Here is a 144179-nt window from a genome sequence, read left to right on the forward strand (position 1 = left end):
CAATAACAGTCACGGTAAAGTCGAAACTAAAGTGTTCGCATTTAATGTTAATGATACGTTAATGAAGACAAAGTAGCTCGTCCTCACTGTATTGTGGTCACACGAATGGCTCCTACCTGATAATAGGTTTTACATATTTACTTATGTGATTCGCGGCCTCAGGCGACACCCAACGGAATCCGGTAGAATAGCCTCAAGGAAAAGGCTCCTCCCGAGATTACTGCCGCACTGGACCTACGGCTTACCATCAACGCAGACACGCGGTTTCGAAATTCAACCGCTGCACTCATGGATTAGTCCAATGCTTCGGAACGTTATGTCACCACTTCACCAGACATTGTGGGATTAATACTGACGAGATAATTTTTAACACCATCAGGTTTCTTACGGGCTACCTCCTAATCGACTGCTACAAATTAAATGTGGTTTGGCAGTGTGGAGTAGGGAGCTGGGCGAAATAGGGTAAGGTGTAAATAGATTCTCGTGTCCCACCAGTAAAACAAAGTGTTTACTCGTGGCATCGTCTGTCATCATGTTCTTCTGACTGAAACGGTGAGTACACAGTGAAATCGTTGTTAGTACTCCACTGAATAATTATTACCTACAGGCATCTATCTTGTGACGAAGTGGCATGTCAATTTTATAAGCAGTTTTGTTCTTAACGTATTTTATCTTCTCACTGTACTATTAAAATGTAACATTTATAGAATTTTCGGGTTCCCATGGTACTTGAGTTCAGAATGTCGTAAGGCAGAATCATATTCCTTTAGAATTTGCTTTGGTCAATTATCCGAGAGACGTTGAAGGGTAGAGTTGTTGCAAGGAGGAGAAATGCGAGGTAAGAAGGCCTGGTTTCCAGCGGCCACCTTGCTTCTGTCAAGTATACTCACTTAAGAGGCCACAACGAGTTTCTTGTGAAGGCAGAGGGCGGAACACAGGGAAAGCAAAGCAGCGGTGGTGCCATCTGAGACACTTGGCACTTGATGAGGCACGACCCATCGGATTTACCAGCACGTTGGCAGTGTGTTGCTTGTGCCAACACAATGGATTTTACATCCTGCTCCACAAGAAAAAAAAAATCAGGTGAAAAGTGTGTTGGGCTGTGATATGGTGGGTAAACACGATGCGGGCTGCTAAACTGGAGCCGGCCGCGGTGGTCTCGCGGTTCTAGGCGCTCAGTCCGGAACCGCGCGACTGCTACGGTCGCAGGTTCGAATGCTGCCTCGGGCATGGATGTGTGTGATGTCCTTAGTTTAGTTAGGTTTAAGTAGTTCTAAGGTCTAGGGGACTGATGACCACAGATGTTAAGTCCCATAGTCCTCAGAGCCATTCTTTTTTTTTTTTTTTTGCTAAACTGGAAGGCCTGGAGCCACGTCGCGGTTTAAACTAAAGATACATTATACATTCTAAGATGGTATCTGTTCTTTCGGACCACGAATGTAGTGCGGGACAATACGTTGAGAATGTGGGTTTCGCGGGAGGCGTGCCAGAGATAAATCCTGCAGTCGCGCTATCGTCTGTGTCCTCGGTGGCTCAGATGGTTGCCGGCACGGTAGCTCAGCGTGTTCGGTCAGATAGTTACCTCCCTCTGTAATAAAAAAAAAAGAGCAACTCAGTTAATAGACCAACAACGAACTTAAACGGAAGTCTTACGACGTCCGCCCCGAGCAGATGCAACGAACAAATTCGAACAAAATGAGATTTAAAAAAGAACAAAACAAAAAGATGGATAGAGTGACTGCCACGTAATCAGGAGATCCCGTGTTCGAGTCCCGGTCGGGGCACACATTTTCATCTGTCCCCGTTGACGTATGTCAACGCCTGTTAGCAGCTCAGGGTGTTCATTTCATTGAAAGATACATTATTTCTTCTTTTTTATTTGCCAGTACATGTCAAGCAGTATACACTGGTAGCATGCACAGAATAAATAGGCAAAGTATGGCTTTTTAGATAATCTCAGCAATATGAATCGTAAAACATACTCAGGACAAGTGTTTAAACAGACTTTACTTAAAGCAAAATATCACTTAACTTGGAATCTAAAGATACTAAAAAATTACAATGTAATAAAACTGAGGTAATATAGATACTTGAAAATAGATGTGCCCATAAGATACATCATTTTACTTAGTATTCAACAACACATGGTAGTATGCAGCACGTTTACAATACCGGGCTTACTGAACTCACGTTTTCACGAAACGTGATTCTGATGTCCATTAGAATCCTCACTGATTAGATGGAAGAAAGTTCTCCCACTGCGTTAATAACAGTGCATGACGTGATCACGCTGTGGTCATCTCAATTGGCCTGGACACGGGGCTTGGAAAGAGGTTCAGTTCATCCATGCATACCAAACAGTAACTGATACATCATATGTCTGCTTATCACCAAGGTGGTGTGAACCAAGTCATCAAGACTTATGCTTAATGATAACACAACCGCTAAAAAAGCATAAAACATCGAATTTTCATTTAGGTCAGTGTTTACAGAGAGACACAATTCAACAGAGCCACCTTTACAGAATGGATTAAAATGTTTTTAAAACATAACTTCAAATACTAGGTAAAAATGACTCTCAGCTTCAGAAGAGAAAGCCGGTCGTGGTGGCCGAGCGGTTCTAGGAGCTTCAGTCCAGAACCACGAGGCTGCTACGGTCACATTTTCGAATCCTGCCTTGGGCATTGATGTGTGTGATGACCTTAGGTTGGTTAGCTTTAAGTAGTTCTAAGTCTAGGGGACTGATGACCTCAGATGTTAAGTCCCATAGTGCTTGCAAGGGAACCTCCCATCTCACCCCCCTCAGATTTAGTTATAAGTTGGCACAGTGGATAGGCCTTGAAAAACTGAACACAGATCAATCGAGAAAACAGGAAGAAGTTGTGTGGAACTATGAAAAAAAAAGTTAAATACGCAAACTGAATAGTCCATGCGCAAGATAGGCAACATCAAGGATAGCGTGAGCTCACGAGTGCCGTGGTCCGGTAGTTAGCGTGAGTAGCTGCGGTACAAGAGCTCCTTTGTTCAAGTCTTCCCTACAGTGAAAAATTTAATGTTTTATTTTCAGACATATATCAAAGTTCAGGCACTCACACATAATCAACTTCGCTCTCCAAAATTGCAGGACACGTTCAGATTTGCTTGGACATATGCATGATTTGACGGTCTACACACGGAAAAATTTGAAAATGTTAAAAATATATGTTTGGACAGAGCACAGGGAAAACTGTGCGACTGTGAAACTGTTGCATTCATTTGTTGCAGTTTATGCGACAAACTCTTATGTTTTCATCACTTTTTTTGGAGTGAGTATCACATCCACAAGAAAACCTAAATCGGGCAAGGTAGAAGAATCTTTTTATCCATTCGCCAATTGTACAAGTTAGGTTGGTCGACAACATGTTCCTGTCATGTGACGCACATGCCGTCACCAGTGTCTTATAGAATATATCAGACGCGTTTTCCTGTGTAGGAATCGGTTGACCTATGACCTTGCGATCAAATGTTTTCGGTTCCCGTTGGAGAGGCACATTATTTCGTCTACTAATCGCACGGTTTTGCGGTGCGGCCGCAAAACACAGACACTAAACATATTACAGTGAACAGAGAAGTCAATGAACAAATGGACAGATAATAACTTTGCGAAAATAATGAACGTAAACTTATCTCTCGAGGGAAGGCTTGAACCAAGGGCCTCTCAGTCCGCAGCTGCTCACGCTAACCACGGGACCACGGCGCTCCTGAGCTCACGTCATTCTTGTTGTTGCCTATCTTGCGCATGGACTTCTCAGTTAGTATATTTTGCTTATTTTTTTCATAGTTGCACACAACTTCTTCCTGTTTTCTCGATTGATCTGTGTTCAGTTTTTCAATGCCTATCCACTGTGCCAACCCATAACTATATCTGAGGGGGGCGCTATGGGGAGGTTCCCTTGTTAGAGCCATTTCAGAAGAGAAACGTTTTTACCGGGGGGACCTTTAAAGACAAATTAAAAAATAAAATCATTTTAAAAGCTTAAGCAAATATTCACAATGGTGAAGTTACCCTTAACCCTTCCTTCAAGAGGGATTTAAACCTTCCAATCCTTAAACAAATGTTCACAATTTGAGAACATTAAAGCTACACTTAGCCGTCTTGAAAGGGAAGGTCAAAATTTTCCAACTTTAAACAATGTTCGCAATAGCAAGCCACAGTCAAATAGTGGACACACAGTCTTCCAAATCACCTACAGTTCAGGGGCAGAGATTCCAGAACGACAATATACAACTATTAATTAGCCAACAAGAAGTTCTGTAATTCGCGACACGCTAGAGAGGACTAAGAACGCGGGTACAACGCAGCCAGATGAAATAACAACTATGACGATGTGATGTAGGAAAGAATACATAATGTGAGCACGAGAGCTTTAAGAATATCCTCTGCTGATCAGAGCTCAAGACCTACTTCCAAACCAGTCAAGTCCAAATAAAGCGGCTCACCAATGGAATAGCCAGCAGAGCAGCTTACACGAGCTCAATACTGCCTGTCCAGCAGCTCCCTGACCAGACCCTTGTCACAACTCCATGGCGGCTCCTACTTATGACCCTAGTCACGGAAGTGTACCACGTCGTAAATTCTCTTGGTAAGGATATGAGCGCTACGAATCCCGAATGCACGTGTTTCGTTGTCTGGAAACATCTAATGGAATGGTTAACGACACAGACACAGAGAGACTCTCATAAATAATGTGTATATATACATATATATAATTATCATGGACGGAAGACAATTTGTGTAGTGATAATTTTATTACCTTATCCGACTTGCAAAAGTTATTAGTATTCAAGAAATTTATTAGCTTTAAACAGTTTCATTAATGTGTAGCTTATGCAAGGAATATCCAATAAATGAAGCTTTGGTCCTGATAGTATGAAATATGCCTAATTAGTATAGTTACACTTACAGGTTTCATTCTCCAACATGAAGCTGAAGCCTTGAGCGACCTTTTCTCAATCGTTAGAGTCCCATGCATCAGGCTTAGCTTTGTCACATTCTGTCCTGTCTTTGACTGGTTTCCTTTCGTCAGACTGGTCACTTGGATTCTCCATCCCACCAGTCAAACTACTTTTATTTGTTAGGAACTAACATTGATCTTGCGCAGCACTTTCGTTCTGCCGACTGGTGGACACATGATTGAAAATAGAATCTCTTCTAAAATGGTTGCAGCATAATACACCGATGTGCAAAACGTTAACGGCGAAATTAATTTCCGCATTATGTGTCACTTCCAAGTAACATATCGCGATAATATCTTGGACCAGCCATAGAAACAATTCTTACGTTATAATATACAGGGTAACTGAAAGATATCGCGACTTTTACTCAAAGGGAAAAATTACACTACAGTAATCGCGATTCATGAAGGCCCTTGGACTTAAAACAAGGTAATAAATACTTGGTACTTAAAGGGGCATAGGGTGCGTGATAAACACGAATGGCAATGCATGCCCTAGGACCTCCCTTGCTTCCCATAAGGCTGGTAAGCAATTCTTGAGATAGGATTTTCAAGTCCTCCTTCAGGGCGGTTGGCTACTGCTCGATAGCAGTTTTGCCGTTCTGAAATACGTCTGCCAAACGCAACCCACACGCGCTCGATGGGATTTCAGCGGAGGGAAGGGGCCAACCAATCTAGTCGGCGAAAATCCTGTCCACCACCTGCACTGTTGTATGCGGTAGAGCATTGTCACCCATTCAAACGAAGTCAGGGCCAAATGCATCCCTGAGAACATGTACATGGGGAAGAAGTATAGTGTCACAGTAACGTTGACTGGTGAGTGTCCCGTTTCAAAGGTTTCATATTCAATACCCCCACGCAACATTATGCCTCCCACACTTTAACATCAGGAACAGCAAAACGATGGCGTTAAATTATGTTCCTGGGTGCATTACGTATTCCCACATCTCTGCAGCATCGTCTAAAATGTTCTTTTTGGCGATACAGGTGTTATGGTGTAAACAGCCGTAATACTGCTTGTGACTTCCAAATCTTTTATCACGGTACACTGAACGGTCAGTCTTGCTGCGGCACTGTACTTCTAGGCCACGTGCGTCTTTTCCCGAGGGTCTTTGCCCTTGATTTTATCTTTATGGATGACATTGCGCGACCGCATCAAACAGCTCCTAGAACGTAAGGATTTTCGGGGACAGGACTGCGTTGACCGTTCCCCAGACATAAATTCCATCGAGCACATGTGGGATGCGTTGGTGTGACATATTGCACCACGTCCACACGAACCAAAGACTATGCAGCGGTTCTCTATAGCGCTAGTGGAGGACTGAAACGACCTACATACTCTGTGGCCACCATCGGAGCACGATGCAGATTATGCTTTGCCGTCAGTGGCCATCACACACCCTACTGAGAACTACGTCTCGCTTTTTGTAATGTCTAGGGAAGCACCATAGACCGCAATTAACCACTGTCTTTGAAGAAAATGGAATTCGTATCATTCCCGTTCGTCTCACTGAGCATTTCTTTCAGTTCCCTTCTGTACTAAGCTATAGCTGTTCTTTGTATGTATGGCCAAAGTGCCATGGAACTATGTTGGTTGGCCGTGACACAGTCGTGATACATTAAAGGAAAGTTACTTTCGTCTTTAAGTTTTGCCCAGTTAAACAAACTTCACTTACAATCTGGAAACACCATATTCTGTTGTGTCATAAATTATGTTACTTTCAGAGTCATTCTTTATGGATACTTGTGCGAAACGAAAGTTGGACATACAGGAAGTTCTTTCGAGAAACAAAATTATTCGGGGAACGCTTGAATGGTTGTAATGGCTCTGAGCACGATAGGACTTAACACCTGAGGTCATCAGTCCCCTAGAACTCAGAACTACTTAAAACTAACTAACCTAAGGATATCACATACATCCAAGCCCGAGGCAGGATTCTAACCTGCGACGGTAGGAGTCGCGCGGTTCCGGACTGAAGCGAACACTATTATGCTTCGAGTTTAGTAGTTGTGAGATTCTTAATCAAAATAACGGTCTTTATTACTTTATCACCACTGCACGGTCATATACTTTGCATGATGAAGAACGCATTGAGGTTGTAATAGATACTCTTTATTAAGTAATTCTTTATCATTTTAGCTATTGTTTTCCTCAATTTTGTGCTTTATTTTGGCCTGAATGATTAAACTTCTGTTAATACACATTCCGGAGTCCGTCCGTCCGTCAGTCCGTATCGTGGTGCCCCTTGGCTAAGACATTTAAAGTTCTCAGTTCCACTTCGTTTTTAAATGGCAGTTATGAAAACAATTGGTAAACTGACACAATGATAATTATTGAAATTTTTACTTGTTTTTTAGTTTATATTGTATGTGTGTACAAAATTATATTGATCATGGATAGAGAGAGCAAATCTTTCATAATTCATACAAAATACACTGAAGAGCCAAAGAAACTGGTACACCTGCCTGTTATCGTGTATGATCCCCCAGAGCATGCAGAAGTGCCGCAACAGGGTGTGGCATGGACTCGGCTAATGTAGAAGTAGTACTGGAGGTATCAGACACCATGAAACCTGCCGGGCTGTCCACAAATCCGTAAGAGTACGATGGGGTGGAAACTTCTTCTGAACAGCTCATTGCAAGAAATCTCAGATATACTCAATAATGTTCATGTCTGGGGAGGTTGGTGGCCAGTGGAAGTGTCTAAGCTCAGACCAGTGTTCCTGGAGTCGCTCTGTAGGAATTCTGAACGTGTGGCGTGTCCCATTGTCCTGCTGGAATTTCCCATGTCCGTTGGAGTGCTAAATGGACTAGAATGGAGGGAAGTGATCAGACAGAATGCTTACGTACGTGACATCTGTCAGAGTGTTATGTGGACGTATCTCGGGTCCCATATCACTCCACCTGCACACGCCCTACACCATTAGAGAGCCTCCACCAGCTTCAAAAGTCCCCTACTGACATGGAAGCTCCATGGATTGATGAGGTTGTCTCCATACCACACACACCCATCCACTCGATACAATTTGAAACAAGACTCGTCCGAATAGGCAACAAGTTTCCAGTCATCAACAGTCCAATGTAGAAGTTGAGGGGCCCAGGTGAGAAGGCGCGAAGCTTCGTGTCGTGCATTCATCAATGGTACACGAGTGGGCCTTCGGTTCCGAAAGCCCATATCGATAATGTTACTTTGAGTGTTTCGCCAACTGACACTTGTTGATGGTCTAGCACTGAAATCTGTTGCAATTTCCAGAAGGGTTGCACTTCTGTCATGTTGAACGATTCTCTTCAGTCGCCGTTGGTCCCGTTCTTGCAGTGATACGTGGTACTTACTGGAATTAAGGGAAATGTGGAAGGGAGTACCAACCAATATAACTTTCTTTTCACACAACCTGTCTATTTAACAATATATGAACTGTGTGTTACAGGTTATCGAAGCATTTAACCATAAAATTTTCCTTAACCAAATGAAGAAATTTTGTACCACTGCTGACAAGAGTTACTCAAAACAAACGAGTTAACTTTTAATTTGAAAGCTGTATGGCGGAAGGTTCGCGATTAAGATGTGCACCTGTGCTTAAAGGTTAACAGATTAGCAATGAATATGACACTGATATGGCTTATTTCGAAGAAACCATCCTCTTAATTTGAGTCGGCAGCCAAGGAGCGACTGGGTCCCAACCCGACCCTTCTGACAATTTTATTTTGATAAAAGCCCCGGTGACAGTTGGCACTTAATACTTTCAAAGTCAAAGTGCTTGTGACCACTCTGAAGGAACGTCTTAAAACATTACTTGTGAACACTTATTACATGAGAATTCACTCGGCGGAACCACAAAATACAGCTGAAATACACTAATAATTACCCGTCTTGGAAACACAGAAATGAGCAGCTTAGTACAACAGTTTGTTGAGATTATAACTAATAACTGAAAAATGTTATTACAGTCAGAGAGTTGAACCTGTTAACAGCTAAATCTAATCACAAGGTCACTCATTCTTTAACGGCAGCCTGTGCTTAAGTACAATTGTTCCGGATTTATTTACGACCAGGAGCTGAATAATTAGAACAGTAATGATCGGGTTCAAACCAGAAGGGATAGGCAATAATAAAAGCGGGACAAATTTTCAAACGACAACTACTGTCAGTACAATACTGCTGCCAATATTTACAATCAAAGAGCCGACCGAGTGAAGCTCTGTGGGTCGGGTACAAACCAGAAAATAATAAGGAAGGCAGTTAGACAAATCACCAAGATGATAAGAGAATGATACTCCCCTTTATCAGCAAGTAGTTCCATGGATCCACGGTGCGTCGCAACTGTTACTGAGTGGTGCCGATGAAAGCCAGGAAGAACAAGGCAGCCAGACCACGAGCGGTCGTAAACACGAATGTTGCCAACCAACCGACGGTATGGCGGCCTGCTGCTTGTAGTCGACTCTGACCCCGATGAAGTACTCCGGTATCTTCGCTCTGTGCAGGCCCTCCTTGCGCAGCTCGTGGCTTCGGCGGCTCGGTCAACGTGTCCACCTCTTGTCGCGACGCTACCGCCAATCCGCAAACTTCGACCCTCTCTCTCGGGCTATCGAACCCCGTATATAGATCAGCAAGCAAAGGCTTTCTGAGGACTTAACCCACAGATACCAACTCTTCCTCATAGATATTGGCGACGGGGTCGCAAGAGGGGCAATCGATACTGCACCTGAGCCAGTGGCGCGAGACAGAACGGTCTACTAACTAATTCAATAGTGGCACGGGACATGCACGATCTTTTTCCGGAAGCAGCGATGACGGCGATTTGTTTCAACGGATACCTGATAAGGGAAAAGCCCAGCTTCATCGCTACTTCAGAGATGCGGCGTCCCGTCACTCGTCTGCCGACTGTAACACCATTTTCAGACTTACTTAAATCTTCTCGTCATTATAGCAGCAGTAACCGATCCAATGAATACATCAGACACTCCTATGTATGCGTTTCTAACGACAGCGCCGACTCTGCCTGTTTGCATACTTCTTAATTTGAACACGGAATCCCATACCAGTTTCTTTGACGCTTAAGTGTAGCTTTGACTTCGAAGCAATTCCTCCCCACCAGCCTGTTTTTCAGTGTTTTAATGAGCTCTATTACCCAAAGAATGGCACGTTTCCTTTCATAAGTTCTAACATCTCCCCGAGGTTTTTCAGTCTGTATATTGAGCAATCAGTAAAGGAAACAAAAGAAAAATTGGGAGTAGGTATAAAAATCCATGGAGAAGAAATAAAAACTTCGAGGTTCACCGATGTCATTGTAATTCTGTCGGAGACAGCAAATGACTTGGAAGAGCAGTTGAACGGAATGGACTGTGTCTTGAAAGCAGGATATAAGATGAACATCAACAAAAGCAAAACGAGTATAATGGAATGTTCTTGAATTAAGTCGGGTGCTGCTGAGGGAATTAGATTAGGAAATGAGACACTTAAAGTAGTAAAGGAGTTTTGCTACTTGGGGAGGATGGTCGAAGTAGAGAGGATATAAAATGTAGACTGGTAATGGCAAGGAAAACGTTGCTGAAGAAAAAAAAATTGGTAACAGGAGTATAGATTTAAGTGTCAGGAAGCCGTTTCTGAAAGTATTTGTATGGAGTATAGCCATGTATGGAAGTGAAACATGGACGACAAATAGTTTGGACAAGAAGAGAATAGAAGCTTTTGAAATGTGGTACTACAGAAGAATGCTGAAGATTAGATGGGTAGATCACATAACTAATAAGGAGGTATTGAACGGGATTGTGGAGAAGAGGAGTTTGTGGCACAACTTGATAAGAAGAAGGGACCAGTTGGTAGGACATGTTCTGAGGATCACAAATTTAGCATTGGAGGGCAGCGTGGAGGGTAAAAATCGTAGAGGGAGACTAAGAGATGAATAAACTAAGCATATTCAGAAGGATGTAGGTTGCAGTAGGTACTGGGAGATGAAGAAGCTTGCAGAGGATAGAGTAGCATGGAGAGCTGCATCAAGCCAGTCTCAGGACTGAAGACAACAACAACAACTTTTAATACACGACAACAGCTACAGTTTGAATTATTATCCGCGAAGAATTACTGGCGATCCGACTTCCGGCTGTTTCGTCTGTTTGTATGCCGTGATGTTAGCGTGCACACAGCATTCCGATGAGTGATTCGGCTGTGTTCCGCCAGTAAACAAACACGGTGCCCCGCGATACGGACGGACGGACGGGCGCACCGGCGCTGCACAAACTCGTAAAATCATCTGGCCGCTGTGAGCCGTGCCCTCTGGTGGCGGCGTAAACACGGCGTTTTATTTACCCGGCGTGAAATTGCTGGCGGCCGCGCGCACAGGCCGGGCTTAAGTGGTCGCGGCCGCTCTGGCCCGTGCTTGCACGCTACCATGGCGCGCATGATATTTTTCGGTTGGCTCGCCGACTCTAAAGAGTGGCAGTGCAGGCGAGTGTTTGAACGGGCCGCAGTAACTGGCGCTTGCCCGCGGCGGACAGATGAACCGCGAAAATAGCGCCCCGAGCGCGTCATCGATTAGGGCTGCGGGTGGCGCAGGGAGTTTTATCGGTCCGGCTTACGGGAGGCAGGAATGCAGCGGCGGCGCACGGATTAGGACTGAATTCCGAACAGGAATTCGTCTTTGATGGAAGCGGATAAATTTTACCAACAATATTGGCTGTTAGCTCTGTACTGCACATGCACCGAAGGGATAAAATTGCAGCACCAGGCTGGGGGTGTGCGAGATAAACGATAGTTGGTAGGCGTGTTTCTGCGCATGAAAGATGACGTCATTTCAGATTTCGCGCCAGTGGCATAAGAATGTCTCTAGTAGCACCATTATGAGGATGTAAATTAGATTTCCTTTAAGTAACTGGGAGTATGCGTACCTAACGATTTGAAGTGGGATGATCATATAAAATTAATTGTTGGTAAGGCGGATGCCAGTTTGAGATTCATTGGAAGAGTCCTTAGAAAATGTAGTCCATCAACAAAGGAGGCGGCTTATAATACATTCGTTCGACCTATACTTGAGTATTGCTTATTAGTGCGGGGTCCGTACCAGGTCGGGTTGACAGAGGAGATAGAGAAGATCCAAAGAAGGGCGGTGCGTTTCGTCACAGGGTTATTTGGTAAGCGTGATAGCGTTACGGAGATGTTTAGCAAACTCAAGTGGCAGACTCTGCAAGAGAGGCGTTCTGCATCGGGGTGTAGCTTGCTGTCCAGGTTTCGAGAGGGTGCGTTTCTGGATGAGGTATCGAATATATTGCTTCCCCCTACTTATACCTCCCGAGGAGATCACGAATGTAAAATTAGAGAGATTCGAGCGAGCACGGAGACTTTCCGGCAGTCGTTCTTCCCGCGAAACATTCGCGACTGGAACAGGAAAAGGAGGTAATGACAGTGGCACGTAAAGTGCCCTCCGCCACACACTGTTGGGTGGCTTTCTGAGTATAAATGTAGATGTAGATGTGAATGGAACACTATAAAGGTCCTGAACGATAGTCGCCGTTGGATGTGGGAGTTCATGTTAGTCAAGAATGTGCTTGTCAATACGTCACTTAGTTTGAACGGGGTCGTGTAATAGTGCTATTAGAGGCTAGATGTTCCCTTTGTGACACTGCAGAAAGAAATGAAAAGAAAGTATCGACTGGGCGTGATAGCTGGCACCAGTGGTCACGAGATTGTACGGTCGCAAGAAGAACGCGCTCCGGACAGCCACGTGGCCCTGCCAAGAGGGATGACCACAGGGTTCGGTCTACGGCTCTGACCCATCCTACTGCATCCGCAGCAGGAGCTGGCATCGCAGTGACACAAAAAACTGTTACGAAGCGGTTACTCCAAGAAAAGGCCCGAGACGGATGCCCTACGTTATGCAATCCACAGACCTCAAACTACCGCCAATAGCGATTTCAGTGACGTCAAGTGCGTGGTTATGAGGGCAGGTTGGAAGTCTGTTTTCTGATGAAAGCTGGTGCCAGTGATGGCAAAGCGTTAATTAGAACGAGGCCAACTAGGGATCCGCAACCAACCTGTGCCCATGCCAGTCGCAACTGAAAGACAACTTGAGTTACGGTGTGGGATGCAATTTCGTATGCCAGTACAAGCATTGTCGTGGTTACCTCACGCGCCCCGACTGCCCCAAACTGTATGTCGATCTCGTGATTCGACCTGTTGTGATACTACTCATAACAGCATCTCCGGGGGTTGTTTTCCGACAGGAAAATGCTGGTCCACATACCAGTGCTGTAACCCAATAAGCGCTACAGAGTGTCGACATGTTTCCTTGACTCTCTCTATCACTAGATCTGTCGCCGATCGATCACGTATGGAACATCATTCGACGACAATTCCAGCGTCATCCACAAACTGTATCACCGAATCTGTCTCCGTTCGTGCGCTAATGAGACACATCAAATGACAGCAGCAGCGTCATCAACAAACAGCATTACCCGTCTCTGTAGTGAGCGAGCAAGTGCAACATGCATGCATCTCTATCCCACAAACTGACACTCAGCACCTGTACAACACAATGCATTCTGGCGATTACACCTGTTATTAATGAGCTGGCGTTTTACATTATTAACAGCTTACCTCTCGCTTACAATAACCTATGATCGTTCAGTGTTAATCATGAAAGTGTGCTACGTACATAAATGTATTACAGAAATTTCATTACTTTACATTCATTATTTTTTGGTGATGCGATTTTTTTCCGTAATGTATTTAAGGTAACTGGAAACGATGTCGCTCAACTCTTTAAGACTTTTTAGGAGTCCCGTGTCCACGTAGGTCATAGATAAATAGACTGGCAACAAAAGTGAAGCACACTGAAAACATGATCGGGTGTCAATGTAACTTCACACATGTACACATCATCGGCGAGTGTGTAAATGAGTACAGTAGTATTTCTCTGTGGGAGGCACCATGACCAAAGAGTGCATTGATGTCGGTCGTGTTTCTAAATGTACATCATTACTTCACAAACGACCCGACGGTGTGTGGTGGAGTGTACTTCTGTTACCGCTAGTTGATACCCCCTTCCCTCTTCTTTTATCGAATGGTACCTGGAGGGAATGATTGTTAAGTATCTACAGGGTCCTCCATTGATCGTGACCGGGCCAAATATCTCACGAAATAAGAGTCATACGGAAAAACTACAAAGAAAGAAACTTGTCTAGTTTGAAGGGGGAAACCAGATGGCGCTATGGTTGGCACACTAGATGGCGTTGCCATAGATCAAACGGATATCAACTGCGTTTTTTAAAATAGGAACCCCAATTTTTTATTACATATTCGTCTAGTACGTAAAGAAATAAGAATGTTTTAGTTGGACTACGTTTTTCGCTTCGTGATATGTTGTTGTTGTTGTGGTCTTCAGTCCTGACACTGGTTTGATGCAGCTCTCCATGCTACTCTATCCTGTGCAAGCTTTTTCATCTCCCAGTACCTACTGCAACCTACATCCTTCTGAATCTGCTTAGTGTATTCATCTCTTGGTCTCCCTCTACGATTTTTACCCTCCACGCTGCCCTCCAATACTAAATTGGTGATCCCTTGATGCCTCAGAACATGTCCTACCAACCGATCCCTTCTTCTGGTCAAGTTGTGCCACAAACTTCTCTTCTCCCCAATCCTATTCAATACTTCCTCATTAGTTACGTGATCTACCCATCTAATCTTCAGCATTCTTCTGTAGCACCACATTTAGAAAGCTTCTATTCTCTTCTTGTCCAAACTATTTATCGTCCATGTTTCACTTCCATACATGGCTACACTCCATACAAATACTTTCAGAAATGACTTCCTGACACTTAAATCAATACTGGATGTTAACAAATTTCTCTTCTTCAGAAACGCTTTCCTTGCCATTGCCAGCCTACATTTTATATCCTCTCTACTTCGACCATCATCAGTTACTTTGCTCCCCAAATAGCAAAACTCCTTTACTACTTTAAGTGCCTCATTTCCTAATCTAATTCCCTCAGCATCACCCGACTTAATTAGACTACATTCCATTATCCTTGTTTTGCTTTTGTTGATGTTCATCTTATATCCTCCTTTCAAGACACTGTCCATTCCATTCAACTGCTCTTCCAAGTCCTTTGCTGTCTCTGACAGAATTACAATGTCATCGGCGAACCTCAAGGTTTTTATTTCTTCTCCATGAATTTTAATACCTACTCCGAATTTTTCTTTTGTTTCCTTTACTGCTTGCTCAATATACAGATTGAACAACATCGGGGAGAGGCTACAACCCTGTCTTACTCCCTTCCCAACCACTGCTTCCCTTTCATGTCCCTCGACTCTTATAACTGCCATCTGGTTTCTGTACAAATTGTAAATAGCCTTTCGCTCCCTGTATTTTACCCCTGCCACCTTTAGAATTTGAAAGAGAGTATTCCAGTCAACATTGTCAAAAGCTTTCTGTAAGTCTACAAATGCTAGAAACGTAGGTTTGCCTTTCCTTAATCTTTCTTCTAAGATAAGTCGTAAGGTCAGTATTGCCTCACGTGTTCCAGTGTTTCTACGGAATCCAAACTGATCTTCCCCGAGGTTGGCTTCTACTAGTTTTTCCATTCGTCTGTAAAGAATTCGTGTTAGTATTTTGCAGCTGTGACTTATTAAACTGTTAGTTCGGTAATTTTCACATCTGTCAACACCTGCTTTCTTTGGGATTGGAATTATTATATTCTTCTTGAAGTCTGAGGGTATTTCGCCTGTTTCATACATCTTGCTCACCAGATGGTAGAGTTTTGTCAGGACTGGCTCTCCCACGGCCATCAGTAGTTCCAATGGAATATTGTCTACTCCGGGGGCCCTGTTTCGACTCAGGTCTTTCAGTGCTCTGTCAAACTCTTCACGCAGTATAGTATCTCCCATTTCATCTTCATCTACATCCTGTTCCATTTCCATAATATTGTCCTCAAGTACATCGCCCTTGTATAGACCCTCTATATACTCCTTCCACCTTTCTGCTTTCCCTTCTTTGCTTAGCACTGGGTTTCCATCTGAGCTCTTGATATTCATACAAGTCGTTCTCTTATCTCCAAAGGTCTCTTTAATTTTCCTGTAGGCGGTATCTATCTTACCCCTAGTGAGATAGGCCTCTACATCCTTCGTGATATATACCGCTGTAATAGTCACAAACATATTGCTCCCAATTTTAGACGAACAGTTGCTAACAGGTAGGTTTTTTAATTTAAAATGCACAACGTAGGTACGCTTGAACATTTTATTTCGGTTGTTCCAATGTGATACATGTACCTTTGTGAACTTATCATTTCTGAGAACGCATGCTGTAACAGCGTGATTACCTGTAAATACCACATTAATGCAGTAAATGCTCAAAATGATGTCTGTCAACCTCAATGCATTTGGCAATACGTGTAACGACATTCCTCTCAACAGCGAGTAGTTCGCCTTCCATAATGTTCACACATGCACTGACAATGCGCTGACGCATGTTGTCAGGCGTTGTCGGTGCATCACGATAGCAAATATCCTTCAACTTTCTCCACAGAAATAAATCCGGGGATGTCAGATTCGGTGAACGTGAGGGCCATTGGTTCGACGACCAATCCACCTGTCATGAAATATGCTATTCTATACCGCTTCAACCGCACGCGAGCTATGTGCCGGACATCCTTCATGTTAGAAGTACATCGCCATTCTGTCATGCAGTGAAACATCTTGTAGTAACATCGGTAGAACATTACGTAGAAAATCAGCATACATTGCACCATTTAGATTGCCATCGATAAAATGTGGCCCAATTAACCTCCTCCCACAGTGCCGCACCATACATTAACGCGCCAAGGTAGCTGATGATCCACTTGTCGTAGCCATCGTGGATTTTCCGTTGCCCAGTACTGCATATTATGCCGGTTTACGTTACCGCTGTTAGTGAATGACGTTTCGTCGGTAAATTGAACACGTGCAAAAATCTGTCATCGTCCCGTAACGTATCTTGTGCCCAGTGGCAGAACTGTACACGACGTTCAAAGTCGTCGCCATGCAAATCCCGATGCATAGAAATATGGTACGGGTGCAATCGATGTTGATGTAGCATTCTCAACACCGACGGTTTGAGATTCCCGATTCTCGCGCAATTTGTCTGCTACTGAATTGCGGATTAGACGCGACAGCGGCTAAAACACCTACTTGGCCATGATCATTTGTTTCTGGTCGTGGTTGACGTTTCACATGTGGCTGAACACTTCCTGTTTCCTTAAATAACGTAACTATCCGGCGAACGGTCCGGACACCTCGATGATGTCGTCCAGGATACGGAGCAGCATACATAGCAAACGCCCGTTGGGCATTTTGATCACAATAGCCATACATCAACACGATATTAACCTTTTCCGCAATTAGTAAACGGTGAATTTTAACACGGGTAATGTATCACGAGGCAAATACCTTCCGCGCTGGTGGAATGTTGGGTGATATCACGTAGTTGTACGTTTGTGACTATTACAGCACCATCTATCACAAAGCGAAAAAAAGTGTTGCAACTAAAAATTCATATTTCTTTACATACTACATATCTGGTTTCCTCCTTCAAGCTAGACGAGTTTCGTTCTTTGTAGCTTTTTCGTTTGATGTTTATTTCGTGATATATTTGACCTGGTCACTATCAATGGACCACCCTGTATATTAAATCAAATTTCTCTTATTTTCTCGTTGTGGTCATTGGCCGAGACGTATGTGAGATGAACTAACACTTTGTCCTACGCTTCTTGGTAAGTACTTCTTCGAAATTTCAATATGAAGCACTCTACCCGATACTGAACGCCTTTCTTGCAGCGTCTGCCAATGGAGTTAGTGGAGCACATTTGTAACGTTCTTGCACCGACGAAATGATTCCTTGTCAAGACGCTCCACTCTTCGTTCGATCTTCCCTATCTCTTCGATCTGTCCTACTTGGCTAATCAGCAAACTCAAGAAGCGGTAGAACTAGCGCCCTGTGAGCCACTTCTTTAGGGGATGAATTCAGATAAGTAAGATTCTCAGCCACCTGTGTAATAGCTCTCTGGAACAGGGCACTTTCCCTGATAGACTGAAATATGCTATTGTTATACCTTTGCATAAAAAGTGGGATAGATCTGATGCCAACAATTACCGTCCAATCTCCCTTCTAACAGCTTTATCCAAAATTTTTGAGAAAGTAATGTATTCAAGTGTAGCTTCACATATCTGTAAAAATGAAGTACTAACAAAATGTCAGTTTGGTTTCCAAAAAGGTTTTTCAACAGAAAATGCCATATATGATTTCACCAGTCAAATTTTGAATGATCTGAATAACCGAACACCACCCATTGGGATTTTTTGTGATCTCTCAAAGGCTTTTGATTGTGTAAATCATGAAATTCTGCTAGACAAGCTCAAGTATTGTGGCATGAGTGGGACAGTGCACAAATGGTTTAATTCGTACCTAACTGGAAGAGTGCAGAAAGTTGAAATAGGTAGTTCTCGTAACATGCAAAGATCAGCACATTCCTCAAACTGGGGAACTATCAAGAATGGGGTTCCACAAGGGTCAGTCTTGGGACCTTTGTTGTTCTTATTATATATTAATGACTTGACATTCTATATTCATGAAGAGGCAAAGTTAGTTCTCTTCGCTGATGATACAAGTATAGTAATCACACCTGAGAAACAAGAATTAACTGATGAAATTGTCAATACTGTCTTTCAGAAAATTACTAAGTGGTTCCTTGTAAACGGACTCTCACCGAATTTTGATGAGACACAGTACATACAGTTCTGTACAGTGAATGGTATGACGCCATTAATAAATATAGACCTTAATCAGAAACATATAGCTAAGGTAGAATATTCCAAATTTTTAGGTATGTCCATTGATGAGAGATTAAATTGGAAGAAACACATTGATGATCTGCTGAAACGTTTGAGTTCAGCTACTTATGCAATAAGGGTCATTGCAAATTTTGGTGATAAACATCTTAGTAAATTAGCTTACTACGCCTATTTTCACTCATTGCGTTCATATGGCATCATATTTTGGGGGAATTCATCACTGAGGAATAAAGTATTTATTGCACAAAAGCGTGTAATCAGAATAATAGCTGGAGTCCACCCAAGATCATCCTGCAGACATTTATTTAAGGATCTAGGGATATTCACAGTAGCTTCTCAGTATATATACTCTCTTATGAAATTTGTTATTAACAACCAAACCCAATTCAAAAGTAATAGCAGTGTGCATAACTACAATACTAGGAGAAAGGACGATCTTCACTATTCAAGATTAAATCGAACTTTGGCACAGAAAGGGGTGAATTATACTGGCACTAAAGTCTTTGGTCACTTACCAAATAGTATCAAAAGTCTGACAGATAACCAACAAGTATTTAAGAAGAAATTAAAAGAATTTCTGAATGACAACTCCTTCTACTCCATAGAGGAATTTTTAGATATTACTTAAGAAAAAAAAGAAAAAAAACAAAAATATTTAAAAAATAAAAAAAATTAAAAAAATAAAAATAAAAAATAAAGAAAAACAAAAAAACCCAAAAAATAAAGTTGTTATATTAACTTAAGTAGTTGTTAAATTAACCTAATTATGTCATGTATTGGAAAATTCGACTCGTTACACATCATTACGAAATATCGTATTCATGACCCAGGGAACTAGTGTTAATCTAATCTAATCTAATTTAGCATTTCCTTATGAATCCAGTTGTCATTCCAGATACGATCACTCCCGATAGATACTCCTAGATAATTTACGCTGGTCACTGTTTCCAGCCATTTCTTTCAATAGTGTAGTTGTACGGTAGTGTGTGCCCTCTACCTTCAGTGTTAACTGCTGGTTCATGCACAATTCATCAATTCTCTGTAGGTCATCTTTAATGCCTTTTTGCATTGCTACCGGCGTTTAGTGCAAGGTATTTTACATAAACTTGGGGGGGGGGGGTTGGGAGGAGTGGTGGTGGGGGGGGGGGGGGGGGGATAGCGACAGGTATTGAATAATCACTATGAACAACATATAATGTTCGTCGTACTCATCTGAAACAGCCATATCAGCACCTACCATAGATGGAAATTGGCCTCATTTTGGATTTGCACTTGGTTGGCTTGTTGAATAGTGCAATAACCAGAATTTTGGAACATTCGGAAGTGACTTTGGGTCATAAGTAGCATGCATGGGAATGTGAGTCCTGGCATACCCGCCTTCAACTTCTGGGTGTCCACAATTACAACGGAGGATCACCGTATAATCGACTGGGCACGTCGTCACTCCTCCAAATCTGTGCCTGTCACACTAGAACCAGTAATGGACGACCGGCAAAGTGCTGCGTCATCCCACACTATAGGGGGACTTGCAGCAGCCGGATAATGGAAATGCCGTCCCATGTGTACACCACCGTCAACAACACTACATAAAGGTTAGTTTTGGTGCAATACCGAGACTGGGAACCACAGACTGTTAAATAGTGGCGTCACGCTGTGTTCAGCAGTTAATCGCACTTCAGAGCTACCCTGGATAAGTATTGTCGCTGAGTATGGCGGCGAACTTGGGTGGAGAACCTTTCAGCCAATGTTTAGGCTCAGCAGATTGACAGTTATGGATGCGCAAACATGTGATCAATACTACCAACCAACTGTACCTGCAACTGTGTCTGCTCAAGTCATACGCGTAGCAATAACAACAACGTTAAAACAAGACAAAATTGTGTTGTTCTAAGTGAGAATATCTCAACCACTTCTTACTGCGTGATTAACAATATACGAAGAACGCGAAAGAAATAAACACAATAATCATGTAAACAATAAGAATTACACAGTCGGTCAAAAAAAGGAAAGCACCCAGAAGGGAAAGAGGAAATGCAGACAGACTTTAAGGCTTTAGAGGATATGTGATGTTATTTCAGTGATTGCAATAACCAGCTATATTTACAAAACTTGGCAGCATGAGCCTACTAATCAATATGACGTTTCACCTCCTGTGGCCTGGATACGTGCACTGACTCGATTGGGATGGGTGTTATAAAGCCGTTGTATCCTGTCATTTGCCAAGCTGGCCCAGGGGTACTTGATACCCTGGATAGTGACAATGGGAGGGAGTTGGCATCCGATCATGTTCCACACATGTTCTATCGGGGAAAATTCTCGGGACTTTGTAGGCCACAGGTGCTGAAACGGTTGTTTTTTTTTTTTATTATTCTTAGGTCATTTGCTACCATCACGTTGTGATGCCACCAGTAAAGATTAAATAAATTTTGTAAATAATTTTTAACTTTGCTTTAAGGTATTTGTATGTTGAAAGATCAGTATTAGCAAATGAAGGTGTGAAAGTGTTATGTTTGTATGCAAAGCTCTTTGAAATAAAAGAATTATCTCATACACAACTGTTAATTAACATAAGGAAGATGTTATTGCCATTGAGTGCAAAAATTGTAATGACTGTAATCACCTCAGGGCAAATTTTCTTGGGTAATATGTTAAATAATGTACAGAATGAGATGAGGGGAAGGACGAAGGGTTTTAAGTGACCAGTTGTGGGGGTGACCTTGACGAGAGGAGCGCCAAGGGAAAAGACGGTGGAGAGAAAGGCAGTTGCATGGGAGCCTTCACAGCGTGTGTATCGGGCTGTGACAGGTCCGCTAAAGTGAGGCTTATATGGCGCTAAAAAGTGGTGAAAAATAATCGAACGTCAGCTGCTTTTGTGCCCCAAAGTCGTCTCCAGTATGTATCAATTCGCAAAGCAAGATTATCGGAATAATTTTTATGATGGAATCCGGCCGACCCTCCAACGAGTAAATATGGCAGCTGCTTGTGACGTGGCTATCAATGAGGAAGTCCATCACTGAGGACATGAAGAGCCGACCGAAACTGTTGTACCAACAGTATTAGGAGCCCTCCAGCACCCAACGCAGGGATAGGGCTATTTTTATATATTTGTTTGTTTGATCTCAGAACATGTAAGGGGTTACAGTCAGCTTACTTTCAGACGAAATAGTACAAGATGTGCAAACTTATTGTCCAACAATTTCTGCTCCAAGCCATCACCAGTCCTGTTTCCTGTTCATGTCGGTCGTGAAATGACAGTTTGAAACTTAAATTGCTTTTTTGTTTAGCAGTTGGGTAAAAGGTACGATAAGCAAATTCATTATTACTGCGAACTAGTTCACAGTGGAGAGAGAGAGAGAGAGAGACATTCAATCTAAGAAATTGCTTTGGTTTATATCAGAATATTTAAATGTGATCGCTTTCTTCAAAGAAATAACATTAATGTTGCTACCAATTTAAATATGCTTCGCTTGCTAATTCATGATTTACATAAAAAGTTTTTCAAAAGTAAAGATGGCTGCCACTTGGCCACTCCCAGTTTGCTTCCATGTTGTTTCGAAGTAAATTCATGTAATGAAAAAAAGAAAATAAATTACAGCCATTGAAAGGCACTGTCACCACTAAAGGTAATTAAAAGAAAAACGTTTAAAGATTTCAAAATTGCTCCTTCACAGCTGGCGAACGAAAATGAAAGTTTTAGAAATAGTTTTTATTACAGTGGGCCTAACTAAGGCAAGGTTTCGAGTTTGCTGTGGTGTGCTACTGCGGTGTGGATGGATCTGATAACAGGTAGGTCACACATTGTACAATCCTGTGTGCCCCACCGAATTTGCGTATCGAGCCCCTTCATCCACATTTGGGCTTTGGATTGATCGAATTGCAGTGTTTAGTCCATTAGGTTACACTGGTCATAGGTTTCGTTGAACATAGAAAGTTTATTAACAATATTTATAGTAGCATATTTCAGTGTAAAGTTAACGTTAGCGGGGGTGAGCGAACGGCTGCATTGTGGCTTGAGCAGCAGCACGCGGCCGCTAAGACACCGTTAAGATATTTTGTACCAGTGGCCACTAGGCGGCAGAAGAGGGGCGGCCGCTAATCGCTTCCAAAATGGGCGTTCACTTTCGTCCGGACGGCTGGCGCGGGACTTTCACTCGGCTGCATAAAACTTACGTTATTGTGTGCACTGAAAATGTATTTGTCGAAACAAAATTAGTAGAAAGAAAGACATAAAGAATGGCGTACGTAGTTAACAGTTTGTTGGTTTCAACTACGTTACGTAAAGACAGTACGATTCCGCGCGATTTCGTACAAAAATTTTTTAATACTACGAATCGGTCACACGTGGAATCGGCGGGTTCGGTCACAACGTAAAGCATTATTCAGGTACTTAACACTCAATGGAATTACTCCCGGGGCGATGTTATCTTTAATGTAACTACGCTGAATGTTTACTGGTCTCTATTTTTGTTTTAGATACTGGTTGATCATTGCAAAGGAGTCAAACAGGAAGCATTCAATATTGGTAATGCAATTTATTTACGTAAATAGCACGTATTATGTTCGAGTATAATGACTTTTCTGGAGACTAGAAATGTACTGTGTAGGAATCAGGATGGGTTTCGAAAAAGACGGTCGTGTGAAACCCAGCTCGCGCTATTCGTCCACGAGACTCAGAGGGCCATAGACACGGATTCCCAGGTAGATGCTGTGTTTCTTGACTTCCGCAAGGCGTTCGATACAGTTCCCCACAGTCGTTTAATGAACAAAGTAAGAGCATATGGACTATCAGACCAATTGTGTGATTGGATTGAAGAGTTCCTAGATAACAGAACGCAGCATGTCATTCTCAATGGAGAGAAGTCTTCCGAAGTAAGAGTGATTTCAGGTGTGCCGCAGGGGAGTGTCATGGGACCGTTGCTATTCACAATATACATAAATGACTTTGTGGATGACATCGGAAGTTCACTGAGACTTTTTGCAGATGATGCTGTGGTGTATCGAGAGGTTGTAACAATGGAAAATTGTACTGAAATGCAGGAGGATCTGCAGCGAATTGACGCATGGTGCAGGGAATGGCAATTCAATCTCAATGTAGACAAGTGTAATGTGCTGCGAATACATAGAAAGATAGATCCCAATTCATTTCGCTACAAAATAGCAGGTCAGCAACTGGAAGCAGTAAATTCAATAAATTATCTGGGAGTACGCATTAGGAGTGATTTAAAATGGAATGATCATATAGAGTTGATCGTCGGTAAAGCAGATGCCAGATTGAGATTCATTGGAAGAATCCTAAGGAAATGCAATCCGAAAACATAGGAAGTAGGTTACAGTACGCTTGTTGGCCCACTGCTTGAATACAGCTCAGCAGTGTGGGATCCGTACCAGATAGGGTTGATAGAAGAGATAGAGAAGATCCAATGGAGAGCAGCGCGCTTCGTTACAGGATCATTTAGTAATCGTGAAAGCGTCATGGAGATGATAGATAAACTCCAGTGGAAGACTCTGCAGGAAAGGCGCTTAGTTGCTCGGTAGGGGCTTTTGTTAAAGTTTCCAGAACATACCTTCACCGAAGAGTCAAGCAGTATATTGCTCCCTCCTACGTATATCTCGCGAAGAGAGCATGAGGAGAAAATCAGAGAGATTAGAGCCCACACAGAAGCATACCGACAATCCTTCTTTCCACGAGCAATACGAGACTGGAATAGAAGGGGGAACCGATAGAGGTACTCAGGGTACCCTCCGCCACACACCGTCAGGTGGCTTGCGGAGTATGGATGTAGATGTTATACCTACTTACTCTTACATTGCTTTTTGGCTCATTCTTCAACCATGTGGTGTAAGATCCTTGGGATGTTAGTACCCCACAGCCACAAACGATTTTTTGAAATTACTGTACTTATCTCAACATAAATGTCCCTCGTAACTATTAAGACAAACTAAACGAAACTTAAAAGTCGATGTATTGCAGTTATACACTGAAGAGCCAAAGAAACCGGTGCACCTGCCTAATATCGTATGGGGCCCACGCGAGCACGTGGAAGTGCCGACAGACGAAGTGGAATGGACTCGAGTAATGTCTGGACCAGAGCTGGGGGGAATCGACACCATTAATCCGCCAGGGCTATCCAAAAATACCCAAGAGTACAATGAGGTAGAGATCTCTACTGAACAGGACGTTCAAGGCATGCTAGATACGCTCAATAATATTCAAGTCTGGGGATTCCGGTGGCCAGCGGAGGTGCTTGAACTCAGAAACCGTTCCTGTAGCCACTCTGTAGCAGTTCTGGATATGTGGTGTGTCCCGTTGTCCTGCTGGAATTGCCATAGTCGGTCCGAATGCACGATGGACATGAATGGATGCAGGTGATCACATAAGATGCTTATGTATGTCTCATCTGTCAGAGTGTATGTAGATGTATCAGGGGTCCCACGTCACTCCAACTACACACGTCTCACAACATTATGGAGCTTCCACCAGCTTCAACAGTCCACTGCTGAAATGCCGGTTCCTTGGATTCATGGCACTGTCTCCATATCTGTACACGTCCATCTACTTGATACAATTTGAAACGAGAATCGTCCGAAGACGCAACGTTACCAGTCATCAGCATTCCAATTTCGGTGTAGACGAGCCCAGGCGAGACATAAAGCTTTGTGTCGTGCAGTCCTCAAAGGAATGCGAGTCGGCTTTCGGCTCCGAAAGCCTATAACGATGAAGTCTCGTTGAATGGTTCGCACGCTGACTCTTGTTGATGGCCCAGCATAGAAATATGCATCAACTTGCAACTGCACTTCTGTCTTGTTGAACGATTGTCTTCATTCGTCATTGGTACCGTCCTTGCAGGATCATTTTCCGGCCGCAGCGAGAACGAAGACTGGATGTTTTACCTGATTCCTGATATTTACAGCACACTCGGGACACGGTAGTACGGGAATATCAACAATTCATCGCTACCTCGGATATGCTGTATCCCATCGCTCGCGCGCTAACTATAACACCACGTTCATACTCACTTTAATCCTGATAACTTGCGATTGTAGAAGCAGTGACCTATCCAACAATTGCGCCAGTCACTTCTTGTCTTATATGGGGTTTGCCGACTGTAACGCCATGTTGTTGTTCGGGTCTTCAGTCCAGAGACTGGTTTGATCCCGCTCTCCATGCAACTCTATCCCGTGCAAGTTTCTTCGTCTCCCAGTACCTACTGCAACCTTCATCCTTCTGAATCTGTTTAGTGTATCCGTCTCTTGGTATCCCGTTACGAATTTTACCCTCCACGCTGCCCTCCAGTACTAAATTGGTGATCCCTTGATGCCTCAGAATATGTCCCACCTACCGATCCCTTCAGCATGATTATACGTGTCTCTATTTGAATACATATGCCTATGCCACTTTCCTTGGCGCTTCAGTATACTTTACTTACGTCGAAAATTCTGCGTCATTTTTTTCTGGTGTCGTTTTCTTGTCTTCGCGATATAGTTGACAGTATGTGAGTCACTTATTTGATCACCACAAAAATCAGCATGTGGCTTGCACACAGCTAACGTCTCCAAATATCAGCTTCCGAAAAGATAGCAGAATTTTTGTTCTTTTTGTTTCATCTCGTCATTTCAACTCGCCAAAAGGGCTCTGAGTACTATGGGACTTAACTTCTGAGGTCATCAGTCCCATAGAACTTAGAACTACTTAAACCTAACTAACCTAAGGACATCACAGACATCCATGCCCGAGGCGGGATTCGAGCCTGCGACCGTAGCGGTCACCCGGTTCCAAATTGAAGCGCTTAGAACCGCACGGCCACACCGGCCGTCCATCTCGCTAAACATCTGATTATGATTAATTGTGTCAGGACGTTCGCAGGGTCGATTTTCAAGGGTTCACGAAGACATAGGATTGAGATCAAAAGATATCTTCCTTTAGACTCTTTGCCTATAACTTGAAGACTAAGTTTAACTACAATGTGCAACGAATTCACATAACATAACAAGGTGTCCAGGCGTGTAAATTGTGCAGAAGAGTATGTTGATAGTGAGGAACTCTTCCTTATCCTCTGAAAAAGAGATTGAAGTCTGTTGAAAAGTAAATTATCTTGACTACGGCAAGGAAAACAGTAGGTGGTGCTGCAGTAAATAAGTGGCACATAATCCATATATAAAGTGCGTGTGCTAGGGGGCTGCTCTTCACACACCAATTCTTAACGCCAACACTAGCAAAATTTAAGTGCGAGTTAAATTCCCACCGACAGCTTTAAAAGGTGGTTGTAGTATGTCACCATATATCAGCGGCTTTCTATGGTCTCTGCATATTTCATCAGAGCGTGACAACGTGTGTACTCCATCCAAACCCATTTTACTGCCAGATGCTGTGTGTAAACCACACAAAATGTTCAATTTTGGAAAGTTGGCAAAGCGAAACAGAACATTGTTCGTAACGACTCTAGAAAATATACTGGTGTTTGGGATGTGGATCTCCTTTGCAGTTGCCTGCACAATGACTCTGGATACTGCCAAAGCAAATTGTATGTAACTTTTGGAAATCAATGTCATCCTGTGGGAGAGACTAAGACATAGGGTGTCCTTTATTTAATACACAAAAGGAAAGCAAATGAAGAACAATGAGACGACTGTAATATCAACACACCACCTGCAAGCCTTACAGCTAACCACGAGCGTCCCTGACTCAGTAAAATGGGAAATGTCCAACCCAGGGCACATCTTACATTTAAATTGTGCTGACGCAGACTATGGAAAATTATTCTTCCTGCCTCTTCCGTAATTGAGACTTAGTGTGTAGGGAGTTCCGAAAGTTAGCTGCATATGTCGTCTGTCGCTAACAACATTCCGCAATAATAATGGCACATTGACAGAAGATGGTACATGTATAACATATCCCTTTCGTTTTCAAAGGAAGATAATTTTGTTAATTTATCTCTTATCCAAACCTATTTTCATCATTCCCATTTTCTTGGAGACTATGAAAATCGTTGTGTTGTGATACTGTGTGTACCCTTCTATTACACAATTATGTAGCACTTTCTGAATTCCTTCTAGTACGACAGGATTCTGTTGTAATAATGACAAAAATGATTGATACTCACTAACATTAAATTTATAAGAGAATTATTTTATTTTACCTGGATCGTCCGTAAGTGGAAAGTGATATTTTTTGTAGCAAATGGAATAACTCTCCCTTTTATTCCGAACTGAAAATCTCCAATACCTGAGTTATGGCGTTGACAGTAATTACAGCTTTCCACTGTTGTCTCTTTCTTTCGGGTTTATTATATGTAAAGTCGGAATTGGTACTTGTATCTTCTCTCTTCGGTCATATTTTAAATCAATAATATTGCTATTAACTTCCATCTGAATGGCGGCATTGCCAAAATCAATCACTGCATCCTTCTCTTGCAAGTAACTTAACCCCAAAGCACGTCTACATTTAGCTACAATACCGCCAAAACAGTCAGTTCTACAATGCGACCTTCACATTCCAACGTCTTAAATGCTTTCGTCTTCAGTGCAACAGTTTTATGTGAAATTTATCGTTTTTGTCTTGGTGTTCCTAGGGGAGGAAGTAACGGAGAGTAACTCCCCGTTTCACCCTTGTTGAAACCTTTGTCCAAACGAGAGAAGAGAAATACGATTTGTGTATCAATGCCTTGATGTAAATGTCCTTTATATTTACAGTTCTGCACGACAGCTCCGCATCTATAAGCAGAAAAATCCCGTGACTTAGAAGGAGTTAACAGCGCAGGCTCATGCAAGAACGTTCCACACCGGGGTAGGTTAGGTGCCTTTGAGTAAGATTCTTGTAAGTGGATTACCCGTAAGACTCTCGTAAGTGCACTATGCTGACATGACTGATTCCGCTCCTCTATGCTGACATCACAAGATCCTATCCTGTAAGGCCAAGTTCCTACATCAACTCAGCGGAGCGAGATCTGTAGAATTGCTAATGTAACACAAAAGCTACGGCAGTGTTAAAATGGTTGAGCTAGGGCGAAGCCCTGCATCTAGGTTCTGTTGTGATTTAGAACGTATGTATGCCACCACTTCAGGAGCAGTGGCTGATCAAGCTCGTATAAATATTACCAATATTACACAGGCAGAACCAGTCACCACGAACAGCAAACTGCAAGGGGAGGTCTACCTCCGACTATGAGTAGAAATGTGTCAACAAGCTCTCACCTACAGATACAGTTTAGACTATGAAAAGGTCTGCTGCCCATGTTATGTCCGAAAACTATTATTTCCACCCACCGCTGGCCACCTGACCTAGGGGTCCATGGTTCGTACCTGGGCCTTCTAGCTGCCCAGCTATCATTGCCTGTGCGGGAAAACTCTGCTTTTGCTCGTCATCGCCATTGTGCACACACGTCACCACTGTCAGCTGCCACCATCCATATGGGTCCATAATTTTATTCTGCACTCTACGGTGAGCACCATGCAGAGCTGTGTATTCATACGACACAGCTACCTACTTTGTTCTCCTTTGTGGCCTAACTCAGCTCCACATCGCTCGAATGCTGATCACGTCACCTATTCTGACCGTTGTCTACTGGTCATGACAAGAGGGTGTTTGCTGATCTCGGAATGTTCCACTGACCGAATCCAGTCTGTGGCTGGCAGCTTGGTCTGCAACCTACAACCACCAGCGGTCTACTTTGGAGTGGTGTAATTTGTATGTCAGCCATCCACCCGGTACCTACTCACCACACTGCTGCATCCACGCCAAGGATGGTGAACTGCAGGCCTCTCTGACCACCGCTGTTTCACTGCGTCCCATAGAGGAAACTTATCCCCGTCGTCTATATGTCGTATCGATGTGGTCATGCCACAAACACATGAATCAAGGATGATTTCGGCACCTCACCTGTTAGCATCAAGAACGCAGTGGAATGAGTGGTCGATTGTGATTTCTCCCCGTCTCGTGTTTCGTGTGCAAAAGTTATGCCTGGAAGGTAAGAATGCCATAGGTGCTTGAGGCTCGAGGTCGATGGGCCTGACGAATCCGTCGACTTCTCACTGTTTCATGGGAACACTGCGGACAATTTCACTTGCACGTGTCCTGTGAGATATCGCCTCATAGGCCATAGTGTATAGCGTCAGCACCATTTAAATGAAACATGTGCCCTGGGTTGGACATTTCCGTAAATCATGTACTGTGTCAAGGTGGCTCATGGTTAGCTGTAAGGCTAGGAGGTGGTGTGTTGATATTACAGTCGTCTCATTGTTCTTCATTTGCTTCATTTTTGCGTATAAGATAAAGGGCACACTATGCCATAGTCTGTCCCACAGGATACTGCAATGTGTGAGCTCTGCCTCCGCTCATTAAACCAATACCGAAGCCGTAAAAGAATGAACTTTGTAGTTGTACAAAGTATTATGATATGGACCAATGGAATTTTGGAAAATGCAAATGGCATGTCATGATCTGATAACCATTCTACGCCATGTGAAAAAACTCTCGGACTCACGGACTTACTCTTCGAATGACTGCAGGTTCAGGTTGTACGACAAGAGAGAAGAAAAATAGAGAAAAATGGATACTCATAATTGGTAACGAAGTCACGCCTGTGGCGAATTGGTGCCGCGTCGAAGTCTTGCGTTTCTCCCACAAAAACGTCGGAAAACGGAACTAGGAGCACAACGATTATTAACATAAAAACGTGGACCTCTGTTGTAATGAGGCTACGCCCAATACATTAGAAATCATTCAAAGTTACAGGCAATCGATACTTACAGGACAAGATCAGGATAGTGAAAGACCAAGACGAACAGCTAGGCATCTCCTAGCTGCACTCTAAGAAAAATCTGAAGGCACCGCCCTCGTTTATATGTGCAGATAGGTTAAGGATTTCCATATGAAGTTTCTGGTCCTTAATCGATACACAAATTGTATGTTCCTTTACACAAGTATATACAAGATGTTGTACACAAAAATAATTTACTGTAAGGAGGTGTTACAAGCGCAAGAAGCGACTGAATATTTGATAAATTTGGCCAGGTAACATAGAAATGCATAAGCAGATAGCTGCTGTAAGAGAAGACAAAGACTCGATCTGTTCGGCTGCCCCTTCGTTAGTTCATCTGCCACTGGAAGAGTTAGTTCTTTCTTGCACAAGCCATTGAAGGATGTGTTGATATTTATAGATAAGCTGTTGGCATCTGAAAGGCAGAGTCTCTGGACAGATAAAGAATTGTTGCAGATAACGAAGTGGGCTTGGCAGAGGAAGATAAATGTAGGTTCTGTTTCATAAGACAAGAAAAATGCCCCTACGTTTGAACAACATAAAGACGCTTTGGTTCAGTGGCATGAGAAGCAGACAATCTCTAGTAATTTTAGCTAAAAGCTAAGTGTGCTGTCACGGAGATAGAATTAGTCTATATGAAGTTTTGTAGACAGAATAAGAACTGCTGTTCCTAATATCTATGAATCAACAGGGAATGACCGAACGATGAAATTTACTCGGCGTAAAGGAAAACATAAGGCGTTGGAGGTTTCTCTAATAGACGTATTCTGCCAAGTAAAAAAAGAAGCGTCAATGCAAAAACCTCAGTGACGTAGCTGCCACCATCGGGGTGGCAACAGAGCTCGAAGATTGCCATAGCAGCCTGAGGCTCGAGGTTGATGGGAACGACGAATCCGTCGACTTCTCACTGTTTCATGGGAACACTGGGGAGAATAGCACTAACATGTAGCACTAGCACGTAACAAATTAGGACCTTTTTTGTTTTCCGTTCCTGGCTACTACGTTTCAAATAGTAACTTGTACATGGAACAGAAGGACTTTTCCAGGAGAGGTGATTTTAGGTTAGATGTAAAACTGGCTTTGCTACCTTTCAGACATTCTATGTGTTTGGACACATGCACAAAACTTTTATAGCTCCATGTTGACCTCCTCATACAGGTGGTGATAGGACATTATTTACGCTCAAAATATTTAAAAATAATTAAAAAATTAAATTCAGTAGATAGTTATTTTTTGAGACATTTTTTTCCAAACAAGAACATCTTATACCTATGCAGATGTAATGTCTTTTGATTATGGTACAATTACTTTCAAAAGTGTGGAACAAGAAGCTCATTTCCTTACAGTGAATTTTAATTTTTCGCATAGAGTAGAACATGCTTCGCACAACCAATATACATTTACCACTAGGGGTGCTTACTGTTAAATAATTTTCATAATAAGATATTGTGCTATGTTGATAATGACTATGAAGTTTGCATGTTCTCACTTTTATAGTTAGAAAAGGTAAGAATAGTTTCAAAAACTCCAATGACTCTTCCAGTTGAAGATATGAGCTGCTGCTTTAATTAGTGATTAAGAATATCTACCACTTTCACAAAGATATTCCCCATTTACAGTGTTTTTACGGTATGAGAAGACTGCTATGTTAAAGTTATATCTATTATCCTGGTGTGCTAACAGATATGTTTTTGTATAACTCAACCAAATTACGTTACTTATAGGGTCCTCAAATGAATAAATACATAAATGAAAACAAAGTAAATAAACAGGTCAACTCAACCAAGCTGAGGGAAGATGTGTGTGGCATCAATACCTACGATGCCACGGCTTAGGTACCAGTTACGACACCGACATCGATGACAGAGCCCTCTGGCCGGCGCTGGAGAGCTCTACGAGCATCGCTACAGATTCTGCCCATTTGATCAGGTGCAGCCAGCCACGACTCTTTTCTTCAGCATCGCACTTATGTACAAAGTTATATAATAGTTTATCACCTTGTTTTTGCACCAGTAAACCACGTTCTTGCAGTACCGACTCGTATTACCTTCTCCCGTTCCTACACACTCTCCGCCTCCTGGGCAGCATACAAAAATGTGGCTTATACACTGGTTCACAATCAGTAAGTCCGTTTCAGTCGATTAACACTAATGAGACACACATAATGATTGAGTGTTGGCAGACCACTTCTTAAAAGAACATAACTGTGTTATCTGCACACTCCTGTCATGCTTGGAAATTGTTAGTTATTGATAACAGCATCGGGTCCCATTATTTACAACTGCACAGCAACAGGGGGCCGCTACTTAATAACTGATATAACAAATATTATGAGTGAAATCCAGTCTTTATTAAAGGTGAAGTAGACTTGAGTGTAGGAAAGCGTACAATGTGTATAGTAAAGAGAGGTTTAATAGCAAGACCAACAGGGTGTGAGACACATATACTCATGGCAGTGGCTGTTCGGCGAAGTTAGTGATTGCAATAGTTACATTCTTGTGAACGAACATTACTCCTCCTGTAGACAAAAATGGAAGCCTTAAATCTGCAACCGGATGAAATCTTACAGTCAAGGGAAAGTAAAACAACGGTATGATCTAACAAGACAAAAACTAATAAAACACTGAAGAACAACTCAAGAGTTGGTTTGCACCAAGGGTTGACCGATATTTTGAGTAACGAAAGCCATTAGCTGTGTACAAACCATAATTATTGAACACTAATTAGCCACACTACCCTAAAATGGACAGAATGGGATGTGAAATTGTTGAGAGCGTTTTTGAGTACATACATCGAAAAACCAAAAGTATGGCTTTTGCGAGGGAAGTGCTAAGCCAGCATGAATTAAATAATTCTGTTACCGAGAAAGAAGTACTAGTTATTGTGTGGGATTTCAGTTGTCTCAGGTCACTGCTACTGGGTAGAAAAAGTGTTGTATACAATGGTAACAACGCCTTATCTTTTCAGAAAAATACTAAATTGTTACATCCGCAGCTAATTGGGGAGATACTATTTCTACAGGAATACACCTAAGAGATACAATATATCAAAGGAAAGATAAATCCAGAGTCAGATGCCTTATCCAAATTACCCCTAGTCATAAATAACAGTCAGAAGTAAAGGGGTAGAGCAGAACTTGCACAATTATTTTATGCAATGTAAGACCATGTCTGCAAAAGAGAAAATCAGCTAATCTGAAGGATCACGACAAAGATGATTATTCAAGAGAGTTGCATCAGCTCTTTGGACCAAAATGTATGGGCCAAAGAGAAGTCAGGTCTCCGGCGGTGAAGATATTGTACTGATAACGTGAGGAAAGAACAATTAGGAAGTTTTTTTATTTAAACATTTAATTCAAAGACTCATAGTCTATATCCATAACACTTATGGCCAATTCAGTAAAAAAGTTTACAATGCATTTAAATAAGTTTATTATTGGAAAAAATGGATAGGTTAGGGAGGGACAATTTAAGAAGTTGTTTAGTTTGTCAAAAGGTTAAGGCTCAGAGAATTCCTTATATGATTAAGTTCAAAATGTATTACTGTGGGATGTGCTTGCAGTGGATTTCTTTGGCTCTTTGCCCTCAAAGAACGATGGTTTCATATACTGTGGTTGATTCTTAGGCCAAGAATGCCCAGCTGTACCCTTTGAAAATAATATATGACACGCCATAACTAGGTCTCCAGAAAAAGACTACTTCATATAAAACCAAATATGAAAAGGAATTTTAACAGATAGTGGCAGTCAGTTTGTAAACACAGTTTTTAAACTGTAATTAAAAAATTGTGACATAAAGCACCTTAGAATGCTAAAATTTCATCCACAAGGAAACCTTTCAGTTAGTGTTATGAGTGAACCTCCGTGGTTTTGTAAAACGTACAGTGTGAACTGTCACAATAGGGGATCGAAAAATTGAGAGTGTCTGAAACAATACTGAAGTAATGACCACATTTGAGTATGGGCTTATTTCCTATTGAAGACTTGTGGAAAAAACAATTGTAGGGCAGCCAGAGAGCCACTACCGTCTGTATGGAAATGGTCACTAACATAACTGAGGGAAAGGCATGACTACTCAGCTAGTGAGGGAGAGATTAAAAACGATCACTGAAAACAGATTACATGGACAAAATTCCTGGGTGTGACCTCCCACTTAAGGATTGGAGACTTATTAATGGTGGTAGTACACCACTAAGGATCAAAATTAAGTAAACGTGTATACAATTTCTACGATAAGAAAGAAGAACCATAAGAGGTTTCGGAAGTACCTGACTACAAAGTTGCATTATTAAGAGACCCTACCACAAGAAAAATCTAAAATATATGTAGTAGAGACAGAATACAACCTTGTAGCATAATGATCACTAGAAAGTTATACAAACAAGCGAAGTTTTCCACGTAATTGAGAAAAAGCTGATGTATGATTGTGAAGCTTAACTAAAATAGACATTAATAAAAAAATTTAAGTTTGACTGGAATGTCTAAATGAGATATACGATAGTAAAAAAAAATTATGAATACACGGCAATGGAAAGGAAAATTACTTTTGGGTGACCAAGTCAGTGAATGGTGTGTTTATTCTACATGGGAACAAAATAAGGTAAGTATTTGGCTATAATGGAATTTAAAAGTGTAGTGCGAAAAAGCTGAATTAATTACAATTATTATTAATTTGTCTGAAGCAAAACTTTGGGGGCATAATTTTATAAATACATAAATGAGTTAGGACAGGAGTAAGGTGTAGTTGTTGGTACATCAGAATGATCAATTGTGTGATTAAGTCTGATGAAGGTATACATTAATAGGAATAAAGGAAGAGAGACCAATTACTTTAATGACTGCACCCTCTGAAGGGAAAATAGTTTTGAACCATAACGGGAAGGTGGGAAACGGTTCCAAAACCTAAGTAGGAATGAGAAAATCTCGGCAGGGAACGTCAGATGCGAGTGCAGTGTGTCCTCATATTTTGGTGAAAAAGTCTAGATTTGTTAGATGCTGTTATGAATGTTGTAGTAGCAATTACTCTTTAACAGGATTCCAAGTAAAGTTACGAGAGAAGTGCTCATAGTCAGTATAACATATGAAAGTCTTCATAGGTCGTGGAAGTGTGCTCGGAATGCTAAAGAGATTAAGGCGAATGAAGTGGGAATCCCAGGTTAGGGTAACATTTCAAATTTTCATTTGTCAGCAATAGATATTACTTCATGCCTAATACAACTAATGTCAGAATATTCCACAAAGACGAATAAATTTCATTAAAATTAATTGATGAATGTGTTGATGACTGGGGATGTATCTGTAAGGACCAAGAAGGACAGGGCGTGGTAGTGGCGGAAGGAAAAGTCTTCCTGTTACGAGACAGCCATTGTTGGTATTATGGGCAGTGGAGAGTGGAGTGATATGCGTATTGTGATTACTTCTATTTATTTGCATCTCAAACGTTAGACAGTTAACAATTGATGCAAACTTAACCTCTAAACACCTATGCGTCATACATTGCAATGGCAGTCTGTCGAAAATTATTAACGAACATTTAATAATGGCAACCTGTGGCAGTGGAAATCTGATAAATCTTATGATAGGGTTGGGGGAGGGACAATTGAGATTAATTATAAAAATGCATAGTCAGTGTCGTGAAAGTGATTTATACAGAATAGAATCATTAAAGGTAATACGTAGGACTATTGAAGGTAATTCATCACTCTTGTTGTAGATTTTGGAGGAAAATTGTGCTTGACTTCACAAGGAAATTCTTGATGGTAAGCCTCTGAGATTGTAACATTGTAAATTGAGTTGAAATTTCACACATCTCATGTGAAAGCGACTGGGTCTCATCATTATGTAACTGTCCGCGTCTAAAGTACTACAACGTAAGCAATGGCAGCACAAATAGCCCTCTCCTGCGGCCAGTTGTCGGATGGTCCAAATATTTTATCACACCCCCCAATGGCTTCCCATCCGCTGTTGGATGAATCTGAAGAAGTTGGCAGATTGACAGTCGAAGCTGTAATGAGGAGTAGAGAGATGAAATCACGTGATGAAGTGATTCCTGTTCAGCTACATCCAAAAGGGAAACACGGTTTTGCAGCGTTTTTCGGTCTCTGAATCTTTCGAACTCTGAATAGGCTTTGTTTTACTTGTTTTTCTACCTACCGATGATCTGCGTTCTACTATTCTCCTCTGGAAAATGTCGTTCCTAGCTATTTTTTTCTGTCCTCCTTACAAAGACGCAGATAACCTTCGGCAATATTGTGCATTCTGCCCATCTGAAAAAAATTCAGAGTATTTATGTCCTCAGTGGTTCATGTGAGAGTTACACTTTCGGCGGCATCCCATGCTCTTTAGATGCTTCAAGTTCCCTTTCCACCAGAAAGATGCGGACCTCCGGCATCCGTTCCAAAAGTCACTTTTCTAAGTTCGGCAGGCAATGGCGCTCTTCACTAAAAAGTCTTCCTTACTCCACCTCGTAAAACATTTGCGCGGGGGGCCAGCGTTCTTTGCCGGCATGGCGGCACGCTGGTGTCACCCAGGGGAGAGTATGGACCTGTAGCGTCAATGACTGCTTCCAGCCACTAGCCTTCCCAGAGGGACGCTGTAGGGTGGCTGACCGTTACGAAGCTCTCCTTAGTATCTGGGTCTGCCAGTGCAATTACAAAACATTTGCCTTATCTCCATCGAGCATGCATACCTGTTATAGGTTATAATAAAAGCTGACCATCATTCAAACATTTAACATTAAAATTATTTCACTAATTTCAATTAACTGTTGAGGTCGACTGTGGATATAAAATGTGCTTACATGAATTTCCATCGAATTGTGGGACGTTTCTGGAAAACTATCACGCAACACTATAAATGCAGGACTGTATTGCCGTCGAATCGATGTCTACTTTCCAACTAATACATCCTGAAGCGACTCGCCAAGCTCTATGTTAAAAATGATGACAAAAGGATTTTGTAGCTTTGAATTGTAATATACTGAAATGTGTAGTCTGCTCCTGTTCAGATTTCACCACAATCGGTCGACTGCTATTGATACATGTATTTAATGTTTAAAACTTGGCCATAACATCGAAGCATTTAATACTTCAGTAATAAACTTTTGAAAAGTGAATGAAATTATTTTTGAAGAATTTGTAAAGCTATTGGAAGAACAACCACGTGAATTATTATCCAGCAAAAAATTCTCTCAGGTCAAATGATGTTTTCTTGGCATTGTTTAGTAAATATCACAGGAGCTTCGGTGAAATAATAACATCTCAGCAGTGTTACAATAACGTTGCTGAGTTTGTCATCGTCCCAATATACATGAATGGCAGTGATACTGCGGAAATTTTTTTGAATGCTGCAAATTATATCCCTTGTGGAAAGAAGAAAAATAATGTTAATGGTGAAATAAGTTTTCAGACGACAGTTCGTAAATAACCTGACAGACATAATCTTTGTGACTGAAACTGAACTTCAGGATGCAATAGGAGTATTATCGCTGGTTTTAGCAAATTACGATAAATGCAACATTAATGAGTAATGTCATCGTACTGTTGAAGGAATTGTAGCAAATATCTTGAACACAAAGCATTTCTCAGATCTCATTGTGCAACTTAACTGCAAGTAAATTTTGTTAATTAACTACATACTATTTGAGGCACAGAGTATTGAAGGACGTAAGACAATAAATTTCGCCAAGCTTGCGTAAAGTTAATATCTCTCAGATACTATATTTATGAAATAAAGAAGACTATTACAAGTTGATTTAAAATCTTATTTATTACAACTTCTTATAATGATAATAAGCTTAAGCCCTATCATGATCGACCTTCACTATAAAACATTGAAGCTAATTAAATACTATCGTTGGAGCTATACAACGCTCTTTGTCTGTGGTACAAATAATGTATTAATACAGCAGCAGCTTGTAATTGACAGGGAGCAAATTCCCTTATGCCGTGCGAAGTGTGAGGGAATCACTGTAAAGTGCTTGTTTCTAGGTTCTGATCTATGAAAAAACTGTCTTTTCCGATATTTTAGACTTTTCCATGTGACAATAATGATGTTGATTAATAATCCCTCGTATTTAACATGTCCGTCCCTGTAGCAACGTTGTGATAAAGAAGCACATAACATCGCTTTAGAATTTTCTACGTCTTCTAGGCGTACAAGAAGTTCGTCACCTTGTTGTTCAACTCCATGATGATCCGATGACAGAAATTCGTTTTATTACAGAGACTTTCTAGGGACAAAGATAGATGATTATTATATTCTGATCTATGCAGCTGGATTTTGTAGTCATCTAGACACAACATCACAATGCACCCACTGGCCACTATCTTAAGGTGAATATGCTGATCCACAATCTCGTCGGAACTGAGTTTCCAACACAATCAGCGGCTGTCTTATACAGCACGACCGGGCAACCGCACATGCGTCAATAGCAGCGTTGCTGCCTTCAAGTGTAAGTGAACCAATAACACACTGTTAAAGGAAACAGACAAAACGAAGTTTCTCTAGCAGAACAGTAATTAGAAGAATCTGCTAGTCAAACTAAAGACAATTCTTGTTTAATAGCAGATAAATTCAGATTTCACACCTTACTTAAAGAGAAACAGTTGCCTTGATTAACAATATTATCAGGTAACCGAATTCCGCTGTTTTGTGACTACAGATTTATCTGTCTGGAGGAAATGAATGTGATGATGGTGTTCTACACATCAGTAATGAAAGGTATAGATCAGGCTGTTCCAGCTCGTCGGCTCCGTAGTGAGCCGCGGAGCGCTCCCTGCTCCAGGGAGCCGTGTCGCTCGCTGTGGCCATTCAAGTGGGCCGGCACGCCGGCACGTGGCACGGCTGGCTCAGGCAAGCGGCAAGGCGAGCGTTTTGATGTGCCAGCTGCGTCTTACAACCTCATTCTCTTAGCTGCTAAGACGTGGTGACATGCTACACCAGGATATATGATGTTCAGGAAATAAATAAGAAACAACTATTGTACAAGAAATTGCATACTAAATTTATTGGGCCACTGTAGCTTGAAATTTCCTTTTCATTACAAGATCGGAAATATCAGGCGTCAAAGTGTTCCAGAGTTAATGTGGAGGATGGCCTTCGTTGTTGCATCCCGACGAAACTATCGTTCCTTAGTTTTTACTCTTTTCATTGCTGAGAAAAGCTGCTCACAACAACATCTAGATCCAAACACGCACATGATCTGAGCGGCATTGTTCTGAAGCTTGAGAAATGCTTTTTGCTGTAATGAATGATACCATCGTGTTGTAGTACCTCTCTTTCAACAAAGTAGAAATCAGTAATGTCAAATGGAAGTGACGATGACAAGTCGTCAGGGGAAACTGAAAAAGGAGCGCTGAACACCTTAAGTCCCATTTCCAAACTATTGAGGTCTCGGAATCGTGATCAAACGACGCGATGAGCAGCTTTAACTTTGCTTGGTAATAGCCGAAAGTAGTACCCTCAGGTATTTTAAAAGAAGCAAAGACGATTGAAGAACGTTAAATGTCCATTACTCATCTGCCTCTCAAATAAACGTAACTTTGCCACGAACACTTTGATCTGGTCGTGCATGTCAGCGATTAGCTGCCCTTTGCCCTGCATTGACAGATTTATATTATTGAGATGCGTAGTTTTGTCAGCTAGGAACGCCAGGTCTGATATCCATTTTATATCTTTCAGACAATGCATTTCTTCCCCTTTCATTTCGAGAAAAAGGGATATTTCCTCACGAATGGCAAAGAGAACATCAAGAACATTTCCCCGACTCAGCCAACGAACTGTACTGTGGTAATGTATATCCCCATACTCCGCTTCCATATCTTTCAGGAATCCTTTGAATTGGCGATGATTCAAACCGTGACGACGCAAAAAAATTCACACACTTCACGACATCTTTCATTACGCCACCTAGCTCTACTGTTTCAGCACACAGTGCCTGTAGGTGAATAAAACAATGAAGAGTCAAAATGTCTTTCCCGAATTCGTCCCTGAGTTAATTTTTCAAACGAGAAGTAAAACCTTGGTGACGCCCGATTATTTGTGGTGCACCGTCTGTCGCTACAGAATGGAGCTTATCCCACTGCAAATTCATATTGTCCACTGATTCACAAACAGCTTAAAAAATCTCACATCCTGTTGCGGTGTAATCGAGTGGTACCACATCCAAGAGTTCTTCAGTTACTTCCAGCTCCATGTCGACACCACGCACAAAGACTGCAAGCTGAGCACAGTCCGATATGTCGGTGCTTTAGTCAGGCGCTGGGTGAAAATGCAACAAAGCTTTCCACCTTTTTCATGAGCTGTGTCTCTAAATCCGCTGCCATGTCCACAATTCGACGAGACATTGTTTGCTTCGACAGGCAAACCCCTTCAATTGCCAGCACCTCCCTTGGAAACAAACATTCTGCAACTGCTGACATGCACGATTTTACGAGTGGTCCCACCGAAAACGGCTTGCCACTCGTCCCAATGATGTGAGCGACCCTGTAGCTTGCTCGAATTGCAGATTCAGTAGTGTTTTCTCCACTCTCATTCGCCCGAATATTATAAACGCATTACAGAACACGAACTATGTTGCATGTCTTGATACCCTCCTTATTACGAAACCGTTTTTAGACTTACGTCTCCTGGTTTGTCGTTCTTAAGCCTGGCTACCCGTTCTCTGCGTGCAACGCCTTCTACCTGTGCACTGCATGAAGACGTGTATAATGTCGTTGTATATTGTAGCTCCTCCCAGAATTAAATACTTTATGACATACAAGACACTGCGGACGACCATCCCTCTCAATGAACAGAAAAGTATCATCCTCCAATAGAGATACAGGGCTCCCGCTCCTAGTCATAGCTGTCATCGAACACGGATTATTGCGTCAGTTGCGGCTGCATGCAGCCAGGGGGCAGTGAGTTCGCTTTCCCCCTCCACGCGGGCTCCGAGCTGCCGCAGTGAGCGCTCCGAAGCGCTCCAGCTCCCTGGAGCTCGGTTGGAACAGCCTGGTATAGATAATGTGGCCAAAGTAAACCATCCCACAACGAAAAGAAATTTCGTATACTCCGGGTATCCTCAATCCCAAGTCATCCTTTACTTATCTTATTCGATGGCATAAATACCATTCTCATGTTATATGTCACTAAAATTCTTGAAATTTTCGGCGAGATACTACAAACAAAAGGCAAATAAGGCAATAGATTTATAAACATCCTGTTATGGTTTTCACGGTCACCCTAACTGAAGCAGTTGGTCGGTACAATCATTCTGCTTAATAACCTCTCTAATATTGGGCATTTCCTGTATCAAATTTTCCCCACCGGAAATGGCACAGGCTCTTTTCACCAAAGTCCACAATACCTCCCTGTGTTGGTGTGGTGGATGACAGTTGGTCGCTTGAGGATAATGATCAGTATGCACAGATTTAGGATATAAACTATTAAAAGGATGAAACAGGGAGTAACACTAAGATGTAGGTATTCGCCTCTAATTTTCAGTCTATACACCGAAGAAACATAGACATAAAATAAAGTAGTGTTGAATAGCGGATTAAAATTCAGGGTGAAGGCATTGATCATAAGATTTGCTGACGACATATCTATCCTCGGTGAAAGTGAAGATCAACTACAGGATCTGTTGAATGGAAATAACAGTCTAATGAGCAGAAAATGTGGTCTGATAGTAAATCGAAGAAAGAAGAAAGCAATGAGATATAGCAGAAACAAGAATAGTGAGAAACTTGACATCGGACTTGGGGATCACGAAGTAGACGAAGTTAAAGACTTGCACTAGCAAAAAGGACCTGCCTGGCGAATATATGCCTCCTAGTATCAAACAAAGGCTTGAATTTGACTATGGTTGTGCAAGATGGTGATGTTACCCAAATTTGAGATTAGGCGTGTGTTCGCAGAAATCACAAATACTCACAGTAAAAAACTGGCAGTTCGGTGTGCAAGAGTCAAATAGCCGTGCCGTGTTTCAGCTGTTCTGTATGGCAGGACCAGAATCCTCATTGTCGCTGCAAACATTCGGCACTCACTCGTTACTGAACTGTGTGTTTAATAACAATACAACTTGCCCATCAGAGACACTCAGAATGTGCATGTTGCAGACACTGACGGCAAAAGTAACTTTCAGTCTGTTAGCTCGTTTGTCACAAAAATATTTAGTTTAAAACACTATTTATTGGACAATGGATCAAATTTTGTGAGGCAAAGATCGCCCTGTGCTAAACACTGATCCATTTGTACTGAAGCGCCAAAGAAACTGATGTAAGAAAGCGTATTCAAATACAGAGATATGTAAAAAGGCAACTGGCATAGTTGCTAGATCGGTCACTGCTGCTACAATGGGAAGTTCTCAAGATTTAAGTGAGCTTGAAGGTCGCGTGAGAGCTGGTGCACGAGCGATGGGATGCAGCATTTCCGAGGTAGCGATGACGTGGAGGTTTTCCTCTACGCCCATTTCACGAGTGTACCGTGGGTATCAGGAATTGGATAAAACATCGGATCTCCGACATCACTGCGGACGGAAAAAGATATGCAAGAACGGGACCGACGACGACTTAAGAGAATCGTTCGAAGTGACAGAAGTGCAACCCTTCCGCAAATTAGTGCAGATTTCAATGCTGGAACAGTAATAAGTTTCAGCGTGTGAACCATTTAACGAAACATCATCGGTATGGGCTTTCGGATCCAAAGGACCACTCGTGTACCCATGCTGTCTACACGACACAAAGCTTTATGCCTGGACACAATCTCACGAATCCATGGACCATGCATGTCAGCAGAGGACTGTTCCATCAGGTGGAGGCTCTCTAATGATGTAGGGTGTGTAAAGTTGGAGTGATATCGGATCCCTGGTACGTCTAGTTGCGACCCTGACAGATGACACGTACGTAAGCATCCTGTCTGGTCCCTGCATCTGTTCATGTCCATTGTGAATTCCTACGGACGTGGTAAATTTCACCAGGATAATGCGACACCCCACAAATTCACAATTGCTTCTTCTGAATTCAAGCACTGCTGAGGACACCGAAGTCCCCAGACATGAACGTTATTGAGCATATCTGCGACGCCGTACAACGTGCTTTTCAGAAGAGATCTCCACCCCGTCGTACTCTTACGGATATACGGACAGCCCTGCAGGATTCATGGTGTCAGTTCCCTCCAGCACTACTTCAGGCATTAGTCGAGTCCATCAAACGTCGTGCTGCGGCACTTCAAAGTGCTCGGAGGGCCCTAAGCTGTGTTAGGCAGACGTACCAGCTTTTTTGGCTCTTCAGTGTAATGTTTTCTAGATATGTCTTCTTCTATATATCTATGTAAAAATATTAACTTGTGTCCTAAAAGAGAATGTCTTTCAATACGTCGTGTATACTACGTTGTAGTAATTCTACTGTACCGCTGTTGCATGTAAACTTGTAGTACTGAACGCTCTCAGGCAACATTTACATGCAAGGAAGCTTAGCGGAAGTCACGAGCCTTCTGTTCAGGCTGATCAACTTTTTCCTGGGGACCTTGTCATTAAGATGGGTCCAACCACAGTCGATGGTGTCGCCTTAATCGTATCCTTGGATCCATCGCACGTGGTAATTTCCTACTGTAGCATACAGCCACTTCTGTAATACAGCCTCTGACGAACTGTATTGCCCATTGTTCGATAAACAAAAGTAGAACATATTTCTGTTATCGCTTGTGTAAAGTACCACAGCAACGATATGTTGTTCACAGCGATAGTTAACGTGATTAAAAATTCTCGTGATGATAAATCGTCTAAGACATATTTAAAACCAAATACAAATAGTAAAACCTCAAAACAACTAAAGTGTAGCACGTCGATTGGCGTCAGTAATTGAGAACTGCGAACTATGACTGACAACAAACACTTTTGTTACTTGTAAGGTAACCCACTCAAGGACTGTGTTCAGTGGCACCGGAACACGACTTGCGGATCTTGAGGGTTTGCAGTGTTCGTGATTTGTTAGTCACTGTCGTCGGCCATCAGATGGCACCCAGGTGACCTGTCTGTGCACCATGTGTTTCGACTCTGCAGGCAATAACAGTGCTATACTTAAAAGTGAATAGTGTTTGCTACATTCATTCTAGGACACAACCATGGCCTCCCAATGATTACGTACTCCTACAGAATAGCTTCCGCCATTTGAACGGGATCGCACTGTGGTCCGACGTATCGCCGACTGCTGCACATGTCGGGTGCAATGTTCCGGTGGTGTGGCGCAATTTGCACACTAGTCTGTGGAACATTCCGACACATGCATGTCTGCAGAGTACAGACGCAAGTCGGGATCACACAGAGCGAGTAGCAGCATCAAACGGAACTTCCCTGAGGGATGAAATTCAGGTACATGTAGCACTTGCTGTGTCAGCGAGGGGCGTGGGAACCGTGTGCTTGCACCAGCATTAAGGTCAGTTGCACCTCTGGCCAAGCTGCCAATGATATAGCAACCCCGCCAAGCACGGATACTCTGGTGTCGCGGAAGTGTCATCTGGAGAGTGGAATGGCGCTCTATGGTCCTCAGTGGCGAGAGAATGTTCTGTTTGTATGCGAGTGATGAACGAACACTTGGTGTAGAACTGGTGTGTATCCAACTCTAGAGTGCACCCCCAAAAGCACGTATGTTCCTCAAGAGTCTCCGTGGTTTGTGAATTACAACTAGCGGTCATAGTTGCTGTTTCTGCAGAATAAAATAACCAGTGCCTGCTGCAGTGCAAAAGCTGCTATTCCCGCGCAGCTGCCATTTCTTCGACCGGAAGATTGTATGCTTCATCGGCAGCTACGTTGCAAAGTACACATAGTTGTGTACAACTGCTACGACAAGCACTATCACCGGACTCCTTCCAATTGAAGGCGTGTAGGACCTGATGAAGTAGGAACTTCATCGTTATCCAGTATAAGTGAGAACAATTGCCGAATTGCAGCAAACGGCGTAAGAGGTTTGCCACGTTCTATTGCAGGATGCCATTTTACACTTTTATGATCGTTTGCTTGCGTTAAAACACGACTCTGTTACCGTCAGAAAGGTGTAAACTGTATACTGATGCTACTGTTTCGGTCCCCTTTACTGTGACATGTGTGTTTCACTTACAATTTATTACGACGATGATCTACCCGTCGCCTCCCTTGTCAGTAAAATGAGCTTGTCCTTGAGGGTGCTGCATTTCTTTTCGTCAGTTTGTTTTGCGTGGGGAGGGGAATAATGATGAAAGGTTGGTTGGTTCACCTATATTAGCCGTTCACGTTGCAGAAACCGTTCCGAGAGTAGATGATTTCCCCCATGTCGGTGAAGGGTAGGAGAGGGTGCATTACCTGTAGGATAATGACCCTAGAAAGACATGATATTCCATGATCTGTGTTCATGTTTAGTGACTGATTTTAGAATCACCGAAAGTAATGCACGTCAGAAACCTCCACAATCGTTTCCGGCGTTATATACTGTTTTTGTTGTTATGAGTCATGAAGTAAAACTTACGAGATCTACACCGAAAGAAAGTTTTGTACCATAGAACACGTGATTTCGCAAAATGGAAGGAGATTCTATGCTGTCTTAACGAACCGCCATGTCTCAGCTGTCACTAAATACATAAAAATGAGTGGACATATTTCCTGACATTCATTTATTTTCCACCGTGTAGCCTCTTTGAATGGAGGAAAATTTGAAATAATACAATGATAATTCTTCGCCGGCGTTGACACGTAGCAGATTTATTTGAAAACATAAAACTTAGTTCACGCAGAAACAACGCAAGAAGAAATTCGTTTATCTTGCGTTTTATTTGGAGCGCTTAAACTATCACAGTACCGGACACGCTCTCGTGTAGAGTAATAAGTAAGTTTGACTTTCAAAGCTGTTATCGTGGTATTATCCAGATAATTATGTCTCTTTTTAATGACGGTTACTTACGTATGGTTGAGCTCGACAGACAAGCGCGTAATAAAATGAGCCGAGGAGCATAAACTTATTTCTATGGCGCTGTGTTCATCTCGGTATAGAGCGAGAAAACTGAACGTGCAAAGAGTAAAAGAAGTCGGTTTTCTGCTACGGATCTCAGGGAACTACATCGTAAAAAAAATAAACTTTTATCCCTGGAAACGAAACTCAGATATCAATTTGCCTCCAAGAATAGGTTTAAATGGAAGTTTCATAAGGTGACATTACGTACATTACTTTGGCAGACATACTGAACTGGTGAGAAGAACTGACAAAGACTATCTCTGAATTTTTATACACCCGTTGCACAAACGTATGTTTTTACTTTTCATGACCCGCTGTTCACATTTTAGAGTTTTGCAGTCAACTACTGCTATTATTCAACTTGTCGACTTCAGACTAAATGTCAGAAAAGTATTTTATATTTCTTTGTTCTGCAGGTGCATGTTATCGTTTTTGTATTTTCTCTTTGCGTTTATGTTTGACGGTTCCCTGTTCACTTGCCTTCTAATCAAGTTGCATTTTTCTAACTGTGTGAAATATGTTACTGAAATAAATACCGCTGACTAATTGGTACAGTATAATAATACAGTAAATAATATGTGATCAATATGAATTGGTGACTTCTGGAATACCGAAAAGCGTAAAAATCCCAGGAAACATGTACTGACCAACGGTGATTTCGCCTCAAAACGACAAACAGATCCGAACGAAGATGCAGTTGTTAAAGCTCCAAGAAAATCAGCAAAGGCAAATAGACTACGTTGAGGCTCATATCGGACACGAATGGATAAGAAATTGTCTCCGCAAACCATGAGAGGAGCTTAAAATATGACAAGCAGTTTGCTCGACGAGTCTACTGCAGTTTATAACCCACGATTGAAATAGCCGACTCCAAAGTTCCTGCCGATGTTGGACTTCGCATTTATGAAAAACAACGTTACTAGCTAGCTCACGATTTTTGATGTAGTGGTCAGCAGTTTAGAGTTCGTCACAAAATGGCATTTATGCAGGTATCGACGCAAAATAGATAAACGCGTAAAGTTGAAGCGCAATTTAACGGCCTAGCTGGCGGGTTTGAACACTATAGCTTAGACACTACATACCTTTTGTTGATTCATTTTGCTTTCTGTTTTGTTAATCATTCCATCCTAGAGGTTGTGTAATTATTCTATAATTAATTCGATACCAGGAGAGTGTTTATATTTTTCCTTTGTAAAAACTTTGATATCTAGGTTTATCCCTATGCATTGTAGTGAATCTATCATTTAAATTCTTTGGTTCATTTGGAGGGAACAAAATTTACTGTATACAATTGTAATTTCTGTGTGAACAATTTTTTTAAAGAAATACCAATATGTGTAACTAACCTATTTTATTTCATATGTTTGGTTGCTGTTATGTAACTGCTGATCCTCACTTAGTGTTCTTAGTTATTTTGTATGTTAAAAGTGGTGTAGTTCCCCTCGGAAACTGAACTGTGCAGCGCTCGCAATATGTGGTTGGCATGGATAGAAAGGTGGAACCAAGAGTCAGTCAGGGATGAGCTACTGAACCACCAACAGCTCAGGAAAAGGTTGTGAATTGTGCTGGTGCCCAGAGGGGCATTTTGTGCCGTTTCCCAATGCGCCAAAGTCTCGGATGGGTGTACTAACTAGCTGGAATTATGTTGGAATCGATATTTATCGTCGCCACCAAGTAATGACAGAGTCCAGCAATTCTACCCGCAGATCCACCTACCAACATGCACTCGCCACCACGTTATGCAATCACTGTAATGGAACAGAAGATCTATAGTAAGGTAGAGTGAAGGATCAGCTCATTGGATGTTATAGTGTGCTCAATATAAGGTACATTATACGTGAATTCTTGTACCTGCCGTGATTTATCCTCATTCACATGTCCACTTACGGTCCCTCCCATGCTAAAGTGCTTACCGAGTGTCCTTTATTGGAAGCATATTAAAGTTAATGTGTGCTAAAATTAATATTGTTTGTAGAATGGATCTTACATATATATCGATTTTGTCTTTCACTGCAGTAAAGGTTCAGAACTGCACCTGTTGAGAGTTACAAGTTCATGCTCGCTAAGTGCTTGTTTCAATAATGTAATGAAAGTGCGTTTAGTTTGCTCTACGACAGTGGTCAAGATTAAGACAGTCCCCCCCCCCCCCCCCCCCCCGCAGTGGAAAGTAGTCCAAATGCACGAAGATCCTTAATTATAGAAAGTTTCTATTACTCTTGCTATTACTGTCAAGTTCTGTACAGTATTGGATTCCTCTTGTGAATTGAAAGTGCTTATTAATAGTGTAACAGGACCCACAGTTTGTGTATTTTGCTCAAGGTAAATAACGATTAATAGAAAGACCACTATCTATGAAAACAGTAACTTCTTTTACTCAAGGCTTAGTGAGAAAGTGTTTGTTAGTGAAGTACATATGAGATTCATTCTAAATAGAAATGTATTTAGCTGAGAGAGACTTAACCCATGCCCACTTCATAATTTTGCAGTGAACTACATTAACAATTTTTTGTCAGATAGGAAAATGTTTTTAAAAATTAATACTGAAAGTATGTCCAATTTATGATTCTACAGTGAGTAATAATAGTAATATTATTGAGACCATTCAGTTTGACTAAGCCATGAAGCCTACCCCCATGATCCAGGGACCTTGTCGTTGGTGGGGAGGATTGCGTGCCTCAGCAATACAGATGGCCGTACCGTAGGTGCAACCACAACGGAGGGGTATCTGTTGAGTGGCCAGACAAACGTGTGGTTCCTGAAGATGGGCATCAGCCTTTTCAGTAGTTGCAGGGGCAACAGTCTGAATGATTGACTGATCTGGCCTTGTAACACTAACCAAAACGGCATTGCTGTGCTGGTACTGCGAACGGCTGAAAGCAAGGGGAAACTACAGCCGTAACTTTTCCTGAGGGCATGCCGCTTTACTGTATGGTTAAATGATGGGTAAAATATTCCGGAGGCAAAATAGTCCCCCATTCGGACATCCGGGCGGGGACTACTCAAGAGGACGTCGTTATCAGGAGAAAGAAAACTGCCGTTCTACGGATCGGAGCGTGGAATGTCAGATCCCTTAATCGGGCTAGTTGGGTAGAATATTTAAAAAGGGAAATGGATAGGTTAAAGTTAGATATAGTGGGAATTAGTGAAGTTCGGTGGCAGAAAGAACAAGACTTTTTGTCAGGTGAATACAGGTTTATAAATACAAATTCATATAGGGGTAATGAAGGAGTAGGTTTAATAATGAGTAAAAAAAATAGGAGTGCGGGTAAGCTACTACAACCAGCATAGTGAACGCATTATTGTGGCCAAGATAGACACGAAGCCCATGAATACTACAGTGGTACAAGTTTGTATGCCAACTGGCTCTGCAGATGATGAAGAAATTGATGAAATGTATGATGAGATAAAAGAAATTATTCAGGTAGTGAAGGGAGACGGAAATTTAATAGTCATGGGTGACTGGAATTCATCAGTAGGAAAAGGGAGAGAAGGAAACATAGTGGGTGGATATGGATTGGGGGAGAGAAATGAAAAAGGAAGCCGTCAGGTAGAATTTTGCACAGGAGCATAACTTATTCATAGCCGACACTTGGTTCAAGAATCATAAAAGGAGGATGTATACATGGAAGAACCCTGTAGATACTAGAAGGTATCAAATAGATTAAATAATAGTAAGACAGAGATTTAGGAACCAGGTTTTAAATTGTAAGATATTTCCACGGGCAGATGTGGACTCTGACCACAATCTATTGGTTACGAACTGTAGATTAAAACTGAAGAAACTGCAAGAAGGTGGGAATTTAAGGAGATGGGACTTGGATTAACTGACTAAACCAGAGGTTGTACGGAGTTTCAGGGAGAGCATAATGGAACAATTGACAGGAATGGGGTAAAGAAATACAGTAGAAGAGGAATGGGTAGCTCTGAGGGATGAAGTAGCGAAGGCGGCAGAGGATCAAGTAGGTAAAAAGACAAGGGCCAGTAGAAATCCTTGGGTAACAGAAGAAATAGTGAATTTAATTGATGAAAGGTGAAAAATATAAAAATGCAGTAAATGACGCATGCAAAATGGAATTCAAATGTCTCAAAAATGATATTGACAGGAAGTGCAAAATGGCTAAGCAGGGTTGGCTAGAGGACAAATTTAAGGATGTAGAGGCTTCTCTCACTAGGGGTAAGAGAGATACTGCCTACAGGAAAATTAAAGAGACCTTTGGAGAAAAGAGTGCCACTTGTATGAATATCAAGAGCTCAAATGGAAACCCAGTTCTAAGCAAAGAATGGAAAGCGAAAAGGTGGAATAAGTATATAGAGCGTCTATACAAGGGCGATGTACTTGAGGACAATATTATGGAAATGGAAGAGGATGTAGATGAAGATGAAATGGGAGATATGATACTACGTGAAGAGTTTGACAGAGCACTGAAAGACCTGAGTCGAAACAAGGCCCCCGGAGTAGACAACATTCCATTAGAACTACTGACAGCCTTGGGAGAGCCAGTCCTGACAAAACTCTACCATCTGGTGAGCAAGATGTGTGAGACAGGAAAAATACTCTCAGTCTTCAAGAAAAATATAATGATTCCAATCCCAAAGTCAGCAGGTGTTGACAGATGTGAATATTACCGAACTATATCAGTTTAATAAGTCACAGCTGCAAAATACTAACGCGAATTCTTTACAGACGAATGGAAAAACTGGTAGAAGCCGACCTCGGGGAAGATCAGTTTGGATTCCGCAAATATGTTGGAACACGTGAGGCAATACTGACCCTACGACTTATCTTAGAAAATAGATTAAGGAAAGACAAACCTACGTTTCTAGCATTTGTAGACTTAGAGAAAGCTTTTGACAGTGTTGGCAGGAATACTCTATTACAAATTCTAAAGATGGCATGGTTAAAATACAGGGAGCGAAAGGCTATTTACAATTTGTACAGAAACCAGATGGCAGTTATAAGAGTCGAGGGGCATTAAAGGGAAGCAGCGGTTGGGAAGGGAGTGAGACAGGTCTGTAGCCTGTCCCCGATGTTATTCAATCTGTATATTGAGCAAGCAGTAAAGGAAAGAAAAGAAAAATTCGGAGTAGTTATTAAAATCCATGGAGAAAAAATAAAAATGTTGAGGTTCGCCGATGACATTGTTATTCTGCCAGAGACTGCAAAGGACTTGGAAGAGCAGTTGAACGGAATGGACAGTGTCTTGAAAGGAGGATATAAGATGAACATCAACAAAAGCAAAACGAGGATAATGGAATGTAGTCGAATTAAGTTGGGTGATGTTGAGGGAATTAGATTAGGAAATGAGACACTTAAAGTAGTAAAGGAGTTTTGATATTTGGGGAGCAAAATAACTTATGATGGTCGAAGCAGAGAGGATATAAAATGTAGGCTGGTAATGGCAAGGAAAGCGTTTCTGAAGAAGAGAAATTTATTAACATCGAGTATAGATTTAAATGTCAGGAAGTCGTTTCTGAAAGTATTCGTATGGAGTGTAGCCATCTATGGAAGTCTAACATGGGCGATAAATAGTTTGGACAAGAAGAGAAGAGAAGCTTTTGAAATGTGGTGCTACAGAAGAATGCTTAAGATTAGACGGGTAGATCACGTAACTAATGGGGAGGTATTGAATAGAATTGGGGAGAAGAGGAGTTTGGGGCACAACGTGACTAAAAGGAAGGACCAGTTTGTAGGACATGTTCTGAGGTTTCAAGGGATCACAAATTTAGCATTGGAGGGCAACGTGGTGGGTAAAAATCGTAGAGGGAGACCAAGAGATGAATGCACTAAGCATATTCGGAAGGATGTAGGTTGCAGTAAGTACTGGGAGATGAAGAATTTTGCACAGGATAGAGTAGTATGGAGAGCTGCATCAAACCAGTCTCAGGACTGAAGACAACAACAACAACAACAACAACAACAAGCCATGAAGGTAAAAGTGTGTCTTGTTATCTGTTATATTTAAGCAAATAGTTCGTCCTGTTTTAACCGTCAGCTCCACACTGAGGTTGACATATGCAGGTGCCACGGTTCATTGCACTCTTGTGTGACAAAATATAGGCTGTGTTTGCCCATTGAAGTTGCTTATTTTCATTTGCTTGAACAAGAATGTTACTAATACTTATGCCTAATTAGACTGTCAACCGTTTTTAATTATCATTAGGACAGTGTGGCTAGGTAAATTATTGTTTGTTACCGTTTAAATTTTTACGTAATTCTGACTTTCACGTCCAATAAGCCACCTCCGTTAAGTACATCACGTTTAGCACAAGAAAATTCCTTTCAGAGGGTAAAAATTGCTCTGTTGCTTTATGCCATAATTGCTTTAACAAGATAGTTTCGTTATACGGTCTGCCTGCAACTTTAAAGTAATGGTATAGCAGTAACGGATGGGAGTTATATAGGATATCATAAACTGGGGACATGTCGGTAACAGGGCATAAAGTCATTGCCATTGTAATTCTGTGCTCAGCTGGGCACTAACTATGCGTGACAGGCAGGCAGCTGGACAATGTACGTAGATGTCAGCATTTGAGAGTGGGATCAAAGAAGTCTCCTTGAGTAGTTCACGAATCGCTTGATAACTGAATACGAGCGAAACGACCATTCCTCGACTCTGGGAGGAATGGGTGAACCATGTCCGAACACAGCGTCAAGAAGGAAGCGATCGTCACGGAGAGACGACGGAACGTGACGACCGAGTAAACATCAGAGAGATCCTTAGAGTCCCGTATTCATGTGTAACATCGGTCCGACGTGCAAAGGTGCGTGAGTAACCACAAGGATCGTTAATAGGCGGTGGACACAATGGGGGCTGGGAATTGTTTTAAATTTATTCATTGCAGTAAAATGATACATCACATTGCCAAGGAGAAAAGAAAACATGTAGTCGTAGAATTCTCAAGGTTGTGTAGGTCTTCTGAGTCTTTTTCTATGGCATACAATGATTTGAGTTTCATGCCATGGAGTCATCGTTAGAAAACAACAAGCTATGTGACGCACAACTGTTATTGTTAATCATTAATACAAAAGGTTAGTTTTTTATGGTAATATTAATAGTAGTTGGTCTTTGTTAATAACATGGAGTAGGGGCCCGACTTAGAGATATTGAATTGAGTAGTCGATAGCGCTCTTACGGTTTTCGATCATTGCGTCACCGACCTAACTACACCCAATTAATTTACGGCCCGGAATTAAACAAACTATATTCCAATAGTACAGGAATGTATGGTTTCGCACTATACTACCTAAACAAGGCGGGAATGATTTTAATACATTATTATTTAACATGAAGTGCAGAAAACTGAAATGGTAAAATCGAGTAGCTAGGCTGGAACAAGAAGAAGAAGGAAGGAGTAATAGTTGAATCGGTTTAACGAATTAAGATCGAAAATCTTTCAGAGAGAGAGAGTATAAGCAAACATAATTTTAATTTCGGAGACGTTATGTTATCTCTAATACCAGAATTTCAATTTCAGTCATTGTAGCTTCTTTAAATAAAATGTTTAGCTACACTGACCGCATAAATGGCAGAGGCAATGTTTTTTCACAGTACTTGGATGAGACATACAAAGTCCGTTCACCGATTTCACTCAGGAATTTGAGCATTCAACGTACAAGAACGTTGTCATTGACAGAGGAAAATGCAGTATTTTTGATAAAAAATTTCTTATTATAGAATACTTATGTTTTCTTAAAAGCAGTTTAGTAAAACATTCTGGTTAGGAGTGATCTCTCTGTCATGACATTCATGCAAATGATTTGGGAGTTATCGATTCGATAAAAGTTTCCAATACCGATCATAATAAGCGACGTTGAACATATGTTTTAAAATGCTCAGCATGCGCAGGTAATATTCATTTGAAAAATACAGATGTGTGGGTCTTTAGTCATTGCCTTTGTCAGTTGGTTTACTGACAAAAGAAGCATGTTATAGGTGACATACAACACACAGTGTAAGCACAATGAGTATTTCAGCTCATTCTTTAAGACAATGGATATCAGAAGTTAGAAGTTTCTGGATTCCGGTGCTTGTTGGATTGTTCAGCTGACGAAGATGAGGGGAGATGGATGAAAGGACAAGATACAGGAAACGTTCATCGGCTGCAACAAGGGGCCACCGTCATGAACAGGATCTGAAAAGTGGGGCTAATGACTGTAGAAAGGATGCATCAGGGTAGTTTCGTTCCATCTCAAAGAGCCAAAAGTTAGTACATCGTTATCAAGTTACATGTAACAGTTGTGCAAAGGAATCAGAAATACGAAACGGATCATTTACATAAAATGTGCTGCAAGGAAAAACTTTTTTAACGTACAAGCAATCTTTCACGTAAGTGAAAAGTGTAGGGAATAGCTTAAGTAAATGAAATGGATACGTGGTTAGGTCTGGGGGTGGAGGGGGGGGGGGGGGGGAGGTTGAACTCTTATAATCATCTTTAGAGCAGTGCTGTGCATACACTGCAATACGATTTAAATTGTCATTCATCGCTTTGACACAACAGATGGTTCAAAAGAAATCTCGTCCAGTTCGTGTCCACAACGTGCACTGAGGAAGGGTTCACATTGGGCAAATTTTTCTCTTTACTTTTTGTACAGTGCGTGTCAATAGTGACACAGTATTTCACGTCGACAGTCAAGTCTTACTGGAATCAGACGTGATTTTTGGCTATTCCAAGCCAAAGCAGATTTGCTGTTACACGTTCACAACAATTACTTAGTGAGCACCTGAGCAGATGAAACCTTCTCAACACATTTGTAGAGGATTGTAATCTTCCACACGGTACGACGAAAATAAAAACAGTTTGCTGATCACAATTCAGGTAAACGCAGAATACTTTACAGGGTTTCCATTGGTGCACTAGTCTGGTTGCCCATTTCAATACGTTCAGGCCTCATATTTCGTTTAACAGTAGCAGGGATGTAATGAGAGTTCTGGGATGATTTTCTAGCGTACTGACATCATCGACGAGTCATGGACTTTCCTCATCCACCTTCCTCCCTGACAAAGGCATATCATCAAATGTATAAAATGGAAAATGGCAAAAATTGAAATTTAGGCAGAAATTTCAAATTTTGGGTAGTAATTTCAAAAATGACCCATTTTCGCTTTAGTGACAGCCCTTTGGAAGCACGATTGTAGTCCTACTTACATGGAAAAACAAAAATGGAAGATGGTGATCAGGACATTCTTGGATAATCCCTGTGATACGAGAATCCAGGAATTTGAATACTGTCTCTGGGTCTACGACGTCACAATACAAGACTGACAACACGAGCACCATCCTTACAAGACGTCAGACTCCAAGATGGCTGACCATGTGTACAAGATAGCGATCGAACAAGGCGGGTAAGGCATACTGACGAAGCTCTGTGATGTTACAGTCCAGCTCACAGCTGCCAGTCTGTTTACAACAGTATGGAATTTCGGCATACTGGTCCGGACTTGATGTGATGCATTGTCTTGCTTTCCAGCCGGGCACATTGATGCAGATTCAGTATGACGTCATAATCCAGTTCAGAACTGTCAGACTATTTAAAACAGTACAGAAGTCAGGCATACAGCAAAGACATGACATACTGGCTCTGGTTCTCTAGTGTCAGAAAACAAATTTTCGAATACTGGCTGTACAATGTCTGAACCAACGGACGTTTTTGCAGTTCCAGGTCTGTCTGCTGACCTATATGACATGTCATTCTCCCTCAATCTACTACTCATTGAGAGATGCATGGTCACTGTTTCTTATGCTTTGATTTTCTCCACTCGTATATTTCTTTAAACCGATGAGAGAAGGGTTAGGGCTCTCGGCATCCACGTCAGCATCGCCCCCACCTCGCCATCTCAGTGCCACCGCCCTAAAGCGTCCACACCACCCCACCGTCCGCTTTCGTCTGGAACGTCTAGGATGCATAGCAGCCGCCCTACCCTGGTCCCTGCCACCGCCATGCAGCAGCTCTAACTAACCCCCTAAGTCTACATTCTATGCAGAGATGTAGGACCACTTGCATTTTTATTTAAATAATACCTTTTACGGTCAGTAAGTCCGGTAATGCGCGCCACTGCCATCCCAGAACGTTGGGCATATGTGACAGCCACCGGGGGTGCTGTGTCACAGGAGACGTAATAATCTGGCAGCTGGTAGTTAGCCCACCCTCCGTCAGGGACAGCTTAAGGCAGAATGGTCCTCACATGCATACTACTAGTTAGATAACCTAATGCTGGGGTGGGCACGTGTGGGGTTGCTTTTCTTCTTTTTCTTTGGTATAAGTCTTTTTACTGGTTTGATGCGGCCCGCTACGAATTCCTCTCCTGTGCAAGCCTCTTCATCCCAGAGTAGCACTTGCAATCTGCGTCCTCAATTACTTGCTGGATGTATTCCAGTCCCTGTCTTCCTCTACAGTTTTAGCCCTCTACAGCTCCCTCTAGCACAATGGAAGTCATTTCCTCATGACATAGCAGATGTTCTATCATCCTGTCCCTTCTCCTTATCAGTGTAGCAGTGTTTTCCATATATTCCTTTCCTCTGCGATTCTGCACAGAATCTCCTCATTCCTTGCCTTATCAGTCCACCTAATTTTCAACATTTGTCTCTAGCGCCACATCTCTAATGCTACGATTCTCTTCTGTTCCGGTTTAACCACAGTCCATGTTTCACTATCATACAATGCTGTACTTCAGACGTCCATTCTCAGAAATTTCTTCCCCAAATTAAGGCCAATATTTGATATTAGCAGACGTCTCTTGTCCAGGAATGCCCTTTTTGCAGTTGCTAGTAATGTCATCAGCGAATCGTATCATGGATATCCTTTCACCTTGAACCTTTCTTTTCTTGCTCCGTCCGTCACTGATTATTTTACTACCAAGGTAGCACAATTTCTTAACAACACCACGTCGTGACCATCAATCCTGATGTTAAGTTTCTCGCTGTTCCCGTTTCTACCACTTCTCATTACCATCGTCTTTCTTCGATTTTCTCTCAATCCATACTCTGCTCTCATTGGACTGTTCATTCCGTTCAGCATATCATGTAATTCTTCTTCACTCTCACTCAGGATAGCAATGTCGTCAGCGAATCGTGTCACTGATATCCTTTCACCTTGAATTTTAATTCCAATCCTGAACGTTTCTTTTATTTCTCTTATTCCTTCCTCGATGTAGAGATTGAACAGTAGCGCCGAAAGACTACATCCTTTTCTTACATTCTTTTTATACGAACACTTAGTTCTTGGTTGTCCACTCATATTTTTCCCTCTTGGCTGTTGTACATATTGTAAATGACCCGTCTCTCCCTACAGCTTACCCATAATTTTCTCAGAATTTCTCATAACTTGCACTATTTTACATTGTCGAACTCTTTTTTGAGGTCAACAAATCCTATGAATGTGTCTCGATTAGTCTTTAGTTTTGCCTTCATGTGAGAATTGCCTCTCTCGTGCCTTTACTTTTCCTAAAGGAAAACTGATCGTCATCTAACGCATCCTCAGTTTTCTTTTCCATTCTTCTGTATATTATTCTCGTAAGCAATTTGGCTGCATGAGCTATTAAGCTGATTTTGCGATAATTCCTGCGCTTGTCAGCGCAAGACGGCAAGTCTTCGGAATTGTGTGGATGATGCTTTTCTGTAACTCAGATGGAATGTCGCCAGACTCATACATCCCACACACCAACGTGAATAATCGTTCTGTTGCCACATTCCCCAATGATATTAGAAATTCTGATGGAATGTTATGTATCCCTTCTGCCTAATTTGATCTGAAGTCCTCCAAAGCTCTTTTAAATTATGATTCTAGTACTGGTTTCCCCATCTCTTCTAATTGGACTCCGTTTCTTCTTCTATCACATCAGACAAATCCTCCTCCTCATAGAGCCTTTCAATGTATTCTTTCCACCCATCCGCCCTCTCCTTTCCATTTAAACCTCCGCTACTCGCGCGAGTTTTCAGGACACAGATTGTTAAAGACAAGTTTCTTCTCTACTTAATTATTTTATTTGTTTCTTTACGTCATTTGCGATGCATGAGTAAATTCATTACTAATACTTTTGAAAACAGGGAATGGATTAAACATTTAATTCTTTAAACGCAAAACAAGTTTTTGTCAAAAAATGGTCCAAATGGCTCACAGCACTATGGGACTTAACTTCTGAGGTCTTCAGCCCCCTACAACTTAGAACTACTTAAACCTATCTAACCTAAGGACACCACGCACATCCATGCCCGAGGCAGGATTGGAACCTGCGAATGTAGCGGTCGCGTGGTTCCAGACTGTAGCGCCTAGAACCGCTCGGCCACCCAGGCCGGCGGTTTTTGTCACTCCACCTATCTATTACTGGCAAAGGGCTACATTACACAAGAAGTAATTAAACTATTCAAAATAACTTTAATGGAGGAGCTTCTAATACACAAAAAAGTAATTACAGTAGATATGTACAATAAAAATCATGTACCACTCTTACAAAAAATACTAGTGGTCGAATGTTCAACACAAACCCATTCGTTACATTTCACACACACAGTTCTTGTTGATTTATTTCTTGATCTTCCACACATTTTACAACGTTCTTCGCCGTATTTTTAGTTTAGCTGTTTCAAATTTTTCTTCTGAGTCCTCACCTAACAAAATCAGTCTTTGAACTTTTAGTTGTCTGGGTACCAAGGACTGTTCCATGCGTTCATGAATCAGCGGTTTCACCATTCGCCAACTAATTTCGTGAAGGAAATCAGCTCGTTACACTTTGACATAGCTTTGTTTTTTTTTTTTTTGTTTTTTTTTTTTTGTTGAATAAACACATAAAGCACTGATAGTGGCGATATTTAAAATATTGTAATAAATTGCTGTTGGCTATCTTTTAGTTGTTCTTGCTGTATCATAATTTGAACAATGTAGATAGAGTACGTCAACTCCAACTTTTGTGCGATTGTAGAATGAAACAACCTCTGGTTTGTTTCTTGAATTGGTGGGCTCTTCCTTTCGTAGTGGATACAAGTCTTGCATTATGTCTAAAGCCGAAAACAGAGGTGTTTATTTCTCGAGCTTTCCTGAGTAAAAAGTCCTGAGGTATTTCTTTTTTGTTGCGTCTGATTGTTTCAACATAAGTTGCTTTTTTCTCAAGCAGATGTTGATGTAGAGGATTGCTAGTAAACCAATTATCGTCCGTAACGTTGTATCCCGTGCCTAAAATTGGTTTCGCAGTTCTCATGACGACCTCCTTTCACGCGTTGCGTAAGTCAAAAGGCCCCGCTGGCTATTTTCCACAATAAATTTCCATAGTCACAGTATACTTTATTCTACAATCCTGTAATGAAACACCTTCAGGCCATAACTAGCACGTTTACTAGGTATAAACTGTCTGAATGGACATCTTCCACGGAAACGAACCAGCTGCAAATCAGTTGTGAGGTACTCCCCCGGAGTATAGTACTTCTGAAAGGTTTATGACACCAAATCCATAAGTTCTCGTACTGGTGCCAATTTGTCGAGCTTTTTTCTCTCATTTCTCGTGCTTACGTTATCAAAGATGACGCAACGAAACAAGAAATGAAATCTGTTCCTCGACATAGTCCAATAGACTCTTTCAATACCTCTGCCTTTCTCATTGTCCCATATTTTGCAAGTATTCAACCTGGACGACTTTAGGATACCAGTGAAAGAAAGTATACCAAGAAGGGCACGTTTTTCACACTGATCTCGTTCTCTATAAAATTTGTTGCCTTGTTGATATTCTCTTCCTTGTCGACATTATCTTCTAACGATTCTTCTTCACTTGCCCTGTTGAAGCTCTCTTCCATGTCCACATTGTCTTGTTCCGATTCTTCCATGACATTGTTTCCAGTTTGTTCGTCTGGTCGATAATCATCCTCGCTTGTACATCCATCGAACAAATCAGATTCGCAGTCGGAAGGCTCATCGGTCTGCAGTTCTTCCTCTACCCATTGCATCCAAATCCTTTAATCAGAAGTGCGATCTGCCATTATAACTTAAATAATAACGATAAATGAAGACTAAAAAAGCAATCCAAACGTATTTAAAACACAACATAAATTAAAATTTTTGCTTACCATATAAAATATGTGCTGGAACTTCTATATTCGCGTGGAGTACACATGTGCGCCCAACACGACAGGGAACACCCAAGATTTTCCTATGAGAAGATCCGTGCAGGACGGTGCATGCCACTTACCGTAGGTACAGGTTAGGACAAGAATGCCAGACTCTGAGAATTTTAACCCCGCCACTATGCCAACGATAAGAATATAGCGTTTAGAACGGCAATGGAGTACATTTGTACCCTGTGCAAGTATCCGATTCCTCACAGTGGATATCTCGTTGCACTCTAATGTTATAACCCTTGCTTTTAATGTCACCGAAGGTTGTTTTGACTTTCCTGTATGCTGAGTCTTTCCTTCCGACATTCATTTATTTTTCGATGTTTTCACAATTTACCTGCAACCATTTCGTCTTAGCATCCCTGCACTTCGTATTTATTTCATTCCTCAGCGACTTGTATTTCTGTATTCCTGAGTTTCCCGGAAGATTTTTGTACTTTCTCCTTTCATCGATCTATTGGAGTATATCTTCTGTTACCCATGGTTTCTCCACAGCTACCTTCTTTGTACCTATGTTTCCCCTGCCAACTTCTGTTATGGCCCTTTCTAGAGATGCCCATTCCACTTCAACTGTACTGCCTACTGAGCTATTCTTTACTGCTCTATCTATAGCCTTAGAGAACATAACCCGCATTTCGTCATTCTTTAGTGCTTCTACATCCCACTTCATTGCGTATTGATTGCTCCTGACTAATGTCTTAAGCTTCAGCCTACTCTTCATCACTACTATATTCTGATCTGAGTGTATTTCTGCTCCTGGGTACCTGATTACGGAATCTCTGTCTGACCATGATATAATCTTACTGAAATCTTCCCGTATCACCTAGCATTTTCCAAGTATACCTCCTCCTCTTGTGATTCCTGGATAAAGTATTCGCTATTACTAGCTGAAACGTGTTACATAAATCAATTAGTCTTTCTCCTTTCTCATTCCTTGTCCCGAATCCATATTCTACTGTTCAATTACTTCCCCTACAGCTGGATTCCAGTCCTCCATTACCACCAGATTTTCAGATCCCTTTACATGCTGTATTACGCTTTCAGTATCCTCATACACTTTTTCTATGTCATTGTCTACAGCTTGCGATGCCCGCATGTGTACCTGCAGAGGAGTGTGCGCTGATAGGAAATGTCCTGGCAGATTAAAACTGTGTGGCGGACCGAGGCTCGAACTTGGGACCTTTGCCTTTCGCGGGACAAGTGCTCTACCAGTGAGCTACTCAACCATGACTCACGCCTCTTCCTCATAAATTTACTTCTGTCAGTACCTCGTCTCCTACCTTCCAAACTTAACAGAAGCTCTCCTGCGAACCTTGCAGAGCTGGCACTCCTGAAAGAAGGGATATTGCGGAGACATGACTTAGCCACAGCCTGGGGGATGTTTCCAGAATGGGATTTTCACTCTGCAGCGGAGTGTGCGCTGATATGAAACTTTCTGGCAGACTAAAACTGTGTGCCGGACCGAGACTCGAACTCGGGACCTTTGCCATTCATAAAGTTGTGCGGACGGGGCGTGAGTCTTGCTTGAGTAGCTCAGGGGTAGAGCACATGCCCGTGAAAGGCAAAGGTCCCAAGTTCGAGTCTCGGTCCGGCTCACAGTTTTAATCTGCCAGGATGTTTCAAGAACTACCCTATCACTGATTTGTTCACAGTAACACACTCTCTCCTCTACCTTCCTATTCATAACGAATCCTACTCTCGTTGTACCATTTTGTGTTGCTATTGATGTAGTCCTATAGGACATCTGACCAGAAATCCTTGTCTTCTTTCCACTTCACTGACGCCTCCTACATCTAGACTGAGCATTTGCGTTTCCCCATTCAGATTTTATAGTTTCGCTACCACGTTCAAGCTTCAGACATTCCTCGCCCTGACTCGCTGAACGTTATCCTTTCGTTGATTATTAAATCTATTTCTCATGATAACCTCCCACTTGGTAGCTATGAAGCCAAAAGGGGTAATACGCTTGTAAACTTCGTCAAGAAAATAAGTTGTATGTGAAACCGACGGAGGCTGTTTACGGACAAAAACATAACCAACTTCACAAGGTCGTCAGATATGTGAACTTAAATGTACTATGCATGTATCAGCAACATTCGAGAATGGAACACACTTATCCCTATTGCCACGACGAGTCGTACCCATCAAAACATGACAAATACAAATGATAAGAAAGTATCATATCTTCCATGAGAATACTTGTCTGTACCTTACGTGTCAACGACATATCACTACAAAAAATCGAACTACCTTCACAGTCGTCTACTATGAACGGACAGCAGATGACTGCAGCATCGCCCAGAGGTGGAGAGGAAATCTGGTGGAAGAAATGTGGATGTCGGATCTCGAGAGTGCGGCCACAGACTAAATGGGATGACGTATGAAAGCTATAGTGGCTGCTTATGAATCACGCATGCAAATCTTTATGTACACTAAATTCAGCGTCTACATAGTCCCATTATTTGGCTGCTATTAAATAATCCAAAGCGGACAAACACATGGAAAATGATGCATAATGCCTCAAACAGTGTCAGTGATCACGTTCTTCACATCTTCGCTTATCCCCGAGCATGCCCCTCAGACCAAAACTAGCCATCCACCTTTCACCGCTTTAGTCTACAGTCTACACTCGCACATGTACTGCAGGATCCGAAACGTGATTGAAGCCGGAGAAGGTTATCAGGCTTCAAACACTCTGTTGCAGGGCCTGGGTTGTTGTAATGTGGTTTGCAATGTCCTATGAACATGCTGCGTTATCTTGCTTCATAAACAGCTCAACACTAAATTTCTAGTTCCGTTGAGTAAGTAAAATGTACTCGATGTTCCTATCATTATATATGGGATTAGGAGCTGTAGCCAATTCGAAAGTATCTTTTTGGAGAAGCCCAAATTTCCAACAAATTTCTTGGCTGGAAGCGACCGCTCACATATATTGAAAGATCCTGGTTCGAGTCCTGGCCCATGAACATACATTCGTTGTTACCAAGGCATAGTGCAGCCATAGTTCAGCAATATTCAGATATGCGAATATGATTCACATGCCAGTGCTTTGTGCTTTAAAGTGTCTTCATACGAAATGCTGGCTGCTTACATGATGTCCACAATTCTGGAACATGTATCGTGAGGAGTGTTCTCTCCTCCAGGACAACATGGACTGTCTGTGGGGAACTGACAGACACTCCAGATGGTGCAGTTGCCTTGGTGTTGCTTTCTCTGGGAGCTGTTTAATGGCAGATGTTTGTGACTTGAGGTCTTCCTCGGACTGCCAAAGGAGAACAATGTTTGACAGCCAACAGTTCACAGTCGTGGCAATATGGGCACCGGTGAGAGACATGGAGAAAAAAGCAACTGGTTTAGGTACTCCTCGCAATTGTTGTAAAGAAGCACCTACAGCACAGTCTGAAGCATCACCCGTCAGATATAAGGGATGGCCTGTTGAGGGATGAGCCAACTGAGATGCATTGGCTAGTTCTTCTTTCAGCTTTACACAATTGAAAGTGCCTCATTCTCTTTTCTCCGTTTGGTAGTGGATGAATTAAACAAAAGATTTTGAACACTAAGCATCCTTTTTTTATTAAAACGGTGTTTGATTGTATTGATCATAAAATATTACTCCAGAAGTCAGACCATTATGGAATATGGGGAGTAGTTCGCAAGTGGTTCACATCTCACTTTAAGAACAGAAAGTAAAAGGTCATTATTCACAGTGTTTAGAATGGCTATGATGTGGGGTCTGAGGGGTCATGGTCAAAGGGAGGGCGGCGGAAATGCCCCAGGGATCAGTGCTGGGACAACTCCTTTTCCTTATTGCTTATTTATATAAATGGTATATCCTCTAGTATTACAAGTAATTGTAAAATATTTCTGTTTGATGATGACACTAGCTTGGGAGTAACGGATGTTGTGTGCAACATTTGCTCTGTTTCATATAGCGCTACTAATGACATAAATTCATGGCTTGTAGAAAGTAAACTAATGCTAAATCAGAGTTACACTCAGTTTTTACTGTTTATAACACACAAACACTGACGTTTTAATTTCACGGAATGGGCTCACATTTAGTTAAACAGGACAGTCAACATTTGTAATTGTTCAGATGGATTGCAAACTGTCTAGGAAACCCCTCATCTAGGATCTTGGTAAGGGACATAAGGCTGCCATTTTTACCATTGTACTTTATCGGAAGTAAGCGATAGTTCGACATGAAAAGTTGTCTGCTTAGCATATTTTGATTCACCTGTGACGTATGCTTTAACATTTTTGGAGAGCTGTTCCCATTCTCAAAGGAAATGTTTGGCTCAGAAACAGGCGGTACTGGCCACTAAGTTTGCGAACCTCTTGTCGACTCCTAATTCATTAGTCCAGGTATTCTGACGCTGGCCTCTCGGTATATAAATACTTTACTGTAGTTCTCATTAACAATATGAGCTTACTCCCAAGAATTAGCAGCTTTCACTCAGTCAGTAGTACGCAGAAACCGAATCTGCATTTAGATCGCACTTCCTTGACTCTTGTGCTGAAAGGTTATACTGCTGCATCCATTTTCAGCAAGCTACCACAAGAATTCTAAATTTTTAGAAGTAATCCACTCGTTTTCAAATCCAAACAGAAGAGTTTCCTCAGGGGTCGCTCCATCTGTTGTGTTGAGGGATTTCTTCAAAATTAAGCTTATTCCTGTTATATTGCTGTTTGATGTTGCATAAATTTGTGGCTTGCCCTTTTATGGGTTCATAAGCATTTTATTTTATCTGTTTTCCGTTTCATGTTGTAACTTCATGTACTGACACGCTCCATGACCTTGTAACTTTGCTCCTCCATATGGTCCTACGAGACAAGAAGTGCAAAATAAAAAATTGAGTACAAATCTTTGGTGAAGTACAGACACGTAAAACAATTAATGATGTTCTCTGAAGAGGAAATCAAACTGTATTTTTCAGACTTCCTACTAAAATAAAATGAACTTAGTGTTCTTCATTACAAGTTAATGTGTTATTACATATACTTATTGTAATTTAAATTAGGTATGAAAAAATTAACAGTAATGACATTGTGTTATGTGCCACTTTTTTAGCATAATATTCGGCAGTTATCAATATAAAGTTGCTGAATACCTGTACTGATATTGTCATACTAAATTAAGAAATACCTGCATGTTTATCACTGAACTGTTAAATAATGTGACTTAATAGAAATGTTTTGTAAAGGACAGGTTGTAAACAAAACGAAATGTTTAAATGCTTTTCCTCAAAATTATGAGAAATGTCGATGAACCCCTGTTTCTATATAAACTTAGCAATTATCAGCATTAGATGCTTATTATCTCTACTGTTGGTGTTATGCTGAATTTACTAACATGTACATGTTTATGATTATACTGCTAAAACAAGGGACCTTGCGAAACACAAGCTCAAAAAAAAAATTAAATGCTTACAGTGCTTCTCCTGAAAAATTTGGTAATGTTGAGAAACTCCTCTCTGTGTACTCTTCCTATTTTTCACTTCTCCCACATTGGTTTTATAGACGTTATGATTTGTTCTCTGTCTTGATACCTTACATACAAACATCAAATTGTTGAAGGCCTACTCTAAATCAACAAATAATTTCAGTTGACTCCACCATTTGGTAATGTTTCACTTGGTGAAACCAAACTAATCTTCGATGAACACCTCTTCAGTTCTGCTTTCTATTGTTCTGGTAATCATGTTAAAAGCTTAACTTGTTTGATTACATATACGAAAAACATATGTTTGAATAGTGTTTTCATTTTGATAACTGATTTTTATGCGGCTTTTGACTCCGATCTTAGAAATGATATTTTTCTTCTATCATGTAATATTTGTTTACAGAAAGAGGCAAAAGTTTTACCAAAAATCCTGAAAAGGTAATTCTTCTATCAGTACTATTTATGCAAAATGTAATTAAGCCACATTAAATCTAGGTTAATCTGAAACATAGGGTAAGAAAAGTTGATAAGTCTTTGTTATAACACTAATACAAGTCTCTGTAGTACCGTTTCCTTTTTCATTCCAAACTTCTTTCTGTACTTTTCTTGCTGTGGAGTTGAGGATTTTCTGTTTTTTAACATCCAACAAAAGCCAGCCATTATGTTCACATCCCAGCAGCCTTGATATGTGTTTTCCACTTCTTTTATGTATTCATGGAATCGTTCTCCTTGTTCTTCACTTGTGGCTCGAAGATTTTCCAGACAATAGCCCAGATGAGAACGAAGAAAATAAACTTTAACACTCAGGTTCTCTTTCCTGGTTTTCCATTTTCAACTCGAAGTTTTCATCCTACATAAGTTTTCATATATCAGGTCCTGCAAGAACTACTTTTTTAAGTTTTGCCTCAGAGAGGCAGGATAATTGCTCACAAAGACATATAAAACGCTCCTTTTCTTTACGCAATGCTTTGATGATTTGTTGCATCAGTCCTGACTTGATGCAATGTATCAGATGAAAAATCTTTTTATGATCCACTGAACTTTCCTTCTCGACCTTCTTCCCTCCAGAAACCAAAGTTTTTCTTACTGGTCATTTTGCTTTAAGTTAATGTTGTTTACTGTGGTAGATATCCAATTCATAGTGGAAGCAGCAGAACTTTGTGCTGTCACTCTGTTGGGCTAGCAGCATAGAGATCCCATTCACATCCCCAAAAACGATACACTTATTGTCAGGGTACTTACGCTTGTTTAGGGCCAATTCAGGTTTCTCATAACATTCGTTCCAATGAACAGAATGTCCTACTGGTACAAATGCATAATTGTTGCCATTGTGCAGAAGAATATCCTTCAGGCTTCTTTTGGAGGAATTAATGAAAAGTCGTCATTCAAAAAAATGGTTCAAATGGCTCTGAGCACTATGCGACTTAACTTCTCAGGTCATCAGTCGCCTAGAACTTAGAACTAATTAAACCTAACTAACCTAAGGACATCACACACATCCATGCCCGAGGCAGGATTCGAACCTGCGACTGTAGCGAGTCGTCATTCATCAGGTTCGTATTTGTTACTGAATGTCTTCATCAAACCAGGAACATTGGTACAGAAAATGAGGTCACTCACTCGAGACAAAAAGGGCACAAACTCTTTTTCTTTTCCCCTGTACGAAGAAAAGGATGTTTCGTGAGCCAACAATCCCTTTTATTTCAGTCTCGACCCTAAGACCCTGGCTGAAATCTTTGGAAGACCTAAATCTCTAACCAAATCATTTAGTTACGACTTTACAAGGTGTTTTGGCTCATTGTTTGGGAACTCATAAGTACCATCATTGTCATCATCATCACAGCCTTGAGAAACCTGATCAGTATCACCTAAAATGTGTTCAAGTACAGTTAGAGGACATGAAAAAGGTAAATAAAGCTCATGAGGAACAAGGTCTATTGCTGAAGGAATGTTTCGATCAAATTTCCCTTTTGGTTTCTCAAATTAAAACCTTGCACACAGTCAGAGCAGAAGTAACAGTCTTCCTGTGATTTTCAGTTCTCTCCAAATCATAGGTATTGCAAAAAAAAAAAATACATCAATTCTTCTGCACACACAGAATGCACTTTGTATGGAGTCTATGATTTGCCTTGATCGCCCAGTTAAAATACCAAAGTAGGCAAACTATACTTTTTTAACAAAATTATAAATGTTTCTCTGTTAGTTTTTAACAGTATAAGTACCACAGATACTGTATAGCAGACACTGTCAAAAAATTTTACACAACGTATAGAAGCCATTATAAATACAAAACTATATTTAACTTCAGCGAAGAAACAATGGAAGTGTGCTCAACAGAGTTGGTACATCCACACTGACAGTAACTTGACCTTGAAGTGGAGAGCAGTGGGTGGAGGGGGGAGGAGGAAGAGCGGAACGGGCACTGACAAAGCCCGGATACTAGCAGAAAATCTGGTATCCACCGGATCCTGGCAGTTTTATCGTACCATTTTTTTAACAAAAGAAAGGCCGTCTCATGATGGCAAGTTAAATTTAGACTGGTTACAATTGCAAGATAACTTGGTAGGCTTAAAATGTTACTTTTTATAGTCACTTAGATTTTACCAAAACTTTATTGTTCCTAAATATAATAAAAGCACCTTATAACAAAAATACGCTGTATGACTTGTGGGTAAACGGAGGGTGATGGAATTTTTTCACTATTTCTTCTGTGCTCAGCGTACCAAAAGCCATAAGAATCACTAATAAAAATTCTAAACGATTTTTTCATCGCCGGCCTGTGTTATTTTTCATTAATATCGTCTTTCTTTCTTCAGTAGTGATATCATAACACTTTTCACTGAACGAGGTGGCGCAATTGTTAGCACACTTCACTCAGTTTCAGGAGGACGATGATTCACATCTCTGTCTGCCCGATTTGCGTCCACATCCTTGAAACAATCTGAGAATGTGCTCAGTTTCTAACATTCTCGATGCCGACGAGACATTAAGCTCTAATCTACCTTGTTTCTTCCATTAATGCTTCTCTGGAAATCTGTGGTAAGTCTCCCATTATAAAGGCGTGTAACACGATCTGAGATAACTCTGCGGTCTCTGCCTTCAGCGGACGCCAGCAACTACGAAGGTCAGAAACTCCTACAGATTTACTGGAAATCAGGTCATTCAAACTGTGACTGTATCTCTGGATCACATTTCTCTGCTTCAGTTTCTTCTTCCTCTTCAGGCAAACTTTAGGACACTTCAGCTTGATCACAGAGGTCCCCGATGTAATCCTGTATTCTATCTGCATGTCTCACAGGTTTTCCATCACACATTGTAGGTTTGACAAATTTACTTCTTATTTTCGAAGAGTGTTGCTTACAATACACTGTATGGATTATTGCTGCCAACTCATTGCTGTCAATATCTTCACAGGTTTCCCTGACCTGATTATCCTCTTTGCACTCCACCTTAATTTCATTCCCAAGCAACCAACATAGCTGTTTCCTACTTCATTATAACGAGTCATATTGTCATCTTCGACCCATAAAGGCGAGTATTTACCGAGTACTTCTGCGGCTTCTACATCATTACTTTCGCTACAGCTTCTGTGTCTGCGCTATCTTATTCTGTCTTTCTTTAGCATGTAATTGTCTTAACTTGAACTATTTGTCACAGATTCTGGGAATCTCAGTTTCATTTGTATCCCTTATTATCAGTATTCCATCCCATCGTATTCTCTTTTTTATCCCCTTGAATCTGCTGGTCATCACCTCCAGGATAAGGTCTTACAAAGGAAGACTCCATCCTACAGTTGATGGAATCCAGTTGATTTTGGCTCCGCTGCACTCGACCTTCTTTGTTGCACATGCTGGCGCACATGCTTAATAAGTCAAAACTATTTCCAGTTGAACATTCCGTTAGTCTTTGCAGTGAGGCTCGCACATTAATAACAGATTACTTTTGGGAGCTCAAGACGACGATTTTTGGGGTCGAAAGTGGTTAAATGTTTTGAGTAAACGGCGCCGGTCTGCAATACTGATGTTAGTTTTAATTATCATTATTCAAGTACTTGGTGACGTGCTGCTGTCTGATTGTCAATCGATGGATTACCAGAGAGCCTACTGCAATGAACCTTCCTTCTGGGGAAAGAAGCAATAATACTGATGATAAACATTCTGATACAATGGTGGCGAGGTAGGCTCGAGGCATAATAAGAAATCTTAATGAAACGTACATTAATTTGTCTAGACACTCTGTCGCGTACCGCCGTGAAGTCATACAGGTCTATAACGTCTTCGAATAATCTGCACTATGTTTGGGTTTAGCTTATGAATGTATAGAGTTTATTTCACCATGATTCCTTATTATGCCTCGGTACGAAGGAAATTCAGTGACTGGAATTATTGCTATTATTATTGTTCGTTTCAGAAGAACCATGATGCTTTAAAAAAGGGTCTGGTGGAAGATAAAAAGGGACATTTGTCGAACGCAGTCCATCAGGGATCTAGCCTGCCCCCTTATGCGTTTGCACTGCTATACGATGGCCGGCTTTCTCACACTATTCCACAGGCTTGTAAAACGTCTAATCTAGATCTTTCGAGAATGAGTAAGAAGCGCATTGTATTAGAACAGCAAATGTCACATTTTAATAACGGCAGGCACCCTATAGGTCAGTGATATCGTTGCCCCGTTGAGTCTTCCTCCCCTTGCTGGTCTGTTTAGATCCTAGATATACTTTAAAATCCCGACCGGAAACTTCAAGGACGTGCCTGCTTTTGCAGTAATGACTCAGAAGTCTTCTCATCCACGGCGCATCTGGAAGCTCGCACACGGAGGTACAGGAATACGCATTTACGACATCGCCTAAACTAATAAAGGCAGTCAGATAAGCCACGTGTCCGCCGCACACCTCGACGTCACATGCAGTCGTGCCTGAGCCGAAATTACAGTCTGAAACTCCGTCGTTGATGTTGGTGAGAGCTTTAAATAACAACTGATTAGGCGGTCGGCAACGACGCAGACGACGCCGTATAAATCACATCCCATTGTAAGGAGTACGCCGCCACGGCTAGGAAATTGCTTGCTCGAAAGTTGTTTGCGTTCCAGTGCGGTAATGAATTTACAGTCCTGCTCTATTCGCGGTAATTAACATGGCTGGTGGCTCGGTAGTTGGGGTAATCAGAGCCCAATGGGAGGGACCCGCCGCTGGGGGAGTGAAGCTGGCGGCCGAGTTTGACGGCACAGAAAAATACTTTACGGCTGCGAGGCACTCGTGTATTGAATAACGGGAGTATTCCACAAGGAGGCTTGTTAAGGTAGTATTGAATACCTACAGTTTATCGTTAGCATTCTTAGTTTTGATAAGGTCCTCTAGAACGGTGCTCGCGCTACACAATGTGGTTAACGAGAGACATGCATGAATATCTTCTAGTACTGTGGAAAAGACGTGGATTAAGAAATAACATGTATTCGTAGTCTCATCCCATAATATTTTGCTCTTCCAAATACCTTCTTCAATTATGAACGCTCCCTCACTTCTTAGCATCCATGCCTTACGTTGCGAGTCTTGTTTTATTGCAAATATATTGTTAGGATCTAACTTTGTAAATATTTCTCCAGTCAGTGTAAACAGGCAGAATCGCTTGACTTTTGAATGTTTCCACGTGTAGGGTAGCTGTAGACAACATGGTAGAAAATGGACGTTCACTGTGGGTTACGGTAATAGGATATATGAGAGAATATTCAAATGACCTTTAATGACACATTACAGTTGACACAATTGTGAATGTCATATTCAAGGTCACTGCCGGTACGTGTCTACGTCCCCCTGCGGGTTGGGGAGGAGGATATGAGGCGGAGGCGAGGGAGATCGAAGGGTAGGGGAAAGGATGAATAGGAAAGGGTGGGGTTGGGGAAGTCGACCAATCACGTTATGTCGGCATCATTTTGCTGACTGCCAATCGACATGCTTAACCAGGCCACTTAACTCGCAGCCAATGAGGTACAGGCTCTGTAACTCATCCCTTGATGAGTTTTACCTTTTATAATTCAGTTGCATAAGGATAATCTTTCGTTCACTGTCTGGTCTCATGTGCTCAACTGAAAAGGAATTTTTGCTTGACAGAGAAGATGTCAACAAGTGCATTTCCTGCAGGTATTAATTGTCATGTACACCAAGACTGGAAACACGTGATTATGGAAGTGTGTATGGCAGTTTTTATTTTGTTTAGCATTACCCACATATCAAGAGATGTTTAAGCCGAGACATTGTTCAGTAAATAACTGCAATGCTGCAGAAATTGAAAGGTATGTGCTAAGGTCTGATCAGGGTAGATCCAGAAAATAAAGTTGATAGTTGCCAACATCAAGGTGGAATCAGTATAATATCTTTGAGTAGGAGGATCTTTGATGGATAAGAGAGCCGCGTGGGCGCAGTAAAAAAACTCGGGAGTCGCAGCTAGGTGCCTGGAGGAAGCAGACATGTGGTGATAGCCTTAAGTTAGGTTTCGCTCTATGCAGTTTATCTGCACTGAACAAACTTCAGCACATTAATGGGAGAAGCTATATAATGATTTCAAAATGGTTTTTGTTAGATAATGTTCAGAGTTAGGATTGGTATGTCCAAGGATTGATGCAGGAAGCGTTTTGTAAATTTTTTTGTAAGAGTGATTCGAGCTACAAAAATGTTGGAAATGTAATATAAATATATATATATATATATATATATATATATATATATATATATATATATATATATAACGTTTTGTTTAAGTCTAACAGCCTGAATCATAATCCACATCCTTTGCTTGTATTGAGTATGAAAATGAGTGTTAAAGTAAAGTTACCCACCAAATGAAAGAACGTTAAGAAAATGAGGCCTCTATGTGCAATATATGTGCATGGTTTGAAATCGATTTTGGTATAATTAAAGTTATCAGAGCAAAGTTATTTCAAATAAATAATTTTATGCCATTGCACAACTAGCATTATTGAAGTCAAGATATAATTTCATTAGGTAAACATCAGGGCCAGAAGTAAAATTTTCAGTACCATCTTAATGTCATTGCACAAACAGCATTATTGTTTTACTTGATTGTTGAGTCAATTACATATTTCATTACTGGCAAAATGGAGGAGTGCACGAAACAAATTTTCAGATGCAGGTTCGTTCAATAATTATTTTGGAACAATATTATCTTTGATACTTCTAATAATTAAAAAGGAAACAAATTTGGTTAGAAACTTTCACTTTTAAAGGTAATATTATCTATGATTTTTCAAAATGTACGAAGATACATTACCTGATTGACCTTGCCACATAATGAATTACATCCGCTGAAATATCCTGCCCATTTTGAAATCTCCACCAAGTCTACCCCTGCCACCACACAAGCAATGACATTGAGCGCATTGAGAAAGGAAAGACATGATAGCGACAATTTATTTGAGTTACCTAGAAATTATAATACGTATATGCGTGGAGATACATGGTCTCTCAAAGACAATGAGTTCATTTGCTGGAGCTATCTCTTCCTTTTGAAGTGAGTGAGTCTCGCAGACCAGCAGTTTCTACCCACATATGGTAAGTAACTGGCTCTCCCAGACATTTATTATTATTATTATTAAATTTATCATTATTATTATTGTATTACAAAGTGCATTTCGAAATTGTAAAATAGGATTCTGTAATGGCTATTCAATTTATAGCAACGTATGAAAATTTGTTCTGGACTGGGACTCAAACTCGGATTACCCCCTTTACGCCAACGGTCGTTGAAAACACCTGAGACATCTGATAATGCCTCCAGGACAACCGAAGCCTAAAAATGTTTTATTGTCTACTTTGCTTATTGCTTGCTTACAGATCATATGAGACACTACCATGAGTTGGTATCTGTATATTTAATTGTCTGTGTCTTTCGAAGCTGTGTTCCTTCAAACATGCATACATTCCGTCCGCAATTTGCGAATGCATTTCACAATTTAATATGGCTGTCAGTCACCAGCAGTTCCTGATTTCCAGACATGCATGTATTGCATTGTACTATAAACACACTACAGAATACTGACACTGCATTAATGCAGTATTATTGTCATTATTAATACATCTATTTTTAGTTACGTTATTGCTTTTTCGTCCAATAGTAGAATTACAGAACCAATTTGTAAAGTGGTACAACTGCTCCTGCAATCACCATTGGTCAATGTAAAATGACTCAATGAATTAAATGCTGAATTATTGCCACTAATGTATGGTGTTTACTGCTGTGTAAAAGAAGCAGTAATAATAAATTATACTTTCATACAAAGTAGTCTCAATTCCTTCAATTCCTTCATATTGACAGCTATGTGAGTGACTTATAATAATGACAACATAACTAATAGTTTTTTAACAATCCTTGAAAGAAAGACTGAGCCTCCAATATCAAGATATGAGAGTCTTTCTGGACTCCTCAGAAATATCGTTCAACAGAACAGGCTCCATCCTCATACATGTGATTAATAGAACTGACTGCAAATACATGAAACTGCAGTCCCCATAACAACCCACAGCTGCGCGATGATGAGACCGAGTTTCCTCTCCTTTTACCCTGTATAACTGAATCCCTGCTACTGCTGCTACCACCCACACACACACACACACACACACACACACATATATGTACATTATATATATATATATATATAATGTTTTGCCATTATAATGTTTATACTTTGTTTGTAAGCTCTACACATCGTACTTATTTCATAAAGAGTTCTCGTTTACGAGGAAAGAGAAGTTTGATTTCCTTTTTCGAGCCAAACTGATCCACATGTGTTATACTCGTATATAAGAACACAAATGCTAAACTTGCTAAGTAATTAACATTATCGTCTGCCGATAGCGTCAGGCCGGAAACTAGGGAAGATACTATAAAATTATTTCTATAGAAGTTAAGCCCTCTTTGCAGTACATCCTGTAGTAATGCAGTGTTCTCCCATTAAAATGCATAAAAAGAAGTTGAAATATTCAGTCTGACGTATCGACTCCGGAATGATAGTTCTGTTTTGCTTTATTCTCTTTGCACTCATCAGTTTCCAGGTATCATCTTCTTTTACAAAGAGTGGACCTTTATATATCATATGTTACAGCAGAGATAGGAGCCTGTGACCATTGACACATTCAGTTGTACTTGTATTTTCATATAAAGTTTCGATTTACATCAAGTTTTTAGTCAGATATCTCCACGGAGTCATTTTCAGAAGTAGTGTTTTGTTTTTCCACTAGACACTGACACAAGTCGTAACCCAACACACTCATGTCATATTAATACACATAAATCGACCTAATTATGACTGATTTAACCTCTGAAATGCAATGTTCAAACACATTAAGCAGTGACTGTAGCACTAAACTTGTTATTTCATTCGATAAAGTGTCAGACTGAAAAAATTTCTACCTCCGCCTTTTGGACAGAAATGCACAATACAACGTTGACAGAACAGCTTGTTATTAGAGATCTCTGCTCAAGTGTCACACATTTTGAATTCAAATGGCCACCACCAAGCGTCTGTAAAAATGAAAAATCTATGGATATATGTAACATGTGCATGTCAGTGTTAGTGTGGTGTGCTGCAGGTGTATTTCCAAGCCAGAATGGGAGAAGCTGGCGCTCGTTTTGGAGACATGCAAGAGCTATCTCTTGTTCATTGATGAACTCTCATCCTAGTGATTCTTATTGCTGCTTTCTTTGACACACACTGAATTCACTGTTCTATTCATTTTAAGAGCGGATTTATCACTATTTAGTATTGTCTGATTTAGGGACAAAGGAAAAATAATGTATTTTAAATATAGCTGTTTATTTGTATATATATATATATATATATATATATATATATATATATATATATATATATATATATATATATATATATGTATATACGTTGGTGCCATCTGGATATAGACTGAGGTGCAAGGTGCATCTCGTCTGGGGAGCCTACATCTTGTTAGACATCGAAGATGTTTTCTTCACAGAGACCACCACACATATACATGACACTCAGTGGCGGCAGTTCTGGTACTTGTCACATTTCTAAAAGTAATGTCATCAGGCAACTTCCCTTATGATGATGCAATATCACTCGCTGCTTTACGTGTGAAGGTGAGGTGCGAATGTTACAAGGTAGATGCCGCAAGTGCTATATCCGTCAGCATGAAGTGTTGCACGTGTGATAGTGTGTGAGAGCGTCACCATGAGTAAATACAGAAGTATTTGAAACTTCCTGGCAGATTAAAACTGTGTGCTGGACAGAGACTCGAACTCGAGACCTTTGCCTTTTGCGGGCAAGTTCTCTACCATGTGAAGGTAGGAGACGGAGGTACTGCCAGAAGTAAAGCTGTGAGAAGGAGGCGTGAGTAATGCTTGGGTAGCTGAGATGGTAGAGCACTTGCCCACGAAAGGCAATGGTCCAGAGTTGGAGCCTCGGTCCGGCCCACAGTTTTAATCTTCCAGGAAGTTTCACATCAGCGCACACTCACTCTACAGAAGTATTTGTTTTGTGTATTTGCGCTGCAAGACAGGTTTTCCGCCCTACGACTTTCCACTTATTGTCGTTGGGGAGGTGTTTCATATGTATAAATATAACATGCATAATGCTTCAACACCGTCCACAGTTGATGCACATTGATAGCGAGGAATTTTAACAGCTAACACTTCTGATAGAATTGAAGAAGGCATTATCGATGCAGGCAAAGAACTCAGTAGATGTCGATGACAGCTGTATTCCCCATAAGTGATAACCCTTCTCATTACGAATACCATTAATCTTATGCTGAATATTTTGAAGTACCTTTATTACTCCGAAGTTAGAACCACCAACGACGATGATGCTAAGAACAACACAAACATCCACGTCCACGGGGGACTCGAAACTCCGGTGAGATGGACCGCGCAATCCGTGACATAGCGCTCCAAACCGCGCGGTCACAACACGCGGCGAGAACTAGCTTAACAGAACAAACAGCTGAATTAGCCAAACAGCTAGAAGAACAGCCTAAACAGCAGCGAAAATAGCTTTGATCAATTACATTAAAGAACATGGTTGTATTGCAAGCAGACCTCACGAAATATATTTGGAAACAATGAGAAATGCGTTATCGTTTTGGGAGAAAATCACCCTTAGTATTTCTGAGACAGTAGTGAGATCAGTAGAAAACTTCAGTCAGATGCAACTGGATCACACTGTATCAAAAACTACGCTTCAGGGGGTTGTGATTCCGGTAGAAAATATTTCTGCAGATCGAGAAAGGAAGATTGACATATTTCTGGGAAATAAAGACCGAGAATTTACTCCTAAACTAGATCTTGGTTTGAATAATCCAGTTCCGCAAACAGTACAAAGACATATCAGTAATTACGTACATTTGTTCAGTTCATCCAAATGGAATTATGTCAAATGAAAACCGCGCTGAAAGATGAATTACCATACTGAAGTAATGTCACGAAACAGATGAACAGGTAAAGTATAAGAAAAGGGTGTTATTTAATGTGAACGTTAGAGTGAGTGAATCCACTTCCCCAGTCTACAGATCTAATGAGCTATACGCTGATTCAAATTTCCGTGTGGCCTGTGTTTCCCCTTTATCAGTCTTCCATGAGAATAACCTGTGGCAGCATAGGGAATTCCAGGTCGTTCTTGCAGAGAAAACATGTATCCGCCAAGTTGCATTCATCTGTTTATTTAAGGGTGGTTTATCAAAGTCATGGACGAGTAACAGATATTTCGATACATCTAATGCTGTACATCACTATAATGAGCACAGTACATTGGGCCACAGAGAGATAAGGAAGCTGTTGAACTGATGAGGCATTTCAGCAGTCTTTTCTCAAAAAATACTGGACTACCGGTACTTAAGGGAGACTGACAAGTGATTTATTTAGTAGAGGTATATAATGTCCGTCAAGGAAGCCTGAGAAACTATTTTTAACGGTACCTGACCACGAACCGTTACTATGTTGAACCTGTCACACATTGCAACGTGGTTTGCATTCTACAGACAAAATTACTTATCGAAATTCGCGAGAAGCCAGTTCATGTGCCTCAAACTGGATTTCACGGATCATATTTACTAAGGTGCCAAAAATTGCTTTGTTGATGGTGTGAGGAATAACAGCCTAGGTCAGTCACCTCCTCTAAGTCAAATTTTCAACTATCCCTATAGGCAGCCAATGATGGATGACCCCACATCAACGTGCGGTGGCTTGCAGTTTTAAATCAGTATAATGCGCGCCGTTGACAACGTTCTTCAAACTCATATAAACGGAGAACAAATGAAAACAGACACCATCCTTGATGTAGCAGTAACAACAATAACATTAAAATCAATAGAAGCCAGTGGCATTGTGATAATTGAAATTATGGCTGGAATCAGGGACGGGAGTCCCCTGTAAATGTATGTTTGCAAGTTGAAGCGTTAGTCATATCGAAACTGATTCAGCGCAAAATCGGAACGCAGACGCCAGCTGCAGGTAGCAGAATCACGCGGGCCACGTTGAAGAAACTGAGTAATCATCGCATCAGTGAATAGTAATCCTTCACACTGAATTAGGTCGCATACAGCCCTAGGATGACGACCGGTGAATCGGATGAGGGCAGTGATTCTGGCAGAGCAAACCTGTTAAGGCATATGATGATGTGGGTATCAGACATTAGTTAACAATAAATACACAGAAACGTGTGAGAAAAAGCTAAGGAGTCTTTCAGGCCCGAATAACTTTAGGTATGGTTCGAAAAGAAAGAGATATGAGCTCAAGTACTAGAATTAGTATTTAAAAGGGATTTGGACGTCTTAACTTCAAATAAGGCAGAAAGGATGCATTGTCAGTAATAATAGGCAGAAGAATTAATAAACTTCAGGATCAATTAAGTGGCGATAAATTTGGTCTTGGTAACGGTATGACGCTGTGGTTTATAACGGAAGCCAGACTGAAGAAATTCATGGGCTTTCTCGACCTGGTGAAACCGTTAGATAGTGTCAAAGGGGGCAAGATGTCCGGGAGTCTGAGAAAAACAGGAGTAAGCTGCAAGAAAAGGAAGACAATATATAATATATGCAAGAACCAATACTGAACAATATTAATGGAAGACCAGGAAAGAAGTGTTGCAATAAAAAGCAGAGCTGTAGTCTTTCGCCCCAACTTTTCGACCTGTACATTGAAGAAGCAATGACTGAAACGAAAGAAAGATTCAATATCAGTATTAAAGTTCAAGGTGAAAATATATGAGTGACAAGATTTGCCAATGACATCGCTATTGTAATGGAAAATGAAGAACAATCATAAGATCACTTGATTGGTATGAACAGTCTAATGGGGATCGAGAGTAAATCGACGAATGATGAAAGTAACGAAAATTAGTAAAATTGAGAACAGCGCGTAACTTTCCATCAGGATTGGGGTTCACGGAGTAGATGAAGTTAAAGCACTGTGCTATCTAAGTTGCACAATAATCCGTAATGGAGGGAGCAAGGAAGATATAAAAAGCAAAACTAGCACTGGCAAAAAGGGCCTTCGTACTGGTATCAAACTTAGTCCTTAATTTTGGGGTGAAAATCCAGGGAAAATGGGTTTGGTGCACAGCATTTTATCGTAGCTAAACACGGACGATGGGAAAACCGAAGCGGAAGAGGACTGAAGTATCTGAGGTGTGTTGCTATGGAAGAACGTTGCAAATAAAGTGGACTGACGAAGTAAGGAACAAGGAGATTTTTCACAGAATCGGCGACTAAAGTATTTTATGGAAAAACTGATAAGAATAGCAGATAGGATAATAAAAAATCTCTTACGATATCAGGGAATAACGTTCACGGTACTTCAAGGAGCTGTAGAGGGTAAAACATGTACAGGAAGAAAAGGATGGCAGTACACTCAGCAAATAATAGAGGTTGTTGGTGGGAATTGCTACTCTCAGATGAAAAGGTCGGTAGAATTGATAGAGGTGCGGAATTCGTGGCGGGCCACAAGAGATCGGTCCAAAGGCTGTTGAATCAGGAAAGAAATAAAAAATGTTGGGCAACTGCGAGGACAGGACACAGACTAGCTGTTTTCAATCCAGAGGTTAGTACGGTGACATTCTTGACTGTAAAGCCCGCGTTACCATTAATATAAATATTTGTCATTGATGGACCCTAAAGCAGCTCCTTGATGGTAAATTAACGCAATGATATACCGTACGAAGAAATGATATTTAGATAAACAAAGCCAGTGATCTATCCGACACTACTCCACTGTATTTAAAATGATGACGTGTGATAAATACAGTGTTTTTTTCCAGCTCAGAGACTACATAGTGCAGGTTTGTTTTTACTTTTGGAAATGTATTTTTCATGATCCCACTAACCATCAGCTGCTGATGGAGAAGCGAGAAGCAGAGGTACCATAGGCTTACGGTACGGACTATTCTGATCTGTACCATTAAACGATATTCCTATCTCGTATGCGAGTATGGAGAAGGATCTTGAGTCCATCTAATCCGATGCCTTGATATCTCCTGTGGCACCAATCGGTTTTCATTCTCCACCTTTCCAAAATCCACTACAGCCAACCATGGGTTACTGGACTGTCTCTATAGTTAACGACGCTTATCATAGTGACGATTCGTTAAGTTAACGGACAATTAATCGCTGGACTTTTCAATTGTTGATTTTCTATTAAACTTTAAATAATTGAAGTAGATGTATGAATTGTAAAGTTTTCATTGCCAGTCATTGGTGAAACTACTTAATAACGTATGACTTACCTTTCATCCTATGGCATGTACGTGACACGCTACCCATTAGAGTAAACCGTATGTACCATTCTGTAAGTCTCATAGCATGAAGAGTATTGCCAGAGATTTTTAGTAATCTTTCAGGTTTACCCCATTGGCCTTCGCCGAATGGAGGACTAATGCCACCATGTTTTCCCATGAGCTTAGTATCAATTTCAAGGCTATTTCACTGAATGTACTCTTAGCATGGTTACAATAACATTACAATAACACAACCGAAAATTATGTATAACACTATAGTCATCACTCCAACTACAGTGACTATTGATTATACAATTAACGTAGGCTACATTTTGATGCGAATCTGACTATAAACTTCATAAACTCTGCAAAAAACAGAATTATGGATTTAAATCACCAGGAACCTTACAACGAACACTCAGTGTAGTGACAAAACCTTGTGTTAAAGCGACACGTTCCTCGTCACTACGAAACGTCGTATTCATGATCTGTGGAACGAACGTTAATGTTTTTATGTCGTTACTATGCAGCTATTGAAATACCAATGAACAGTCTTGATTCAAATAAGGTTTATTTAAATTTCATTGTCTTTTCATCAACAGGAATGCGCCATAGAACAGTATTTTATTCCACAGTTGTTAAAAAATCTGATCCAGTATCTCAAAAAGTGCTTAGATTGCATATTCCTCATCATCTCTGAGCTGGCGTAGGGTCCTCACACTTATTCTTAGAAAAATACGAATTACTGCTACTATTGTATTCTACCTTGCAATGAATGAATTGAGAAGATCAGCTATTTTATGAATGTTCCATTTGTTCTGAAATATTTACTAACATTTTAATTTGAAGGGCATCATTAATTCGTAGCTTGTACCCTGTGGTCATCTGTGTCAGTCGGACTAAATACTTTCGTTGGATTTGAAGTTTATCTTTGTAGACGCTGTGATTTGGTTAAGAGCCTCTTCTGTGTTTACGAATGAACCGTGATAGAGGCACTGGTTTAAAATTGTTAATCAGATGCTATACCTGTTACTGAAGTTATTCTGAAATACAAAGCTCGGTTACTATCCGCTGGGCTCTATTTCTCTTTTGTGACTATTATAAAATACTCAGATAACACAACACGAAGCTGGTTCAGTTAATGGCTGCACTTCATGGTGCCTCTAGACGATCTTTCTGAGATAACGTACTATTTTGTTCACTGAGTGAATAAAATTTTCCGATATCTTGCTATTTAATGTGTACTGCTTTCTCTATTGCGAACTGAAACATTTCTCACTTCGCCGAACGTTGTGGCCGAGCGGTTCTAGGCGCTTCAGTCGGGACCCGCTAAGCCGCTACGGTCACAGTTTCGAATCCTGCCTCGGCCATGGATGTGTGTGATATTCTCAGGTTAGTTTGGTTTAAGTAGTCCTAAGTCTACGGGACTGATGACCTCAGATGTTAAGTCACGTAATGCTTAGAGCCATTTGAACCATTTGCACCATTCCTCTCTTCTGCTGTCTTTGCCGTTCCAGAAAAGGTGGTACCACTGCATCTAAAGTACATATAATGCACGCATAATTTTTTAGTTAATTGGCATTCAAAAAATTCTTCTACAGTTAATTCTTATGCGATGAATAAAGGACTAATTCCACTATTTTTGTTCTACTTTACCTTAGAATTTGGCACTGTAGAAAAGATCATGACGAAAGAAATAGCTTGCAGGTGGTTCGATGAACCCTTTGCTAGGCTCTTAATTGTGAATCGCCGAGTAATCATCTAGATGCAGATGGAGAAGCATCTTACTACAGCAGTCGATGTAGACACGTCTTTCTACTGTGTGGTATGTAATCTTACAACCATTATGGAACCATTAATTTTATCTATTCATTGTTTTGGAATATTGGGCTGCAGCATTCTGTATGCATTCAGATGCGGAGATGACCACTTAAATGATTGAAACTAGCGATTCATGTATCCTTCCTTGTTATCTACACAACAGAGATATTTTCCTACAAACGAGTATAATAATGTGCCTGTTTTCATTTTACAATCATACAGCTTGCTCACTGATCCGCAATGATTTCACACCTTAACTAACTCCTGTTTCACATTTGAATGACAAGGCATGGGGGAAAATAATACTGACTGCTAGACGCATCGACAAGTTGAGGCAGTACTTATCGACTTGACAGTTATCTCTCAGGTTTGTGTGCGAGCACTGACTGGACGATGGCAAAGATTCGACTAAATCCGGTGAGGAGGACTGTCACCTCTGAACATTAGCCAGTTCATATGATTTTGCCAGTGCAACAAACAGCCGCCACTCTCCACCTCTCTCTCCCTCTCTCATCTGTCAGTTGAGTGGGACGCATCTTAGCACTTCTGGCAGGCGAGTTGAGGCTTGCTGGCTCTTGTTATTGAGGTTGCAGCAGCCTCTGAAATGGGTGAGCAACATATTGTATAACTCTCTCTCTCTCTCTCTCTTTCTCTCTCTCTCTCTCTCTCTCTCTCTCTCCTTCTCTCTCCCTCTCTGTCTGCCTATCAGTAATTCTTCTGGCAGAGACACATTTTTACGAAACATCTGAATCGCACAATCGGTTGGGCAGAATAAAACAATTTAGTGTATATTATTTTATTACATATGGTGAATAAAACTACAGTCGTCCTGCTTGCAAAGTGACTGTTTTAGGTAAGCATCAAAGTTTTATTGCATCGCATTTAATGCTATAGGAGCAACAAATTACACAAGTATTCTGTGTGAAAATTCCACCTCTATTGAATTTATACTTATGGGGCAATAGTAGCATACCATGGGCATACCATGGTGCTGCATTAACTCACGAAAATTTGCTCGTATCTCACTGGTACGTAAAGTGCGCTCACGTAGAAAATATCATAGAATACAACTCTGAAGAATGGACACCTGCTTAACAGTTTGTCTGTTACCGATCACTGACGCACTTATAGGTCCTGTTAGTTCATATAAATTTAATGTTTTATGTAAATACACCAGTCTCCAGATGTTAATCATACTATCGATTCCCTATACATATCCATTTTTCACACCTACCTGGCAAACGTATGGACGTCAACAGGAGGACGGAAGGGTAGTACTCATTCAACATCTCTCTCCTGATGTAGCCCACCATGCTGCATAGCCGCACTCAAACCATGTACACTGTGCTTTTGCACCAACACACAGAACCATCTCTAGTGCTACTTCCACTTCGAAGTCTACGTCTGGTGCTAAGCCTGCATTCATACATTTCAGTCTCCTAGCAGTGAGGTTATAAGCACTGGCGAAGAGTGATATTCCGGAACCACTTAACTGAAGCTCGGAGGGTTGCTCGTCGTTGTGCTGTTGCTGCTGCCGGCCGGCCGTTGTGGCCTAGCGGTTCTAGGCGCTTCAGTCTGGAACCGCGCGACCGCTACGGTCGCAGGTTCGAATCCTACCTCGGGCATGGATGTGTATGATGTCCTTACATTAGTTAGGTTTAAGTAGTTCTAAGTTCGAGGGGACTGATGACCTCAGATGTTAAGTCCCATAGTGCTCAGACAAATTTGAACCATTTTTGGTGCTGCTGCTGCCGCTGCTGGGGTGCATATACCAGGTGATTGTCATAATGCTATAATTCAGATACATGCTGATGTGTCACTTGATACTCAAACGGCCGTTCTGATATATCAGATAGGCGGATTGTGGGCTGCTCGTGTGGTGATGCAGACAATAGAAACTCAAACACCCTCATGTCCTGCCCCAATATATCTTCCAGTGCTCACTTTCTGTAGGAAGAACAGGCAAATTCTTAGTATTTGTCCAAATATTGATGATAGTAACGAGAGAGAGAGAGAGATAGTTGGACCAAACTTACATTGACAAGTGAGAGTCTTACATTTCGTTTTATTCTGTGACAGGTGGTGACTGATTTCTGCTGGAGCATTAGGATGAGGGTCCCCCGACTATGGCATACAGAGCTCTCTTGACGTGACTCATACCATTGTAGTAGTGATAAAAGACGATAGGGTCGTGGGAACCATTTTTCCGCCATTGTGCAGTCGTCTTATTGGCCTAGAGGTACATAATGGTGAGGAGAGACTGGAAGGAAAAGGGTGACCATGATTTAGTGGCCACAACCAACACAATGGATTTGTGACCCTCATTTTCCTACCATTTTTATATCACTCAATTGGTCTACAGGCACAAGCAGCAGGAGTGACAGCTTGTCTTGACCCGGGATTCATATCAGGCTATATCCTCATATTGAATACAACACACTCTATTGACCTGGGCGGCGTGGGTGGTCTCATTGACATGAAATCATTATTTCAATAAGAATATACCTTATGACAAGTTTGACTTCTCTGCAGGTATTACAGACATTACGATAAACAGCAAATGGGGTATAATCGTAAAAATTTCTATTAGTTATATTTTCACTGACATTAATAAATGGTTCCTTGCCATTCCCTTCATAGTAAACTTTTACTAAACACTGTATGCAGTTTAGAACCTGTAAGAGATTTCACGCCAGTAAATGCCTAAAACAGGACGATGAACAGACGGAAGTAGACCGTATTAAATTTGTCTAATTACAGTTTGATAATAAATTCATCTGGGAGGAACATAATAGAGAACTGCAGAAGCCCCTAAACTAACCACTAGTTGTAGTCCAAATGTTGTCAGACTGTGACTTAAAAATAAGGAAGCTTGCATAATACGTTTACTTCCATTCCATAACGCCATACGGGATTATTTTTAGTGAAACTCATCAAAACAAGCAAAGTTTTTCTCAGTTAAAAAAAGTGTAATAAGAATTATTTGTGGTGTGAACTCACGAACACAGTGGACAGGTCTGTTTCGATAGTTAGGGCTTCTGTTAGTTCGCAATATTAATGAAATTTATCATTTAAAACGAACCCAAGTTTGGAACTAACGGCTCAGTTCATGGAATCAGTACTAGAAACAACAATGATTTTCGCAAAGATTAAAAGTCAATTACTTTCGTCCAGAAACGCGTACGTTATTTGAGAATACATATTTTCAATAACTTACTAGATGCCATAAAATGTTAACCTTTAATAAAATTCTGTTTAAGAGGAGCCTAAAGGTTTCATTTTAGGACAAATCGTTCTACTCTCCTGATAAATCTATTATTAGAACCACCTGATGTTCGGTTAAGAGGAGCCTAAAGGTTTCATTTTAGGACAACTCGTTCTACTCCCCTGATAAATTTATTATTAGAACCAGTTGATGTGTATACGTTCCTAATAAAGTCATGTAAACCACGAGGATTATCACAATTGTGTTTAAGGTACATTAGCATGTGTGTATTTCGTTGTAAATATTCACTGTGTGTTCCTACATTCTGACAGTTCCTGCATCCTGCAGCAACTCCGGGCTGTCGAGCTATCGAAAAGAAAAGGACTATTAATCTAATCTAATGTAATCTAATCTAATCAACGGTTTTTTCAAGACTAGGACAATGAAGCTACTTGTGAACAGGTATGTGCAATTGGAGTAAAATAAGAGAAGGATGAAGAAGTAATCTGTGGTGATACTATAATTTCCGTGAACATCTCATTTTACAGTTTACACTATACATCGACTCCTTCCTACACTCTGAAGCTTATTTATGTCACCATTCCGAAGACCATTTGGCAGGCCGTATCCTGCGATTATACGTATTAAATGGCTCTAAAGGCACAAATAATCCGAAAGCCTTCTTGTCTGGTAAAGCCACTGACCAAGCAGGCATATTCCTAACACTTCAGAAAATGACAACGAACGCATATGACACAAACAGCAGCTGAGAAGGGCAAAGCACACAAGAAGTTTCCGTAATTGGTAAGTTTCCTTTAAATTTTCTCGGAAAGAGAGACATAAATTTAGTGACTTGTAAATAATTACAACATGTTGTGAAATGGAGAAAAGTATTCATGCTTTTGATATCCCAGTCAGAGTAAACAGCTAATTGGGAAGTATTGCCACCAGCATAGATGGACTGCGCCATTTTTTATCAGTACGTAATTTAAAAATAAATTATTACAAACGATGAATGACGCAAAACAGTACTTAACAATTACAAAATAATCGTTCATATCGTGTTATATAAATACTTGAAGATGCAGTTTGGCTATTTTGCTGCAGTCCTGAAAAATGGTCTTTAGTTTAATAACATTCGTTCGCTTGCGAAATAAAATACTTCTGTAACTTTTATTCAGAGAAATTATAGCTAAATTTCAGTCTCATCAGTCACATTTTGAAACACTTGTTGTAACTTCCCTAGAGGAAATAAGGTGGAATAAAAGAACCAAGGGGATCATGATCTCAAACGACTCTTACGTTCGGAAATTAATGAAAATGACTTTTAACTGCCCCAGCTGACAATAATGTAATCAACTGAAATAAAGTAACTTTCATTTACATTGTCATATCGAGGAAGGTAAATAATTGAGAGCAGCACGTCGTTTAAGCTACAACGCAAATAAACAAAACGAGTACATTCACTTTAAGTTTTATCACGTTCTGATTATTGTTCGTAGGTTTAGTAGCTCTTATTAAACGAGAGTCGATTGCGTATAGCGATATCAGGATCAGGACTCTATCAAAATCACTTTTTATTATTTACTAGGTAAATGGCCTAAGATACATCAATATAGTCTCCTGAATATAGAACACTGCGATAGGTTTCCCATGTCATGGGACTTAATTATTTACATTTTCACATGGAAAGTAGTTAGAAATATTCCTAATTGTAAAGTACTAATCAAGAAAATTACATTTCAATACAGGTTCAGCTGTTCACAATAACATTACTTCATTCAGAATGATAGGAAGAAAGAACACCTGGAGAAAAGAACGAGCAACATGTGACGCATCGTTTAGTGAGGCTTTAACTTGTAGATGTCAGGTAAGCTCAGTTCCAGACATTCTTTGGGTGAAGTGGAAATGAGATAAACTTGCTATCTCCCCCGAAAGGAGAATATCTCTTCAAATTGTACTCTCTGGCGAAAGAGCGAGAGCGCTGCATTTTGTGTTGCATCCCTGGGAGCCCGGAGTTCTTCAGATACTGCCCAGGGGACACTGCTCGCAGTAACTGTGCATGGCAATGTTTGCCTACGCCCCACCCGCAGTTTTTGTGGAATCGCCGATTCTTCGGGAACTCTGAGGCTATCTGCAAACACTGAATGGATATGGGTCTGCAGCTCCAGTGTGTTATTTTATTATGAACGGAAACATTTCTGAACTCCGGAACACGTAAGGCTGCGGGGTACACGGGAGTTGAGTGACCAATGTAAACACGTGTCTAATTATGTTTATGGGACAACCACTAAAAACTGTGAAGAGACTAAAAATATGTAGCGGAGTATGGAAGATAAAAGACAATGGATCCAGCCGGTCTTAGTGTTCTGTTGGCCGGCTAACAGTTGACTGGCGAGCCTGGAGTGAAACGAGTTTGCTGTTGGTAAGTTGCACGAAGGAAGAGGCAGGAAGCTCTACCTGGAGTAGAGGAAAGTGCAAGGAGGTGAAGGGAGCTGGTTGTCGTTAGTTTACAGTTAGGAGATGAAAACTCTGTTCGGTGAAGGATTGGAGCATCTGTCGATTTCTGTTAATGTGACTAGATTCCTGGAGAACCATTGGATTAGTAATTGTATTGCTAAGATTCAGCAAAGCTTTAGCAGTACTAGAGTTAAGATACGAAGCTAGGAATTGCTCGGCATTTTAATCTAAGAGTATAACTGTGAACAAAAATTTACTAAAACAGTTTCACTCTCAGTTTCTATTGAAGTGTCCTCATTAGTTGTAAGGTTTCCCTTTCCTTAAAATGTCCTCACATAGTTTACATTGTCACCACATTACAGTGCGTTTTGTTTTATATTTTGGGGGGAAATTGAAGTGAAAGGAAGAGATGTTCATTTATCTTGATTTATTGTGCATAATCTGTCGATAATATCTCTATGATACCGGGATCCTGTGAACGGATGCTGGGTCTTTGGAAAATGAGCAGTTAGAAGAGCTTGGCGGGTCACAGTGAATTTCTCTTTTTTCATTGGATAATTATATTGATATAGGGCAGGCGCACCCTATTATTTACTGTTATCGGGGTTGCAGGTTTAGTATTAAAGGTACACGGATATGATCAATAGTATTTGGGTACATAATTAAAATCGGTGGTACGTCACAAGTATATTTGGCATGGAATGATGCTTCAGGATAGAGAGAGCGAAGACAAAGAGTAGTAGAAAGGAGATGACGAGTTGGTTAACACCCAATTTGGGACAAATAAGTTAATGGGAAATTTGATAGAAATCTCCACTCTAGGAAGAATAATTACACAACTAACAGCATCAAAGAAAGTGTCGAAGGTATTCAGCAATTTGGGAGCTCTATTGATACCAGCAATTGGTGCGAAGCTTAGGAAGAAATTTTGGAAAAGCACGGCATTAGTACAACACTGAACGGAAGTGTTTTTTCCACCTACTAAAATTCCTACAAATTATGTCGTGCTGCGTAAGAAAGTTGACAATTAGATTAATAGATAAAGCACGACATATGGAAGTAAGAGAAGAATAGGTGTGGAAAGAAGTATGTGGCAGAGACAGCAGGACGTATGCTGTAGCACTTGGAAACAATCAACCTGACACATTAAAGAGGGAAAGTATTAGATGAAAGTTGAGACTAGAAGACGGAAAACATATTCCAAAGTACAGATGCAGAGAGTTCGGTGTAATTCGTAGAGGGAGAACGTGTAGCAAATGTTTGGAGAAGATGGTGACCAACACCAAACAGTCAATAGCCACATCTCTTTAAAATGTTAATTCCGTTTTACCAAGTCACAAAAAGAGCTATATTATTGAAAATGTTAGAGGTGTGTTTTACAGTGTGGTCAGGAAAATTCCAAAAATCTTGTGAGGGTCTTGCATGATAGGTTGTGGTGAGAAATAATTGTAAAAAAAATCGATATTTTTCGGTGTTTCCGAGTAATTAACCACTGGAGTTAACCAATCAGGCCATTGCGCGTGCAAATTAAAGCGGCCTCCTAAATACCATTCGGGTCAATTACTCTCAAAGCGTAACTGATAGTTCATGAGCTTACCACCGTGTAATGAATAATTTCTGCATCGCTCTCTCCTTCCGTTTTATGAAACCGAACGAAGGCAGCGTTCGGCGACACAGTCTCTTACGGGCGGCTAGAACTTGGACGTGCATTAGGCTGACTGACTAACTTTAATTCTAATTAATTCGGAATCTGCAAAACGTATCTAATATTTTTCTTCGTAGTTTTTTCTCAGCAGACCCTACTCTGTGACACCCTTATAAGCTTTTCGTACTATTACTGACCAACTTATGTAGCCCATACGCCAACTCATATTGTTAACCAAAATTTCTACCGTAGAGATATGATGCTATAGGTAGTGGGTTAAATACATCACGGCAGAGATATGATGAAAACCGCTGCAAAGCAAACATTCATGTGACGAGCCGTAGGCGCCGCTTCGAATCAAGTACAACTCCGTGTGGGGCAGCAGCTCGCTTCTTGAATATTCTCCGTTATTCGTTCGTATTCTGTGAGTGGAGCTGACACAGCATCAATCTTGCGTCTAGTGTTGGGCCCTATTGTGGGCCAGTGGGGTGCGAAGGGAGGCTGCTGTCGGTGAAAACATGAAAGAGAAAGGGCGGTTCACTCACCGAAAACTCCTTTTTTTTCTTTTTCTTTTCACTCTCCCTCGCCTCCATTCCGATAAACAAGCAGTCTTTTCAGCTAACACATGTAGCTTCAGGCGCTACGAGAATAATGCTCTCTACAGTGTGTAAAGGAGTCGTTATCGACTGAGATAGTTGTGTAGAATCGAATGCATTACAGCTCGTGTCAACGGATAGGACTAAGGTACATTATGTATTTGTAAATACACTGTTCCATACATATTGATTGTGGGGTACTTGCTGAACTCTGACGTCTCATCAATATAGATTTTTATGTTAACTGTCAGAAGCATTGCACAAAAATTCCCTGACGCTAAAAACCGTACACCAGGTGATTTAGAAGATTGCGAACAAACGTAAGGAGCTCATTGGGGAGTCGAAATACAACTTACGGGCACGGAAGTAATCGTGAGCCAGTGAGAGCTTCCATCTTGTGTGGTTTTGTATCACACACCTTGAGTACGTAGAACCAGTTCCAGCATTCCCAATGAAGAAACACTTCTTCTCAGGATACTTGCACAGTCTGATGAGGTTTGAGAGGCGTATGGTCTATTTGGTAGGGTGCGCCAGAATTTTCTGAGGAAGATATTTCGCCTGTATTGAGCACCGGTCACTTTGACAAATTCTCTAACGTACAGCGTTATTCGGTAACGGCTGAACTTAAGGCACGGGTGAACTTATTTTCCTTGTTGTTCTGGATATTCCATTGCTTTCAGTGACTTAGATCTACCTCCAAAAGCGTAAGTTCCTATAGCACAGTTGTTTTATTTCGGTTCCTCTATCACCTCTCTCAGTTTGTGCACAACGTTTTGTATAAGCCTGTATATATCGTGTTCCACGCAGGAATATTTTCAGTATTATGAGACCGATGCTATGTTCCCTCCACACACAACACAATCATCACGCTATTTGTAGCGTCAGACTGCTATCTACTGAGCATATAAGAACAGTCACCATATAATGTAGGGCACCCGTTAGTCCTCATTTTTCTGATATGTACTCTTCTTGGGCCCTGAAAATTGCGTCCGTAAGGAATTTTAATTTTCGTTATGTCCAGATGTTTCATTCGTTTTTCGTCAGAGCTGAAGTATGCGACAAATTTTCAGTGCAACGCCCGACGATGACGAAACTGAATGATACGATTTTTAAAGTCTCCGGCATGACGCTTGCCTGCGTTGTTATGATCGTAACGTGTTGTTAAGCATCGTACTGTAGCCGCACAGTGTCAACTTTAGTGATCAAACAATGTTACTACAAGCCTCATTTAATTTCACATTCATTACGTCACAGAAGCATTACATTAGAATATGAACGTCTCTTTACTAAGCTTTTTGGAAAGTTTGTGATTTCAGCGTGGCATTCCTGCCACAACAGATGACCAGTTCCACAGAGCACGAAAGCGGTAGCATTCCTTCGTACCTCTTCTCACCATACAGTAGTCTAGTGCTACTTCCTCCTCTTCCTGAGCCCATCAAAGTTCATTGCTATTGTAATGTTAAAGATCTGTTTGAAAAAGACTATAGCAGATGGTGTTTCTGTGAAGACAATAAAATTTTTCCACTTATTTTAGGTCACAGCATTAATAAAATGCTCACACGGAAAAAATACGACTTATTATTAAGTGAAATTTGTTTAAGATGGTAAACTGCGCTCATTTTACCACTCTTGCGTTGTTAATGTATAATTAATGCTGATTGTGTGGCTGTTGAATGAAGTGCCTTTTTTGTAATAGTTAGTATTAAAATCAATCTTGATCATAAATTTACTTATTCTAGTAACCGGTTTGGACCACGCCTGTGGTCATCTTCAGACCAAATGCTATATGTGCGTGATTTACCACCAGAAGGAGGCTCCTGCTCATATAGCATTTGGTCTGAAGATGACTACAGGCGAAACCGGTTACCAGAATAAATAAATTCGTGATCAAAATCTGATTTTAATAGTATATATTAGTAATAACATTGATCACTGTCTGCTCCCACGATGTATTCAAAAAGTAGTACGTCTTTTTTTTTTTTTTTTGTTAGAAAGTGTCCTCTTCTTTGCAGTTTGAAATATCGTAACCCTAACAAGAATATTATCGAGCTTTTCCTTTCGTCGGACACTTCGAGAATACTCTTGTTATTTTGATGAAATTGTGTAATTTCAAAGTTAATAAAATTTTAGGAAATGAGAAAAACCTGATTTAAGCAGTGACAATTTAAATTTTAAATCATAACTAGTAATATATAACTAATGCTAAAATTTTAAGGAAGTAATAACTATCGACAAACTGTTGGGAGAAAGCCCCATGCTATTAACAGTTCTTCGCGGAGTACTTATTCACTTCCCACGGAACACCAGTGTTCCACGGTGTTTGTGAAAACACGCCGTACTGTATTTTTATAGCCTGATTAAAATAACTTGATAGTTGACACTTCACGCCTTGCAGCTGGTTTCCCACATCCAGGGCTCTCGGCTTCATGTGACAACCGTTGCTGCTGTCAAACGGCAGCAGCAGTTGGTCAATTCATTTCCAATTCCGTGTCCTGATTTCTTTATTGATGTACTTGGATTTAGAATCCTGGCTCTGGCCCATTGATTTCGTATTTCATCAGACATGATAAAGAGACCAAAAACAACACACAGACTGACAGACACACACACACACACAGACACACACACACACACACACACAGACAGATGATAATTAGACCAAAAACAGCACACACACACACACACACACACACACACACACACACACACACACAGCGATGTTAACGAAACTTACACTTTCACTCGCAGAACTAACCGAACGCTCCTGGATCCTTCCGATCAGGAAGCGATTCTGGGTCACATACACAGTTGCGGTAAGCATAGAGATCGGCTTACATTAGACAGCCTCGCACTGTACTCGGCTTCCCGCAATACCGAATGATATCCGGAAGCCGAGTGTTTCAATGATGCATTTCATCGTTGCGAGTGGACCACTTGAGTCATAATTGTAACAAACTGGTGATGTGTATTGACTTATCCCAGTGATTACATTCTCGGTTCGCAAGCCGGGTGAGAACGTTCCGCCTGTTCCTGCCTCTATCGTTGCGCTGAGAGAGCTCCCTTGTTTGTCCTGAATGTCGTGTGGGTTGTTGGGAGCGTCACATAGTCGTTTCCCTCTTGGCGTCTCGTGTTTGAGATTACATATTCACGCGGCTTGCCGTCCATGGCTCCCAGGAGTATTACACGCACAGGTACGATCAGCCTTAGTTTAAACAAATCCACGCTTTATGTGCAGCCGAGTTCGTCAGATATCCATGACTGGCTTGTAGATACGATCAAGGTCACTTCAGAACAGACTCACACTGCATACTTCGATTCGGAGTCGCTCGTGTTTTATGTCAAGTTCGTAGATAAGCTTTAGGTTGACAGGCCCCTTTTGTCGTACGTACAAAATAGTACCTTTAACTCATCGCGATGGCTCTAATAGGATGGCAATTCTGGCAGACGCAGAGATAGAATATGTGACTGTTAGGGTAATCAACCCTCCTCCTGAAGTCGACAGTTTTCTCAAGACCGTCGTGCTTCACTTTGGGGATATACGGAATATACGGAGGGAGCATTGGTCTGCTCAACATCGCTTACGTGTTTATAGTGGAGTTAGTCATGCTGGTCAGACGGAGTATTTCACTTGTAGCTGTGCCAGTACCGGGTACAAACAATTTACACAGGAGAAGAAGAGGCCTGTTTCATATCTATGAGAGTGGACAAATCCGTGCAAATTGCCCTCGTCCGTCACGATCTTAAAATCCACTTATGAACAACGTGAATGGCTAACTGTAGCCTGTATGGTTCCCCAAGTGACAGCAATTGCTCCTAAGCACGTTTCTGAGGGGTAAGGCGAGCCACTGCGGGATTGTCCTAGCGCATTTCCAACGCTAGGCTCGCGTATGGACTTCGACACTTTAGCTTCAGCGACGCCACCAACGTCACTTCAAAACAGGCGTAGATGGACGCAAAATGTTGAGGATTCAGATGATTCCCCTTCGTTTCTCCTCTCTACTGAACAGATTGTGGTGGATGAGGCCTCCCCCCCCCCCCCCCCCTCGTGGTTAATTTAAACCTGATGATAACATGACGGTTTCTGTTCAAGGTTCGAAAGCGTCCAGCACTTTTTGAAACTGAACGCGTAGTATCATGAAAATAGGAAAAACAGAAAGAGGGTGGAAGAGACGAATCCACCTCTTTACATTCAGATTCATCCGTTGAATCTGTCATGGACTGTTAACGGTAGTTTTCAAGCAATCAACGGCACAGTTTTGATACCTTTATTACATTGAATGTGAACAGAATTAGTTCTGTGCTTGGAGTCGAGGCACTGCGACAATTTATTTACTATTCAGGTGTAGCAGTGATATTTTTGCAAGAAGTGTTCTTTAACGTGGTTCCTGAACTATCTACTGGCACTGCGTTATTTTAAAAAAATGGCTCTGAGCACTAAGGGACTTAACATCTATGGTCATCAGTCCCCTAGAACTTAGAACTACTTAAACCTAACTAACCTAAGGACGTCACACAACACCCAGCCATCACGAGGCCGAGAAAATCCCTGACCTCGCCGGGAACCGAACCCGGGAACCCGGGCGTGGGAAGCGAGAACGCTACCGCACGACCACTGCATTATTTTACATAGAGGGCACGCCACTGACTGACTTCTATGTTCTTGATAACAGCCGAGGAATTGGCTGCATCTCTTTTGACCTTACTTTAATTATTCTTTATGCCATTTCAGGGTCCGGTCGTATTTATAGAGAGAATGTAGTTTATTTATTTTGTAAAACTCTGCAGAAACTGCGGTTAGGCGGAGATTTTAATTTCTGTTGCGTCCTGTAGATCTGACCCATAATTCTATTTTCTGATAGACGACTTGGTGTGTTCTTGGAATATACGAAATGCATGGATCTGTCAGTGTGCCACTCCCGTCTGATTTATGCATTTCAGAGTTAATACCAGCATCCGACTTGATCGCTTTTATCTTTCTGACTCTTTATGTAGACACCTGTTAGAGATAGTCCTGATACCCGCTTGTTTCACTGATCTCTGTGTCGTAGCTATAACTTTAAAACATGTACTGCAAAAAGTAAAACTTCAACGCCTCCCATGGATGTTGAACACATCAATCTTAAGGAATCCTTCCCTCGAGATTATCCTTCAGGAGATTTGGGCCCATAGCTTGGGGAGTAAAGCTACCCTTCTCTTATGGAGAGGTTGTAAGGTGTCAGGCAAATCCAACACCTTCCATGAAAACCCTGACATGATAAGCAAATCCAGTAGTATGTCACATAGCTCCAAATAAATCCCGACATTAAATTAACCAAAGTAATACGAGTAACGAGTGAGTAAATGGAATACCACAGACTAACACAAGAATGCCTTAATTCATGTCATACCTTCCCACCGTGAGACACACGCAGTTACGAGGGGAGAAACGAGAACAGAAGCCGAGAGCAGAACCGCGTTAAGCTAGAAGGCCCTACGATACGGGACGGACACCCACGTTCCAGCTAACCGCTAGGACCACCCCCCCCCAGCCCACGTTAAAAGGTAGAACCCACCAGAACAACAGTATAGATCTTACGATAACACAAAAAGGGCCACACCAGCCGCAAGTTTTAGCGTGAGACGTTTTCACGTCTGTGTTACTTTGCAAACGTTAAAAACATTGCCCCACCACGAAAAGTATAACGTTTCTCATTGGATAGACAGAATTTTTGCAGGCGGAGCTTAAGGTTAACATTGAGACTCTGATTGGTCAGATGAAAACACAGCCAGATAGTATCTCTCTTTTTTTAAAACCAACTTCGGTAGATTGTAATAAGGAGAAGTTAGGAAAGAGTCGCTTCCGAGATGGCGATGTGCGCGGAGCTGTGCTGCCCGCCGTCTCCTGACGGACACCGACAAGGTAATGAACGCACGCGATGCCGCATTTTTGAGCGCATAAGGCTTCACTCAGAACTGCAGAAGTCTCATCTGTCACATCCCCTTTACGTAATACTAGTGTCGATCGTCAATTGAAGCTCATGGTATTCACATTTGTTACGTATGTTAAAATCTGAAACTCGATGATTTTTCTGTTATATAATTATTGAGAAACCACATCAGCCACTGTAATTTACGACAAGTTAGATAAGTAATTAAAGATAATTGAGGGTCACTGTAGACCATTTTGATAGTTTTCTCTTTTATGAAACTTAATTTAAACCTAGATTATAGATGTGATATGGCATAGGTCACCCTTCGATCCATTGTAGAACTTGGAAACACATTTAGGGAATATTCGTTCACATTTATCTTGAACGCAGTTGATTTTTATCATCCTGTATTAAAACATTTCCTTTTATCAGTAGTGCAATTTATAAACAATGTTTTGTGAGTAGAATAAAATTGCCAATGGTAAACTTAACTGCTTTTTCGACGTTATTTTACCAGCTAACAAAAAATAGGAAAGCCTTGAACCCCTTCAACTAAATTTAGCTAGTGTTAAGATTCTTTTACAGGGAGTGCAGTGGAGCTGACGCTGAAATAATTAAGTATTTGGTTGTATCATCGCTAGTCTCACTGAACTCTTCTGAACTCTACATGTGATGTGTGGTCTGACGTCTCCTTACCAGCAACAGGTCCCAGGTTCAAACTAGTCAATTCCCTAAAAAACACGCTCAGAGCGTCGTTGCGCGAAAGTGGTAGGGAGACACGACTTAGAACAAACAAAAACCACGCAGAATGTTTGAAGGTGGTAAGGTCGTGCCAAACCTTTGCTTCGGAAAGCGTTAATGCGTTATGGCGCTCAGAGGGCAAGGGATCTCTGTCAGACCCAGGCATTTTATTACTACTTCGCTTCAACTCTATGGCACCATGTTAAGGTGAGACTCATTCAGTTAAAGAGGCAACAAGTGGAAGGACTCAAGGTTCGACCAAAATCCCACTCCTTCCAACGGGATTAACTGACCGTATATCACTTTATCCGGTTGCGGACGCGCGCAAACGAACATGTATCACTTCCCCTACTCACATCGAAGGCCACATAGTGTCATCCCAACGAGACATCTCCACAGCGATCTATAACTACTTGACTCACCTTTATGATGAGCCTGCTACTTATAGTATTGTACCTGATGGGTTTACTGACCTACTCGGTTGTGTGGATACTCCCACATTAAATGATGACCTTCTGCGTGGCTTTGCTTGCGACAGTTTGCAGGAAGATTTTTTCCACCGTGTTTAAACACTAGGGGTTGACCAATGAGAGGATTCAGAACAAAAAAAAAAAGTCTGAATAATTTATGTCCGGTAATGCATGGTCTCCAAGCTAAAAACCATTTATTCAGACATACTTTGTTACAGAGAATACGATGTACCATGCAACCACAGTTACAGTATGCAAGATCTCCTTCTAGAGGGTGGTACTGCTCCTCATACTTCATGCCCCAGTGCCCTCTCCGGCCATAGTAATTGGTAACGTTGTGTCCGATTCGCTTCTCTTGCTGACTCATCTTGTAGTGGGTGTTATACAACGTTGTACACAATGGTTTCGTATTCGAACCGAGAGATTGCCGACATAGTGTTTACTTACGGAAAGGCAAATGGCAACGGACGCTGAGCAGCAAGGTTGTATCAGGAGACCTGTTCCTGTCGACAACGACCGCATCCTCCACTAATTTATTTTCACTCTGCAACGGAGTGTGCGCTGATATGAGACTTCCTGGCAGATTAAAACTGTGGGCTGGACCGAGACTCGAAATCGGTACCCTTGCCTTTCGCGGGCAAGTGCTCTACCGACTGAGCTACCCAAGCAACACTCACGACCGTGCATCACAACTTCAGTTCTCCCAATACCTCGTCCCCTGCCTTCCAAACTTCACAGTAGTTCTTCTGGAAGACTGGAAACAACCACCAGGCTGTGGCTAAGCCATGTCTCAGCAATATTCTTTCTTCCCGGAGTGCTAGTTCTGCAAGGTTCGCAGAAGAGCTTCTGTGAAGTTCGAAAGGTAAGAGGCGAGGTACTGTCAAAATTCAAGCTGTGATGAGCGGACGTGAGTCGTGCTTGCGTAGCTCAGTCGGTACAGCAATTGTTCCCGAAAGGCAAAGGTCCCGAGTTCGAGTCCCGGTCCACCACACAGTTTTAATCTGTCAGGAAGTCTCATAACAACATCGAATGTTTGCAACAGTCTTACGCCGTTTGTCTGAAACCGGGTCGCTGAGGAAGCAGGATATCACGAAGGACGTATCGAAATATTAGGGCTCGAGACTTGAAGGAAAATGTGATAAACACTGTGGAAGGCAACCGCCATGACAATAGTAGGCAGTTTCCCTGCAGGGCACAGGATAAGCTAGACGACCATGAGGAAGATTCTCCATGATAATAATTATTACCCTTATCACAGCGTGTGCAGGACTTCCTTGAGACAGTTTTGTCTCTGGTTTCTTCACCAGGCCACCACGATTCTGGGACTGGTGTCATTCTACCTGTTCACCGATTAGTCCAACTTTACGCAAAGTGGTATCTTCAGCTTTCATAAGAGTCATCTGTGGGATAGTATGCAGAACCCCATGGTATGGTGGCAGCGAATCATCATCATTGGTGCAGCCGGAACGTGTGGGGTAGGATAATTGGCGACCTTATTTTGCGACGAGTCTTTCTTTCGCGTCGTCCAGCAGGCCATAAGTATCGGCGATTCCTGCGGCTTACTTTGCCCTTCCCCCCCCCCCCCCACCCCCCACCCCCCAACCACTGCTGGAAGAAGTGCCATTGATGATTCGAAGAGTTACATGGCTGCTACATGGTTGTGCAGCAGTCTACTTCGCCGTTGACGTGCGGACGCATTTCAATCGTGTTTCCCCGGGTATATAGACCGAACGAGGGGGACCAGTTGCATGGCATGCGATTTCTGGTTATAGGAGCATCTCGAAAGTATCGTGTATGTAGGGCCCTTTCCGGATGTGGAGACTGGAGCAGTGAAATTTATGGTGCTTTTGACACCGTTCGGATGTAGCCTGGCCGATGCGAACGTGTGAGACAGAACACGCTACGGTGCGTTCACGCATGCGTGGAGGCACATTGAAACCAATTTCACACAAACTGTAAATTTGGGTGCATGGTACAGCACTTATTAGACTGCAGTATATGTAACAATGTATGCTTGAATAATTGGTCTATAGCATGGTAACCATTCATTTCCGGACGTGTTTTCATTAGACGTTTTTTGTTCTGCGTCTTCTCACCGATCACTCCCTGGAGTTTGTACACAGTGGAAAAAATCATCCTATAAATCGCCTTATTGTTGATTCACCAGCGCAAAAATCGTCTGGACTGGACGGTATTGTTAAGGAATTTTTGTGTACATATTTGACTAGTAATAGGTTATACCATTACGTCATTGGCAACTACGGTGATCCGGGGCATGAGGCGGGGAAGGGAGGCGTCGATTCCTGACCCATTCAATATTGGTACAATCGTTCTAACTCCGAAGACAACCTGACGTCCAGATGTTGATAAATGTCGCCCGATCACACTACTTAACATCGATTACAAAATTGTTACCCTGGCTATTAACAGCCATTGGTCGATACTGGTAGACAAAATTCTCTCTGTCCACCAAAGCTGCATGCCTGGAAGCACAATTCTGACTTCCGTAGTCGAATGCCGCGACGTTGTCTCGGTGACTGCTACGATTTCCGTCTCTGGAGCCTTGCTTTTTATTCATTTTAGTGAAGCGTTTCACCGGGTCAGTCATGGTTTCTTGATGCACGTGCCCAAGGCGACCGGTCTCAATGATACTGCGTGTCAGGATTTATCCAATCTGTTTCTGGTATTCACGCATCTGTCGTAGTGAATTGACAACTTACTCCCCAGATCACCATCCTGCGGGTCTTTCGGCAGGGAACCCCCGCTCCCCCCTCCCCTCCCCCAACCCTTCCATGTTGCTTTTTGTCGTGTCCATAGAACCTCTGATCAGCCGTATTGCTGATTAGTTACGTGGGTGGAACATATAACACGGATGAAATTATGATATTGCTACGTCATGTCAGTGATATATGTTTTGAACATGGCTCTGATCGGCAACCGTAATCAATTACAATGACACAAATTTCCATCCTACCGGCTGTAAACAGAGTTTAAAATTCTTATACTAGTTTTCAACGCCAACTAGGAGCGCCTTCTTCCGAAGAAACTGTTACCTTACATGTGTAAAATGTTTCAATAGTGGTTTGAACGTTCTGAACAGAGCGAGGTGGCTCTAATTTTCTTTTAACTACATGTAAGGTAACAGTTTCTTCTGAAGAAGGAGTCCCTAGTGGGTGCTGAAAACTAGTTAAGGAATTCTAAATTCTACTTGCTAGCGGTTGGCTGGAAATTTGTGACACTGTCAATGATATGTCCCTGCTCAATGATATATTGGATTCCATTTGTTCCCTCTCTCTCTCTGGGGCCCACATTAATGAACGAAAATGTACCCTATTATAACTGCCGGTCAACAACACGTTGTCGCTCAATGCGCAACGGACGTTCTCACCACCCTTCATTGGGCATTACCGTGAATCGCTGTCCAATGAAAATGACTGCACTCAACTGGCGGGAGGTGACGAATCGAATTCGGCAGCCATCTGACTCCCTTGCCGTAGTTGGCCGGATCAACTCCAAATTGCGGCACGAACGTGAATTTTATATTACCATCAGTTTTTTGGAAGCTGGTGTTTTGTCGATAACACACCTTACCACCAAATTCTTGGTTTCTCGTTGGGGAGTACAATCATCCAAGTTGAAGTGGTAGAGGCTTTCACATTATCGAGCTTCACTTACACCTTAACTTTAATCATCATGATGAATCCACAACGTGGAGTTTAGAGGCCAGACAAACGTATGATTTCAGAGGAAAGGCAGCAGCCTTTCCTGTAGTTACAGGGGTGACAGTCTGGATCATTGACTAATCTGGCCTTTGAAAATATACCAGAATAGCCTTGTTGTGAGGAGGCTGCGAATAGGCGAAAGTGAGGAGACACTACAGCTGTAATTTTTCCTGAGGGCGTGCAGCTCTACTGTATGGTTAGATGAAGATGGCATCTACTTGGGTAAAACATTCCGAAGGTAAAATAGTTCACCATTCAGATGTGCAGGCGGATAATACTAAGGATGACGTCGTCATCAGGAGACACAAAACCTGCATTGAACGGATCTGCGAGTATAGTGTTAGATTCCTTAATCGGGCAGAAAGGTTAGAAAATTTAAAAAGGGAAATCGATTGTTTCCAGTTAGATGTAGTAGGTATTAGTGAAGTTCGATGGCAGCAGGAACAGAACTTTCAGTCAGGTGAACACAGGTTTAATGCAGGAGTGGATTTAATAATCAGTAACACAATAGGAATGCGGGTAAGCTGCTGTGAACAACATAATGAGCGCATCATCATAGCCAAGATCGAAACGAAGCCCGCAACCAGTTTATATGACAACTAGCACCGCAGTTGATGAGGAGACAGAAGAGACAGATTATATGAAAGAAACTAATCAGGTTGTGATGGGAGACTAGAATACAGTAGTAGCAAAACTAAAATATGAAACAATAGTAGACGAATATGAAGTGGGGAAAGAATGAAGAGGAATGCACCTGGTAGAACTTTGCACACAGCTTAATTTAATCATCGTTAAGACTCTGTTTAAAAATCATGAAAGACGGCTATATGTGTGGAAGGGACCCGGAGATGCTGGAATGTTCCAAACTGATTAATTAATGGTAAGACAGATATTCCTGAGCCAAAATTGAAAGACATTTCCAGGGATATATGTGGACTCTGACCACAATTATTTGGTAATGAACAGTAGCTTAAAACTAAAGATATTGCTAAGAGGTAAGAAATTAAAGAGTTGACACCCAGACTTGACTAGAAGAAGGGATCGGTTGGTAGAACATATTTTGAGGCATCAAGGGATCACCAATTTAATATTGCAGGGCAGCAGGGAGGGTAAAAATAGTAGAGGGAGACCAAGAGATGAATACACTAAACAGATTCAGAAGGATGTAGGTTGCATTAGGTACTGGGAGATAAAGAAGCTTGCACAGGATAGAGTAGCATGGAGAGCTGCATCAAACCAGTCTCTGGACTGAAGACCACAACAACAACAACCCAGAGGTTGTTGAAAGTTTCAGCAGGAGGATTAGGAAACGACTAGCAAGAACAGCGTAGGAAATACAGTATATGGATGGCTTTGAGAGATGAAGTAGTGACGGTAGCAGAGGATCAAGTAGGTAAACAGACAAGGCCTAGTACAAATAATGGATAACACAGAAGATAAGAAATTTAATCGATGAAACGAGAAAATATAAAAACGTGTCAAATAAATCATGCGAAAGGGAATACAAACGTCTAAGAAATAAGACTGACAGGAAGTGCAAAATGTCTACGAAAGAATGGCTACAGGACCAATTTAAGAATTTGGAAACATGTTTGACCAGGGAAAGAGTAGTACCTCCTACTGGAAAATCAGACTGTTCAACAAAAGAGAACCAGCTCTATGAATAGCACAAGCTCAGAGGGGAAACTAGTGCTAAACAAAGATGGGGAAGACGGGCGGTTGAACGATGATATAGAGGGTCTATATAAGAGAAATGAATTTGAACGCAATATTATAGAAATGGGAGATGTCGTAGATGAAGAAGACATGGGAGATATGATACTGCTAAAAGAATTTGACAGATCATTGAAATACCTTAGTCGAAAGAAGGCTCCTGGTGTAAATGACATTCCGTCAGAACTACTGATTGCCTTGGGAGAGCAAGCCATGACAAAACACTTCTCTCTGGGGTGCAACATGTATAAGATAGCCTATATCCCCTCAGACTTAAGAAAGAATGTAATAATTCCAACTCAAAAGAAATCAGTTGCTTACAAAAGTGAAAACTACAGCAGTATCATCTTAATAAGTCATCGTTACAAAACACGAGCAGGAATTCTTAGGAGGGGAATGGAAAAAACACTAGAAGCTGACATTGGGGAAGATAAGTTTCGATGCTGCTGAAATGTAGGAAGACACGAGGTAATACTGATCCCACGACTTGGAAGACAGGTTAAGGAAAGGCAAACATACTCACAGAAAACTTTTGACAATGTTGACTGGAATACCCTCTTTAAAATTCTGAAGGTAGCAGGGTAAGATACAGGGAACAAAAGGCTGTTTGCAACGTGTGAAGAAAGCTGAAGGGACAAAAGGGTAACAGCAGTTGAGATGGAAGTACAATATCCCCGACAATACTGAATCTGTATAACAAGCAAGCAGTAAAGGAAACCAAAGAAAAATTTGGAGTAAGATTTAAAATTCTGTGGGAATAAATAAAAGCCTTGGGATTTACCAATCACATTAATTTTGTCACAAACATAAGAAAAACGAGACCAGAGTAATGGACTGTAGTCGAATTAAATCAGTTGATGCTGCTGGAGTTTTAATAGGAAACAAGACACTTAAAGCAGTAGATACTCTTTGCTATTCTGTCAGCAAAGTAACGGATGATGGCCGAAGTAGAGAGGATATAAACCATAGACTGGGAATAGCAAGTAAAATATACTTGAAGAAGAAAAATTGTTAACCTCGAATATAGATTTAAGAGTTAGGAAGTCTTTTATGGAGGTTTTTGTATGGAATGTAGCCATGTATGGAAGTGATAAATGAACGATAAGCAGTTTAGGCAGGAAGAGAATAGAAACCTTTGAAACGTGGTGCAACAGAAAAATACTGAAGGTTAGATAGGTAGATCAAGTAACTAATCTGGTGGTACGGAATGTAATTAGGGAGAAAAGAAATTTATCCCAAAACCTGACCATAAGAAGAAATCGGTTGGTAGCACACATTCTGAGACATCAAGGTACCACCATTTTAATATTGGAGGGCAGTGTGGAGGGTTAAAAATTAGAGATGGAGACGAAATGAATACAATAAGCAGATTCAAAAGGATGTAGATTGCACTAGTTGTTCGGAAATAAGAGGCTTGCACAGGTATAACATTAAGAGCTGCATCAAACCAGCCTTTGGAGTGAAGACCACAAAAAAATGAGCTAAAAAGTGGCCTCTTGAATAAAATGACCTCAGTCTCCCAACAGACAGTCGAAAGATAGCATAGAGACCAACTATTACTTGCTTAGGAGAGAAAGAATTCAAGAGACGAAGTGGACCATTTTGTCTTGACACACAGACAGGATGCAGGATAGTAGCTTACCCAGTATACAGTTTCGGATACTTTTATAAATATAGTGTGAAAAGGAAACTGGACGTAGACTGCAACTGCCAATAAAATTACTTAATGGTACTTATCGCGTCTTCAATATATTTGTGTAATTGTGACAAATGTCCTTCCATCTCATTTATACGTATAAATGCTCCTTAACTCCCTTTTGCTATTTCTTCTTTGGTATTACGAATTATTAGTTTTATTCCTTTAGTATCACGTGCAGGGTGATATTCAACGAGCAGTTGTAATGGATAGATTAGGAATAGTTAGTTTATCAAACAAGCAAGCCTAGAGGAACGAACACAGGCAAGTAGGCTTTCCACCGGCAGATAACGAGCTCACTAATAGGTATTAGGTACTTCATGAGAAAACAGCTAAAATGTATGTGTTTTTGGAAACCTTGTTTGAAGATTTTATATACCAAAGGACGGTCATTTATTTAAACAAGTTGCAGGCCATCAACAAAGACAGATACATATAGATAAGTTACGATTTTACTTGTATTCACAGGCGTTGAATGTGTTGGCTGCCCAAAGTGGTGTTTAACCCGTGGTCTGTGAAGGGTGAGCGTTGACTCGATGTGTTCCTTTGGAGTGTTTCTGTGACGTCTTGGATGTCTGTTTTGTACACCACCTTGGACTGCTCATTCACGACACCGTGAACGTGAAACGTGATATTTATTTCAGTATTCTCGATTAAGAAGAGTAACTCTTTCTTATATATTTAAATGGTGAGTATGGTATGGACTATCCTTAGGTGATTCAGGCTGTGTTAACTGGTTTGCATACACACATACGTATCTATTTTTTAACAGACACTCAGGCAGCTCAATACAACTCGGCAGACACACTTCGACTCCCTTTTGCCCCACAGAATATGTGTTGGCCTCTATGGACCACGGGTAAAGTGGAGCACTCAACATCTCCACAATTTGGTAGTTCTACAGGTTCTTACTATCGATAAGTGGCTTCAATTGGACATTGCACAACTGGAAGCACATTACATGCTGTTTTAATCAATAATTAGAATATACTCGTGTTTATCGTTCTGAAGCTGACAACAGGAACACCAGTAAAAAAACTTTTGTTGACATTACAAAACAGAGTGACTGGAAATAGGACGCCCTGTGTAATTTGCATGTCACTCTTTATATCCCCAGTGATGGATTTTGGTGGATTATGAATTATTCTGGGATGTGTGCAAATGTGCAGAGAGGTTAACTTGCGACAGAGCAACAGAAAACACTTCAGCCAACCAGGTCAGTGACCAGTTGATGGACCGCAGCCTAGGATGCGTAAGATTTTTGGAAGTCAGGTCGGTGTGGAACTCGTAGTGGACGGCAATGGTTGTCTTCCCCCACGACTGCTTACATCTGAAGTCCAGTCAATTGTGGTACGGCGCCAACTACAGAGGTACAGAACTCGCACATGCTTCCTGACTTTTCAACAAAGGAATCCCACAGCCAACCGATTGCATATAACTGTTTGATACACTGACTTAGGTTTCGACACCTCTAAGGAAGTCTTCATCAGAATAAAATTTTCAGAAACCGTGAAATTATATTACAAGAGGGTACAGGTCAGAGTTTACAGCACATATGCTCAAGTCGAAAAATAAAATAAAACACGTTCAACCCTTTGGCACGTGTGCGTAGCTAAGAACAATATCAGACTGATCGGCCCAGTGACTTACATTGCTGCCACGGGACGATCAGTCCGATATTGTGATTGATATGCTGAAACTTACATTTGGTTTCTGAGCAACAGCCATGTTTAAAACTGTACGGCGGTTTTGTAACTTCTTTTGAAGATGAGCAACTGCCGCTTGAAGAAAGTGTAGGCCTCGGGAAATAAATTCTAGAAGTGCAGTGGTCCTCTCTGAATTTCCCGAACACAGTGGGAAGACTATGAACGTTGGCGGAAGAAATTGCGGTTTACGTAAAGATGTATGATATCAGACCGCAGCGTTGAGATGCAGCTTATGGTGGAAGGGGAGAGTTTCATGTTGTCATTCTAGTCAGGAAAAGACGCGATGATTTTTTTTTTTTCCATTGGAATCTCCATCGGACTGAATCCTCGTGATTGGGCCGGAACGGTCCGTAATTTTGTAATTGTCGACTGATGTCTTTTGCTCCAAGGAATAGGCAGGGCGTAAGTGAGCACTGAAAGAGAAGTACTCGCGATAGGACGCGAGAGCGTCCGGTTCGACATTACAGTAGGACGTGAAGGAGTTCTGATCGGCTTAGCGTAGTAGCGCGGTAGAAACTGCAACGATTTGGAGTCCCACAAAGGTGCTGAAGACTCCTTCTTCGTGATAGGCCAACATGTCTGCAGCGCACAGCCCAGCATTGCCCTGTCATACATTTAGTAAGCATAATTCGCCGCCCCGGCATATAATTCAAATTGGTTTCACGCTCATGACATCCAGGGCGATCTCCTGTCTCATCCACTTTTGCACTGGTAATGAATATGCGGCCTTATGGGTTCTACTAACTAACTTCTCATCGAAAAGTGCAGGATTGTATACCTCTTAGTTATCATCCATATCGAGATAGTAAATTCTTAAGAAATGAAGAAGGTGTTTAACTGAGAAGATTATTCATGTTGTATGTTGATACCATAGTGTGTTTTGTAAATAAATGGGAGTATTTAATTTAATAATTGTTTTTGTTCTACTAAGTCTCTTACTTTAAGGTGTAGGCTTGTAATCTGTGTCGAATGAAATACTAGGAATCAGGTGAACATCACAGCCAACGTATTACTCCAATCAGATGGTACTGGTCAGAGTGAACATTTGCTTCGCAATTTCCCAAGTATAAGAGCTATGCCTATGGCAGTATCTTTTGCATTATCCATTCAACTTTATGGAGATGTCCTGCCCACAGTTGGTTTTGAAGGTGAAACGTCCCCTTTGAACAATTATACATGACTGTGCTTAAACTGACAAACAATATTTTTAGCGCAACGCAATCTGACTTTCAAAATTCCCTACAAAGAATGGCCCTGACTAACATTAAACTATACCTTTCACAAATCACTTACCTCACAAAAATCTTCGCTGCTCAAGCTACTGCAATACAGCGAGCGCCACTACTGCCAGCTAAATAAAAGATTCAAACTATGGAAAGCACTAACTACTGATAGGGATAGTTAGCAAATGAAAGATATTAATAGAGAACAAACAATGTATTTACCTAGATATCATCATATATAAATATAGCAGTTCATGACAAATTTCAAAACTCCGCCATCTCTCTCCCCACATCCACCACTGCTGGCGGCTCACCTCCAACTGCGCAACGCTACGCGCTGTTCACAGCCAGCTGCCTAACACTACAATGGCGAGTATTACAACAATGCAAAGCAGCCACAGACTGCACACAGCACAGCCAGTGATTTTCATACAGAGGTGGCGTTACCAATAAAAAAACCTAAACAGCCTACTTACATAGAGAAAACATAAACAGCTTACTTACATAGAGAAAACATAAACAGCCTACTTACATAGAAACATAAACAGCCTACTTACATAGAGAAAACATAAACAGCCTACTTACGTAGAGAAAACATAAATAGCCTACTTACATAGAAACATAAACAGCCTACTTACATAGCCCCCATGCTCCCCACAAAAAATTTTACAAATTTTTTTTTTGGGCAGTGGCCAATAATGATTTGATAAAATTTTTCATAATTACAATAACAAAGAAATCAAATGCACACACTTATTGATACAATGTTGGTCAAAAGCTAAAATTTCCTCACAGTCCATAAAGACAGTCCTGATCATTCATTACGGTAAAATATAGTGTTTTTCTCAAAGTCTGAGCAGTAGAAGAAAATGCACACGGAAGTAGTGGATTTCCATGCAGTCTTGAAGAAGTAGTGTTGTCCTTCCTATGGAAAGACAGTGCTGACTCTTGACATGCTGACAGGTAATGGGCCACAATGGAGCAAACCCACAGCAGAGTCATTCGAAGTTTTGAAGAGTATTGGTAGGTAAGTCATCACAGAGCAGACCCACTGGAGTCCTGGTAGAGATTGTGGTATTGGTGGGCCACCAGAGGTGCAGACCCACTGTAGTCCTTGTAGAGATGACCAGCAGCCATCTGTTGCGATTGTGCAGGTGCACATTCACCATTGAAGAGTCTTGCGGAGAATATAGCAAGTCCATAAACCACCACTTGTGCACTCACAAAGTTTTTGGAATTGTCCTTAGAACCAGCAATGCTGTTATCCAGTCCCTTGCTGAATTATCAACACACGTGCAAACACTAACAGTCCCTACTTCTCACATATTGTCCATATACTATGACCAACAGAAACGTGTGCAGTGAAATGTAACTCACAAGTTACTTAATTTGATGAACTGGTGTCAAGTACAATTTTATAACATGAGAATACAATTACAAAGATACAGAAAACATCATTAAAACATAATAATACAGATAACATTTGTAGTAATATAGGCTTTACAAAAGAATCGAAATAACATATACATCAGTGTTACAGGAATTATGACATAAGTACATACATAAAAGATCACAATAACTTTTGAAACATCAACTTCACACATGGGCATTAAACAGAACAGAGTTAATAATGTCTAACATCTTTACAAAGTAAATAACATATTATTAATGCCAATTATATTCGAGGATAACAGTATTCCTCATCATAGTGAATGTAGCTTAATATTAAAAGAAGAAAAAATTCTATGAAACTACACAGAGACAGGAAGAAAACAAATACACAAGGGTACACAAACACATAGTGGGATAACACCAATAGGAAAGGACAGGGTTCGTTTTCAGTGTAACATTTGGTACTGCAGTCCAACCCAAAACTTCATATATCTTTCCTCTTATTTCATCCTTTGTTTCCACAAAAAAAATTCTATCTAAGCATGCTTTCTGTATTTACATGTTCACACATTTCTTACCTCAACATTTATTTCCAAGAAAATCCTACCTAAACCTGTTTTCTCAATGCATTTCTTCCAATTCATCGTAACTCATTCTCTTAGAGGCTACCCCCTCTTAAGCTAACTTAAATCTACTGAGCTCAGATGCTAAACTAAGGGACGAGGCAATGCAGCATCACATAACAATTAACACAAACAGCAATGAGAAAAAAAAAATGGAAATTTGCAAAGCAAGCTACAGTAAATCTAAATTAACAAGCAATGCAACATTACAACTAATATGAGCCAATGTGCAGCAACATGAAAAATCAATGAGTAGTGAAATTGGCTTAGCAGAGTAACACAAATTAAAGTTCAGTAGCACTATGCCTGGCAAACAGCAGCAACCTATACCTAAACATGACATAGCTCAAGCAGAAAAAATATTACACTAAAATGGCCATGTCTAATACCTATGTCACATCTTAACATTAGAGTGATGCATCACAATTTATTCTACAAAAGAAATTACCAAGTACTTGAAAAGAAAATTATGTGTTACTGTTACTAGTTCCTTCTAATTGTTCTTTCCTTTCCAAGTGCTCCTTTTTTAAAGAATGTGGATCATAAAATAATTATTTAATAGATCTGTTGACAGAAAGTGTTCACATTAGCAAATGCATTTCATTTTATAAAAGCAATGCTGCAACACAGCTGGAAATCAGATATCAAATGAAATAAGCAATTACGCAAACCAAAGCATAAAAACATCATTCAATAGCTATGTGGCATTTCGTAAGTCAGTAGCTCTCAATTCTCGTAGAAAGACACTTGTCATTATCAGGTTTGCAGATGTAAGAATATTTCCAAGGATAATGGCCTCCCCTTTTTTTTTGTTCTACCTGTGCCGCTGAAAAGGGCTCGCAATAATGGCTTTTTCTCCAGGCGTCTGACACAGCTGGGTGCCCGCGACGCATTACGTGCAGGTGGTCACTTAACTTTCGTACGGAAATATTTACGACAGCAGTTTCTGCTACCGTGGCAATCTCATATAAAAATATTTCACAGGTCAAGAATTAGCGTTGCAAATCTGTAGAAACAAAATGCTATTGATATAAGTGTCCAAAAAAATATTGGTCAGCATTGTGATACAGTCACACATTTCATAACTCTTAAAGTACGTTTCTTGGTTTCCAACATCCTTTTCATAAATCAGAGTCCCTAAACACTACTCATTATTCCTTACCTCATTATACATATACATATTCGTCGACACTTCTTCAATATTTCATCATGAGAAATATGTGGCTTAATCAAATAACTCATATAGCATCAGCCTATTAATCATAAACATACCTCAGCAGCATAATACACATCGTCGTCGTAAAAATAACATCATAACACCTCAGTCAAATCTCAAAATCGTCGTAGCTTTCTGCAATAATTTCAAACCCTAAAAAATATTCTCTGCTCATTTCAATAATGTCATCTACCTCAAACGTACTTTAAAAATCATGATCCCATACCAAATACATCATTCAAAGCTCTCATAATATCACAATGGTTCCGAAAAAATATGAGCATTTCACAAAGTACAGACTAAATACAATTTCATAAGTGTGAAGTTATCCAACTGTGTATTGCGTAAACATGTGTCACTGATGTAGTAAAAAATTTTTATCTCTCAGTTAAATGATCAGATAGCTGTGTAATTTGTGTGTTAGAGAAATATGGTACCGATGTGTAAAGTTGTATAAGCAAATACCATATTAGCTAGGGTTCCTTGTGGTTGCCACACACATGGTACACAAAGTAAGCGTGCACCCCCCTGAGGATTAATGTAATTATACCCTCAGGTGTTACAGATTAAAGCAATGGAATGAAATGTATCACGGAAAACTTTCTTTGTAATTCAAAAATCTTTAAAAATAAATGTTTTAAGTACACAATTAATCACTCAAATACGTGTACTGTAGCGCTAAATGTGCGTCTTGTTGCAACATAATCTGTGTGGAAGTGTCGTAGTTATCGTCCTCCGAAAGCTAAGTTCTGCAGAAGCCAATGTACTTACCTCATGATAAACAAAAGTGAAATGCTTTGCGTATAGATATCGTAGTTATTATGCTTATTGGCGTGATGAAGAAAGTACTGTACAGTAACGTAATGTTGTGCCACGAAAAAGGCTGTCTCATTGTTGCTATACCACAAAAGTTACTACTAAAACATGTTTTTCTTTCCAGAAGAATTCAGAAAACTGTGCAGATATAAAACAGATACACCGCAAAAGCAACATTGTAAATTTTCACTCATTAGTAGCGTCGTGATAAAACCGTGTAGTTGTCACATAAACTAACCACTGTGTCGTCTGGTATCTCACAGAAAGTACTTTAAATTCAGAATGTATTTTCAAATAAACCAAAATGTTGCATTAAAATCTCATTAGCAGTACTGGTAAATGTTCTAAGTATGTGAGCCTTATAGTCGTTACGTAATCGTGCAACAAACAAGCAAGAATGTACACACACCATAACACTGTGACGTCTGTTTACTATAACAATGCATTCGTCATTTCTGTTTAAATAAGTTCTCTTGGTTCTTGATTGGATATTTAACTTCAAACATTGTTGTATGTTAACAGATTCTAAGTCTGACAAAGCATATTAGTAATGTGAAGCGAAAAATTTTATGACAAAGACTAAGTTAAAAAGCAGATTATCTTTCAATAAACGGTTTTACATGTGAAATGTGGTGTAAACCTTTACTCTTCCTAGTACGCAGACTTTCAACTGCAAAGCAATTGTCATGTTTTACACGTCGGTAAGGAATGCTAAATCTTTTCTCAAGGTTCGCGTGTTTGTTAATTTTCCCTGAGCCAGCAGGCGCAGGTGGCTGCCTGCGGTGCGAGTCATTGTCTGTTTCTTTGTTGGCGCGCGTCGTTACTGGGATTAGGAGACCTAACTTCTACAAATTCACCTTGCCGAGAGGGCCCAGCCCTGTTAGAATCCCGCCAGTTCTGATGAAATTGACGTCTGTCGTTATGATCATATCGTCTGTCGTCATGTCGGTAGATTCCGTAGTTTCTTCCTTGTCCGTCACGTGGTGGAGAATTTCTCCCTGAATCGTAACTGTGCGCCGAACTGTTGCGTCTGAAGTTATTCTGCCTCCCTTGATAATAATTGTTTTGGTTCCCATATTGTCTGTTTCTCTGATTGTCTCTGTAATAGTCATTACTACGGAAATGCGATCTTTCTCTGTAACTATTATTACTCTGCCAGCGGTTGTCATATGGATGGTGTCTGTTTTGGTCACGATTTGCATTGTAAGAATAGCCTTTTCGTGTCCAGTTATTGTTTCTGTCATCACGGAATTGTGACGTATGTGACCTGTAATTGTTGTGCTCCTGCTTTCCGCGATTGTCTGTGTCAATTTCAAGTTCTTGTAACAATCCCTGAAAAGCCTCAATGTCTTCTTTGCAACGTCCTGCTAAAATAATTTGTCGTAAATGTTCAGGCAATTTGAGTAAGCAAATGCGGATGAGTTCTGAGGGGCTGTATGGGTTTGAAAGATAATAATTCTTATGCAACATGTCTTCAAAATATTTCACAAGACTGGAGAATTCAGATTGTTCGAAATGTTTCATCATTATGATGCCATGTTTTACGCGGTCTTGTGTGGCTTGAGACCAATATGCTGAGAGGAAGGCATGGTAAAATTCTCCTTCACTGTGACAATCGTGAATGACCGATGGCATTCTTACAGCTGGTTCATTCTCTAAGTAGCCAAACATAAATTCTAATCTGTGCTCCAATGACCAGTTGGGAGGAAAACAATGAGAGAATTGATGGAGCCATGCTTGTGGATGAATGTCGTTGCCAGAATTCTTAAATGTTTTGAATTTACGTGTAGTAATGAACAGCTTATAGTCAAAGTCATCATGTCGGCGAGTCGCATATCGGTCATTGTTACGTCGTTTCGGCGGTTCCATTTCAAAATTCGGTGCACCTTGCCAATTTCTTTCATAACTTCCGAAGGGTCCTGTGTTATTATTTTGTGTTTGTTCCGTATTTCTAAGTCCCTCTTCCCGTATTGGAGCGCGAGTGTCCTCTGAAATACGTAATTCTTGTATTACCTGTGTCAGCTGATCTTGTACTTCCCGGATTTCTCTTTGGTGTTGTGTATTAATTTGATTCTGATTTTGTTTGAATTTCCTAATTTGTTCGTACTCTTCTGTGTCATTAAAGACTACCGGTCTTGCGTCAATCAGATTATCATCTACCTTCGTAGATAAATTAGTGAACTAATCCAAAAGTTCGGCTACTTTCTCCGATAGTGTACTTATTTCCTCAGTGTGTTTTTCTGAACCAAGTTTCAGAGTATCTACTGTGTCCTTAAAGTTTTCCTGAGTTTTTGCAAGTTGCGTAACCGAATCGGTAGATGCAACTGAGTCAAATTTAGCTAGCAAGGTCTCATGATTTTCATGAACAATAATTTGCAGTTTTTTTATGGCTGCTTCGTGATTCTGTAATGCATTTTCATGCCGCGAAAAAATAGGTTGAAAATGCTCACAAATTTGAGTTTTTACGTCATTACAGACTTTTTGACATTTCGATTCAATGTGATGTAACTCAGTAGTTAAATCTTCACGCGTTTGTTCAAGAGTTTGTTCCAATGAGTCTAACTTTTGAAGCTGTTGCGGTGTTTGTCTCTGATTTTGTTCCATTGTGTCTAACTGTTGCTGTGTTTGTCTCTGGTGTTGTTCCATTGTGTCTAACTTCTTGAGATTTTGTTCCACTGTGTCTAACTTTTCAAGCTTTTGTCCCATTTGTTGCATTAATTGAAATAACAATGCACTGGTGTCTGAAACATGTTCCTCAGTGCTTTTCGGCAGTTAAGTTGCACCGGCAACATTCACATTTTGACAAGCGGAAAATATGTCTTGACTCATTTGAGAAAACGGTGAGAACCCAAAACCTGAGTCTGCAGTATTTGCAATATTGTGTTCTGTCATTCCCGAGTCCTGAGGCGAGCTGTTGCCGACCAATCGATCGATAACGCTTCCCAGTTCACTACCTGTTTCACTGTCTACACCATTATTTACCGCCCGCTCCATTTCCCTATGCACAGTTACCAAATTACTACTTGGAACGTCTGTTAATTCACTACACAGTGGTGCTGATAAGTCACGCTCGTCGTCACTATTATTTCTCAGTTTACTTTGGAGCCTAGTGTTACGTTTTTCACACGCCATAATTGTCACAATATTTCACACGATAACACAGAAAAGCACAATTTGAAGTGCAAAAATAGGAGAACACATTAACATAGCACTGAAAATAATATGTAGTTAATTGCAAGCGTAGCTGCGAAATACTTGGTGCAAATCTACATGCATGCCACAACTGTTTTACTGTACAACAATGAAAGGCTACAAATACAAAGGAGATTCTCTCTACAATTACGCACTAGCAATAAACAAAAGCTACACTAAATACACAAACTACAAGAAAAATCAGAAGATTCCAGTTTCGAATCCTGGCAGGGTCGCCATATGAAACGTCCCCTTTGAACAATTATACATGACTGTGCTTAAACTGACACACAATATTTTTAGCGCAACGCAATCTGACTTTCAAAATTCCCTACAAAGAATGGCCCTGACTAACATTAAACTATACCTTTCACAAATCACTTACCTCACAAAAATCTTCGCTGCTCAAGCTACTGCAATACAGCAAGCGCCACTACTGCCAGCTAAATAAAAGATTCAAACTATGGAAAGCACTAACTACTGATAGGGATAGTTAGCAAATGAAAGATATTAATAGAGAACAAACAATGTATTTACCTTGATATCATCATATATAAATATAGCAGTTCATGACAAATTTCAAAACTCCGCCATCTCTCTCCCCACATCCACCACTGCTGGCGGCTCACCTCCAACTGCGCAATGCTACGCGCTGTTCACAGCCAGCTGCCTAACACTACAATGGCGAGTATTACAACAATGCAAAGCAGCCACAGACTGCACACCTCATACAGAGGTGGCGTTACCAATAAAAAAACCTAAACAGCCTACTTACATAGAGAAAACATAAACAGCCTACTTACATAGAGAAAACATAAACAGCCTACTTACAAAGAAACATAAACAGCCTACTTACATAGAGAAAACATAAACAGCCTACTTACGTAGAGAAGACATAAATAGCCTACTTACATAGAAACATAAACAGCCTACTTACAAAGGGTTCAGGAAATTATACACTGAATGCCCGTTTTGTCACCTACAGAAACGTACGAACACTTCTCCTCCCCGAAGTGAGGCAATTGTATCGGCTATAGGCAGTGTTACACGATATTAATCACGATTCGGTGACTTAATACTTTATCTGGGGTGGCTTTCGTTGAGTACCAGTTGTTTCCTGGTTGGATTAGTGCTAGTTCCTTTTCGTTCTTCGAGGCTGGAGGTGATGCCTTTTGATCTCTCACAAAGATCGACAGCTGAAAGTTCAGTATGCACTAATTCAGGTGAACATGAAGAGTAACCGATATTCTACAGGAAAGTCTTTTACAGATTTTGGGAGCGCGGTATGGGTTGATTCCATCGCGAGACGGGAACTGACGGCAAAAAATGCAAGGCATGCAAATAACTTTCTCCCTGAACACAGCTACCAGTTTGAGTTAATTTGTTTCTATAACACATATTTACAGTCACCTGGTACAAGTCCGTAACCCAGGAAATGTTTGTGCAACCTCTGTTTATTATACACGTTGTCAATATATACAGGGTGTTGCAAAAATGACCGGTATGTTTGAAACGGCAATAAAAACTAAACGAGCAGCGATAGAAATACACCGTTTGTTGCAATATGCTTGGGACAACAGTACATTTTCAGGCAGACAAACTTTCGAAATTACAGTAGTTACAATTTTCAACAACAGATGGCGCTGCGGTCTGGGAAACTCTATAGTACGATACTTTCCACATATCCACCATGCGTAGCAACAATATGGCGTAGTCTCTGAATGAAATTACCCGAAACCTTTGACAACGTGTCTGGCGGAATGGCTTCACATGCAGATGAGATGTACTGCTTCAGCTGTTCAATTGTTTCTGGATTCTGGCGGTACACCTGGTCTTTCAAGTGTCCCCACAGAAAGAAGTCACAGGGGTTCATGTCTGGCGAATAGGGAGGCCAATCCACGCCGCCTCCTGTATGTTTCGGATAGCCCAAAGCGATCACATGTTCATCGAAATCTTCATTGAGGAAATTAAAGACGTCGGCCGTGCGATGTGGCCGGGCACCATCTTGCATAAACCACGATGTGTTCGCAGTGTCCTCTAAGGCAGTTTGTACCGCCAGAAATTCACGAAGAATGTCCAGATAGCGTGATGCAGTAATTGTTTCGGATCTAAAAAATGGGCCAATGATTCCTTTGGAAGAAATGGCGGCCCAGACCAGTACCTTTTTGAGGATGCATGGACGATGGGACTGCAACATGGGGCTTTTCGGTTCCCCATATGCGCCAGTTCTGTTTATTGACGAAGCCGTCCAGGTAAAAATAAGCTTCGTCAGTAAACCAAATGCTGCCCACATGCATATCGCTGTCATCAATCCTGTGCACTATATCGTTAGCGAATGTCTCTCGTGCAGCAATGGTAGCGGCGCTGAGGGGTTGCCGCGTTTGAATTTTGTATGGATAGAGGTGTAAACTCTGGCACATAAGACGATACGTGGACGTTGGCGTCATTTGGACCGCAGCTGCAACACGGCGAACGGAAACCCGAGGCCGCTGTTGGATCACCTGCTGCACTAGCTGCGTGTTGCCCTCTGTGGTTGCCGTACGCGGTCGCCCTACCTTTCCAGCACGTTCATCCGTCACGTTCCCAGTCCGTTGAAATTTTTCAAACAGATCCTTTATTGTATCGCTTTTCGGTCCTTTGGTTACATTAAACCTCCGTTGAAAACTTCGTCTTGTTGCAAGAACACTGTGTTCTAGGCGGTGGAATTCCAACACCAGAAAAATCCTCTGTTCTAAGGAATAAACCATGCTGTCCACAGCACACTTGCACGTTGTGAACAGCACACGCTTACAACAGAAAGACGACGTACAGAATGGCGCACCCACAGACTGCGTTGTCTTCTATATCTTTCACATCAATTGCAGCGCCATCTGTTGTTGAAAATTGTAACTACTGTAATTTCGAAAGTTTGTCCGCCTGAAAATGTACTGTTGTCCCAAGCATATTGCAACAAACGGTGTATTTCTATCGCTGCTCGTTTAGTTTTTATTGCCGTTTCAAATATACCGGTCATTTTTGAAACACCCTGTACATACAATAAGAGTTGCGAACCTCCATCGTACACTAGCACCTCACACAGATTCATAAAAATGAGAAAAATTGTTAAACTAGTAATAAATGTGGGTATTAACATGAGTAATTCCATTACCCTCTACAAAATAAATCAGAAATGGTAATACATCATGGAAGCGCTCACAGCTAACTACAGTTAACCTACGAATTTAATGATTTAAAATGATTGTTAAAAAGTTCTATCCGTGTAGCTGTCTTCCATGTGTGACGTAATGTGCGTTATTTCAAAGTTTTTATGATGCTTTTGGTGCTGGTAAAGTTTTAAATGGTTACCAAATATTATTTATACACTTGTGGCATCGTCACTGCGGAGGCGGCCTGTAGTATTACGAACAGTGAACAAATTTTCAATGGTAAATATCGCTAAAATCATTTATTCGTATAGATTACCGAATTCGGGAATTCTGTGTTACCAATTAACAAGCCCCAAAAGATGCGAGCTAAAATGCTGAGCTACAGCAACTACCATAACAGGACACATTATTATACCCAAGATTTGCAAAACATAGAATATCAACGTATTTATGTTTACATCATCACAAAATCTCCTTTAGTACACTAATCGGGGCCATATAATATATGTCCATGTTGGTGTCATCAGCTGTACTAGAAATCGGCACGTCAGATTTAAAATAACAGGTATGTAAACCCACACACATGTTTTGCTCCGATTACATGTGCTCACATTCATCACCACTTTGCAGCTGACAGATCCCAGCGTAAACATTCTTAGTGATACATAAGTACGTCAAATGGCGCACTGGTAGTACGAATCCAATTTATCATCTCACATTAGTTTACGGCACTGATCCACCATTCGATATGATAACATATGCACGATTGTTACCGTGAGATATAAGCCCAGTAGTCTACAGCCTTTTTCAAAGAAGAAAAAAAAGCTGTCTGTAAAACAATGCGCAACATTCATAAAACATACATTCCGAAAACTACAGCTCTGGGGAAACCTGCCACAGTACAGAACTGAAGTACACAAAATTTCTTACAAAAATAATAATTTGTGTACGATTAACAATTAGCATCTACCGAGAGAGACAATATGAAAAAGTTGCCCGTGGTATTTGAAGATGTTGTGGACTCCATAACACTCACGGGCAAGTACAGCTCGATGGCCCTCGATATTACTTCACGACTAGAGGAGTAGACAGAACTGCCGAGCCTTGGTTGGAACGATGGCGTATTAAAGTAAACTCCGACAAGTGCGAAGCAGGTCTGCTTACAGGCAGACCGCAACTGCTGCGCAAACATCAATACAGTAGACAGACAACACTACATACACTCCCAATACGCTTCAGAGAGAAAGTCAAATATCACGGTGTCTGGCTGGACTGGAAACTTACATGGGGGGACCACCACGAATACGTTGCCAATAGAGCGAGGGCGAGGCTCAAACAACTCTACCCAACGCTCAACAGGGAAAGCACATAGAATAGGAAGGTATCGAGGTCCATATACATGACACTGATTACACCTCTGATGACGTATGCAGCTCCCGTTTGGGGATAGGCAGCTTCTACACGCCTGCGCCGCTGCAGATCATACAGAACAAAGTGCTACGAATCATTAGCAATGCTCCACTCTACACACGCACCGTGGATCTTCAAAATGAATGTCGCCTTGAAACCGACAAGGAAGTATTCGAAAAACGCGCCGCACGACTATATAGGACTTCGAGACACTCGTACAATCCTTTCATCCTTACTCTTGGAAATTATGATCACAATCGTAGGTGGGGGCATAAGCGGCGAAAGACACTGCCAGCTAGGGCATAACCACCTATGGCAAGCTAACATACACCAATAAGCGACAAACGTCGGCAAGCCTCTGCATACCAGCCATGATAACTGGATGTACCAGGTGCTATTAAAGCCGACCAACAGGCTACAGCAGGGAAACCGACGAGCTCTGCCACTGACGCACAAGCAAATCAAAAGCAACACCTTACACTGAGCATCTGATATATGCGCTATCGGACACAAAACGATGATGAACCTGACTGTTACAGGTTTACTGACGCCGAACGAGAGATCAACACCGGCACCCGGCGATATCCGCCGAGTAACACCATCGCACAACGTAAAAGGTATCGACATGCATGATACCCACTACTAACAAAGCATACCCTTGCATGACCTGTCACAGGCAGCAAGACTTCCGCTACTGCTCTTACTACCCGATCTACACTCCTGGAAATTGAAATAAGTACACCGTGAATTCATTGTCCCAGGAAGGGGTAACTTTATTGACACATTCCTGGGGTCAGATACATCACATGATCACACTGACAGAACCACAGGCACATAGACACAGGCAACAGAGCATGCACAATGTCGGCACTAGTACAGTGTATATCCACCTTTCGCAGCAATGCAGGCTGCTATTCTCCCATGGAGACGATCGTAGAGATGCTGGATGTAGTCCTGTGGAACGGCTTGCCATTCCATTTCCACCTGGCGCCTCAGTTGGACCAGCGTTCGTGCTGGACGTGCAGACCGCGTGAGACGACGCTTCATCCAGTCCCAAACATGCTCAATGGGGGACAGATCCGGAGATCTTGCTGGCCAGGGTAGTTGACTTACACCTTCTAGAGCACGTTGGGTGGCACGGGATACATGCGGACGTGCATTGTCCTGTTGGAACAGCAAGTTCCCTTGCCGGTCTAGGAATGGTAGAACGATGGGTTCGATGACGGTTTGGATGTACCGTGCACTATTCAGTGTCCCCTCGACGATACCAGTGGTGTACGGCCAGTGTAGGAGATCGCTCCCCACACCATGATGCCGGGTGTTGGCCCTGTGTGCCTCGGTCGTATGCAGTCCTGATTGTGGCGCTCACCTGCACGGCGCCAAACACGCATACGACCATCATTGGCACCAAGGCAGAAGCGACTCTCATCGCTGAAGACGACACGTCTCCATTCGTCCCTCCATTCACGCCTGTCGCGACACCACTGGTGGCGGGCTGCACGATGTTGGGGCGTGAGCGGAAGACGGCCTAACGGTGTGCGGGACCGTAGCCCAGCTTCATGGAGACGGTTGCGAATGGTCCTCGGCGATACCCCAGGAGCAACAGTGTCCCTAATTTGCTGGGAAGTGGCGGTGCGGTCCCCTACGGCACTGCGTAGGATCCTACGGTCTTGGCGTGCATCCGTGCGTCGCTGCGGTCCGGTCCCAGGTCGACGGGCACGTGCACCTTCCGCCGACCACTGGCGACAACATCGATGTACTGTGGAGACCTCACGCCCCACGTGTTGAGCAATTCGGCGGTACGTCCACCCGGCCTCCCGCATGCCCACTATACGCCCTCGCTCAAAGTCCGTCAACTGCACATACGGTTCACGTCCACGCTGTCGCGGCATGCTACCAGTGTTAAAGACTGCGATGGAGCTCCGTATGCCACGGCAAACTGGCTGACACTGACGGCGGCGGTGCACAAATGCTGCGCAGCTAGCGCCATTCGACGGCTAACACCGCGGTTCCTGGTGTGTCCGCTGTGCCGTGCGTGTGATCATTGCTTGTACAGCCCTCTCGCATTGTCCGGAGCAAGTATGGTGGGTCTGACACACCGGTGTCAATGTGTTCTTTTTTCCATTTCCAGGAGTGTAACTATCGCAGACGTTTTTTTCCCCTTGTCTCTTGCCTTAGGACTTTTCTTCCTCTGCGCTTCAAATCGCTACCCTTCGTTCAACTTTCGTCCCAATCTATCTCCAGATGAGCGCGTAACAATGGTTACCCTTAATCAGACGTACACAAACATCGCAGTACCCACATCTTGCGACACCTCACTTTAGTGAAAACTAACCCTTATGCGGAGATGGCAGTAGACCTTTTAAGTTGGCCATCATGTAGGTGAGGGCGTGGAGGGGCTCCACCTCCAGTGAAAAAAAAAAAAAAAGAAAAGAGTAGACAGTTCATTAAACACATTGCTGCTTCCAGAATTCGATAACTTCGTCGAAGTGAAGTAATCGTCTTTGATGAGCCGAACGACTTCCTACCACGTCGCCGGGCTGGCGGGTCTCTAGAATGCAGGCTGTTGAGCGACTTGCGGCGGGCCGTATCTTTTCTTCCCCGTCCACTTGGCGCACTGCCGGAATTTCTGGAATGCCGCCGGAAGTTTGCTGTCGAGAATTAGGAGCAATGGGAAGCGCCTTCGGCAACTCACGAAATCGCGGGCTCCAAACAGCGACGTGCCGAGGCGTCGCCCCGGGCTGGAGCGGCAGTGCGGAGGCGGGCGCCTCCAGCACTTGCAGCGACCAAACTCCGCCGCCGCCGTCGCCGCTGTCCCAGTTGGCCACAACTTCGTTGCGCCATTTTGCAAAGTGTGGCGCTCAGTTCCTCTCCCATCCCCCTGCTGTAGGTGCGGTGCAGTTTCTCTACTCTTTGCGACCCGCCGTAACAGTAGACTTGCAGTTAATTATTTCTGCACTTTATGCGGAAAGGTTGTTGCCCCTCTTCTGTAATTTGTTAGTATTTAGGCATTGGACTTACTAAGGAGTAGCAGGCTCACATAGAGGTTCGAATTTGTTGCTAACGAGGACCATCTTTGTAATACGATCGTGGTTTGGTTTCCTGTTTTAAAGTCTAAATACTCAATAAGAGGAAAACTTGAAAGGAAAAACACTTTTGACATAAAATGTGAATATTGTTTGAGATTATTTTCAGTTAATCATGGTTTGCGTTTAATATCGCATGTGTCCGCAAAACAGGCGGATGTAAAGCTGTGAGGAGGGGCTGTGAGCCGTGTTTTGGTAGCTCGGTAGCGCGCACGGTAGCTGAGCTTGTACGGTGAGAAGGTTGGCTCCTCTCCGTAATAGAAAAACTGACTGATTGGATCAACGATGACTTTGAACGGATGTCATGTGAAGCTCACCCCGAACAAACGCGAGGAACGATAACGAACAAAGAGCAGCGAGAGCAATTTTCTGCCGAAAGTACATGTCCCGATTTCGAGTCTCGGGCCGGCACGCAGCTTTAATCTGTCAGAAAGTTTTGTATCACCGCACACTCCGCTGAAAAGTGGAAATTTAATACTGAAAATTTTGTAGTTAAGAGTCTTATATGTATTCAATAGTCATTGGCCACCCGTTAGAAGCGTGCACCTATGATTACGAAATTACAATTAATCACCCTGAAATTCGACGTGTTCTTAATAATTTGGTGTATTCAGTCCTTGACATCCACGGCGTTAAACGGGAAACATAACCGGCGGAATTAAAGCTGTGAGGACGGGGCGTGAGTCGCGTTTGGGCACCTCAGTTCGTAGAGCACTTGCCCGCGAAAGGCATAGGTCCCGAGTTGGAGTCTCGGTCTGGTACACAGTTTTAATCTGCCAGGAAGTTTCGTAACTTTCAAATGGTTCAGATGGCTCTGAGCACTATGGGGCCTAACATCTGAGGTCAACAGTCTCTTAAACTTAGAACTACTTAAACCTAACAAACCTAAGGACATCACACACATCCGTTCCCGAGGCAGGATTCGTACCTGCTACCGTAGCAGCAGCGCGGTTCCGGACTGAAGTGCCTAGAACCGCTCGGCCACAGCGGCCGGCAAAAAATAAATTTAATCGAAGATCAGTTTTACCGAAATAATGGCAACATATTCCCCCTATCTTCTTTACTTCGACGTAAAACACTCGACCGACTCACTGCTGCAACCCATCCACGTACCTCGCACTCTTAACCCGCATTCTCGATCCGCTACGGCAAAGTTCAAACGGGCTGCAGCTCAGACATGGTCACCGTCAAAAAAAAGTACGCCGTCCTGGTTTTTTGGGAGAGTACGCTGTACACTTACAAAGTGATCCTAATTTACGAAAGATTCGCCTGATGAAAATCGAAGATAATATGTTTTGTTTGATTTGCCTTACTGCTCCGATGGGACATCATATCAAGTGAATTAAGGAAATAAGGAGAATTAGGGTATAACGTCTTTTCGATGTTAGTTGCGGCAACAGCAGCAACGATTCGGTTCTTTAAATCATTGATGTGGTTGACTTACTCCCGTATAAAGAAGTCGTGTAAATATCAGCCGGTCTAGGAGGCCAGTGAAATGGATCACACCTGTCTATCGCTCGCTCTCGGAACACGTTGTCTAGAACATCTCGTACGCTTACTGTCTATATAAAATTACTGTCTATATAAAATTTCAGTACAACCGGTGTTTCGATGTCCGCGAGTTTGGTTACTTATTCTACCGCGTTTGGAGGTTCTTTGAACGTGCCTGACTTTTCTTGAACCATTGTCACTGTACTTCACTCACGACCACTTGGAACACATACAAACAAAGCTTTTTGAGTTTGTCTGGCACATAAGCCAAACATGGTGTAAATATCTTAATGGAGCTATAGAGTAGCTTTTGAGGCGCCTTGTAGTTTATTGGAAAATAGGGAGTGGAAGACACTTATTGTCATAAGGAAAATTTATGAGCCTCTTGGAGTAATGGTATCGCATTTAATATGCAAAATCTACCACCTATGTTCCCCAGCACATCATAACGTCTATTGAGGCAGACATGGCTACGAGGTGGCACAGACCTGTCTGCAGAGGGTCACACCCTGCAGTTGCTTAGGTTTTTAACCATTGGTTTTAAACCTATAGATCATTTGTGCTCAGAGCTATGGCTTTTGAAGTCAGCTGTAATTTGAGCTGACCACATAAATGTCTGAAACCCACATTTTTCCAGTGTTTCATTCATAAAGACGATTCTAAAGTTTTTCACTCGATGACCATGCTATTGAGCGGTTCTAGGCGCTTCAGTCCGGAACTGCGCTTCTGCTACGGTCGCAGGTTCGAATTCTACCTCGAGCATGGATGTGTGTGATGTTCTTAGGTTAGTTTAAGTAGTTTTAAGTCTAGGGAACTGATGACCTCAGATTTAAGTCCCATAGTGCTTAGAGCAATTACAACCATTTTGAACCATGCTGTTGTTGATCTGACACAGGCGATAAGGAAATTTGACCACGTTCCTATGTTAATTTGCGCAAAACGTTTCCACGTAAGTATGAATTTTGCTACTACAGATTTTAATGTTGTCTGTATGTTACACTAGTCTCAGAAACGCGTAACGCCACCATCAAATGAAGAAAGTACTTCATTATCCTACTCCAGGATAATGATATTTGTGATTTAGAGTAGGACAGTGAGTAATTTCGACCCATGCACTAAACTTACATGCAACGAGTGCGGCTTAAAGTTTTCATAGGAAAACGTTGATTCTCTGAAGCCATACAGCCACACTCACATAGGTCATGCATCCTTTCGGCCGTAACGCCATCTTTCGTGGGGTCGCGGAACGTGAGGGGAGAGAGTGAGTCCTGTCGGGGGCGCGAAGATTAAGCGAGCGGCTACTGCAGCGTAGTGCTGGAGCTGTGCTGGGGTCTCGCAAGTGCTGTACCGTAACGGTCGACATGAATACAACCCGTCGGTTGGACTGAAGACCGCTTCTGGATGATGCGGTGTCAGTGTTCTGCCAACGTTACCACCAGGCCTATTTCCTTTTCATTCGTCTGCAGCTCGGCACTTATGTTTCACTCATTTGTTTCCTGTACGACTTGAAATTTCTACTCCAAGGCCGATTGGTTTTGAGGGTGATTCTCAACGAACAACAATATAGTTCAAGGTATCTTGTTGTGTGAGCAGATCTTGTGTGGATATTGATACTCGCTAGCGTAAACAAACTGGATTCGTGTCCTGTCACTGTTTATAAAAGCGCCTGTGTTCAGGCGTTATGCGTCGCTGGTGTCCAACACTGCCCTATTGCAGGTGCGGCCTGAAATGATGTTGTTGTCCGTGTTTTTTTTTCTTTTTATTGAACGGGCTGGTATGATTTGTACTCGAGGACTGGATGAAATGTGAGCGCCGCCAGTGATCCGAACCGACAGAAAGGAGAGGGAAGGAACTGTACATATTTACATAAATATATATTTTTATATACTAGAATTTATTGAGGTATGGGTTGTTACCTCTCTGTGTAATCGTGTTGCTGATTGTTCAGAGTATATAAATTTAATGTGCTTAGAAGCCATTTGTTTCTTACGTATTGTGTTCGTTCAGTTTAAAGGCATAATATGATGATTATAGCTTTCAGATATAATGTCTTGCCTGTTATGAATCCCAGAACTGGACAGTACGAAGTATAGTGCTTGGTAATATTCTGTGTATGTTATGTTTGTTCTAAGCCGTGTGGCCTGATAATCTTACTTTGTATATTTTTTTGGTGTAATTAGTGATAAGACTGCCAATTGAGCTCCTATCAATATTTTACGGAGACTGAAGTAAATGTTACTAAGATTACAAGGGTAAACGCTCCTCCTGATTTCAAATATGAGAAGGGTCGTGTGTTCTATTCGTTGACTTGTGTACATGGTATCTTACTTGTGTACTAAAGTTTATTTGGCATATATCACTGAACTCAATCGAATCCTCCATTCGCATTCCTGTCAGAAGTTTCCATTAACGTGTCTAACTGCTTATAGAATTCAGTTGATCAATGTGTTTAAGTGCACTTAAATTCAGTAAGCAACAAATTGTTTGCTAGCTACAAGATCATTTAATAAAAGCGTTGACACCTGTCGGACAAATTATGATAGAGTGACAAAATGGCACCAAATGTTTTATATCAGCTTCCAGCGACGCAGAACCATATGCAGCTTCCCTTCGCCAATTCCTGAAATATAGGCTTCATGCAAAGAGATTCTACTATTGGTCATTATTAATAGTAATCGGTCTCTCTTCTTAGCCAAATTCCGATTAGAGAAAGTGACTAGGCGGAGCAGCCTTTCATTTTATACTACGTCAAGAAGGCGCCTTAGCTGCATGACGCATTTAAGTGAATTTTATGTGCACATAATACGTCTATGGTAAAAATCTACGTCTACATGGATATTCTGCAAGTTACATGTAAGTGCCTCACACAGGGTTCATCGAACCACCTTCATAATTCTCTATTATTATAATCTCATACAGCCCGCGGAAAGAATGAACAACTATATCTTTCCGTACGCGCTACGATTTCCTTTATTTTATCGTGGTGATTGTTCCTCCCAATGTAGGTCAGTGTCAACAAAATATTTTCGCATTCGAGGGAGAAAGTTGGTGATTACAATTTCATGAGAAGATTCCGTCTCAATGAAAAACGCCTTTCTTTTAATGATGTCCACCCCAAATCCTGTATCATTTCTGTGACACTCTCTCCCAAATTTCGGTATGATACAAAACGTGCTGCCTTTCTCTGGACTTTTTCGATGCACTCCGTCAGTCCTATTTGGTAAGGATCCCACACCGCGCAGCAGTATTCTAAAAGAGGACGGAGAAGTGTAGTGTAGCCAGTCTCCTAAGTAGGTATGTTACATTTTCTAAGTGTCCTTCGAATAAAACGCAGTCTTTGGTTAGCCTTCCCCACAACATTTTCTGTGTGTTCCTTCCAATTTAAGTTGCTCGTAATTGTAATACCTAGGTATTTAGATGAATTTGCGGATTGTAGATTGGACTGATATATCGTGTGACCGAAGTTTAACGAGTTCCTTTTATCACTCATGTGGATGACCTCACACTTTTCATTATTTAGGGTCAACTACCACTTTTCACACCATTCAGGTATCTTTTCTAAATCGTTTTGCAGTATGTTTTGATCTTCTGATGACTTTACTATTCGATAATCTACAGCGCCATCGGCAAACAGCCTATGACGGCTGCTCAGATTGTATCCCAAATCGTTTATACAGATAAGGAACTGCGAAGGGCCTGTAACACTACCCTGGGGAACGCCAGATATCACTTCCGTTTTACTCGATTACTTTCTGTCAATTACTACGAACTGTGACCTCTCTGACAGGAAATCGCAAATCCAGTCACATAACTGAGACGATATTCCATAAGCACGCAATATCACTACGAGCTGCTTGTGTGGTACAGTGTCAAAAGCCTTCCGAAAATCCAGAAGTATGGAATCGATCTGAAATCCCTTGTCAGTAGCACTCAACACTTCATGTGAATAAAGAGCTAGTTGCGTATGACACGATCGATGTTTTCTAAACCTATGTTGACTGTGTGTCAATAGACCGTTTTCTTCGAGGTAATTCATAATGTTCGAACACAATATATGTTCCAAAATCCTGGCGCATATCGACGTTAACGATATTGCCCTGTAACGTAGTTGTTTACCCCTGTTACCTTTCTTGAATATTGGTGTGACCTGTGCAACTTTCCAGTCTTTGGGTACGGATCTTTCTTCGAGCGAACGGTTGTGTATGATTGTTAAATGTGGAGCTAATGCATCAGCGTACTCCGAAAGGAACATAATTGGCATACAGTCTGGACCAGAAGACTTGCTTTTATTAAGTGGTTTAAATTGCTTCACTACTGAGAGGATATTTACTTCCACGTTACCTGTGTTGGCAACTGTTCTCGATTCGAATTTTGGAATATTTACTTCGTCTTCTTTTGTGAAGGCGTTTCAGATGGCTGTGTTTAGTAACTCTGCTTTGACAGCACTGTCTTCGACAGTATCTTCATTTCTATCGCGCAGAGAAGGCATTGATTGTTTCTCGCCGCTAACATACTTCACATACGACCAGAATCTCTTTGGATTTTCCGCCATGTTTCGAGACAAATAGTCTTTGTGGAAACTGCTATAAGCATCTCGCATTGAATTCTACGCTAAATTTCGATCTTCTGTAAAAGGTTAACAGTCTTGGGGATTTGGCGTCTGTTTAAATTTTCGCATGTTTCTTTCGTTGTTCCTGCAACAGTGTTCTAACACATTTTGTGTACCAAGGAGGATCAGTTCCGTCGTTTGTTAATTTATTTGGCACAAATCTCTCAATTGCTGCCGGTACTATTTCTTTGAATTGAAGCCACATCAGGTCAACACTTATTAATTTGGAATGAGTGGAGATTGTCTCTCAGGAAGGCGTCAAGTGAATTTTTATCTGCTTCTTTGAATAGGTATACTTTTCGCTTATTTTTCGAGGATTTGGGGATTCCAATATTCAGTCTTGCTACGACAGCCCTGTGTTCAGTAACTTCTGAATCGGTTTTGATGCTTGCTATAAACTCAGGATTATTTGTTGCTAAGAGGTCAAAGTGTTTTCACAACCGTTTACTATTCGCGTGACTTCATGAACTAACTGCTCGAACTAATTTTCAGAGAATGTGTTTAGCACAACTTCGGATGATATTTCATACGTACCTCCGGAATTAAACATATATTTTTGCCAACATATTGAGGGTAAAATAAAGTCAGGACGAACTATTATCGTATGGGTCGGGTACGTGTTTAAAATCAAACTCATGTTTTCTTTGAACTTTTCAGCAACTGCATCATCTGAATTGGGCCGTAAATAAAAGGATCCAATTATTATTTTATTTCGGTTGCCAACAATGCCCTCTGCCCATACTATCTCACAGGAAGTACCAACTTCAATTTAGCGACAAGTTAAACTACTTCTGACTGCAACTAACACGCCACCGCCAACCGTGTTTAACCTGTACTTTCGCAACACCGTTAGGTTCTTTGCAAAAATTTCAGCTGAGCTTACATCTGGCTTTAGCGAGCTTTCAGTGCCTATAACGACTTGAGCATCTGTGCTTTCTATTAGCGCTTGGAGCTCTGGTACTTTCCCAACACAACTACGACAATTTACAACTGTTATACCAATGGTTCCTGTATCTACGTTTTTCCTGTGTTTATCTGCACCCTCTGAGACTGAAGCCCCTCTCATCTTTTCCTGAGACACTCTAACGTAAAAAACCGCCATACCACACAGCCCATGCTAACTGTGTAGCCGCCTCCTGCGTATAGTGGACACCTTACCTATTCAGCGGAACCCGAAACCCAACCACCCTTTAGCGCAAGTCGAGGAATCTGCAGCCTACACGGTGTGAGCCTCTGATTCACACCCTCCACTCGGCTCTGTACCAGAGGTCCGCAATCGGTCCTGCCGAATATGCTGCAAAAGGTCAGCTCTGTTTTCATCTTTCAAGCAATACTGCCAGCCTTTACCACTTCTATTAACCGCTCGAAACCAAACCGAATCTCTTCTGATCCAAAGTGACAAACGTCATAGGTACGGAAGTGAGCAATCACGTGCAGTAGGCTCCAACCTGTGCTCTTCTTGGCATCCGGGAGGACCCTTCCCACATCTGGAATGACTCCACCCAGTATGCACACGGAGTGTACGTTGGTTTTCTTACCCTTCTTGTCAGCCAAGTCCCTAAGGGGCCCCCCAGAACGCGCCTAACGTTGGAGCTCCCAACTACCAATAACCCCCCCCCCCCCCCCTCTGCGATCGCCTGGATCTTGCAGACTGAGTGGTTTCCCCTGAAACGGGGTAAGAATTGATATATTATTTTTTAAGAGCAATGTACGCAATTTACAAATGTGTAAACGTAATTTAACCCTCACTCCCCATTATAAAACCAAGAGAATTTTGTTTTGAAGGTAATCCAAAACGGCCAGTAAAAATGTAATCTTGCAGTTCACAAAAAGTTAACGTCATAGAATTTAAGACAGTGAAGTTGTAAAAGATAGTAACCAATGAAGAAGTAATTAGTAGAATGCAAAATGCTCCTATAGCATCACAAAAAGCAAATATGTCCTGTACAGAGTTAGAAATGTAAAAGAAGGGAACCAGCTCCTCGATTTATCTACCAGCTTCAAAGACATTTAAATCCAAATGTCTTTCGACGTATTCACGTCTTAGTACTTGTTGATATTCGTACTCGGTTGACGAAACATTCCATTTGGACTACAGACGGCCTTGGGAGAGCTAGTCCTGACAAAACTCTATCTCTGGTGAGCAAGATGCACGAGACAGGCGAAATACCCTCAGACTTCAAGAAGAATATAATAATTCCAATCCCAAAGAAAGCAGGTGCTGACAATTGTGAAAATTACCGAACTATCAGTTTAATAAGTCACGGATGCAAAATACTAACTCGAATTCCTTACAGACGAATCGAAAAACTGGTAGAAGCCGATCTCGGGGAAGATCAGTTTGGATTCCATAGAAATATTGGAACACGTTACGCAAAACTGACCTTATGACTTGTCTTAGAAGAAAGATTAAGGAAAGGCAACCCTACGTTTCTAGAATTTGTAGACTTAGAGAAAGCTTTTGACAATGTTGACTGGAATACTATCTTTCAAATTCTAAAGGTGGCAGGGATAAAACACAGGGAGCGAGAATGTATTTACAATTTGTACAGAAACCAAATGGTAGTTACAAGAGTCGAGGGGCATGAAAGGGAAGCAGTGGTTGGGAAGGGAGTGAGACAGGTTTGTAGCCTCTCCTCGATGTTATTCAATCTGTATATTGAGCAAGCAGTAAAGGAAACAAAAGAAAAATTCGGAGTAGGTATTAAAACCCTTGGAGAAGAAATAAAAACTTTGAGGTTTCGCCCATGACACTGTAATTCTGTCAGAGACAGCAAGGGACTTGGAAGAGCAGTTGAACGGAATGAACAGCGTCTTGAAGGTATAATATGAAAATCAACAAAAAGAAAACGAGGATAGTGGAATGTAGTCGAATTAAGTCGGGTGATTCTCAGGGAATTATATTAGTAAATGAGACGCTTAAAGCAGTAAATGAGTTTTACTCTTTGCGGAGCAAAATAACTGATGAGTGTAGAAGTAGAGAAGATATAAAATGTAGACTGGCAATGGCAAGAAAGCGTTTCTGAAGAAGAGAAATTTGTTAACATCGAGTATAGATTTAAGTGTTAGGAAGTCGTTTCTGAAAGTATTTGTATGGAGTGTAGCCATGTATGTATGTGAAACATGGACGATAAATAGTTTGGACAAGAAGAGATTAGAAGCTTTGGAAATGTGGTGCTACAGAAGAATGCTGAAGATTAGATGGGTAGATCACATAACTAATGAGGAGGTACTGGATAGAACTGAGAAGAAGACGAGTTTGTGGCACAACTTCACAAGAAGAAGGGTATGGTTGGTAGGACATATTCTGAGGCATCCCAAATTCACCCCTGGAAGGCAGAGTGGAGGGTAAAATTCGTAGAGGGGGACCAATAGATGGTTACACTAAACAGATACAGAAGGATGTAGGTTGCAGTAGGCACTGGGACATGAAGAAGCTTGCACAGGATAGAATTGCATGGAGAGCTGCATCAGACCAGTCTCTGGACTGATTACCACAACAACAACGGTGGCGAAACAGGTGTTATATAATTGTGAGAGGTACAGAGGCGAGCTTGAGTGTCCAGTAAACTATTACTAGTGAAAAGTCATCATAACGCGCTCTCGTGTGTGTGTCTGTGAGGCAAACGAAGGACTGCGCCATAAATTAAAAGTGCAATTTAAAACTAAAGTATCTTCGCCTAACCTTGTCAGTGTATGCTTCAGTAATTTAATGTCAACATTGTGAGGCCTCAGAATGATCTAATACGTATGTTTCGCTAAATATATTATGCTAAGAAAGAAATAAGTAGTGCTAAATAATGAAGACGGAAAGCTAAAAATTGTTCGGAGTGTGCAAATGTATGTCACAATCAAAAGCTACAAGTGTCAACTTGATCGGGGCAATATTTTGTTCAAAATCTAAGTTAATGCGAAGAACTGAAGGAAGGCGATATATCTTAGGCTCACAAAAATTAAAATTCATATTTAGCCTCAATTTCAGTAAAAACATTATCTGTGTAACTCCACTGTGATATCTCTATTAGTTTTCAAGTTCAATACTAAAACCCAAATTGAGAATGAAAGCATCATTATTCACAATATATTAAGAACCATTTTTATTTGTTATAGAATGATCTAATTGCAGAATTCGATTACACTGTGAAATAATACAGCTGTACTAAGTTTCAAGGCTTTATTATAAATTATAAACAACAATCCTAAAGAGGCAGTTCAGAGGTCTTGTTCAATAGGCGATTCCGTCCTAAAAATTCTAGCTGGCAAAGTTTAAATGCAGTCAAGCTAAAACTTTTTCAGTAACTAAAACGAACTTAACTCCATTCAAATAAAAATGAAGAAGATTGTAAATTGTTGCATGACAGAAATATTAATCAATACGTGTCCGGCTAGGGGCCATTTAGAAGCTGCTACTTGAGCCAACGGCGGTTGATGGAGGGTATTCCGTTCGGCTGTCCGCTGCATCTGTATACACGTTTAGCCAGAGAGGCAAAAGAAAGAGACATTTCGCCCCTAGATGTCACTCTGTCCATGTAAGTGAAATGCCTCCAAGCACTGTGCATCGGATGATGAAGCTGTTTGCGTGCCGCTAGTAATGTTGACGTAACTACAGGACAAGTGGCGAGACTATTTTCCACTTTCAAGGCTACCAATTAATTTTGATCATTAGAAGTTAGGGTAACAGCCCATTTTACAAGAAACTGCAGAGGTCAACTGTCAATAGTGCTTTTTCCGATAAGGACATTATTCATTATTAATATTATTATTATCAAGAACTTTGTTTTATTGGATTGCAAGTGAGCGTTTACTTAATATATTAATCGGTTATAACGGACCCTTGGTCTAGGGGTGCCGGCACGGTAGCTCAGCGTGTTCAGTCAGAGAGTTACGTGCTCTCTGTAATAAAAAAAAACTTAGTCAATCGACCAACAACGAACATAAATGGATATCTTAGACGTCCGCCCCGAGCAGATGCAACGAACAATAGCGAACAAAATGAGATTTAAAAAAAAAGGGGGTAGCGTCTTTGATTCATAATCAAAAACGTCTTTGGTCCCGTGTTCGATCCCCGCCACTCCCTAAATTTTGATAAATAATCAGCATTGGCGGCCGAAGACTTACGGCATAAGAAAACAGCCTCATTCTGCCAACGGCCTTGTCAAAGTGGGCGGAGGAGCGGATAGAGGTTCAGGGCACTCTCTTGTCCTAGGGGTGGGAAATTGCCCCTAAAGGCGGAAGAATCAGCAATGATCAACGACATGAGGATGCAGAAGGCAATGGAAACCACTGCATTAAAGACACGTAACGTGTATCCACAGGACATGTGGCCTGTATTTGAAGAAGTGTCATGATGATCTCTCCATTGCCAAAAGATTCCGGAATAGTCCCCCACTCGGATCTCCGGAGGGGACTGCCAAGGGGGAGGTTACCATGAGAAAAATATTGAATAATCAACGAAAGGGTAACGTTCTACGACTCGGGGCGTGGAATATCAGAAGCTTGAACGTGGTAGGGAAACTAGAAAATCTGAAAAGGGAAATGCAATGGCTCAATCTAGATATAGTAGGGGTCAGTGAAGTGAAGTTGAAACACGTATGTATTCAGTAGCAGCGATGGCTAGGCATGACAGAATCTCTGACCATCTTTCATTTTTGTGGGAAGGTTACACTTGGTTCTATTCCCATCAACATTTAATTATTATCTTTTCAAAATTCTCCGGTGAAATTACACTATTGTCCTTTCAAAATTGTCCGGGGAGGTTACAAAATAGAAGGAATACAAGGATTTCTGATCAGATGAGTATCGGGTAATATCAACAGCAGCAGAAAATGGTATAACACGTGTAGGATTCGTTATGAATAGGAAGGTAGGGCAGAGGATGTGTTACTGTGAACAGTTCAGTGACCGGGTTGATCTAATCAGAATCGACAGCAGACCAACACCGACAACGATAGTTCAGGTATACATGCCGACGTCGCAAGCTGAAGATGAACAGATAGAGAAAGTGTATGAGGATATTGAAAGGGTAATGCAGTATGCAAAGGGGGACGAAAATCTAATAGTCACGGGCGACTGGAATGCAGTTGTAGGGGAATGAGTAGAAGAAAGGGTTACAGGAGAATATGGGCTTGGGACTAGGAATGAAAGAGGAGAAAGACTAATTGAGTTCTGTAACAAGTTTCAGATAGTAATAGCGAATTCCCTCTTCAAGAATCACAAGAGGAGGAGGTATACTTGGAAAAGGCCGGGAGATACGAGAAGATTTCAATTAGATTACATCATGGTCAGACAGAGATTCCGAAATCAGATACTGGATTGTAAGGCGTACCCAGGAGCAGATATAGACTCAGATCACAATATAGTAGTGATGAAGAGTAGGCTGAAGTTCAAGACATTAGTCAGGAAGAATCAATACGCATAGAAGTGGGATACGGAAGTACTAAGGAATGACGAGATACGTTTGAAGTTCTCTAACGCTATAGATACATCAATAAGGAATAGCGCAGTAGGCAGTACAGTTGAAGAGCAATGGACATCTCTAAAAATGGCCATCTCAGAAGTTGGGAAGGAAAATATAGGTACAAAGTAGGTAGCTGCGAAGAAACCATGGGCAACAGAAGAAATACTTCAGTTGATTGATGAATGAAGGAACTACGAACATGTTCCGGGAAAATCGGGAATACAGAAATACAAGTCGCTGAGGAATGAAATAAATAGGAAGTGCAGGGAAGCTAAGACAAAATAGGTGCAGGAAAAATTGAAGACATCGAAAAAGATACGATTGTCGGAAGGACAGACTCAGCATACAGGAAAGTCAAAACAACCTTTGGTGACATTAAAAGCAACGGTGGTAACTTTAAGAGTGCAACGGGAATTCCACTGTTAAATGCAGAGAAGAGAACAGATAGGTGGAAAGAATACATTGAAAGCCTCTATGAGGTTGAAGATTTGTCTGATGTGATAGATGAAGAAACAGGAGTCGATTTAGAAGAGATAGGGGATCCAGTATTAGAATCGGAATTTAAAAGAGCTTTGGAGGACTTACGGTCAAATAAGGCAGAAAGGATAGATAACATTCCATCAGAATTTCTAAAATCATTGGGGAAAATGGCAACAAAACGATTATTCACGTTGGTGTGTAGAATATATGAGTCTGACGATATACCATCTGACTTTCGGAAAAGCATCATCCACACAATTCCGAAGACGGCAAGAGCTGACAAAAGCGAGAATTTTTGCACAATCAGCTTCACAGCTCATGCATCGAAGCTGCTTACAAGAATAATATACAGAAGAATGGAAAAGAACATTGAGAATGCGCTAGGTGACGATCAGTTTGGCTGTAGGAAAAGTAAAGGGACGAGAGAGGCAATTCTGGCGTTACGGCTAATAATGGAAGCAAGGCTAAAGAAACATCAAGACACTTTCATAGGATCTGTCGACCTGGAAAAGCGTTCGACAATATAAAATGGTACAAGCTGTTCGAGATTCTGAAAATAGTAGGGATAAGCTATAGGGAGAGACGGGTCATATACAACATGTACAACAACCAAGAGGGAATAATAAGAGTGGACGATCAAGAACGAATTGTTCGTATTCAGAAGGGTGTAAGACAAGGCTGTAGCCTTTCGCCCCTACTCTTCAATCTGTACATCGAGGAAGCAATGATGGAAATAAAAGAAAGGTTAAGGAGTGGAATTGAAATGCAAGGTGAAAGGGTATCAATGATACGATTCGCTAATGACATTGCTATCCTGAGGGAAAGTGAAGAAGAATTAAATGATCTGCTCAACGGAATGAACAGTCTAATGAGTACACAGTATGATTTGAGAGTAAATCGGAGAAAGACGAAGGTAATGAGAAGTAGTAGAAATGAGAACAGCGAGAAACTTAACATCAGGATTTATGGTCAGGAAGTCAATGAAGTTAAGGAATTCTGCTACCTAGGCAGTAAAATAACCAATGACGGACGGAGCAAAGAGGACATCAAAAGCAGACTCGCTATGGCAAAAGAGGCATTTCTGGCCAAGAGAAGTCTACTAATATCAAATACCGGCCTTAATTTGAGGAAGAAATTTCTGAGGATGTACGTCTGGAGTACAGCATTGTATGGTAGTGAAACATGGACTGTGGGAAAGCCGGAACAGAAGAGAATCGTAGCATTTGAGATGTGGTGCTATAGACGAATGTTGAAAATTAGGTGGACTGATAAGGTAAGGAATGAGGAGGTTCTACGCAGAATCGGAGAGGAAGGGAATATGTGGAAAACACTGATAAGGAGAAGGGACAGGATGATAGGACATCTGCTAAGACATGAGGGAATGACTTCCATGGTACTAGAGGGAGCTGTAGAGGGCAAAAACTGTAGAGGAAGACAGAGATTGGAATACGTCAAGCAAATAATTGAGGACGTAGGTTGCAAGTGCTACTCTGAGATGAAGAGGTTAGCACAGGAAAGGAATTCGTGGCGGGCCGCATCAAACCAGTCAGTAGACTGATGACCAAAAAAAAAAAAAAAATTTTTTATTTGTCGCAGCTCCTGATCCCACTCAGTAAATATCAAGTACGAGCATTTTCTAACAGTAAGAGGAGTAATTTGGACTGTCAGACTGGATATTATGGTCAGTACATTGTTCATCGCTTTCAGGCAAAAACTGTTTACAGGCGTTTGTAGACAACGAAGATTATAAGATAACGCACAATGTCCTGTAAAGTAACGTGATACATAATGGCATCTGTATAACATGTCACATGTCGTCATGCCATCCAACATGCCTTTTGTCATGTTCCGCAGTATGACACTAAATTTCGAAGTTTAGGATGTCTGTATGCCCAATCTGGCATAACTCCAATTACAGATGCAGTCCCATTCTTGGATACTTCCCAGTGAAGATGCATCTGTAACATTCTACTGGCGTCTGAGTGTTTACAGATAATTACCAAAAATGGTTTACTATGCATAGTATATGTTACCCTTTGAAAGGATTTTTAGTAATTCGACCGCGATTACCTAATGGATAATTTGGAATCGAACCTTAATTCCGTGAGTATAGTTGTAGGTAAATATCAGAAAGAATTAATTTTGCAATGGGTAACAGTAAATGATTACTGATAACTGAAATATTTATACTGTCGACAGCCTAGTTAGGCATAATAATGCAAAAGCATTATTAATAAAGTATCTATTGTTACTATTGCAAAAAAAATGAACTCTCATTTACCACTGGTCTCTGACGTGCAATAACCACGCAAAAACGGACAAATTACACAGGGGGAAGCAGCAGTTGTCACCTTAGTATTTAAGCAGACACAAGGCTTGCAAATAAACCCTTTCTCTTGTTTACCTCAATCATTACATAAGTCTATAATTAACATGGCTAAGACCTGCCCTTCACTATCTACACGAGGACAGACAGCAAATGATAGTTGTCAGGTACAATACACCCCCCCCCCCACACACACACACACATTCACTATACAAAGCTATAAAGAACACATAGTATACAAACATTCTACCTTTGTCACTCACTAATTACTTCAAGACCCATTAGCTAGAAACCTACTAATCAGGTTTATCTTTTTTTCTATGTTGGGTCAGACATGTGGTCCCACAAACTACATCTTTCTTTGTAGTAACAAACAAATTTTGTTTTTTCTCAACAGTAAATGTTCTGTCATGTATAAATTATTTCGTTACCAATTGTTCTGAAATACGCTACTAAACTAGAACTGGACATGTGCTTAGCCCTATTTCAATAGTTGCCTCTCAAGTAGTACAGGTATAATCAAAAGTCACTGGCAATTTGATTTGCACACTCTCTATCAAGCCAAATTGTTTGGTTTTCATAAATCAAAGCAGTTATAGTAACTTTTTATAAGCAGAGTTTAAGTAAGCACCTGAAACTGACTTTTCCATTTCTACTACACAAAGTACACAAAACTGTAGTATTTCTTCTGAATGTACTTAATAAATTCACTATCTAAGAATGTTTTTTCATTTTACACAGCACAAAAGTGTGAACTCGTAAAATGTTCATTACCATCAAGCTAACTAAACACTCTTTTCTGGGACAAACTGTGCAGTAATTTTACTCCCGTTACATGAAATTTAAAACAGTCAGTTTCAGTAAGCTTTTATAAATTAACTTAATGCATCAAGCCAAAGGGTTCATAGTATCACTTGTGAAGTAAGTAGTTTTTGAAAGCAATTTAGTCTCAAAAAAACTTTTGCATTTTCTTTTCCTAAACTGAGATACAGTTCACTTTGTAGTTAAATTTTAATACTTTCAAACCAAAATAGTTCCTGTTATAAGTATGAGAAATGAACAATTCTTTACCAGCACATTAAGTGTACTGGCAGAAAACTTTACACACATCACAAAATTAGCGCTGTATTCTTGTCAGTACTTTTATGCAAGGATCATGTATAAGTGCATAGGGGTGCACACATGAGTGGAGCACAATTCTTTTAGCTTTAAGATTATATTTCCACCGGTCAAAATACAACATATCTGGTTCACAATCTTACATATCTGACATTTTGTGAGTGTGACGAAGTGGTTGTGCAATCGAGGAACCGATTACGTGGCAGCTAGGTGGTCCTTCCATTGGCGTAACTAAGCTCTATATAATTCTTCTTGGCGTTGATAATAATAATTTCAGAGATTTTTCCGAAACGAGAGCACCATTTTAGAGCCACATATTACATCCAACGCCGTTCCAATCCACTGGTAACACAATAGGCTTCACTCAGCACCTGCGCTGTTTACTCGTCAATGTCTCACTGCCGACTGACTACCGTGCTCTCTTGTTTGTCGCCCAGACGAACGCGACATACATCTTTTCGTTAGGGCTAACCACATTTTGGCGCGCGCTAACACATTCCATTATAGAGGGAGAGTATATTTACTATTTAGTTTACACAATGCAAAGTCACTATGTATGAACCAGTTTCAACACAATTGCCAGTAGACATACTGTGGCTGCATACTACAGTGTGTGTTAGAGCACTGTCTCTAAAACACATTATGAATGAATAAATGTCCCAATTTAACTTGACTGATAAGCTGAAGCATGATAAGATGTGTGGACATTGCAGAGTGAGTCGTCTGTTCCAGCGTATTAGTGGGCACCGTAGGATTTGTAGTTTTGAATAATATTCAGCTTATAGTTTTCTGTGGGATGGGTCCGTATCGCCAGTTTCATACTTCATTATTCTAACAGTTTTGGTCTCTAGATAACAGTTGGTAACTTGAGATAGTTACCTGTCTTACCTTGGTAGACTGTGTAGGTTAGAAAACAGATATTACGCAACATAAGTCTCTGGACAACTCCCCAACAATAATATTTGCGTTATTTTGGTGAAGTCCACTTGCTTTAACTTTTAACGAGTGGATTGTGAGAAATTATAACGAGATACTGACCTCCATTCTAACTTATCAAATATTAGACTTTAAGTTTGTTCAAGATCGCCTTTATACCAATGGAATTCACAGTTACAGTTATATTTTCACAGCATCCATGGCTCTTAAACCAAATAAAATACCTTTAGTACTCTCTACACGGCTGCTACGTCCACAGAGAATCAAGGGTTTATCAGAATAGTAATAAAACCTCCAAATTTCCTTACTAGCTAGCTTATCAAGATGATGGATGTGATACGAACACACGTCACTAGGTTCAAAAATCTCCATCCCGGCACGAGCAGGAGCAGTACTTACAAAGGCAGTAATAAACCAACCATTAACAAGACTGAAGCTTTCACTATTAACGATAAGAAAATTATAATTACAGCCTATAAATGCACATGGTCCATCAAGAATAGGGATACGGGCTATTCCTTTCAGTCTGTTCTTTGCCATTCCCACTCCATTGCCACTCTTTGTTTCTAAGTTGAGAATACTCTTGATAACAGTAGCGCGTTGCACAAGATGCTCGAAATGTCGTCTGTTCCCAGTTACAATGGTATACAGCCGGTTAAAATACTCTGCCATAACACGCTGCAGTGTGACGGATTCTAGCGTATCAATCTCACTTCTGACGGACATTTCTGATTCTCCAGTGACTACGGGGGTTTCCTTTGGTTTCAGTCCTTGTTGTAACCACATAAGAAGAAATCGAATGAATTAACAACCGAACTGTATGTGGGCCACTCTGTCCCGTGCCCCGTGAATTACTCTGCATCCTGTGCTGTCAAACGCTCACTAAACGTCGTTTCATGCCACGTGAAGAGTCAGCAATTCTATGGGGTCATGCCTTATCCTGCATGACTCAGTACCAGCGAGTCACTCCAGCAACTCTCGATACTTCATTCCTGTATCATACCGACAATGAATAACGAAGTAATGATCCCCTTCGACGATATGGCATACCACACTGTTACCGTTTGTGGCTGCAGTGACGAGATGACACTGAGATGATTTTGTTTGTTCATGCTACCATTCTGCTTAAAATGGGCGTCATCACTGAATTAGATCTTGTAATCACTGATGGCACCATTTCAAGTTCCTCAGCCTTTGTGAAATCTCTCTGTTGCACAGTGTTCCCCTCCTTAGGTGGCTGGAACATTTGGGTCTGGTAGGGACACACTCCCACTGCTTTCGTGAACCTCTGTAATGATTTTTTGGACGTGCTTAATTTTTGGGACACCTGTCGAGTGAATGAGGTTGGCTGATGCTCAAACAATGCGCGAACACGTTACTCGTTGTCATTGGTAACAACTATGTATTTTCGTTGGGATGCCTTGTTTCTTGCGTCTCAAACACACTAAATGTCGCCATAAAGCTGTCGACAGTGAAAATCAGTGTGAGAAGAGGACTAGAACTTCGACAATCTGATGGTTTGAAAATCACTGCGACTTTCGAATGCTATCAAATGGTTCAAATGGCTCTGAGCACTATGGGACTTAACATCTATGGTCATCAGTCCCCTAGAACTTAGAACTACTTAAACATAACTAACCTAAGGACATCACACAACATCCAGCCATCACGAGGCAGAGAGAATGCTATCACTTACCGCGCGATAATCACTTCACTAGGTGTCCCTTTCTTAGCGAACTCTGACAGACATGCCCGTCAAACGGTGATATTACTGTGGTTATTCTCATAAAAGTTTCTTGCGAGAGGTAATCGTTCTTCCAAGGGCAGTGTTTCCATTTGGCTTCTTCGTTATTTTCGGTCATCAGGTATTGATCTGAAATGTGAATAAATGTGTTATTACATTACGAAAATTTTTTATCAATACAGGTGAAATCAGGAACTTAACATACTTTCATTCATGTTTCTTGGTCCACCCTACACAGACGTACATATTATGGGAGAGCGATTGAAAAAGGCATATTGCTAAAATCATCTGGTCGTGTGAAATGAACGGCAGTGGTAGTAACGCATCCAAGATGGAACTGGAACTGTATATTAAATAAGTAGTGGTTTAGAGAATTTGCTATCACTAGTTTGCAGATACGAATGCTCTAATGCATCTGCACTATATGGTATGGAAAGAGAGCACTTAACCACTATTAGAACTGTTATCAGGCCATCGTTCAAAAGCTATTCTTCCTGAACAATTGATTTATCTATAACTTTTGACTCACATGCCATTATTGACTCTTATGAATCACAGATATTTAATTTTTATTTAATTGGTAAATGCACGTAATTCAGGAATGCATCGACTATTGGGTAACCACTGAAATTTGATGTTTACTTTACGTAAAACAGGTGCACGGCGTGTATAAAGAGGAATTCAATCTGTCCCATGATACAACATGAGCTACTCGAATTCAGAGTGAAACATTATCAGAACTCACCATATGCAGTTGCTCATGCTTTCAAGGTTACTCCATGTAGCAAAGCAATTAGTGAGAGGTTTACCATGTATCGCTTTGTACAACTGTGAAACTGATTTGTAAATCTGTAAAGTAAAAGCCATACAGTGTTCTGTTTATGGAGGACCACCTATGTTTATGTTGACAGAAGATTTAAATTTAAATTATTCCATTGCCTTATTCCTCGGCTCATATCGGCGTAAGACGCCCATAAGTACAACCTAAGCTGATCAAGTCCATCTTCGATATACATTCCATGAGACGGAACCTCAAAGACTTTCTGTCTCCCACTGAACATTTTGCCAAACTAGCAACTGTGTGGTATACCTGTATTTCTAGTGTAGATATTGTTTTGTGACACTATTTTTCTAACAGTGATCGGTTACATGTCAGGATGATATCAGGAGCTGAGGTGGGCAACCGAGGCGTTTTTTCCTACACGTAAAATGAGATATTCCACCATGCAGAGAAAAAATGGGTTTTATTCCCATATTAACGAGTACAATATTCACTACAATGGCTACGGTCGCGGAGTGAACAGCACATGACTTGGAAAGAGGATATCGCCCTCAATAGGGAGGATTGGTGGACACGTCCAGAGCGTAAGGAGGCTGGCACACAATAGGGTCGGCGAAGCGGCCGGAATAGCGCGTTGCTCTCTCACCTGACAGCTTCCTTACCCTCTGGCCGTGTCCACCAGGCTTTTCTCAGATGTTCAGATGTGTGTGATACCTTATGGGACTGAACTCATAAGGCCATCAGTCCCTAAGCTTAAACACTCCTTAACCTAAACTATCCTAAGGACAAACACACACATCCATGCCCGATGGAGGACTCGAACCTCCGCCGGGACAAGTCGCACAGTCCATGACTGCAGCGCCCTAGACCTCTCGCCTAATCCCGCGCGCCAGTCTTTTCTATTGAGGGCGAAAACCTCTCTTCGTACCGGGAGGTTTCATCCTTTTAGTGTTGAAAATATTCCTGAGTACTGTACCCCTTAATATGGGAATAAAACCCATTTTTCACTGAATCGAGGCATATCTAATTCTACGTGTAGCATAAATACCCCAGGTTCCCACCTGATTTCCTGATACCATCGCCGAGAGTGGGATATTTCCCACCGATCGATGCGAATCGATGTTTCCCTGCCGATCATATGTGCTGGCAGTCATAGCAACGCCAAGCGGTTGGCTGCTGCGGACCACTTTGTGCAATCGTGCGCGCCCGACAATCTATTAGGCCGCGAGAGTCTGCATGCAAGCGCACTATACGGTCGCGCGCCGCTACATCGCGTCCCACACTGGGGCGAGCCACCGACTTTGGAAGGGTTTCCGAGGGCCGCGCCGCAGCGTGCTCTGCCGCTGGACACGCACAGCCAGGGCTCTCGCTACTGCCGCCCCCTCCACAGATGCAGACGAAGACGCCACATCCGTGTGATCTAAGGGTCGCTGCAATGGATTCTGCTAGTTACCGATCCTGGCAAACTTCTACCGAGGGATGTCTTCATCTGCTGGAACAGAGAGAGAGAGAGAGATTTGTTTTGTGTACACATGTTTGGTCTCGGTCCCAGTTTCGTGACCATGCCGTATTTACGTCCTCACCAACCAGAGGAGAGGACCGAATGGGTCCCCGATGCTGTA

Source organism: Schistocerca serialis, chromosome 6 (assembly GCF_023864345.2).
Source record: "Schistocerca serialis cubense isolate TAMUIC-IGC-003099 chromosome 6, iqSchSeri2.2, whole genome shotgun sequence".
Classification (NCBI taxonomy): Eukaryota; Metazoa; Arthropoda; class Insecta; order Orthoptera; family Acrididae; genus Schistocerca; species Schistocerca serialis.